Below are 144,179 nucleotides of genomic sequence, written 5' to 3' on the forward strand. Positions count from 1 at the left end.
GAAGTGATACCAAATAGATCTATCTCCTAGAAGACAAACTCCATGGAAGCTAGTGAATTGTACAAGCAACTTTGGAATGGAACATTGCATGACTAACTTCACTCGACTTCGCTCAATCTGTACAAAAGCAGAAACACTAAACAAGGCAAAGTTAAGTTCGTTAGGAAAACTATAAACACTCGCCTTCCCATGCACAATCAGCTCACTTGATGCTTCACTCATCTCCTCAGATTTTTTTACCTCTTTTTCAATCTCACATTCCTCAACTTTTACCTCAAGTGCACTCTCACCACCATACTCAACTCGCTCTTTTTCAAGTTTTTGTTGGAGGAGAGTTGTTGACATGTCTCCTGCACTCAACTAACTCCTTCATCTATGGATAAAGTATTTGCATGCTTTGTTGTCGAATGAACCTCCTCCCTTCTCCTTGAATATAATGACTTTGAAGAGGTAGGTTGGACGTCAGGATGAAATTGTGGGGAACCCCTCCTCTTGACATCCTTATTCACCATTCGGTCAAGGCGTCTATGAAGAGGCTCGAAAGCTTCATCCAAACTCTGCTTGAATTCTTCCATCATGGCCACCATGTGTAGTTTAAAGTCCATTGTTTGGTCACCAACTCCACTAGACATGCTTAGGTAAACCTGCAAAAGAAAATAAGCAAACGACCTCTTATCTCCTTCTTTTTTTTTTTGGTACAATGTATAGGTCACTCACGCTTGTGTTTCACTCAAGTGCATCACTCTCTAATAGTCTCACCAAGCAATTCCTTGGCTTGCTAGTTGCTCGGGTTGAACAAATTAGGCGTCACCGCAAGGTACGTTCTTGACTAGTCAAAGAGTGACACAAGATAGCAGCAAGGAATGGAGGTGAATGAAGGCCTAGACGCGATCTAAAACTCAGATTAGGACTAATGACTGAAAAAGAAGGCAAGACAAAATGCCTTCAAGGCTGAATTTTTGAAAATGCTAGAAGTACTCTACCCGACAACCCAAAATTCTGGAATTTGCGGAGCGTGCTGGTCCTCGGCCTTTTGGTCGGGGGTTTGGTGGTATTTTGGTGTTGCTTTGGTGTTAGTCAATCAGGTCTTCGACCTCCGCTGAGCTGTCGAGGGTCTCGCTGCCCGGTCGCGGAAGCAACTTAGGATCTTAGAGGACACGTTACGGAATCGACGGAGTTGAACCCAAACTCGGACCACTCAAGAACGAATTCAACGGCAGAGGATGCCATAATCAAGTGTGTTTGCTTGATTGATAAGTCAATAAACAACCTAGGAACCACACTAGGATGTTCAACTTAGCTTTCACAAGCTAGAGGAATTTGGCTTAATGGAAGACGAAATTCTGGAATTTTATTAACAACATCGCAAAAACTAAATGTACCATCAGCTTTAGGGCTGTTTATAGCCTTGACTAAACCTAATAAAGCTTGGAAAGCATGAAGGGAAAATCGGCCAGCCCATTGGGTCTCTCTTGGCCGAAAGCTAACCTACTAATTAACTAGCTTAATGACTAGCTAAAGTACTGTTGGACCTAAGGCCCACATGGCCGAAGCTAAGCTCAACAAGAGCTACTTAATCGAGGCCCAATCCTCCCTTTGAGGCTTGCTCATTCGTATCATTCCCCTCCTCTTGAAAAGGATTTGTCCTTAAATCTTGGGAAAAAGTGGTACTCCATGCAATGTGGGAGCGAGATGAATGAGCACCAGCCACGTCACATGTCGCTTGGACAACCTCATGATGCTCTTGAACAAGGACATTCGCCAAGACAGGAAACACCTTGTATAAAGCTTGTGAAAATTCCGTGTAGCACTCCAAAACTCTCTCATCAACCCTTGGTCGTTTGCGTGTCAAATTCAAACCCATAAAACAAATCACACAATTAGTATATGTAGGGTTAATACTACTCGACAACTTACGTTTCACATGCACTAGATAGGGATCTTCATGATGACTCTCATTCAGCTTAGAAAAATCTTGAATCTGATTGTGCAAGGTAGTATAATTCGACCCTAGTTGTTGCTGATTTGGCACTACTTGCCCATCTGGAGATAGAACAATGAGCCATTCATGTTGCACTTCCGTGGAAGAATGAACCAGTGAGGTAAAAACCACATTCGGGTCTTGATTGACAGACTTGTCTGCATCACCCAACATAAGTGGCAGCAATGAAGTGAAGGTCACACTCCAGACGAGTCGCTTGAATTTGCGCCAGTTTGAGTTGATAAAATGATCTCATGGTGACCAGCTTTTGGATGTATGAATATGCATGGAAGATTACAAGCAGCTGGCACAAGCATGAAACCAGGTTGCAACTCTTTAATCAAAGCTGGAAAATTTCGAGCAGCCTTACAACCTACAAAAACAAAATGAGTCTCAGCTTGTTTTGAACCAGAAATTGGATACATAAGCAATGGAACGTCATTAATTAAGTGGTAAGAAGGTGTAGAATAAGAGTTAAATGCAAAAACTCCCTGTGACACGTGATTCCTTCCATCAATCGATTCAACTTGAGACTGCATTGATGGCTCTTTACATTTTCCTTCAAAATCTGCATAGGAAATACATGTGTGAGGATGGAAATAATGCTCAAAAGAAGGTAAAGATGATGAATGAACCGTGGGTAACAAACAAGAATAGAAATATGGAGTTCGAATTAATTCTCCATTGGTGCGGACAGATTCGGGTTGTTCCATGAAGTGATACCAAATAGATCTATCTCCTAGAAGACAAACTCCATGGAAGCTAGTGAATTGTACAAGCAACTTTGGAATGGAACATTGCATGACTAACTTCACTCGACTTCGCTCAATCTGTACAAAAGCAGAAACACTAAACAAGGCAAAGTTAAGTTCGTTAGGAAAACTATAAACACTCGCCTTCCCATGCACAATCAGCTCACTTGATGCTTCACTCATCTCCTCAGATTTTTTTACCTCTTTTTCAATCTCACATTCCTCAACTTTTACCTCAAGTGCACTCTCACCACCAAACTCAACTCGCTCTTTTTCAAGTTTTTGTTGGAGGAGAGTTGTTGACATGTCTCCTGCACTCAACTAACTCCTTCATCTATGGATAAAGTATTTGCATGCTTTGTTGTCGAATGAACCTCCTCCCTTCTCCTTGAATATAATGACTTTGAAAAGGTAGGTTGGACGTCAGGATGAAATTGTGGGGAACCCCTCCTCTTGACATCCTTATTCACCATTCGGTCAAGGCGTCTATGAAGAGGCTCGAAAGCTTCATCCAAACTCTGCTTGAATTCTTCCATCATGGCCACCATGTATAGTTTAAAGTCCATTGTTTGGTCACCAACTCCACTAGACATGCTTAGGTAAACCTGCAAAAGAAAATAAGCAAACGACCTCTTCTCTCCTTCTTTTTTTTTTTGGTACAATGTATAGGTCACTCACGCTTGTGTTTCACTCAAGTGTATCACTCTCTAATAGTCTCACCAAGCAATTCCTTGGCTTGCTAGTTGCTCGGGTTGAACAAATTAGGCGTCACCGCAAGGTACGTTCTTGACTAGTCAACAAGTGACACAAGATAGCAGCAAGGAATGGAGGTGAATGAAGGCCTAGACGCGATCTAAAACTCAGATTAGGACTAATGACTGAAAAAGAAGGCAAGACAAAATGCCTTCAAGGCTGAATTTTTGAAAATCCTAGAAGTACTCTACCCGACAACCCAAAATTCTGGAATTTGCGGAGCGTGCTGGTCCTCGGCCTTTTGGTCGGGGGTTTGGTGGTATTTTGGTGTTGCTTTGGTGTTAGTCAATCAGGTCTTCGACCTCCGCTGAGCTGTCGAGGGTCTCGCTGCCCGGTCGCGGAAGCAACTTAGGATCTTAGAGGACACGTTACGGAATCGACGGAGTTGAACCCAAACTCGGACCACTCAAGAACGAATTCAACGGCAGAGGATGCCACAATCAAGTGTGTTTGCTTGATTGATAAGTCAATAAACAACCTAGGAACCACACTAGGATGTTCAACTTAGCTTTCACAAGCTAGAGGAATTTGGCTTAATGGAAGACGAAATTCTGGAATTTTATTAATAACATCGCAAAAACTAAATGTACCATCAGCTTTAGGGCTATTTATAGCCTTGACTAAACCTAATAAAGCTTGGAAAGCATGAAGGGAAAATCGGCCAGCCCATTGGGTCTCTCTTGGCCGAAAGCTAACCTACCAATTAACTAGCTTAATGACTAGCTAAAGTACTGTTGGACCTAAGGCCCACATGGCCGAAGCTAAGCTCAACAAGAGCTACTTAATCGAGGCCCAATCCTCCCTTTGAGGCTTGCTCATTCGTATCATTCCCCTCCTCTTGAAAAGGATTTGTCCTTAAATCTTGGGAAAAAGTGGTACTCCATGCAATGTGGGAGCGAGACGAATGAGCACCAGCCACGTCACATGTCGCTTGGACAACCTCCTGATGCTCTTGAACAAGGACATTCGCCAAGACAAGAAACACCGTCGTTTGCATGTCAAATTCAAACCCATAAAACAAATCACACAATTAGTATATGTAGGGTTAATACTACTCGACAACTTACGTTTCACATGCACTAGATAGGGATCTTCATGATGACTCTCATTCAGCTTAGAAAAATCTTGAATCTGATTGTGCAAGGTAGTATAATTCGACCCTAGTTGTTGCTGATTTGGCACTACTTGCCCATCTGGAGATTGAACAATGAGCCATTCATGTTGCACTTCCGTGGAAGAATGAACCAGTGAGGTAAAAACCACATTCGGGTCTTGATTGACACACTTGTCTGCATCACCCAACATAAGTGGCAGCAATGAAGTGAAGGTCACACTCCAGACGAGTCACTTGAATTTGCGCCAGTTTGAGTTGATAAAATGATCTCATGGTGACCAGCTTTTGGATGTATGAATATGCATGGAAGATTACAAGCAGCTGGCACAAGCATGAAACCAGGTTGCAACTCTTTAATCAAAGCTGGAAAATTTCGAGCAGCCTTACAACCTACAAAAACAAAATGAGTCTCAGCTTGTTTTGAACCAGAAATTGGATACATAAGCAATGGAACGTCATTAATTAAGTGGTAAGAAGGTGTAGAATAAGAGTTAAATGCAAAAACTCCCTGTGACACGTGATTCCTTCCATCAATCGATTCAACTTGAGACTGCATTGATGGCTCTTTACATTTTCCTTCAAAATCTGCATAGGAAATACATGTGTGAGGATGGAAATAATGCTCAAAAGAAGGTAAAGATGATGAATGAACCGTGGGTAACAAACAAGAATAGAAATATGGAGTTCGAATTAATTCTCCATTGGTGCGGACAGATTCGGGTTGTTCCATGAAGTGATACCAAATAGATCTATCTCCTAGAAGACAAACTCCATGGAAGCTAGTGAATTGTACAAGCAACTTTGGAATGGAACATTGCATGACTAACTTCACTCGACTTCGCTCAATCTGTACAAAAGCAGAAACACTAAACAAGGCAAAGTTAAGTTCGTTAGGAAAACTATAAACACTCGCCTTCCCATGCACAATCAGCTCTCTTGATGCTTCACTCATCTCCTCAGATTTTTTTACCTCTTTTTCAATCTCACATTCCTCAACTTTTACCTCAAGTGCACTCTCACCACCATACTCAACTCGCTCTTTTTCAAGTTTTTGTTGGAGGAGAGTTGTTGACATGTCTCCTGCACTCAACTAACTCCTTCATCTATGGATAAAGTATTTGCATGCTTTGTTGTCGAATGAACCTCCTCCCTTCTCCTTGAATATAATGACTTTGAAGAGGTAGGTTGGACGTCAGGATGAAATTGTGGGGAACCCCTCCTCTTGACATCCTTATTCACCATTCGGTCAAGGCGTCTATGAAGAGGCTCGAAAGCTTCATCCAAACTCTGCTTGAATTCTTCCATCATGGCCACCATGTGTAGTTTAAAGTCCATTGTTTGGTCACCAACTCCACTAGACATGCTTAGGTAAACCTGCAAAAGAAAATAAGCAAACGACCTCTTCTCTCCTTCTTTTTTTTTTTGGTACAATGTATAGGTCACTCACGCTTGTGTTTCACTCAAGTGTATCACTCTCTAATAGTCTCACCAAGCAATTCCTTGGCTTGCTAGTTGCTCGGGTTGAACAAATTAGGCGTCACCGCAAGGTACGTTCTTGACTAGTCAACAAGTGACACAAGACAGCAGCGAGGAATGGAGGTGAATGAAGGCCTAGACGCGATCTAAAACTCAGATTAGGACTAATGACTGAAAAAGAAGGCAAGACAAAATGCCTTCAAGGCTGAATTTTTGAAAATCCTAGAAGTACTCTACCCGACAACCCAAAATTCTGGAATTTGCGGAGCGTGCTGGTCCTCGGCCTTTTGGTCGGGGGTTTGGTGGTATTTTGGTGTTGCTTTGGTGTTAGTCAATCAGGTCTTCGACCTCCGCTGAGCTGTCGAGGGTCTCGCTGCCCGGTCGCGGAAGCAACTTAGGATCTTAGAGGACACGTTACGGAATCGACGGAGTTGAACCCAAACTCGGACCACTCAAGAACGAATTCAATGGCAGAGGATGCCACAATCAAGTGTGTTTGCTTGATTGATAAGTCAATAAACAACCTAGGAACCACACTAGGATGTTCAACTTAGCTTTCACAAGCTAGAGGAATTTGGCTTAATGGAAGACGAAATTCTGGAATTTTATTAATAACATCGCAAAAACTAAATGTACCATCAGCTTTAGGGCTATTTATAGCCTTGACTAAACCTAATAAAGCTTGGAAAGCATGAAGGGAAAATCGGCCAGCCCGTTGGGTCTCTCTTGGCCGAAAGCTAACCTACTAATTAACTAGCTTAATGACTAGCTAAAGTACTGTTGGACCTAAGGCCCACATGGCCGAAGCTAAGCTCAACAAGAGCTACTTAATCGAGGCCCAATCCTCCCTTTGAGGCTTGCTCATTCGTATCATTCCCCTCCTCTTGAAAAGGATTTGTCCTTAAATCTTGGGAAAAAGTGGTACTCCATGCAATGTGGGAGCGAGACGAATGAGCACCAGCCACGTCACATGTCGCTTGGACAACCTCATGATGCTCTTGAACAAGGACATTCGCCAAGACAAGAAACACCTTGTATAAAGGTTGTGAAAATTCCGTGTAGCACTCCAAAACTCTCTCATCAACCCTTGGTCGTTTGCATGTCAAATTCAAACCCATAAAACAAATCACACAATTAGTATATGTAGGGTTAATACTACTCGACAACTTACGTTTCACATGCACTAGATAGGGATCTTCATGATGACTCTCATTCAGCTTAGAAAAATCTTGAATCTGATTGTGCAAGGTAGTATAATTCGACCCTAGTTGTTGCTGATTTGGCACTACTTGCCCATCTGGAGATAGAACAATGAGCCATTCATGTTGCACTTCCGTGGAAGAATGAACCAGTGAGGTAAAAACCACATTCGGGTCTTGATTGACACACTTGTCTGCATCACCCAACATAAGTGGCAGCAATGAAGTGAAGGTCACACTCCAGACGAGTCACTTGAATTTGCGCCAGTTTGAGTTGATAAAATGATCTCATGGTGACCAGCTTTTGGATGTATGAATATGCATGGAAGATTACAAGCAGCTGGCACAAGCATGAAACCAGGTTGCAACTCTTTAATCAAAGCTGGAAAATTTCGAGCAGCCTTACAACCTACAAAAACAAAATGAGTCTCAGCTTGTTTTGAACCAGAAATTGGATACATAAGCAATGGAACGTCATTAATTAAGTGGTAAGAAGGTGTAGAATAAGAGTTAAATGCAAAAACTCCCTGTGACACGTGATTCCTTCCATCAATCGATTCAACTTGAGACTGCATTGATGGCTCTTTACATTTTCCTTCAAAATCTGCATAGGAAATACATGTGTGAGGATGGAAATAATGCTCAAAAGAAGGTAAAGATGATGAATGAACCGTGGGTAACAAACAAGAATAGAAATATGGAGTTCGAATTAATTCTCCATTGGTGCGGACAGATTCGGGTTGTTCCATGAAGTGATACCAAATAGATCTATCTCCTAGAAGACAAACTCCATGGAAGCTAGTGAATTGTACAAGCAACTTTGGAATGGAACATTGCATGACTAACTTCACTCGACTTCGCTCAATCTGTACAAAAGCAGAAACACTAAACAAGGCAAAGTTAAGTTCGTTAGGAAAACTATAAACACTCTCCTTCCCATGCACAATCAGCTCACTTGATGCTTCACTCATCTCCTCAGATTTTTTTACCTCTTTTTCAATCTCACATTCCTCAACTTTTACCTCAAGTGCACTCTCACCACCATACTCAACTCGCTCTTTTTCAAGTTTTTGTTGGAGGAGAGTTGTTGACATGTCTCCTGCACTCAACTAACTCCTTCATCTATGGATAAAGTATTTGCATGCTTTGTTGTCGAATGAACCTCGTCCCTTCTCCTTGAATATAATGACTTTGAAAAGGTAGGTTGGACGTCAGGATGAAATTGTGGGGAACCCCTCCTCTTGACATCCTTATTCACCATTCGGTCAAGGCGTCTATGAAGAGGCTCGAAAGCTTCATCCAAACTCTGCTTGAATTCTTCCATCATGGCCACCATGTGTAGTTTAAAGTCCATTGTTTGGTCACCAACTCCACTAGACATGCTTAGGTAAACCTGCAAAAGAAAATAAGCAAACGACCTCTTCTCTCCTTCTTTTTTTTTTGGTACAATGTATAGGTCACTCACGCTTGTGTTTCACTCAAGTGTATCACTCTCTAATAGTCTCACCAAGCAATTCCTTGGCTTGCTAGTTGCTCGGGTTGAACAAATTAGGCGTCACCGCAAGGTACGTTCTTGACTAGTCAACAAGTGACACAAGATAGCAGCAAGGAATGGAGGTGAATGAAGGCCTAGACGCGATCTAAAACTCAGATTAGGACTAATGACTGAAAAAGAAGGCAAGACAAAATGCCTTCAAGGCTGAATTTTTGAAAATCCTAGAAGTACTCTACCCGACAACCCAAAATTCTGGAATTTGCGGAGCGTGCTGGTCCTCGGCCTTTTGGTCGGGGGTTTGGTGGTATTTTGGTGTTGCTTTGGTGTTAGTCAATCAGGTCTTCGACCTCCGCTGAGCTGTCGAGGGTCTCGCTGCCCGGTCGCGGAAGCAACTTAGGATCTTAGAGGACACGTTACGGAATCGACGGAGTTGAACCCAAACTCGGACCACTCAAGAACGAATTCAACGGCAGAGGATGCCACAATCAAGTGTGTTTGCTTGATTGATAAGTCAATAAACAACCTAGGAACCACACTAGGATGTTCAACTTAGCTTTCACAAGCTAGAGGAATTTGGCTTAATGGAAGACGAAATTCTGGAATTTTATTAATAACATCGCAAAAACTAAATGTACCATCAGCTTTAGGGCTATTTATAGCCTTGACTAAACCTAATAAAGCTTGGAAAGCATGAAGGGAAAATCGGCCAGCCCGTTGGGTCTCTCTTGGCCGAAAGCTAACCTACTAATTAACTAGCTTAATGACTAGCTAAAGTACTGTTGGACCTAAGGCCCACATGGCCGAAGCTAAGCTCAACAAGAGCTACTTAATCGAGGCCCAATCCTCCCTTTGAGGCTTGCTCATTCGTATCATTCCCCTCCTCTTGAAAAGGATTTGTCCTTAAATCTTGGGAAAAAGTGGTACTCCATGCAATGTGGGAGCGAGACGAATGAGCACCAGCCACGTCACATGTCGCTTGGACAACCTCATGATGCTCTTGAACAAGGACATTCGCCAAGACAAGAAACACCTTGTATAAAGGTTGTGAAAATTCCGTGTAGCACTCCAAAACTCTCTCATCAACCCTTGGTCGTTTGCATGTCAAATTCAAACCCATAAAACAAATCACACAATTAGTATATGTAGGGTTAATACTACTCGACAACTTACGTTTCACATGCACTAGATAGGGATCTTCATGATGACTCTCATTCAGCTTAGAAAAATCTTGAATCTGATTGTGCAAGGTAGTATAATTCGACCCTAGTTGTTGCTGATTTGGCACTACTTGCCCATCTGGAGATAGAACAATGAGCCATTCATGTTGCACTTCCGTGGAAGAATGAACCAGTGAGGTAAAAACCACATTCGGGTCTTGATTGACACACTTGTCTGCATCACCCAACATAAGTGGCAGCAATGAAGTGAAGGTCACACTCCAGACGAGTCACTTGAATTTGCGCCAGTTTGAGTTGATAAAATGATCTCATGGTGACCAGCTTTTGGATGTATGAATATGCATGGAAGATTACAAGCAGCTGGCACAAGCATGAAACCAGGTTGCAACTCTTTAATCAAAGCTGGAAAATTTCGAGCAGCCTTACAACCTACAAAAACAAAATGAGTCTCAGCTTGTTTTGAACCAGAAATTGGATACATAAGCAATGGAACGTCATTAATTAAGTGGTAAGAAGGTGTAGAATAAGAGTTAAATGCAAAAACTCCCTGTGACACGTGATTCCTTCCATCAATCGATTCAACTTGAGACTGCATTGATGGCTCTTTACATTTTCCTTCAAAATCTGCATAGGAAATACATGTGTGAGGATGGAAATAATGCTCAAAAGAAGGTAAAGATGATGAATGAACCGTGGGTAACAAACAAGAATAGAAATATGGAGTTCGAATTAATTCTCCATTGGTGCGGACAGATTCGGGTTGTTCCATGAAGTGATACCAAATAGATCTATCTCCTAGAAGACAAACTCCATGGAAGCTAGTGAATTGTACAAGCAACTTTGGAATGGAACATTGCATGACTAACTTCACTCGACTTCGCTCAATCTGTACAAAAGCAGAAACACTAAACAAGGCAAAGTTAAGTTCGTTAGGAAAACTATAAACACTCTCCTTCCCATGCACAATCAGCTCACTTGATGCTTCACTCATCTCCTCAGATTTTTTTACCTCTTTTTCAATCTCACATTCCTCAACTTTTACCTCAAGTGCACTCTCACCACCATACTCAACTCGCTCTTTTTCAAGTTTTTGTTGGAGGAGAGTTGTTGACATGTCTCCTGCACTCAACTAACTCCTTCATCTATGGATAAAGTATTTGCATGCTTTGTTGTCGAATGAACCTCCTCCCTTCTCCTTGAATATAATGACTTTGAAGAGGTAGGTTGGACGTCAGGATGAAATTGTGGGGAACCCCTCCTCTTGACATCCTTATTCACCATTCGGTCAAGGCGTCTATGAAGAGGCTCGAAAGCTTCATCCAAACTCTGCTTGAATTCTTCCATCATGGTCACCATGTGTAGTTTAAAGTCCATTGTTTGGTCACCAACTCCACTAGACATGCTTAGGTAAACCTGCAAAAGAAAATAAGCAAACGACCTCTTCTCTCCTTCTTTTTTTTTTGGTACAATGTATAGGTCACTCACGCTTGTGTTTCACTCAAGTGTATCACTCTCTAATAGTCTCACCAAGCAATTCCTTGGCTTGCTAGTTGCTCGGGTTGAACAAATTAGGCGTCACCGCAAGGTACGTTCTTGACTAGTCAACAAGTGACACAAGATAGCAGCAAGGAATGGAGGTGAATGAAGGCCTAGACGCGATCTAAAACTCAGATTAGGACTAATGACTGAAAAAGAAGGCAAGACAAAATGCCTTCAAGGCTGAATTTTTGAAAATCCTAGAAGTACTCTACCCGACAACCCAAAATTCTGGAATTTGCGGAGCGTGCTGGTCCTCGGCCTTTTGGTCGGGGGTTTGGTGGTATTTTGGTGTTGCTTTGGTGTTAGTCAATCAGGTTTTCGACCTCCGCTGAGCTGTCGAGGGTCTCGCTGCCCGGTCGCGGAAGCAACTTAGGATCTTAGAGGACACGTTACGGAATCGACGGAGTTGAACCCAAACTCGGACCACTCAAGAACGAATTCAACGGCAGAGGATGCCACAATCAAGTGTGTTTGCTTGATTGATAAGTCAATAAACAACCTAGGAACCACACTAGGATGTTCAACTTAGCTTTCACAAGCTAGAGGAATTTGGCTTAATGGAAGACGAAATTCTGGAATTTTATTAATAACATCGCAAAAACTAAATGTACCATCAGCTTTAGGGCTATTTATAGCCTTGACTAAACCTAATAAAGCTTGGAAAGCATGAAGGGAAAATCGGCCAGCCCGTTGGGTCTCTCTTGGCCGAAAGCTAACCTACTAATTAACTAGCTTAATGACTAGCTAAAGTACTGTTGGACCTAAGGCCCACATGGCCGAAGCTAAGCTCAACAAGAGCTACTTAATCGAGGCCCAATCCTCCCTTTGAGGCTTGCTCATTCGTATCATTCCCCTCCTCTTGAAAAGGATTTGTCCTTAAATCTTGGGAAAAAGTGGTACTCCATGCAATGTGGGAGCGAGACGAATGAGCACCAGCCACGTCACATGTCGCTTGGACAACCTCATGATGCTCTTGAACAAGGACATTCGCCAAGACAAGAAACACCTTGTATAAAGCTTGTGAAAATTCCGTGTAGCACTCCAAAACTCTCTCATCAACCCTTGGTCGTTTGCATGTCAAATTCAAACCCATAAAACAAATCACACAATTAGTATATGTAGGGTTAATACTACTCGACAACTTACGTTTCACATGCACTAGATAGGGATCTTCATGATGACTCTCATTCAGCTTAGAAAAATCTTGAATCTGATTGTGCAAGGTAGTATAATTCGACCCTAGTTGTTGCTGATTTGGCACTACTTGCCCATCTGGAGATAGAACAATGAGCCATTCATGTTGCACTTTCGTGGAAGAATGAACCAGTGAGGTAAAAATCACATTCGGGTCTTGATTGACACACTTGTCTGCATCACCCAACATAAGTGGCAGCAATGAAGTGAAGGTCACACTCCAGACGAGTCACTTGAATTTGCGCCAGTTTGAGTTGATAAAATGATCTCATGGTGACCAGCTTTTGGATGTATGAATATGCATGGAAGATTACAAGCAGCTGGCACAAGCATGAAACCAGGTTGCAACTCTTTAATCAAAGCTGGAAAATTTCGAGCAGCCTTACAACCTACAAAAACAAAATGAGTCTCAGCTTGTTTTGAACCAGAAATTGGATACATAAGCAATGGAACGTCATTAATTAAGTGGTAAGAAGGTGTAGAATAAGAGTTAAATGCAAAAACTCCCTGTGACACGTGATTCCTTCCATCAATCGATTCAACTTGAGACTGCATTGATGGCTCTTTACATTTTCCTTCAAAATCTGCATAGGAAATACATGTGTGAGGATGGAAATAATGCTCAAAAGAAGGTAAAGATGATGAATGAACCGTGGGTAACAAACAAGAATAGAAATATGGAGTTCGAATTAATTCTCCATTGGTGCGGACAGATTCGGGTTGTTCCATGAAGTGATACCAAATAGATCTATCTCCTAGAAGACAAACTCCATGGAAGCTAGTGAATTGTACAAGCAACTTTGGAATGGAACATTGCATGACTAACTTCACTCGACTTCGCTCAATCTGTACAAAAGCAGAAACACTAAACAAGGCAAAGTTAAGTTCGTTAGGAAAACTATAAACACTCGCCTTCCCATGCACAATCAGCTCACTTGATGCTTCACTCATCTCCTCAGATTTTTTTACCTCTTTTTCAATCTCACATTCCTCAACTTTTACCTCAAGTGCACTCTCACCACCATACTCAACTCGCTCTTTTTCAAGTTTTTGTTGGAGGAGAGTTGTTGACATGTCTCCTGCACTCAACTAACTCCTTCATCTATGGATAAAGTATTTGCATGCTTTGTTGTCGAATGAACCTCCTCCCTTCTCCTTGAATATAATGACTTTGAAGAGGTAGGTTGGACGTCAGGATGAAATTGTGGGGAACCCCTCCTCTTGACATCCTTATTCACCATTCGGTCAAGGCGTCTATGAAGAGGCTCGAAAGCTTCATCCAAACTCTGCTTGAATTCTTCCATCATGGCCACCATGTGTAGTTTAAAGTCCATTGTTTGGTCACCAACTCCACTAGACATGCTTAGGTAAACCTGCAAAAGAAAATAAGCAAACGACCTCTTCTCTCCTTCTTTTTTTTTTTGGTACAATGTATAGGTCACTCACGCTTGTGTTTCACTCAAGTGTATCACTCTCTAATAGTCTCACCAAGCAATTCCTTGGCTTGCTAGTTGCTCGGGTTGAACAAATTAGGCGTCACCGCAAGGTACGTTCTTGACTAGTCAACAAGTGACACAAGATAGCAGCAAGGAATGGAGGTGAATGAAGGCCTAGACGCGATCTAAAACTCAGATTAGGACTAATGACTGAAAAAGAAGGCAAGACAAAATGCCTTCAAGGCTGAATTTTTGAAAATCCTAGAAGTACTCTACCCGACAACCCAAAATTCTGGAATTTGCGGAGCGTGCTGGTCCTCGGCCTTTTGGTCGGGGGTTTGGTGGTATTTTGGTGTTGCTTTGGTGTTAGTCAATCAGGTCTTCGACCTCCGCTGAGCTGTCGAGGGTCTCGCTGCCCGGTCGCGGAAGCAACTTAGGATCTTAGAGGACACGTTACGGAATCGACGGAGTTGAACCCAAACTCGGACCACTCAAGAACGAATTCAACGGCAGAGGATGCCACAATCAAGTGTGTTTGCTTGATTGATAAGTCAATAAACAACCTAGGAACCACACTAGGATGTTCAACTTAGCTTTCACAAGCTAGAGGAATTTGGCTTAATGGAAGACGAAATTCTGGAATTTTATTAATAACATCGCAAAAACTAAATGTACCATCAGCTTTAGGGCTATTTATAGCCTTGACTAAACCTAATAAAGCTTGGAAAGCATGAAGGGAAAATCGGCCAGCCCGTTGGGTCTCTCTTGGCCGAAAGCTAACCTACTAATTAACTAGCTTAATGACTAGCTAAAGTACTGTTGGACCTAAGGCCCACATGGCCGAAGCTAAGCTCAACAAGAGCTACTTAATCGAGGCCCAATCCTCCCTTTGAGGCTTGCTCATTCGTATCATTCCCCTCCTCTTGAAAAGGATTTGTCCTTAAATCTTGGGAAAAAGTGGTACTCCATGCAATGTGGGAGCGAGACGAATGAGCACCAGCCACGTCACATGTCGTTTGGACAACCTCATGATGCTCTTGAACAAGGACATTCGCCAAGACAAGAAACACCTTGTACAAAGGTTGTGAAAATTCCGTGTAGCACTCCAAAACTCTCTCATCAACCCTTGGTCGTTTGCATGTCAAATTCAAACCCATAAAACAAATCACACAATTAGTATATGTAGGGTTAATACTACTCGACAACTTACGTTTCACATGCACTAGATAGGGATCTTCATGATGACTCTCATTCAGCTTAGAAAAATCTTGAATCTGATTGTGCAAGGTAGTATAATTCGACCCTAGTTGTTGCTGATTTGGCACTACTTGCCCATCTGGAGATAGAACAATGAGCCATTCATGTTGCACTTCCGTGGAAGAATGAACCAGTGAGGTAAAAACCACATTCGGGTCTTGATTGACAGACTTGTCTGCATCACCCAACATAAGTGGCAGCAATGAAGTGAAGGTCACACTCCAGACGAGTCGCTTGAATTTGCGCCAGTTTGAGTTGATAAAATGATCTCATGGTGACCAGCTTTTGGATGTATGAATATGCATGGAAGATTACAAGCAGCTGGCACAAGCATGAAACCAGGTTGCAACTCTTTAATCAAAGCTGGAAAATTTCGAGCAGCCTTACAACCTACAAAAACAAAATGAGTCTCAGCTTGTTTTGAACCAGAAATTGGATACATAAGCAATGGAACGTCATTAATTAAGTGGTAAGAAGGTGTAGAATAAGAGTTAAATGCAAAAACTCCCTGTGACACGTGATTCCTTCCATCAATCGATTCAACTTGAGACTGCATTGATGGCTCTTTACATTTTCCTTCAAAATCTGCATAGGAAATACATGTGTGAGGATGGAAATAATGCTCAAAAGAAGGTAAAGATGATGAATGAACCGTGGGTAACAAACAAGAATAGAAATATGGAGTTCGAATTAATTCTCCATTGGTGCGGACAGATTCGGGTTGTTCCATGAAGTGATACCAAATAGATCTATCTCCTAGAAGACAAACTCCATGGAAGCTAGTGAATTGTACAAGCAACTTTGGAATGGAACATTGCATGACTAACTTCACTCGACTTCGCTCAATCTGTACAAAAGCAGAAACACTAAACAAGGCAAAGTTAAGTTCGTTAGGAAAACTATAAACACTCGCCTTCCCATGCACAATCAGCTCACTTGATGCTTCACTCATCTCCTCAGATTTTTTTACCTCTTTTTCAATCTCACATTCCTCAACTTTTACCTCAAGTGCACTCTCACCACCATACTCAACTCGCTCTTTTTCAAGTTTTTGTTGGAGGAGAGTTGTTGACATGTCTCCTGCACTCAACTAACTCCTTCATCTATGGATAAAGTATTTGCATGCTTTGTTGTCGAATGAACCTCCTCCCTTCTCCTTGAATATAATGACTTTGAAGAGGTAGGTTGGACGTCAGGATGAAATTGTGGGGAACCCCTCCTCTTGACATCCTTATTCACCATTCGGTCAAGGCGTCTATGAAGAGGCTCGAAAGCTTCATCCAAACTCTGCTTGAATTCTTCCATCATGGCCACCATGTGTAGTTTAAAGTCCATTGTTTGGTCACCAACTCCACTAGACATGCTTAGGTAAACCTGCAAAAGAAAATAAGCAAACGACCTCTTCTCTCCTTCTTTTTTTTTTTGGTACAATGTATAGGTCACTCACGCTTGTGTTTCACTCAAGTGTATCACTCTCTAATAGTCTCACCAAGCAATTCCTTGGCTTGCTAGTTGCTCGGGTTGAACAAATTAGGCGTCACCGCAAGGTACGTTCTTGACTAGTCAACAAGTGACACAAGATAGCAGCAAGGAATGGAGGTGAATGAAGGCCTAGACGCGATCTAAAACTCAGATTAGGACTAATGACTGAAAAAGAAGGCAAGACAAAATGCCTTCAAGGCTGAATTTTTGAAAATCCTAGAAGTACTCTACCCGACAACCCAAAATTCTGGAATTTGCGGAGCGTGCTGGTCCTCGGCCTTTTGGTCGGGGGTTTGGTGGTATTTTGGTGTTGCTTTGGTGTTAGTCAATCAGGTCTTCGACCTCCGCTGAGCTGTCGAGGGTCTCGCTGCCCGGTCGCGGAAGCAACTTAGGATCTTAGAGGACACGTTACGGAATCGACGGAGTTGAACCCAAACTCGGACCACTCAAGAACGAATTCAACGGCAGAGGATGCCACAATCAAGTGTGTTTGCTTGATTGATAAGTCAATAAACAACCTAGGAACCACACTAGGATGTTCAACTTAGCTTTCACAAGCTAGAGGAATTTGGCTTAATGGAAGACGAAATTCTGGAATTTTATTAATAACATCGCAAAAACTAAATGTACCATCAGCTTTAGGGCTATTTATAGCCTTGACTAAACCTAATAAAGCTTGGAAAGCATGAAGGGAAAATCGGCCAGCCCGTTGGGTCTCTCTTGGCCGAAAGCTAACCTACTAATTAACTAGCTTAATGACTAGCTAAAGTACTGTTGGACCTAAGGCCCACATGGCCGAAGCTAAGCTCAACAAGAGCTACTTAATCGAGGCCCAATCCTCCCTTTGAGGCTTGCTCATTCGTATCATTCCCCTCCTCTTGAAAAGGATTTGTCCTTAAATCTTGGGAAAAAGTGGTACTCCATGCAATGTGGGAGCGAGACGAATGAGCACCAGCCACGTCACATGTCGTTTGGACAACCTCATGATGCTCTTGAACAAGGACATTCGCCAAGACAAGAAACACCTTGTACAAAGGTTGTGAAAATTCCGTGTAGCACTCCAAAACTCTCTCATCAACCCTTGGTCGTTTGCATGTCAAATTCAAACCCATAAAACAAATCACACAATTAGTATATGTAGGGTTAATACTACTCGACAACTTACGTTTCACATGCACTAGATAGGGATCTTCATGATGACTCTCATTCAGCTTAGAAAAATCTTGAATCTGATTGTGCAAGGTAGTATAATTCGACCCTAGTTGTTGCTGATTTGGCACTACTTGCCCATCTGGAGATAGAACAATGAGCCATTCATGTTGCACTTCCGTGGAAGAATGAACCAGTGAGGTAAAAACCACATTCGGGTCTTGATTGACAGACTTGTCTGCATCACCCAACATAAGTGGCAGCAATGAAGTGAAGGTCACACTCCAGACGAGTCGCTTGAATTTGCGCCAGTTTGAGTTGATAAAATGATCTCATGGTGACCAGCTTTTGGATGTATGAATATGCATGGAAGATTACAAGCAGCTGGCACAAGCATGAAACCAGGTTGCAACTCTTTAATCAAAGCTGGAAAATTTCGAGCAGCCTTACAACCTACAAAAACAAAATGAGTCTCAGCTTGTTTTGAACCAGAAATTGGATACATAAGCAATGGAACGTCATTAATTAAGTGGTAAGAAGGTGTAGAATAAGAGTTAAATGCAAAAACTCCCTGTGACACGTGATTCCTTCCATCAATCGATTCAACTTGAGACTGCATTGATGGCTCTTTACATTTTCCTTCAAAATCTGCATAGGAAATACATGTGTGAGGATGGAAATAATGCTCAAAAGAAGGTAAAGATGATGAATGAACCGTGGGTAACAAACAAGAATAGAAATATGGAGTTCGAATTAATTCTCCATTGGTGCGGACAGATTCGGGTTGTTCCATGAAGTGATACCAAATAGATCTATCTCCTAGAAGACAAACTCCATGGAAGCTAGTGAATTGTACAAGCAACTTTGGAATGGAACATTGCATGACTAACTTCACTCGACTTCGCTCAATCTGTACAAAAGCAGAAACACTAAACAAGGCAAAGTTAAGTTCGTTAGGAAAACTATAAACACTCGCCTTCCCATGCACAATCAGCTCACTTGATGCTTCACTCATCTCCTCAGATTTTTTTACCTCTTTTTCAATCTCACATTCCTCAACTTTTACCTCAAGTGCACTCTCACCACCATACTCAACTCGCTCTTTTTCAAGTTTTTGTTGGAGGAGAGTTGTTGACATGTCTCCTGCACTCAACTAACTCCTTCATCTATGGATAAAGTATTTGCATGCTTTGTTGTCGAATGAACCTCCTCCCTTCTCCTTGAATATAATGACTTTGAAGAGGTAGGTTGGACGTCAGGATGAAATTGTGGGGAACCCCTCCTCTTGACATCCTTATTCACCATTCGGTCAAGGCGTCTATGAAGAGGCTCGAAAGCTTCATCCAAACTCTGCTTGAATTCTTCCATCATGGCCACCATGTGTAGTTTAAAGTCCATTGTTTGGTCACCAACTCCACTAGACATGCTTAGGTAAACCTGCAAAAGAAAATAAGCAAACGACCTCTTCTCTCCTTCTTTTTTTTTTTGGTACAATGTATAGGTCACTCACGCTTGTGTTTCACTCAAGTGTATCACTCTCTAATAGTCTCACCAAGCAATTCCTTGGCTTGCTAGTTGCTCGGGTTGAACAAATTAGGCGTCACCGCAAGGTACGTTCTTGACTAGTCAACAAGTGACACAAGATAGCAGCAAGGAATGGAGGTGAATGAAGGCCTAGACGCGATCTAAAACTCAGATTAGGACTAATGACTGAAAAAGAAGGCAAGACAAAATGCCTTCAAGGCTGGATTTTTGAAAATCCTAGAAGTACTCTACCCGACAACCCAAAATTCTGGAATTTGCGGAGCGTGCTGGTCCTCGGCCTTTTGGTCGGGGGTTTGGTGGTATTTTGGTGTTGCTTTGGTGTTAGTCAATCAGGTCTTCGACCTCCGCTGAGCTGTCGAGGGTCTCGCTGCCCGGTCGCGGAAGCAACTTAGGATCTTAGAGGACACGTTACGGAATCGACGGAGTTGAACCCAAACTCGGACCACTCAAGAACGAATTCAACGGCAGAGGATGCCATAATCAAGTGTGTTTGCTTGATTGATAAGTCAATAAACAACCTAGGAACCACACTAGGATGTTCAACTTAGCTTTCACAAGCTAGAGGAATTTGGCTTAATGGAAGACGAAATTCTGGAATTTTATTAACAACATCGCAAAAACTAAATGTACCATCAGCTTTAGGGCTGTTTATAGCCTTGACTAAACCTAATAAAGCTTGGAAAGCATGAAGGGAAAATCGGCCAGCCCATTGGGTCTCTCTTGGCCGAAAGCTAACCTACTAATTAACTAGCTTAATGACTAGCTAAAGTACTGTTGGACCTAAGGCCCACATGGCCGAAGCTAAGCTCAACAAGAGCTACTTAATCGAGGCCCAATCCTCCCTTTGAGGCTTGCTCATTCGTATCATTCCCCTCCTCTTGAAAAGGATTTGTCCTTAAATCTTGGGAAAAAGTGGTACTCCATGCAATGTGGGAGCGAGACGAATGAGCACCAGCCACGTCACATGTCGCTTGGACAACCTCATGATGCTCTTGAACAAGGACATTCGCCAAGACAAGAAACACCTTGTATAAAGGTTGTGAAAATTCCGTGTAGCACTCCAAAACTCTCTCATCAACCCTTGGTCGTTTGCATGTCAAATTCAAACCCATAAAACAAATCACACAATTAGTATATGTAGGGTTAATACTACTCGACAACTTACGTTTCACATGCACTAGATAGGGATCTTCATGATGACTCTCATTCAGCTTAGAAAAATCTTGAATCTGATTGTGCAAGGTAGTATAATTCGACCCTAGTTGTTGCTGATTTGGCACTACTTGCCCATCTGGAGATAGAACAATGAGCCATTCATGTTGCACTTCCGTGGAAGAATGAACCAGTGAGGTAAAAACCACATTCGGGTCTTGATTGACACACTTGTCTGCATCACCCAACATAAGTGGCAGCAATGAAGTGAAGGTCACACTCCAGACGAGTCACTTGAATTTGCGCCAGTTTGAGTTGATAAAATGATCTCATGGTGACCAGCTTTTGGATGTATGAATATGCATGGAAGATTACAAGCAGCTGGCACAAGCATGAAACCAGGTTGCAACTCTTTAATCAAAGCTGGAAAATTTCGAGCAGCCTTACAACCTACAAAAACAAAATGAGTCTCAGCTTGTTTTGAACCAGAAATTGGATACATAAGCAATGGAACGTCATTAATTAAGTGGTAAGAAGGTGTAGAATAAGAGTTAAATGCAAAAACTCCCTGTGACACGTGATTCCTTCCATCAATCGATTCAACTTGAGACTGCATTGATGGCTCTTTACATTTTCCTTCAAAATCTGCATAGGAAATACATGTGTGAGGATGGAAATAATGCTCAAAAGAAGGTAAAGATGATGAATGAACCGTGGGTAACAAACAAGAATAGAAATATGGAGTTCGAATTAATTCTCCATTGGTGCGGACAGATTCGGGTTGTTCCATGAAGTGATACCAAATAGATCTATCTCCTAGAAGACAAACTCCATGGAAGCTAGTGAATTGTACAAGCAACTTTGGAATGGAACATTGCATGACTAACTTCACTCGACTTCGCTCAATCTGTACAAAAGCAGAAACACTAAACAAGGCAAAGTTAAGTTCGTTAGGAAAACTATAAACACTCGCCTTCCCATGCACAATCAGCTCACTTGATGCTTCACTCATCTCCTCAGATTTTTTTACCTCTTTTTCAATCTCACATTCCTCAACTTTTACCTCAAGTGCACTCTCACCACCATACTCAACTCGCTCTTTTTCAAGTTTTTGTTGGAGGAGAGTTGTTGACATGTCTCCTGCACTCAACTAACTCCTTCATCTATGGATAAAGTATTTGCATGCTTTGTTGTCGAATGAACCTCCTCCCTTCTCCTTGAATATAATGACTTTGAAGAGGTAGGTTGGACGTCAGGATGAAATTGTGGGGAACCCCTCCTCTTGACATCCTTATTCACCATTCGGTCAAGGCGTCTATGAAGAGGCTCGAAAGCTTCATCCAAACTCTGCTTGAATTCTTCCATCATGGCCACCATGTGTAGTTTAAAGTCCATTGTTTGGTCACCAACTCCACTAGACATGCTTAGGTAAACCTGCAAAAGAAAATAAGCAAACGACCTCTTCTCTCCTTCTTTTTTTTTTGGTACAATGTATAGGTCACTCACGCTTGTGTTTCACTCAAGTGTATCACTCTCTAATAGTCTCACCAAGCAATTCCTTGGCTTGCTAGTTGCTCGGGTTGAACAAATTAGGCGTCACCGCAAGGTACGTTCTTGACTAGTCAACAAGTGACACAAGATAGCAGCAAGGAATGGAGGTGAATGAAGGCCTAGACGCGATCTAAAACTCAGATTAGGACTAATGACTGAAAAAGAAGGCAAGACAAAATGCCTTCAAGGCTGAATTTTTGAAAATCCTAGAAGTACTCTACCCGACAACCCAAAATTCTGGAATTTGCGGAGCGTGCTGGTCCTCGGCCTTTTGGTCGGGGGTTTGGTGGTATTTTGGTGTTGCTTTGGTGTTAGTCAATCAGGTTTTCGACCTCCGCTGAGCTGTCGAGGGTCTCGCTGCCCAGTCGCGGAAGCAACTTAGGATCTTAGAGGACACGTTACGGAATCGACGGAGTTGAACCCAAACTCGGACCACTCAAGAACGAATTCAACGGCAGAGGATGCCACAATCAAGTGTGTTTGCTTGATTGATAAGTCAATCAACAACCTAGGAACCACACTAGGATGTTCAACTTAGCTTTCACAAGCTAGAGGAATTTGGCTTAATGGAAGACGAAATTCTGGAATTTTATTAATAACATCGCAAAAACTAAATGTACCATCAGCTTTAGGGCTATTTATAGCCTTGACTAAACCTAATAAAGCTTGGAAAGCATGAAGGGAAAATCGGCCAGCCCGTTGGGTCTCTCTTGGCCGAAAGCTAACCTACTAATTAACTAGCTTAATGACTAGCTAAAGTACTGTTGGACCTAAGGCCCACATGGCCGAAGCTAAGCTCAACAAGAGCTACTTAATCGAGGCCCAATCCTCCCTTTGAGGCTTGCTCATTCGTATCATTCCCCTCCTCTTGAAAAGGATTTGTCCTTAAATCTTGGGAAAAAGTGGTACTCCATGCAATGTGGGAGCGAGACGAATGAGCACCAGCCACGTCACATGTCGCTTGGACAACCTCATGATGCTCTTGAACAAGGACATTCGCCAAGACAAGAAACACCTTGTATAAAGGTTGTGAAAATTCCGTGTAGCACTCCAAAATTCTCTCATCAACCCTTGGTCGTTTGCATGTCAAATTCAAACCCATAAAACAAATCACACAATTAGTATATGTAGGGTTAATACTACTCGACAACTTACGTTTCACATGCACTAGATAGGGATCTTCATGATGACTCTCATTCAGCTTAGAAAAATCTTGAATCTGATTGTGCAAGGTAGTATAATTCGACCCTAGTTGTTGCTGATTTGGCACTACTTGCCCATCTGGAGATAGAACAATGAGCCATTCATGTTGCACTTCCGTGGAAGAATGAACCAGTGAGGTAAAAACCACATTCGGGTCTTGATTGACAGACTTGTCTGCATCACCCAACATAAGTGGCAGCAATGAAGTGAAGGTCACACTCCAGACGAGTCGCTTGAATTTGCGCCAGTTTGAGTTGATAAAATGATCTCATGGTGACCAGCTTTTGGATGTATGAATATGCATGGAAGATTACAAGCAGCTGGCACAAGCATGAAACCAGGTTGCAACTCTTTAATCAAAGCTGGAAAATTTCGAGCAGCCTTACAACCTACAAAAACAAAATGAGTCTCAGCTTGTTTTGAACCAGAAATTGGATACATAAGCAATGGAACGTCATTAATTAAGTGGTAAGAAGGTGTAGAATAAGAGTTAAATGCAAAAACTCCCTGTGACACGTGATTCCTTCCATCAATCGATTCAACTTGAGACTGCATTGATGGCTCTTTACATTTTCCTTCAAAATCTGCATAGGAAATACATGTGTGAGGATGGAAATAATGCTCAAAAGAAGGTAAAGATGATGAATGAACCGTGGGTAACAAACAAGAATAGAAATATGGAGTTCGAATTAATTCTCCATTGGTGCGGACAGATTCGGGTTGTTCCATGAAGTGATACCAAATAGATCTATCTCCTAGAAGACAAACTCCATGGAAGCTAGTGAATTGTACAAGCAACTTTGGAATGGAACATTGCATGACTAACTTCACTCGACTTCGCTCAATCTGTACAAAAGCAGAAACACTAAACAAGGCAAAGTTAAGTTCGTTAGGAAAACTATAAACACTCGCCTTCCCATGCACAATCAGCTCACTTGATGCTTCACTCATCTCCTCAGATTTTTTTACCTCTTTTTCAATCTCACATTCCTCAACTTTTACCTCAAGTGCACTCTCACCACCATACTCAACTCGCTCTTTTTCAAGTTTTTGTTGGAGGAGAGTTGTTGACATGTCTCCTGCACTCAACTAACTCCTTCATCTATGGATAAAGTATTTGCATGCTTTGTTGTCGAATGAACCTCCTCCCTTCTCCTTGAATATAATGACTTTGAAGAGGTAGGTTGGACGTCAGGATGAAATTGTGGGGAACCCCTCCTCTTGACATCCTTATTCACCATTCGGTCAAGGCGTCTATGAAGAGGCTCGAAAGCTTCATCCAAACTCTGCTTGAATTCTTCCATCATGGCCACCATGTGTAGTTTAAAGTCCATTGTTTGGTCACCAACTCCACTAGACATGCTTAGGTAAACCTGCAAAAGAAAATAAGCAAACGACCTCTTCTCTCCTTCTTTTTTTTTTTGGTACAATGTATAGGTCACTCACGCTTGTGTTTCACTCAAGTGTATCACTCTCTAATAGTCTCACCAAGCAATTCCTTGGCTTGCTAGTTGCTCGGGTTGAACAAATTAGGCGTCACCGCAAGGTACGTTCTTGACTAGTCAACAAGTGACACAAGATAGCAGCAAGGAATGGAGGTGAATGAAGGCCTAGACGCGATCTAAAACTCAGATTAGGACTAATGACTGAAAAAGAAGGCAAGACAAAATGCCTTCAAGGCTGAATTTTTGAAAATCCTAGAAGTACTCTACCCGACAACCCAAAATTCTGGAATTTGCGGAGCGTGCTGGTCCTCGGCCTTTTGGTCGGGGGTTTGGTGGTATTTTGGTGTTGCTTTGGTGTTAGTCAATCAGGTCTTCGACCTCCGCTGAGCTGTCGAGGGTCTCGCTGCCCGGTCGCGGAAGCAACTTAGGATCTTAGAGGACACGTTACGGAATCGACGGAGTTGAACCCAAACTCGGACCACTCAAGAACGAATTCAACGGCAGAGGATGCCACAATCAAGTGTGTTTGCTTGATTGATAAGTCAATAAACAACCTAGGAACCACACTAGGATGTTCAACTTAGCTTTCACAAGCTAGAGGAATTTGGCTTAATGGAAGACGAAATTCTGGAATTTTATTAATAACATCGCAAAAACTAAATGTACCATCAGCTTTAGGGCTGTTTATAGCCTTGACTAAACCTAATAAAGCTTGCAAAGCATGAAGGGAAAATCGGCCAGCCCATTGGGTCTCTCTTGGCCGAAAGCTAACCTACTAATTAACTAGCTTAATGACTAGCTAAAGTACTGTTGGACCTAAGGCCCACATGGCCGAAGCTAAGCTCAACAAGAGCTACTTAATCGAGGCCCAATCCTCCCTTTGAGGCTTGCTCATTCGTATCATTCCCCTCCTCTTGAAAAGGATTTGTCCTTAAATCTTGGGAAAATGTGGTACTCCATGCAATGTGGGAGCGAGATGAATGAGCACCAGCCACGTCACATGTCGCTTGGACAACCTCATGATGCTCTTGAACAAGGACATTCGCCAAGACAGGAAACACCTTGTATAAAGCTTGTGAAAATTCCGTGTAGCACTCCAAAACTCTCTCATCAACCCTTGGTCGTTTGCATGTCAAATTCAAACCCATAAAACAAATCACACAATTAGTATATGTAGGGTTAATACTACTCGACAACTTACGTTTCACATGCACTAGATAGGGATCTTCATGATGACTCTCATTCAGCTTAGAAAAATCTTGAATCTGATTGTGCAAGGTAGTATAATTCGACCCTAGTTGTTGCTGATTTGGCACTACTTGCCCATCTGGAGATAGAACAATGAGCCATTCATGTTGCACTTCCGTGGAAGAATGAACCAGTGAGGTAAAAACCACATTCGGGTCTTGATTGACACACTTGTCTGCATCACCCAACATAAGTGGCAGCAATGAAGTGAAGGTCACACTCCAGACGAGTCACTTGAATTTGCGCCAGTTTGAGTTGATAAAATGATCTCATGGTGACCAGCTTTTGGATGTATGAATATGCATGGAAGATTACAAGCAGCTGGCACAAGCATGAAACCAGGTTGCAACTCTTTAATCAAAGCTGGAAAATTTCGAGCAGCCTTACAACCTACAAAAACAAAATGAGTCTCAGCTTGTTTTGAACCAGAAATTGGATACATAAGCAATGGAACGTCATTAATTAAGTGGTAAGAAGGTGTAGAATAAGAGTTAAATGCAAAAACTCCCTGTGACACGTGATTCCTTCCATCAATCGATTCAACTTGAGACTGCATTGATGGCTCTTTACATTTTCCTTCAAAATCTGCATAGGAAATACATGTGTGAGGATGGAAATAATGCTCAAAAGAAGGTAAAGATGATGAATGAACCGTGGGTAACAAACAAGAATAGAAATATGGAGTTCGAATTAATTCTCCATTGGTGCGGACAGATTCGGGTTGTTCCATGAAGTGATACCAAATAGATCTATCTCCTAGAAGACAAACTCCATGGAAGCTAGTGAATTGTACAAGCAACTTTGGAATGGAACATTGCATGACTAACTTCACTCGACTTCGCTCAATCTGTACAAAAGCAGAAACACTAAACAAGGCAAAGTTAAGTTCGTTAGGAAAACTATAAACACTCGCCTTCCCATGCACAATCAGCTCACTTGATGCTTCACTCATCTCCTCAGATTTTTTTACCTCTTTTTCAATCTCACATTCCTCAACTTTTACCTCAAGTGCACTCTCACCACCATACTCAACTCGCTCTTTTTCAAGTTTTTGTTGGAGGAGAGTTGTTGACATGTCTCCTGCACTCAACTAACTCCTTCATCTATGGATAAAGTATTTGCATGCTTTGTTGTCGAATGAACCTCCTCCCTTCTCCTTGAATATAATGACTTTGAAGAGGTAGGTTGGACGTCAGGATGAAATTGTGGGGAACCCCTCCTCTTGACATCCTTATTCACCATTCGGTCAAGGCGTCTATGAAGAGGCTCGAAAGCTTCATCCAAACTCTGCTTGAATTCTTCCATCATGGCCACCATGTGTAGTTTAAAGTCCATTGTTTGGTCACCAACTCCACTAGACATGCTTAGGTAAACCTGCAAAAGAAAATAAGCAAACGACCTCTTCTCTCCTTCTTTTTTTTTTGGTACAATGTATAGGTCACTCACGCTTGTGTTTCACTCAAGTGTATCACTCTCTAATAGTCTCACCAAGCAATTCCTTGGCTTGCTAGTTGCTCGGGTTGAACAAATTAGGCGTCACCGCAAGGTACGTTCTTGACTAGTCAACAAGTGACACAAGATAGCAGCAAGGAATGGAGGTGAATGAAGGCCTAGACGCGATCTAAAACTCAGATTAGGACTAATGACTGAAAAAGAAGGCAAGACAAAATGCCTTCAAGGCTGAATTTTTGAAAATCCTAGAAGTACTCTACCCGACAACCCAAAATTCTGGAATTTGCGGAGCGTGCTGGTCCTCGGCCTTTTGGTCGGGGGTTTGGTGGTATTTTGGTGTTGCTTTGGTGTTAGTCAATCAGGTTTTCGACCTCCGCTGAGCTGTCGAGGGTCTCGCTGCCCAGTCGCGGAAGCAACTTAGGATCTTAGAGGACACGTTACGGAATCGACGGAGTTGAACCCAAACTCGGACCACTCAAGAACGAATTCAACGGCAGAGGATGCCACAATCAAGTGTGTTTGCTTGATTGATAAGTCAATCAACAACCTAGGAACCACACTAGGATGTTCAACTTAGCTTTCACAAGCTAGAGGAATTTGGCTTAATGGAAGACGAAATTCTGGAATTTTATTAATAACATCGCAAAAACTAAATGTACCATCAGCTTTAGGGCTATTTATAGCCTTGACTAAACCTAATAAAGCTTGGAAAGCATGAAGGGAAAATCGGCCAGCCCGTTGGGTCTCTCTTGGCCGAAAGCTAACCTACTAATTAACTAGCTTAATGACTAGCTAAAGTACTGTTGGACCTAAGGCCCACATGGCCGAAGCTAAGCTCAACAAGAGCTACTTAATCGAGGCCCAATCCTCCCTTTGAGGCTTGCTCATTCGTATCATTCCCCTCCTCTTGAAAAGGATTTGTCCTTAAATCTTGGGAAAAAGTGGTACTCCATGCAATGTGGGAGCGAGACGAATGAGCACCAGCCACGTCACATGTCGCTTGGACAACCTCATGATGCTCTTGAACAAGGACATTCGCCAAGACAAGAAACACCTTGTATAAAGGTTGTGAAAATTCCGTGTAGCACTCCAAAATTCTCTCATCAACCCTTGGTCGTTTGCATGTCAAATTCAAACCCATAAAACAAATCACACAATTAGTATATGTAGGGTTAATACTACTCGACAACTTACGTTTCACATGCACTAGATAGGGATCTTCATGATGACTCTCATTCAGCTTAGAAAAATCTTGAATCTGATTGTGCAAGGTAGTATAATTCGACCCTAGTTGTTGCTGATTTGGCACTACTTGCCCATCTGGAGATAGAACAATGAGCCATTCATGTTGCACTTCCGTGGAAGAATGAACCAGTGAGGTAAAAACCACATTCGGGTCTTGATTGACAGACTTGTCTGCATCACCCAACATAAGTGGCAGCAATGAAGTGAAGGTCACACTCCAGACGAGTCGCTTGAATTTGCGCCAGTTTGAGTTGATAAAATGATCTCATGGTGACCAGCTTTTGGATGTATGAATATGCATGGAAGATTACAAGCAGCTGGCACAAGCATGAAACCAGGTTGCAACTCTTTAATCAAAGCTGGAAAATTTCGAGCAGCCTTACAACCTACAAAAACAAAATGAGTCTCAGCTTGTTTTGAACCAGAAATTGGATACATAAGCAATGGAACGTCATTAATTAAGTGGTAAGAAGGTGTAGAATAAGAGTTAAATGCAAAAACTCCCTGTGACACGTGATTCCTTCCATCAATCGATTCAACTTGAGACTGCATTGATGGCTCTTTACATTTTCCTTCAAAATCTGCATAGGAAATACATGTGTGAGGATGGAAATAATGCTCAAAAGAAGGTAAAGATGATGAATGAACCGTGGGTAACAAACAAGAATAGAAATATGGAGTTCGAATTAATTCTCCATTGGTGCGGACAGATTCGGGTTGTTCCATGAAGTGATACCAAATAGATCTATCTCCTAGAAGACAAACTCCATGGAAGCTAGTGAATTGTACAAGCAACTTTGGAATGGAACATTGCATGACTAACTTCACTCGACTTCGCTCAATCTGTACAAAAGCAGAAACACTAAACAAGGCAAAGTTAAGTTCGTTAGGAAAACTATAAACACTCGCCTTCCCATGCACAATCAGCTCACTTGATGCTTCACTCATCTCCTCAGATTTTTTTACCTCTTTTTCAATCTCACATTCCTCAACTTTTACCTCAAGTGCACTCTCACCACCATACTCAACTCGCTCTTTTTCAAGTTTTTGTTGGAGGAGAGTTGTTGACATGTCTCCTGCACTCAACTAACTCCTTCATCTATGGATAAAGTATTTGCATGCTTTGTTGTCGAATGAACCTCCTCCCTTCTCCTTGAATATAATGACTTTGAAGAGGTAGGTTGGACGTCAGGATGAAATTGTGGGGAACCCCTCCTCTTGACATCCTTATTCACCATTCGGTCAAGGCGTCTATGAAGAGGCTCGAAAGCTTCATCCAAACTCTGCTTGAATTCTTCCATCATGGCCACCATGTGTAGTTTAAAGTCCATTGTTTGGTCACCAACTCCACTAGACATGCTTAGGTAAACCTGCAAAAGAAAATAAGCAAACGACCTCTTCTCTCCTTCTTTTTTTTTTTGGTACAATGTATAGGTCACTCACGCTTGTGTTTCACTCAAGTGTATCACTCTCTAATAGTCTCACCAAGCAATTCCTTGGCTTGCTAGTTGCTCGGGTTGAACAAATTAGGCGTCACCGCAAGGTACGTTCTTGACTAGTCAACAAGTGACACAAGATAGCAGCAAGGAATGGAGGTGAATGAAGGCCTAGACGCGATCTAAAACTCAGATTAGGACTAATGACTGAAAAAGAAGGCAAGACAAAATGCCTTCAAGGCTGAATTTTTGAAAATCCTAGAAGTACTCTACCCGACAACCCAAAATTCTGGAATTTGCGGAGCGTGCTGGTCCTCGGCCTTTTGGTCGGGGGTTTGGTGGTATTTTGGTGTTGCTTTGGTGTTAGTCAATCAGGTCTTCGACCTCCGCTGAGCTGTCGAGGGTCTCGCTGCCCGGTCGCGGAAGCAACTTAGGATCTTAGAGGACACGTTACGGAATCGACGGAGTTGAACCCAAACTCGGACCACTCAAGAACGAATTCAACGGCAGAGGATGCCACAATCAAGTGTGTTTGCTTGATTGATAAGTCAATAAACAACCTAGGAACCACACTAGGATGTTCAACTTAGCTTTCACAAGCTAGAGGAATTTGGCTTAATGGAAGACGAAATTCTGGAATTTTATTAATAACATCGCAAAAACTAAATGTACCATCAGCTTTAGGGCTGTTTATAGCCTTGACTAAACCTAATAAAGCTTGCAAAGCATGAAGGGAAAATCGGCCAGCCCATTGGGTCTCTCTTGGCCGAAAGCTAACCTACTAATTAACTAGCTTAATGACTAGCTAAAGTACTGTTGGACCTAAGGCCCACATGGCCGAAGCTAAGCTCAACAAGAGCTACTTAATCGAGGCCCAATCCTCCCTTTGAGGCTTGCTCATTCGTATCATTCCCCTCCTCTTGAAAAGGATTTGTCCTTAAATCTTGGGAAAATGTGGTACTCCATGCAATGTGGGAGCGAGATGAATGAGCACCAGCCACGTCACATGTCGCTTGGACAACCTCATGATGCTCTTGAACAAGGACATTCGCCAAGACAGGAAACACCTTGTATAAAGCTTGTGAAAATTCCGTGTAGCACTCCAAAACTCTCTCATCAACCCTTGGTCGTTTGCATGTCAAATTCAAACCCATAAAACAAATCACACAATTAGTATATGTAGGGTTAATAACGTCATTAATTAAGTGGTAAGAAGGTGTAGAATAAGAGTTAAATGCAAAAACTCCCTGTGACACGTGATTCCTTCCATCAATCGATTCAACTTGAGACTGCATTGATGGCTCTTTACATTTTCCTTCAAAATCTGCATAGGAAATACATGTGTGAGGATGGAAATAATGCTCAAAAGAAGGTAAAGATGATGAATGAACCGTGGGTAACAAACAAGAATAGAAATATGGAGTTCGAATTAATTCTCCATTGGTGCGGACAGATTCGGGTTGTTCCATGAAGTGATACCAAATAGATCTATCTCCTAGAAGACAAACTCCATGGAAGCTAGTGAATTGTACAAGCAACTTTGGAATGGAACATTGCATGACTAACTTCACTCGACTTCGCTCAATCTGTACAAAAGCAGAAACACTAAACAAGGCAAAGTTAAGTTCGTTAGGAAAACTATAAACACTCGCCTTCCCATGCACAATCAGCTCACTTGATGCTTCACTCATCTCCTCAGATTTTTTTACCTCTTTTTCAATCTCACATTCCTCAACTTTTACCTCAAGTGCACTCTCACCACCATACTCAACTCGCTCTTTTTCAAGTTTTTGTTGGAGGAGAGTTGTTGACATGTCTCCTGCACTCAACTAACTCCTTCATCTATGGATAAAGTATTTGCATGCTTTGTTGTCGAATGAACCTCCTCCCTTCTCCTTGAATATAATGACTTTGAAGAGGTAGGTTGGACGTCAGGATGAAATTGTGGGGAACCCCTCCTCTTGACATCCTTATTCACCATTCGGTCAAGGCGTCTATGAAGAGGCTCGAAAGCTTCATCCAAACTCTGCTTGAATTCTTCCATCATGGCCACCATGTGTAGTTTAAAGTCCATTGTTTGGTCACCAACTCCACTAGACATGCTTAGGTAAACCTGCAAAAGAAAATAAGCAAACGACCTCTTCTCTCCTTCTTTTTTTTTTGGTACAATGTATAGGTCACTCACGCTTGTGTTTCACTCAAGTGTATCACTCTCTAATAGTCTCACCAAGCAATTCCTTGGCTTGCTAGTTGCTCGGGTTGAACAAATTAGGCGTCACCGCAAGGTACGTTCTTGACTAGTCAACAAGTGACACAAGATAGCAGCAAGGAATGGAGGTGAATGAAGGCCTAGACGCGATCTAAAACTCAGATTAGGACTAATGACTGAAAAAGAAGGCAAGACAAAATGCCTTCAAGGCTGGATTTTTGAAAATCCTAGAAGTACTCTACCCGACAACCCAAAATTCTGGAATTTGCGGAGCGTGCTGGTCCTCGGCCTTTTGGTCGGGGGTTTGGTGGTATTTTGGTGTTGCTTTGGTGTTAGTCAATCAGGTCTTCGACCTCCGCTGAGCTGTCGAGGGTCTCGCTGCCCGGTCGCGGAAGCAACTTAGGATCTTAGAGGACACGTTACGGAATCGACGGAGTTGAACCCAAACTCGGACCACTCAAGAACGAATTCAACGGCAGAGGATGCCACAATCAAGTGTGTTTGCTTGATTGATAAGTCAATAAACAACCTAGGAACCACACTAGGATGTTCAACTTAGCTTTCACAAGCTAGAGGAATTTGGCTTAATGGAAGACGAAATTCTGGAATTTTATTAATAACATCGCAAAAACTAAATGTACCATCAGCTTTAGGGCTATTTATAGCCTTGACTAAACCTAATAAAGCTTGGAAAGCATGAAGGGAAAATCGGCCAGCCCATTGGGTCTCTCTTGGCCGAAAGCTAACCTACTAATTAACTAGCTTAATGACTAGCTAAAGTACTGTTGGACCTAAGGCCCACATGGCCGAAGCTAAGCTCAACAAGAGCTACTTAATCGAGGCCCAATCCTCCCTTTGAGGCTTGCTCATTCGTATCATTCCCCTCCTCTTGAAAAGGATTTGTCCTTAAATCTTGGGAAAAAGTGGTACTCCATGCAATGTGGGAGCGAGACGAATGAGCACCAGCCACGTCACATGTCGCTTGGACAACCTCATGATGCTCTTGAACAAGGACATTCGCCAAGACAAGAAACACCTTGTATAAAGCTTGTGAAAATTCCGTGTAGCACTCCAAAACTCTCTCATCAACCCTTGGTCGTTTGCATGTCAAATTCAAACCCATAAAACAAATCACACAATTAGTATATGTAGGGTTAATACTACTCGACAACTTACGTTTCACATGCACTAGATAGGGATCTTCATGATGACTCTCATTCAGCTTAGAAAAATCTTGAATCTGATTGTGCAAGGTAGTATAATTCGACCCTAGTTGTTGCTGATTTGGCACTACTTGCCCATCTGGAGATAGAACAATGAGCCATTCATGTTGCACTTCCGTGGAAGAATGAACCAGTGAGGTAAAAACCACATTCGGGTCTTGATTGACACACTTGTCTGCATCACCCAACATAAAGTGGCAGCAATGAAGTGAAGGTCACACTCCAGACGAGTCACTTGAATTTGCGCCAGTTTGAGTTGATAAAATGATCTCATGGTGACCAGCTTTTGGATGTATGAATATGCATGGAAGATTACAAGCAGCTGGCACAAGCATGAAACCAGGTTGCAACTCTTTAATCAAAGCTGGAAAATTTCGAGCAGCCTTACAACCTACAAAAACAAAATGAGTCTCAGCTTGTTTTGAACCAGAAATTGGATACATAAGCAATGGAACGTCATTAATTAAGTGGTAAGAAGGTGTAGAATAAGAGTTAAATGCAAAAACTCCCTGTGACACGTGATTCCTTCCATCAATCGATTCAACTTGAGACTGCATTGATGGCTCTTTACATTTTCCTTCAAAATCTGCATAGGAAATACATGTGTGAGGATGGAAATAATGCTCAAAAGAAGGTAAAGATGATGAATGAACCGTGGGTAACAAACAAGAATAGAAATATGGAGTTCGAATTAATTCTCCATTGGTGCGGACAGATTCGGGTTGTTCCATGAAGTGATACCAAATAGATCTATCTCCTAGAAGACAAACTCCATGGAAGCTAGTGAATTGTACAAGCAACTTTGGAATGGAACATTGCATGACTAACTTCACTCGACTTCGCTCAATCTGTACAAAAGCAGAAACACTAAACAAGGCAAAGTTAAGTTCGTTAGGAAAACTATAAACACTCGCCTTCCCATGCACAATCAGCTCACTTGATGCTTCACTCATCTCCTCAGATTTTTTTACCTCTTTTTCAATCTCACATTCCTCAACTTTTACCTCAAGTGCACTCTCACCACCATACTCAACTCGCTCTTTTTCAAGTTTTTGTTGGAGGAGAGTTGTTGACATGTCTCCTGCACTCAACTAACTCCTTCATCTATGGATAAAGTATTTGCATGCTTTGTTGTCGAATGAACCTCCTCCCTTCTCCTTGAATATAATGACTTTGAAGAGGTAGGTTGGACGTCAGGATGAAATTGTGGGGAACCCCTCCTCTTGACATCCTTATTCACCATTCGGTCAAGGCGTCTATGAAGAGGCTCGAAAGCTTCATCCAAACTCTGCTTGAATTCTTCCATCATGGCCACCATGTGTAGTTTAAAGTCCATTGTTTGGTCACCAACTCCACTAGACATGCTTAGGTAAACCTGCAAAAGAAAATAAGCAAACGACCTCTTCTCTCCTTCTTTTTTTTTTGGTACAATGTATAGGTCACTCACGCTTGTGTTTCACTCAAGTGTATCACTCTCTAATAGTCTCACCAAGCAATTCCTTGGCTTGCTAGTTGCTCGGGTTGAACAAATTAGGCGTCACCGCAAGGTACGTTCTTGACTAGTCAACAAGTGACACAAGATAGCAGCAAGGAATGGAGGTGAATGAAGGCCTAGACGCGATCTAAAACTCAGATTAGGACTAATGACTGAAAAAGAAGGCAAGACAAAATGCCTTCAAGGCTGGATTTTTGAAAATCCTAGAAGTACTCTACCCGACAACCCAAAATTCTGGAATTTGCGGAGCGTGCTGGTCCTCGGCCTTTTGGTCGGGGGTTTGGTGGTATTTTGGTGTTGCTTTGGTGTTAGTCAATCAGGTCTTCGACCTCCGCTGAGCTGTCGAGGGTCTCGCTGCCCGGTCGCGGAAGCAACTTAGGATCTTAGAGGACACGTTACGGAATCGACGGAGTTGAACCCAAACTCGGACCACTCAAGAACGAATTCAACGGCGGAGGATGCCACAATCAAGTGTGTTTGCTTGATTGATAAGTCAATAAACAACCTAGGAACCACACTAGGATGTTCAACTTAGCTTTCACAAGCTAGAGGAATTTGGCTTAATGGAAGACGAAATTCTGGAATTTTATTAATAACATCGCAAAAACTAAATGTACCATCAGCTTTAGGGCTATTTATAGCCTTGACTAAACCTAATAAAGCTTGGAAAGCATGAAGGGAAAATCGGCCAGCCCATTGGGTCTCTCTTGGCCGAAAGCTAACCTACTAATTAACTAGCTTAATGACTAGCTAAAGTACTGTTGGACCTAAGGCCCACATGGCCGAAGCTAAGCTCAACAAGAGCTACTTAATCGAGGCCCAATCCTCCCTTTGAGGCTTGCTCATTCGTATCATTCCCCTCCTCTTGAAAAGGATTTGTCCTTAAATCTTGGGAAAAAGTGGTACTCCATGCAATGTGGGAGCGAGACGAATGAGCACCAGCCACGTCACATGTCGCTTGGACAACCTCATGATGCTCTTGAACAAGGACATTCGCCAAGACAAGAAACACCTTGTATAAAGCTTGTGAAAATTCCGTGTAGCACTCCAAAACTCTCTCATCAACCCTTGGTCGTTTGCATGTCAAATTCAAACCCATAAAACAAATCACACAATTAGTATATGTAGGGTTAATACTACTCGACAACTTACGTTTCACATGCACTAGATAGGGATCTTCATGATGACTCTCATTCAGCTTAGAAAAATCTTGAATCTGATTGTGCAAGGTAGTATAATTCGACCCTAGTTGTTGCTGATTTGGCACTACTTGCCCATCTGGAGATAGAACAATGAGCCATTCATGTTGCACTTCCGTGGAAGAATGAACCAGTGAGGTAAAAACCACATTCGGGTCTTGATTGACACACTTGTCTGCATCACCCAACATAAAGTGGCAGCAATGAAGTGAAGGTCACACTCCAGACGAGTCACTTGAATTTGCGCCAGTTTGAGTTGATAAAATGATCTCATGGTGACCAGCTTTTGGATGTATGAATATGCATGGAAGATTACAAGCAGCTGGCACAAGCATGAAACCAGGTTGCAACTCTTTAATCAAAGCTGGAAAATTTCGAGCAGCCTTACAACCTACAAAAACAAAATGAGTCTCAGCTTGTTTTGAACCAGAAATTGGATACATAAGCAATGGAACGTCATTAATTAAGTGGTAAGAAGGTGTAGAATAAGAGTTAAATGCAAAAACTCCCCGTGACACGTGATTCCTTCCATCAATCGATTCAACTTGAGACTGCATTGATGGCTCTTTACATTTTCCTTCAAAATCTGCATAGGAAATACATGTGTGAGGATGGAAATAATGCTCAAAAGAAGGTAAAGATGATGAATGAACCGTGGGTAACAAACAAGAATAGAAATATGGAGTTCGAATTAATTCTCCATTGGTGCGGACAGATTCGGGTTGTTCCATGAAGTGATACCAAATAGATCTATCTCCTAGAAGACAAACTCCATGGAAGCTAGTGAATTGTACAAGCAACTTTGGAATGGAACATTGCATGACTAACTTCACTCGACTTCGCTCAATCTGTACAAAAGCAGAAACACTAAACAAGGCAAAGTTAAGTTCGTTAGGAAAACTATAAACACTCGCCTTCCCATGCACAATCAGCTCACTTGATGCTTCACTCATCTCCTCAGATTTTTTTACCTCTTTTTCAATCTCACATTCCTCAACTTTTACCTCAAGTGCACTCTCACCACCATACTCAACTCGCTCTTTTTCAAGTTTTTGTTGGAGGAGAGTTGTTGACATGTCTCCTGCACTCAACTAACTCCTTCATCTATGGATAAAGTATTTGCATGCTTTGTTGTCGAATGAACCTCCTCCCTTCTCCTTGAATATAATGACTTTGAAGAGGTAGGTTGGACGTCAGGATGAAATTGTGGGGAACCCCTCCTCTTGACATCCTTATTCACCATTCGGTCAAGGCGTCTATGAAGAGGCTCGAAAGCTTCATCCAAACTCTGCTTGAATTCTTCCATCATGGCCACCATGTGTAGTTTAAAGTCCATTGTTTGGTCACCAACTCCACTAGACATGCTTAGGTAAACCTGCAAAAGAAAATAAGCAAACGACCTCTTCTCTCCTTCTTTTTTTTTTGGTACAATGTATAGGTCACTCACGCTTGTGTTTCACTCAAGTGTATCACTCTCTAATAGTCTCACCAAGCAATTCCTTGGCTTGCTAGTTGCTCGGGTTGAACAAATTAGGCGTCACCGCAAGGTACGTTCTTGACTAGTCAACAAGTGACACAAGATAGCAGCAAGGAATGGAGGTGAATGAAGGCCTAGACGCGATCTAAAACTCAGATTAGGACTAATGACTGAAAAAGAAGGCAAGACAAAATGCCTTCAAGGCTGGATTTTTGAAAATCCTAGAAGTACTCTACCCGACAACCCAAAATTCTGGAATTTGCGGAGCGTGCTGGTCCTCGGCCTTTTGGTCGGGGGTTTGGTGGTATTTTGGTGTTGCTTTGGTGTTAGTCAATCAGGTCTTCGACCTCCGCTGAGCTGTCGAGGGTCTCGCTGCCCGGTCGCGGAAGCAACTTAGGATCTTAGAGGACACGTTACGGAATCGACGGAGTTGAACCCAAACTCGGACCACTCAAGAACGAATTCAACGGCGGAGGATGCCACAATCAAGTGTGTTTGCTTGATTGATAAGTCAATAAACAACCTAGGAACCACACTAGGATGTTCAACTTAGCTTTCACAAGCTAGAGGAATTTGGCTTAATGGAAGACGAAATTCTGGAATTTTATTAATAACATCGCAAAAACTAAATGTACCATCAGCTTTAGGGCTATTTATAGCCTTGACTAAACCTAATAAAGCTTGGAAAGCATGAAGGGAAAATCGGCCAGCCCATTGGGTCTCTCTTGGCCGAAAGCTAACCTACTAATTAACTAGCTTAATGACTAGCTAAAGTACTGTTGGACCTAAGGCCCACATGGCCGAAGCTAAGCTCAACAAGAGCTACTTAATCGAGGCCCAATCCTCCCTTTGAGGCTTGCTCATTCGTATCATTCCCCTCCTCTTGAAAAGGATTTGTCCTTAAATCTTGGGAAAAAGTGGTACTCCATGCAATGTGGGAGCGAGACGAATGAGCACCAGCCACGTCACATGTCGCTTGGACAACCTCATGATGCTCTTGAACAAGGACATTCGCCAAGACAAGAAACACCTTGTATAAAGCTTGTGAAAATTCCGTGTAGCACTCCAAAACTCTCTCATCAACCCTTGGTCGTTTGCATGTCAAATTCAAACCCATAAAACAAATCACACAATTAGTATATGTAGGGTTAATACTACTCGACAACTTACGTTTCACATGCACTAGATAGGGATCTTCATGATGACTCTCATTCAGCTTAGAAAAATCTTGAATCTGATTGTGCAAGGTAGTATAATTCGACCCTAGTTGTTGCTGATTTGGCACTACTTGCCCATCTGGAGATAGAACAATGAGCCATTCATGTTGCACTTCCGTGGAAGAATGAACCAGTGAGGTAAAAACCACATTCGGGTCTTGATTGACACACTTGTCTGCATCACCCAACATAAAGTGGCAGCAATGAAGTGAAGGTCACACTCCAGACGAGTCACTTGAATTTGCGCCAGTTTGAGTTGATAAAATGATCTCATGGTGACCAGCTTTTGGATGTATGAATATGCATGGAAGATTACAAGCAGCTGGCACAAGCATGAAACCAGGTTGCAACTCTTTAATCAAAGCTGGAAAATTTCGAGCAGCCTTACAACCTACAAAAACAAAATGAGTCTCAGCTTGTTTTGAACCAGAAATTGGATACATAAGCAATGGAACGTCATTAATTAAGTGGTAAGAAGGTGTAGAATAAGAGTTAAATGCAAAAACTCCCCGTGACACGTGATTCCTTCCATCAATCGATTCAACTTGAGACTGCATTGATGGCTCTTTACATTTTCCTTCAAAATCTGCATAGGAAATACATGTGTGAGGATGGAAATAATGCTCAAAAGAAGGTAAAGATGATGAATGAACCGTGGGTAACAAACAAGAATAGAAATATGGAGTTCGAATTAATTCTCCATTGGTGCGGACAGATTCGGGTTGTTCCATGAAGTGATACCAAATAGATCTATCTCCTAGAAGACAAACTCCATGGAAGCTAGTGAATTGTACAAGCAACTTTGGAATGGAACATTGCATGACTAACTTCACTCGACTTCGCTCAATCTGTACAAAAGCAGAAACACTAAACAAGGCAAAGTTAAGTTCGTTAGGAAAACTATAAACACTCGCCTTCCCATGCACAATCAGCTCACTTGATGCTTCACTCATCTCCTCAGATTTTTTTACCTCTTTTTCAATCTCACATTCCTCAACTTTTACCTCAAGTGCACTCTCACCACCATACTCAACTCGCTCTTTTTCAAGTTTTTGTTGGAGGAGAGTTGTTGACATGTCTCCTGCACTCAACTAACTCCTTCATCTATGGATAAAGTATTTGCATGCTTTGTTGTCGAATGAACCTCCTCCCTTCTCCTTGAATATAATGACTTTGAAGAGGTAGGTTGGACGTCAGGATGAAATTGTGGGGAACCCCTCCTCTTGACATCCTTATTCACCATTCGGTCAAGGCGTCTATGAAGAGGCTCGAAAGCTTCATCCAAACTCTGCTTGAATTCTTCCATCATGGCCACCATGTGTAGTTTAAAGTCCATTGTTTGGTCACCAACTCCACTAGACATGCTTAGGTAAACCTGCAAAAGAAAATAAGCAAACGACCTCTTCTCTCCTTCTTTTTTTTTTGGTACAATGTATAGGTCACTCACGCTTGTGTTTCACTCAAGTGTATCACTCTCTAATAGTCTCACCAAGCAATTCCTTGGCTTGCTAGTTGCTCGGGTTGAACAAATTAGGCGTCACCGCAAGGTACGTTCTTGACTAGTCAACAAGTGACACAAGATAGCAGCAAGGAATGGAGGTGAATGAAGGCCTAGACGCGATCTAAAACTCAGATTAGGACTAATGACTGAAAAAGAAGGCAAGACAAAATGCCTTCAAGGCTGGATTTTTGAAAATCCTAGAAGTACTCTACCCGACAACCCAAAATTCTGGAATTTGCGGAGCGTGCTGGTCCTCGGCCTTTTGGTCGGGGGTTTGGTGGTATTTTGGTGTTGCTTTGGTGTTAGTCAATCAGGTCTTCGACCTCCGCTGAGCTGTCGAGGGTCTCGCTGCCCGGTCGCGGAAGCAACTTAGGATCTTAGAGGACACGTTACGGAATCGACGGAGTTGAACCCAAACTCGGACCACTCAAGAACGAATTCAACGGCGGAGGATGCCACAATCAAGTGTGTTTGCTTGATTGATAAGTCAATAAACAACCTAGGAACCACACTAGGATGTTCAACTTAGCTTTCACAAGCTAGAGGAATTTGGCTTAATGGAAGACGAAATTCTGGAATTTTATTAATAACATCGCAAAAACTAAATGTACCATCAGCTTTAGGGCTATTTATAGCCTTGACTAAACCTAATAAAGCTTGGAAAGCATGAAGGGAAAATCGGCCAGCCCATTGGGTCTCTCTTGGCCGAAAGCTAACCTACTAATTAACTAGCTTAATGACTAGCTAAAGTACTGTTGGACCTAAGGCCCACATGGCCGAAGCTAAGCTCAACAAGAGCTACTTAATCGAGGCCCAATCCTCCCTTTGAGGCTTGCTCATTCGTATCATTCCCCTCCTCTTGAAAAGGATTTGTCCTTAAATCTTGGGAAAAAGTGGTACTCCATGCAATGTGGGAGCGAGACGAATGAGCACCAGCCACGTCACATGTCGCTTGGACAACCTCATGATGCTCTTGAACAAGGACATTCGCCAAGACAAGAAACACCTTGTATAAAGCTTGTGAAAATTCCGTGTAGCACTCCAAAACTCTCTCATCAACCCTTGGTCGTTTGCATGTCAAATTCAAACCCATAAAACAAATCACACAATTAGTATATGTAGGGTTAATACTACTCGACAACTTACGTTTCACATGCACTAGATAGGGATCTTCATGATGACTCTCATTCAGCTTAGAAAAATCTTGAATCTGATTGTGCAAGGTAGTATAATTCGACCCTAGTTGTTGCTGATTTGGCACTACTTGCCCATCTGGAGATAGAACAATGAGCCATTCATGTTGCACTTCCGTGGAAGAATGAACCAGTGAGGTAAAAACCACATTCGGGTCTTGATTGACACACTTGTCTGCATCACCCAACATAAAGTGGCAGCAATGAAGTGAAGGTCACACTCCAGACGAGTCACTTGAATTTGCGCCAGTTTGAGTTGATAAAATGATCTCATGGTGACCAGCTTTTGGATGTATGAATATGCATGGAAGATTACAAGCAGCTGGCACAAGCATGAAACCAGGTTGCAACTCTTTAATCAAAGCTGGAAAATTTCGAGCAGCCTTACAACCTACAAAAACAAAATGAGTCTCAGCTTGTTTTGAACCAGAAATTGGATACATAAGCAATGGAACGTCATTAATTAAGTGGTAAGAAGGTGTAGAATAAGAGTTAAATGCAAAAACTCCCCGTGACACGTGATTCCTTCCATCAATCGATTCAACTTGAGACTGCATTGATGGCTCTTTACATTTTCCTTCAAAATCTGCATAGGAAATACATGTGTGAGGATGGAAATAATGCTCAAAAGAAGGTAAAGATGATGAATGAACCGTGGGTAACAAACAAGAATAGAAATATGGAGTTCGAATTAATTCTCCATTGGTGCGGACAGATTCGGGTTGTTCCATGAAGTGATACCAAATAGATCTATCTCCTAGAAGACAAACTCCATGGAAGCTAGTGAATTGTACAAGCAACTTTGGAATGGAACATTGCATGACTAACTTCACTCGACTTCGCTCAATCTGTACAAAAGCAGAAACACTAAACAAGGCAAAGTTAAGTTCGTTAGGAAAACTATAAACACTCGCCTTCCCATGCACAATCAGCTCACTTGATGCTTCACTCATCTCCTCAGATTTTTTTACCTCTTTTTCAATCTCACATTCCTCAACTTTTACCTCAAGTGCACTCTCACCACCATACTCAACTCGCTCTTTTTCAAGTTTTTGTTGGAGGAGAGTTGTTGACATGTCTCCTGCACTCAACTAACTCCTTCATCTATGGATAAAGTATTTGCATGCTTTGTTGTCGAATGAACCTCCTCCCTTCTCCTTGAATATAATGACTTTGAAGAGGTAGGTTGGACGTCAGGATGAAATTGTGGGGAACCCCTCCTCTTGACATCCTTATTCACCATTCGGTCAAGGCGTCTATGAAGAGGCTCGAAAGCTTCATCCAAACTCTGCTTGAATTCTTCCATCATGGCCACCATGTGTAGTTTAAAGTCCATTGTTTGGTCACCAACTCCACTAGACATGCTTAGGTAAACCTGCAAAAGAAAATAAGCAAACGACCTCTTCTCTCCTTCTTTTTTTTTTGGTACAATGTATAGGTCACTCACGCTTGTGTTTCACTCAAGTGTATCACTCTCTAATAGTCTCACCAAGCAATTCCTTGGCTTGCTAGTTGCTCGGGTTGAACAAATTAGGCGTCACCGCAAGGTACGTTCTTGACTAGTCAACAAGTGACACAAGATAGCAGCAAGGAATGGAGGTGAATGAAGGCCTAGACGCGATCTAAAACTCAGATTAGGACTAATGACTGAAAAAGAAGGCAAGACAAAATGCCTTCAAGGCTGGATTTTTGAAAATCCTAGAAGTACTCTACCCGACAACCCAAAATTCTGGAATTTGCGGAGCGTGCTGGTCCTCGGCCTTTTGGTCGGGGGTTTGGTGGTATTTTGGTGTTGCTTTGGTGTTAGTCAATCAGGTCTTCGACCTCCGCTGAGCTGTCGAGGGTCTCGCTGCCCGGTCGCGGAAGCAACTTAGGATCTTAGAGGACACGTTACGGAATCGACGGAGTTGAACCCAAACTCGGACCACTCAAGAACGAATTCAACGGCGGAGGATGCCACAATCAAGTGTGTTTGCTTGATTGATAAGTCAATAAACAACCTAGGAACCACACTAGGATGTTCAACTTAGCTTTCACAAGCTAGAGGAATTTGGCTTAATGGAAGACGAAATTCTGGAATTTTATTAATAACATCGCAAAAACTAAATGTACCATCAGCTTTAGGGCTATTTATAGCCTTGACTAAACCTAATAAAGCTTGGAAAGCATGAAGGGAAAATCGGCCAGCCCATTGGGTCTCTCTTGGCCGAAAGCTAACCTACTAATTAACTAGCTTAATGACTAGCTAAAGTACTGTTGGACCTAAGGCCCACATGGCCGAAGCTAAGCTCAACAAGAGCTACTTAATCGAGGCCCAATCCTCCCTTTGAGGCTTGCTCATTCGTATCATTCCCCTCCTCTTGAAAAGGATTTGTCCTTAAATCTTGGGAAAAAGTGGTACTCCATGCAATGTGGGAGCGAGACGAATGAGCACCAGCCACGTCACATGTCGCTTGGACAACCTCATGATGCTCTTGAACAAGGACATTCGCCAAGACAAGAAACACCTTGTATAAAGCTTGTGAAAATTCCGTGTAGCACTCCAAAACTCTCTCATCAACCCTTGGTCGTTTGCATGTCAAATTCAAACCCATAAAACAAATCACACAATTAGTATATGTAGGGTTAATACTACTCGACAACTTACGTTTCACATGCACTAGATAGGGATCTTCATGATGACTCTCATTCAGCTTAGAAAAATCTTGAATCTGATTGTGCAAGGTAGTATAATTCGACCCTAGTTGTTGCTGATTTGGCACTACTTGCCCATCTGGAGATAGAACAATGAGCCATTCATGTTGCACTTCCGTGGAAGAATGAACCAGTGAGGTAAAAACCACATTCGGGTCTTGATTGACACACTTGTCTGCATCACCCAACATAAAGTGGCAGCAATGAAGTGAAGGTCACACTCCAGACGAGTCACTTGAATTTGCGCCAGTTTGAGTTGATAAAATGATCTCATGGTGACCAGCTTTTGGATGTATGAATATGCATGGAAGATTACAAGCAGCTGGCACAAGCATGAAACCAGGTTGCAACTCTTTAATCAAAGCTGGAAAATTTCGAGCAGCCTTACAACCTACAAAAACAAAATGAGTCTCAGCTTGTTTTGAACCAGAAATTGGATACATAAGCAATGGAACGTCATTAATTAAGTGGTAAGAAGGTGTAGAATAAGAGTTAAATGCAAAAACTCCCCGTGACACGTGATTCCTTCCATCAATCGATTCAACTTGAGACTGCATTGATGGCTCTTTACATTTTCCTTCAAAATCTGCATAGGAAATACATGTGTGAGGATGGAAATAATGCTCAAAAGAAGGTAAAGATGATGAATGAACCGTGGGTAACAAACAAGAATAGAAATATGGAGTTCGAATTAATTCTCCATTGGTGCGGACAGATTCGGGTTGTTCCATGAAGTGATACCAAATAGATCTATCTCGTAGAAGACAAACTCCATGGAAGCTAGTGAATTGTACAAGCAACTTTGGAATGGAACATTGCATGACTAACTTCACTCGACTTCGCTCAATCTGTACAAAAGCAGAAACACTAAACAAGGCAAAGTTAAGTTCGTTAGGAAAACTATAAACACTCGCCTTCCCATGCACAATCAGCTCACTTGATGCTTCACTCATCTCCTCAGATTTTTTTACCTCTTTTTCAATCTCACATTCCTCAACTTTTACCTCAAGTGCACTCTCACCACCATACTCAACTCGCTCTTTTTCAAGTTTTTGTTGGAGGAGAGTTGTTGACATGTCTCCTGCACTCAACTAACTCCTTCATCTATGGATAAAGTATTTGCATGCTTTGTTGTCGAATGAACCTCCTCCCTTCTCCTTGAATATAATGACTTTGAAGAGGTAGGTTGGACGTCAGGATGAAATTGTGGGGAACCCCTCCTCTTGACATCCTTATTCACCATTCGGTCAAGGCGTCTATGAAGAGGCTCGAAAGCTTCATCCAAACTCTGCTTGAATTCTTCCATCATGGCCACCATGTGTAGTTTAAAGTCCATTGTTTGGTCACCAACTCCACTAGACATGCTTAGGTAAACCTGCAAAAGAAAATAAGCAAACGACCTCTTCTCTCCTTCTTTTTTTTTTGGTACAATGTATAGGTCACTCACGCTTGTGTTTCACTCAAGTGTATCACTCTCTAATAGTCTCACCAAGCAATTCCTTGGCTTGCTAGTTGCTCGGGTTGAACAAATTAGGCGTCACCGCAAGGTACGTTCTTGACTAGTCAACAAGTGACACAAGATAGCAGCAAGGAATGGAGGTGAATGAAGGCCTAGACGCGATCTAAAACTCAGATTAGGACTAATGACTGAAAAAGAAGGCAAGACAAAATGCCTTCAAGGCTGGATTTTTGAAAATCCTAGAAGTACTCTACCCGACAACCCAAAATTCTGGAATTTGCGGAGCGTGCTGGTCCTCGGCCTTTTGGTCGGGGGTTTGGTGGTATTTTGGTGTTGCTTTGGTGTTAGTCAATCAGGTCTTCGACCTCCGCTGAGCTGTCGAGGGTCTCGCTGCCCGGTCGCGGAAGCAACTTAGGATCTTAGAGGACACGTTACGGAATCGACGGAGTTGAACCCAAACTCGGACCACTCAAGAACGAATTCAACGGCGGAGGATGCCACAATCAAGTGTGTTTGCTTGATTGATAAGTCAATAAACAACCTAGGAACCACACTAGGATGTTCAACTTAGCTTTCACAAGCTAGAGGAATTTGGCTTAATGGAAGACGAAATTCTGGAATTTTATTAATAACATCGCAAAAACTAAATGTACCATCAGCTTTAGGGCTATTTATAGCCTTGACTAAACCTAATAAAGCTTGGAAAGCATGAAGGGAAAATCGGCCAGCCCATTGGGTCTCTCTTGGCCGAAAGCTAACCTACTAATTAACTAGCTTAATGACTAGCTAAAGTACTGTTGGACCTAAGGCCCACATGGCCGAAGCTAAGCTCAACAAGAGCTACTTAATCGAGGCCCAATCCTCCCTTTGAGGCTTGCTCATTCGTATCATTCCCCTCCTCTTGAAAAGGATTTGTCCTTAAATCTTGGGAAAAAGTGGTACTCCATGCAATGTGGGAGCGAGACGAATGAGCACCAGCCACGTCACATGTCGCTTGGACAACCTCATGATGCTCTTGAACAAGGACATTCGCCAAGACAAGAAACACCTTGTATAAAGCTTGTGAAAATTCCGTGTAGCACTCCAAAACTCTCTCATCAACCCTTGGTCGTTTGCATGTCAAATTCAAACCCATAAAACAAATCACACAATTAGTATATGTAGGGTTAATACTACTCGACAACTTACGTTTCACATGCACTAGATAGGGATCTTCATGATGACTCTCATTCAGCTTAGAAAAATCTTGAATCTGATTGTGCAAGGTAGTATAATTCGACCCTAGTTGTTGCTGATTTGGCACTACTTGCCCATCTGGAGATAGAACAATGAGCCATTCATGTTGCACTTCCGTGGAAGAATGAACCAGTGAGGTAAAAACCACATTCGGGTCTTGATTGACACACTTGTCTGCATCACCCAACATAAAGTGGCAGCAATGAAGTGAAGGTCACACTCCAGACGAGTCACTTGAATTTGCGCCAGTTTGAGTTGATAAAATGATCTCATGGTGACCAGCTTTTGGATGTATGAATATGCATGGAAGATTACAAGCAGCTGGCACAAGCATGAAACCAGGTTGCAACTCTTTAATCAAAGCTGGAAAATTTCGAGCAGCCTTACAACCTACAAAAACAAAATGAGTCTCAGCTTGTTTTGAACCAGAAATTGGATACATAAGCAATGGAACGTCATTAATTAAGTGGTAAGAAGGTGTAGAATAAGAGTTAAATGCAAAAACTCCCCGTGACACGTGATTCCTTCCATCAATCGATTCAACTTGAGACTGCATTGATGGCTCTTTACATTTTCCTTCAAAATCTGCATAGGAAATACATGTGTGAGGATGGAAATAATGCTCAAAAGAAGGTAAAGATGATGAATGAACCGTGGGTAACAAACAAGAATAGAAATATGGAGTTCGAATTAATTCTCCATTGGTGCGGACAGATTCGGGTTGTTCCATGAAGTGATACCAAATAGATCTATCTCCTAGAAGACAAACTCCATGGAAGCTAGTGAATTGTACAAGCAACTTTGGAATGGAACATTGCATGACTAACTTCACTCGACTTCGCTCAATCTGTACAAAAGCAGAAACACTAAACAAGGCAAAGTTAAGTTCGTTAGGAAAACTATAAACACTCGCCTTCCCATGCACAATCAGCTCACTTGATGCTTCACTCATCTCCTCAGATTTTTTTACCTCTTTTTCAATCTCACATTCCTCAACTTTTACCTCAAGTGCACTCTCACCACCATACTCAACTCGCTCTTTTTCAAGTTTTTGTTGGAGGAGAGTTGTTGACATGTCTCCTGCACTCAACTAACTCCTTCATCTATGGATAAAGTATTTGCATGCTTTGTTGTCGAATGAACCTCCTCCCTTCTCCTTGAATATAATGACTTTGAAGAGGTAGGTTGGACGTCAGGATGAAATTGTGGGGAACCCCTCCTCTTGACATCCTTATTCACCATTCGGTCAAGGCGTCTATGAAGAGGCTCGAAAGCTTCATCCAAACTCTGCTTGAATTCTTCCATCATGGCCACCATGTGTAGTTTAAAGTCCATTGTTTGGTCACCAACTCCACTAGACATGCTTAGGTAAACCTGCAAAAGAAAATAAGCAAACGACCTCTTCTCTCCTTCTTTTTTTTTTGGTACAATGTATAGGTCACTCACGCTTGTGTTTCACTCAAGTGTATCACTCTCTAATAGTCTCACCAAGCAATTCCTTGGCTTGCTAGTTGCTCGGGTTGAACAAATTAGGCGTCACCGCAAGGTACGTTCTTGACTAGTCAACAAGTGACACAAGATAGCAGCAAGGAATGGAGGTGAATGAAGGCCTAGACGCGATCTAAAACTCAGATTAGGACTAATGACTGAAAAAGAAGGCAAGACAAAATGCCTTCAAGGCTGGATTTTTGAAAATCCTAGAAGTACTCTACCCGACAACCCAAAATTCTGGAATTTGCGGAGCGTGCTGGTCCTCGGCCTTTTGGTCGGGGGTTTGGTGGTATTTTGGTGTTGCTTTGGTGTTAGTCAATCAGGTCTTCGACCTCCGCTGAGCTGTCGAGGGTCTCGCTGCCCGGTCGCGGAAGCAACTTAGGATCTTAGAGGACACGTTACGGAATCGACGGAGTTGAACCCAAACTCGGACCACTCAAGAACGAATTCAACGGCGGAGGATGCCACAATCAAGTGTGTTTGCTTGATTGATAAGTCAATAAACAACCTAGGAACCACACTAGGATGTTCAACTTAGCTTTCACAAGCTAGAGGAATTTGGCTTAATGGAAGACGAAATTCTGGAATTTTATTAATAACATCGCAAAAACTAAATGTACCATCAGCTTTAGGGCTATTTATAGCCTTGACTAAACCTAATAAAGCTTGGAAAGCATGAAGGGAAAATCGGCCAGCCCATTGGGTCTCTCTTGGCCGAAAGCTAACCTACTAATTAACTAGCTTAATGACTAGCTAAAGTACTGTTGGACCTAAGGCCCACATGGCCGAAGCTAAGCTCAACAAGAGCTACTTAATCGAGGCCCAATCCTCCCTTTGAGGCTTGCTCATTCGTATCATTCCCCTCCTCTTGAAAAGGATTTGTCCTTAAATCTTGGGAAAAAGTGGTACTCCATGCAATGTGGGAGCGAGACGAATGAGCACCAGCCACGTCACATGTCGCTTGGACAACCTCATGATGCTCTTGAACAAGGACATTCGCCAAGACAAGAAACACCTTGTATAAAGCTTGTGAAAATTCCGTGTAGCACTCCAAAACTCTCTCATCAACCCTTGGTCGTTTGCATGTCAAATTCAAACCCATAAAACAAATCACACAATTAGTATATGTAGGGTTAATACTACTCGACAACTTACGTTTCACATGCACTAGATAGGGATCTTCATGATGACTCTCATTCAGCTTAGAAAAATCTTGAATCTGATTGTGCAAGGTAGTATAATTCGACCCTAGTTGTTGCTGATTTGGCACTACTTGCCCATCTGGAGATAGAACAATGAGCCATTCATGTTGCACTTCCGTGGAAGAATGAACCAGTGAGGTAAAAACCACATTCGGGTCTTGATTGACACACTTGTCTGCATCACCCAACATAAAGTGGCAGCAATGAAGTGAAGGTCACACTCCAGACGAGTCACTTGAATTTGCGCCAGTTTGAGTTGATAAAATGATCTCATGGTGACCAGCTTTTGGATGTATGAATATGCATGGAAGATTACAAGCAGCTGGCACAAGCATGAAACCAGGTTGCAACTCTTTAATCAAAGCTGGAAAATTTCGAGCAGCCTTACAACCTACAAAAACAAAATGAGTCTCAGCTTGTTTTGAACCAGAAATTGGATACATAAGCAATGGAACGTCATTAATTAAGTGGTAAGAAGGTGTAGAATAAGAGTTAAATGCAAAAACTCCCCGTGACACGTGATTCCTTCCATCAATCGATTCAACTTGAGACTGCATTGATGGCTCTTTACATTTTCCTTCAAAATCTGCATAGGAAATACATGTGTGAGGATGGAAATAATGCTCAAAAGAAGGTAAAGATGATGAATGAACCGTGGGTAACAAACAAGAATAGAAATATGGAGTTCGAATTAATTCTCCATTGGTGCGGACAGATTCGGGTTGTTCCATGAAGTGATACCAAATAGATCTATCTCCTAGAAGACAAACTCCATGGAAGCTAGTGAATTGTACAAGCAACTTTGGAATGGAACATTGCATGACTAACTTCACTCGACTTCGCTCAATCTGTACAAAAGCAGAAACACTAAACAAGGCAAAGTTAAGTTCGTTAGGAAAACTATAAACACTCGCCTTCCCATGCACAATCAGCTCACTTGATGCTTCACTCATCTCCTCAGATTTTTTTACCTCTTTTTCAATCTCACATTCCTCAACTTTTACCTCAAGTGCACTCTCACCACCATACTCAACTCGCTCTTTTTCAAGTTTTTGTTGGAGGAGAGTTGTTGACATGTCTCCTGCACTCAACTAACTCCTTCATCTATGGATAAAGTATTTGCATGCTTTGTTGTCGAATGAACCTCCTCCCTTCTCCTTGAATATAATGACTTTGAAGAGGTAGGTTGGACGTCAGGATGAAATTGTGGGGAACCCCTCCTCTTGACATCCTTATTCACCATTCGGTCAAGGCGTCTATGAAGAGGCTCGAAAGCTTCATCCAAACTCTGCTTGAATTCTTCCATCATGGCCACCATGTGTAGTTTAAAGTCCATTGTTTGGTCACCAACTCCACTAGACATGCTTAGGTAAACCTGCAAAAGAAAATAAGCAAACGACCTCTTCTCTCCTTCTTTTTTTTTTGGTACAATGTATAGGTCACTCACGCTTGTGTTTCACTCAAGTGTATCACTCTCTAATAGTCTCACCAAGCAATTCCTTGGCTTGCTAGTTGCTCGGGTTGAACAAATTAGGCGTCACCGCAAGGTACGTTCTTGACTAGTCAACAAGTGACACAAGATAGCAGCAAGGAATGGAGGTGAATGAAGGCCTAGACGCGATCTAAAACTCAGATTAGGACTAATGACTGAAAAAGAAGGCAAGACAAAATGCCTTCAAGGCTGGATTTTTGAAAATCCTAGAAGTACTCTACCCGACAACCCAAAATTCTGGAATTTGCGGAGCGTGCTGGTCCTCGGCCTTTTGGTCGGGGGTTTGGTGGTATTTTGGTGTTGCTTTGGTGTTAGTCAATCAGGTCTTCGACCTCCGCTGAGCTGTCGAGGGTCTCGCTGCCCGGTCGCGGAAGCAACTTAGGATCTTAGAGGACACGTTACGGAATCGACGGAGTTGAACCCAAACTCGGACCACTCAAGAACGAATTCAACGGCGGAGGATGCCACAATCAAGTGTGTTTGCTTGATTGATAAGTCAATAAACAACCTAGGAACCACACTAGGATGTTCAACTTAGCTTTCACAAGCTAGAGGAATTTGGCTTAATGGAAGACGAAATTCTGGAATTTTATTAATAACATCGCAAAAACTAAATGTACCATCAGCTTTAGGGCTATTTATAGCCTTGACTAAACCTAATAAAGCTTGGAAAGCATGAAGGGAAAATCGGCCAGCCCATTGGGTCTCTCTTGGCCGAAAGCTAACCTACTAATTAACTAGCTTAATGACTAGCTAAAGTACTGTTGGACCTAAGGCCCACATGGCCGAAGCTAAGCTCAACAAGAGCTACTTAATCGAGGCCCAATCCTCCCTTTGAGGCTTGCTCATTCGTATCATTCCCCTCCTCTTGAAAAGGATTTGTCCTTAAATCTTGGGAAAAAGTGGTACTCCATGCAATGTGGGAGCGAGACGAATGAGCACCAGCCACGTCACATGTCGCTTGGACAACCTCATGATGCTCTTGAACAAGGACATTCGCCAAGACAAGAAACACCTTGTATAAAGCTTGTGAAAATTCCGTGTAGCACTCCAAAACTCTCTCATCAACCCTTGGTCGTTTGCATGTCAAATTCAAACCCATAAAACAAATCACACAATTAGTATATGTAGGGTTAATACTACTCGACAACTTACGTTTCACATGCACTAGATAGGGATCTTCATGATGACTCTCATTCAGCTTAGAAAAATCTTGAATCTGATTGTGCAAGGTAGTATAATTCGACCCTAGTTGTTGCTGATTTGGCACTACTTGCCCATCTGGAGATAGAACAATGAGCCATTCATGTTGCACTTCCGTGGAAGAATGAACCAGTGAGGTAAAAACCACATTCGGGTCTTGATTGACACACTTGTCTGCATCACCCAACATAAAGTGGCAGCAATGAAGTGAAGGTCACACTCCAGACGAGTCACTTGAATTTGCGCCAGTTTGAGTTGATAAAATGATCTCATGGTGACCAGCTTTTGGATGTATGAATATGCATGGAAGATTACAAGCAGCTGGCACAAGCATGAAACCAGGTTGCAACTCTTTAATCAAAGCTGGAAAATTTCGAGCAGCCTTACAACCTACAAAAACAAAATGAGTCTCAGCTTGTTTTGAACCAGAAATTGGATACATAAGCAATGGAACGTCATTAATTAAGTGGTAAGAAGGTGTAGAATAAGAGTTAAATGCAAAAACTCCCCGTGACACGTGATTCCTTCCATCAATCGATTCAACTTGAGACTGCATTGATGGCTCTTTACATTTTCCTTCAAAATCTGCATAGGAAATACATGTGTGAGGATGGAAATAATGCTCAAAAGAAGGTAAAGATGATGAATGAACCGTGGGTAACAAACAAGAATAGAAATATGGAGTTCGAATTAATTCTCCATTGGTGCGGACAGATTCGGGTTGTTCCATGAAGTGATACCAAATAGATCTATCTCCTAGAAGACAAACTCCATGGAAGCTAGTGAATTGTACAAGCAACTTTGGAATGGAACATTGCATGACTAACTTCACTCGACTTCGCTCAATCTGTACAAAAGCAGAAACACTAAACAAGGCAAAGTTAAGTTCGTTAGGAAAACTATAAACACTCGCCTTCCCATGCACAATCAGCTCACTTGATGCTTCACTCATCTCCTCAGATTTTTTTACCTCTTTTTCAATCTCACATTCCTCAACTTTTACCTCAAGTGCACTCTCACCACCATACTCAACTCGCTCTTTTTCAAGTTTTTGTTGGAGGAGAGTTGTTGACATGTCTCCTGCACTCAACTAACTCCTTCATCTATGGATAAAGTATTTGCATGCTTTGTTGTCGAATGAACCTCCTCCCTTCTCCTTGAATATAATGACTTTGAAGAGGTAGGTTGGACGTCAGGATGAAATTGTGGGGAACCCCTCCTCTTGACATCCTTATTCACCATTCGGTCAAGGCGTCTATGAAGAGGCTCGAAAGCTTCATCCAAACTCTGCTTGAATTCTTCCATCATGGCCACCATGTGTAGTTTAAAGTCCATTGTTTGGTCACCAACTCCACTAGACATGCTTAGGTAAACCTGCAAAAGAAAATAAGCAAACGACCTCTTCTCTCCTTCTTTTTTTTTTGGTACAATGTATAGGTCACTCACGCTTGTGTTTCACTCAAGTGTATCACTCTCTAATAGTCTCACCAAGCAATTCCTTGGCTTGCTAGTTGCTCGGGTTGAACAAATTAGGCGTCACCGCAAGGTACGTTCTTGACTAGTCAACAAGTGACACAAGATAGCAGCAAGGAATGGAGGTGAATGAAGGCCTAGACGCGATCTAAAACTCAGATTAGGACTAATGACTGAAAAAGAAGGCAAGACAAAATGCCTTCAAGGCTGGATTTTTGAAAATCCTAGAAGTACTCTACCCGACAACCCAAAATTCTGGAATTTGCGGAGCGTGCTGGTCCTCGGCCTTTTGGTCGGGGGTTTGGTGGTATTTTGGTGTTGCTTTGGTGTTAGTCAATCAGGTCTTCGACCTCCGCTGAGCTGTCGAGGGTCTCGCTGCCCGGTCGCGGAAGCAACTTAGGATCTTAGAGGACACGTTACGGAATCGACGGAGTTGAACCCAAACTCGGACCACTCAAGAACGAATTCAACGGCGGAGGATGCCACAATCAAGTGTGTTTGCTTGATTGATAAGTCAATAAACAACCTAGGAACCACACTAGGATGTTCAACTTAGCTTTCACAAGCTAGAGGAATTTGGCTTAATGGAAGACGAAATTCTGGAATTTTATTAATAACATCGCAAAAACTAAATGTACCATCAGCTTTAGGGCTATTTATAGCCTTGACTAAACCTAATAAAGCTTGGAAAGCATGAAGGGAAAATCGGCCAGCCCATTGGGTCTCTCTTGGCCGAAAGCTAACCTACTAATTAACTAGCTTAATGACTAGCTAAAGTACTGTTGGACCTAAGGCCCACATGGCCGAAGCTAAGCTCAACAAGAGCTACTTAATCGAGGCCCAATCCTCCCTTTGAGGCTTGCTCATTCGTATCATTCCCCTCCTCTTGAAAAGGATTTGTCCTTAAATCTTGGGAAAAAGTGGTACTCCATGCAATGTGGGAGCGAGACGAATGAGCACCAGCCACGTCACATGTCGCTTGGACAACCTCATGATGCTCTTGAACAAGGACATTCGCCAAGACAAGAAACACCTTGTATAAAGCTTGTGAAAATTCCGTGTAGCACTCCAAAACTCTCTCATCAACCCTTGGTCGTTTGCATGTCAAATTCAAACCCATAAAACAAATCACACAATTAGTATATGTAGGGTTAATACTACTCGACAACTTACGTTTCACATGCACTAGATAGGGATCTTCATGATGACTCTCATTCAGCTTAGAAAAATCTTGAATCTGATTGTGCAAGGTAGTATAATTCGACCCTAGTTGTTGCTGATTTGGCACTACTTGCCCATCTGGAGATAGAACAATGAGCCATTCATGTTGCACTTCCGTGGAAGAATGAACCAGTGAGGTAAAAACCACATTCGGGTCTTGATTGACACACTTGTCTGCATCACCCAACATAAGTGGCAGCAATGAAGTGAAGGTCACACTCCAGACGAGTCACTTGAATTTGCGCCAGTTTGAGTTGATAAAATGATCTCATGGTGACCAGCTTTTGGATGTATGAATATGCATGGAAGATTACAAGCAGCTGGCACAAGCATGAAACCAGGTTGCAACTCTTTAATCAAAGCTGGAAAATTTCGAGCAGCCTTACAACCTACAAAAACAAAATGAGTCTCAGCTTGTTTTGAACCAGAAATTGGATACATAAGCAATGGAACGTCATTAATTAAGTGGTAAGAAGGTGTAGAATAAGAGTTAAATGCAAAAACTCCCCGTGACACGTGATTCCTTCCATCAATCGATTCAACTTGAGACTGCATTGATGGCTCTTTACATTTTCCTTCAAAATCTGCATAGGAAATACATGTGTGAGGATGGAAATAATGCTCAAAAGAAGGTAAAGATGATGAATGAACCGTGGGTAACAAACAAGAATAGAAATATGGAGTTCGAATTAATTCTCCATTGGTGCGGACAGATTCGGGTTGTTCCATGAAGTGATACCAAATAGATCTATCTCCTAGAAGACAAACTCCATGGAAGCTAGTGAATTGTACAAGCAACTTTGGAATGGAACATTGCATGACTAACTTCACTCGACTTCGCTCAATCTGTACAAAAGCAGAAACACTAAACAAGGCAAAGTTAAGTTCGTTAGGAAAACTATAAACACTCGCCTTCCCATGCACAATCAGCTCACTTGATGCTTCACTCATCTCCTCAGATTTTTTTACCTCTTTTTCAATCTCACATTCCTCAACTTTTACCTCAAGTGCACTCTCACCACCATACTCAACTCGCTCTTTTTCAAGTTTTTGTTGGAGGAGAGTTGTTGACATGTCTCCTGCACTCAACTAACTCCTTCATCTATGGATAAAGTATTTGCATGCTTTGTTGTCGAATGAACCTCCTCCCTTCTCCTTGAATATAATGACTTTGAAGAGGTAGGTTGGACGTCAGGATGAAATTGTGGGGAACCCCTCCTCTTGACATCCTTATTCACCATTCGGTCAAGGCGTCTATGAAGAGGCTCGAAAGCTTCATCCAAACTCTGCTTGAATTCTTCCATCATGGCCACCATGTGTAGTTTAAAGTCCATTGTTTGGTCACCAACTCCACTAGACATGCTTAGGTAAACCTGCAAAAGAAAATAAGCAAACGACCTCTTCTCTCCTTCTTTTTTTTTTGGTACAATGTATAGGTCACTCACGCTTGTGTTTCACTCAAGTGTATCACTCTCTAATAGTCTCACCAAGCAATTCCTTGGCTTGCTAGTTGCTCGGGTTGAACAAATTAGGCGTCACCGCAAGGTACGTTCTTGACTAGTCAACAAGTGACACAAGATAGCAGCAAGGAATGGAGGTGAATGAAGGCCTAGACGCGATCTAAAACTCAGATTAGGACTAATGACTGAAAAAGAAGGCAAGACAAAATGCCTTCAAGGCTGGATTTTTGAAAATCCTAGAAGTACTCTACCCGACAACCCAAAATTCTGGAATTTGCGGAGCGTGCTGGTCCTCGGCCTTTTGGTCGGGGGTTTGGTGGTATTTTGGTGTTGCTTTGGTGTTAGTCAATCAGGTCTTCGACCTCCGCTGAGCTGTCGAGGGTCTCGCTGCCCGGTCGCGGAAGCAACTTAGGATCTTAGAGGACACGTTACGGAATCGACGGAGTTGAACCCAAACTCGGACCACTCAAGAACGAATTCAACGGCGGAGGATGCCACAATCAAGTGTGTTTGCTTGATTGATAAGTCAATAAACAACCTAGGAACCACACTAGGATGTTCAACTTAGCTTTCACAAGCTAGAGGAATTTGGCTTAATGGAAGACGAAATTCTGGAATTTTATTAATAACATCGCAAAAACTAAATGTACCATCAGCTTTAGGGCTATTTATAGCCTTGACTAAACCTAATAAAGCTTGGAAAGCATGAAGGGAAAATCGGCCAGCCCATTGGGTCTCTCTTGGCCGAAAGCTAACCTACTAATTAACTAGCTTAATGACTAGCTAAAGTACTGTTGGACCTAAGGCCCACATGGCCGAAGCTAAGCTCAACAAGAGCTACTTAATCGAGGCCCAATCCTCCCTTTGAGGCTTGCTCATTCGTATCATTCCCCTCCTCTTGAAAAGGATTTGTCCTTAAATCTTGGGAAAAAGTGGTACTCCATGCAATGTGGGAGCGAGACGAATGAGCACCAGCCACGTCACATGTCGCTTGGACAACCTCATGATGCTCTTGAACAAGGACATTCGCCAAGACAAGAAACACCTTGTATAAAGCTTGTGAAAATTCCGTGTAGCACTCCAAAACTCTCTCATCAACCCTTGGTCGTTTGCATGTCAAATTCAAACCCATAAAACAAATCACACAATTAGTATATGTAGGGTTAATACTACTCGACAACTTACGTTTCACATGCACTAGATAGGGATCTTCATGATGACTCTCATTCAGCTTAGAAAAATCTTGAATCTGATTGTGCAAGGTAGTATAATTCGACCCTAGTTGTTGCTGATTTGGCACTACTTGCCCATCTGGAGATAGAACAATGAGCCATTCATGTTGCACTTCCGTGGAAGAATGAACCAGTGAGGTAAAAACCACATTCGGGTCTTGATTGACACACTTGTCTGCATCACCCAACATAAGTGGCAGCAATGAAGTGAAGGTCACACTCCAGACGAGTCACTTGAATTTGCGCCAGTTTGAGTTGATAAAATGATCTCATGGTGACCAGCTTTTGGATGTATGAATATGCATGGAAGATTACAAGCAGCTGGCACAAGCATGAAACCAGGTTGCAACTCTTTAATCAAAGCTGGAAAATTTCGAGCAGCCTTACAACCTACAAAAACAAAATGAGTCTCAGCTTGTTTTGAACCAGAAATTGGATACATAAGCAATGGAACGTCATTAATTAAGTGGTAAGAAGGTGTAGAATAAGAGTTAAATGCAAAAACTCCCCGTGACACGTGATTCCTTCCATCAATCGATTCAACTTGAGACTGCATTGATGGCTCTTTACATTTTCCTTCAAAATCTGCATAGGAAATACATGTGTGAGGATGGAAATAATGCTCAAAAGAAGGTAAAGATGATGAATGAACCGTGGGTAACAAACAAGAATAGAAATATGGAGTTCGAATTAATTCTCCATTGGTGCGGACAGATTCGGGTTGTTCCATGAAGTGATACCAAATAGATCTATCTCGTAGAAGACAAACTCCATGGAAGCTAGTGAATTGTACAAGCAACTTTGGAATGGAACATTGCATGACTAACTTCACTCGACTTCGCTCAATCTGTACAAAAGCAGAAACACTAAACAAGGCAAAGTTAAGTTCGTTAGGAAAACTATAAACACTCGCCTTCCCATGCACAATCAGCTCACTTGATGCTTCACTCATCTCCTCAGATTTTTTTACCTCTTTTTCAATCTCACATTCCTCAACTTTTACCTCAAGTGCACTCTCACCACCATACTCAACTCGCTCTTTTTCAAGTTTTTGTTGGAGGAGAGTTGTTGACATGTCTCCTGCACTCAACTAACTCCTTCATCTATGGATAAAGTATTTGCATGCTTTGTTGTCGAATGAACCTCCTCCCTTCTCCTTGAATATAATGACTTTGAAGAGGTAGGTTGGACGTCAGGATGAAATTGTGGGGAACCCCTCCTCTTGACATCCTTATTCACCATTCGGTCAAGGCGTCTATGAAGAGGCTCGAAAGCTTCATCCAAACTCTGCTTGAATTCTTCCATCATGGCCACCATGTGTAGTTTAAAGTCCATTGTTTGGTCACCAACTCCACTAGACATGCTTAGGTAAACCTGCAAAAGAAAATAAGCAAACGACCTCTTCTCTCCTTCTTTTTTTTTTGGTACAATGTATAGGTCACTCACGCTTGTGTTTCACTCAAGTGTATCACTCTCTAATAGTCTCACCAAGCAATTCCTTGGCTTGCTAGTTGCTCGGGTTGAACAAATTAGGCGTCACCGCAAGGTACGTTCTTGACTAGTCAACAAGTGACACAAGATAGCAGCAAGGAATGGAGGTGAATGAAGGCCTAGACGCGATCTAAAACTCAGATTAGGACTAATGACTGAAAAAGAAGGCAAGACAAAATGCCTTCAAGGCTGGATTTTTGAAAATCCTAGAAGTACTCTACCCGACAACCCAAAATTCTGGAATTTGCGGAGCGTGCTGGTCCTCGGCCTTTTGGTCGGGGGTTTGGTGGTATTTTGGTGTTGCTTTGGTGTTAGTCAATCAGGTCTTCGACCTCCGCTGAGCTGTCGAGGGTCTCGCTGCCCGGTCGCGGAAGCAACTTAGGATCTTAGAGGACACGTTACGGAATCGACGGAGTTGAACCCAAACTCGGACCACTCAAGAACGAATTCAACGGCAGAGGATGCCACAATCAAGTGTGTTTGCTTGATTGATAAGTCAATAAACAACCTAGGAACCACACTAGGATGTTCAACTTAGCTTTCACAAGCTAGAGGAATTTGGCTTAATGGAAGACGAAATTCTGGAATTTTATTAATAACATCGCAAAAACTAAATGTACCATCAGCTTTAGGGCTATTTATAGCCTTGACTAAACCTAATAAAGCTTGGAAAGCATGAAGGGAAAATCGGCCAGCCCATTGGGTCTCTCTTGGCCGAAAGCTAACCTACTAATTAACTAGCTTAATGACTAGCTAAAGTACTGTTGGACCTAAGGCCCACATGGCCGAAGCTAAGCTCAACAAGAGCTACTTAATCGAGGCCCAATCCTCCCTTTGAGGCTTGCTCATTCGTATCATTCCCCTCCTCTTGAAAAGGATTTGTCCTTAAATCTTGGGAAAAAGTGGTACTCCATGCAATGTGGGAGCGAGACGAATGAGCACCAGCCACGTCACATGTCGCTTGGACAACCTCATGATGCTCTTGAACAAGGACATTCGCCAAGACAAGAAACACCTTGTATAAAGCTTGTGAAAATTCCGTGTAGCACTCCAAAACTCTCTCATCAACCCTTGGTCGTTTGCATGTCAAATTCAAACCCATAAAACAAATCACACAATTAGTATATGTAGGGTTAATACTACTCGACAACTTACGTTTCACATGCACTAGATAGGGATCTTCATGATGACTCTCATTCAGCTTAGAAAAATCTTGAATCTGATTGTGCAAGGTAGTATAATTCGACCCTAGTTGTTGCTGATTTGGCACTACTTGCCCATCTGGAGATAGAACAATGAGCCATTCATGTTGCACTTCCGTGGAAGAATGAACCAGTGAGGTAAAAACCACATTCGGGTCTTGATTGACACACTTGTCTGCATCACCCAACATAAGTGGCAGCAATGAAGTGAAGGTCACACTCCAGACGAGTCACTTGAATTTGCGCCAGTTTGAGTTGATAAAATGATCTCATGGTGACCAGCTTTTGGATGTATGAATATGCATGGAAGATTACAAGCAGCTGGCACAAGCATGAAACCAGGTTGCAACTCTTTAATCAAAGCTGGAAAATTTCGAGCAGCCTTACAACCTACAAAAACAAAATGAGTCTCAGCTTGTTTTGAACCAGAAATTGGATACATAAGCAATGGAACGTCATTAATTAAGTGGTAAGAAGGTGTAGAATAAGAGTTAAATGCAAAAACTCCCCGTGACACGTGATTCCTTCCATCAATCGATTCAACTTGAGACTGCATTGATGGCTCTTTACATTTTCCTTCAAAATCTGCATAGGAAATACATGTGTGAGGATGGAAATAATGCTCAAAAGAAGGTAAAGATGATGAATGAACCGTGGGTAACAAACAAGAATAGAAATATGGAGTTCGAATTAATTCTCCATTGGTGCGGACAGATTCGGGTTGTTCCATGAAGTGATACCAAATAGATCTATCTCGTAGAAGACAAACTCCATGGAAGCTAGTGAATTGTACAAGCAACTTTGGAATGGAACATTGCATGACTAACTTCACTCGACTTCGCTCAATCTGTACAAAAGCAGAAACACTAAACAAGGCAAAGTTAAGTTCGTTAGGAAAACTATAAACACTCGCCTTCCCATGCACAATCAGCTCACTTGATGCTTCACTCATCTCCTCAGATTTTTTTACCTCTTTTTCAATCTCACATTCCTCAACTTTTACCTCAAGTGCACTCTCACCACCATACTCAACTCGCTCTTTTTCAAGTTTTTGTTGGAGGAGAGTTGTTGACATGTCTCCTGCACTCAACTAACTCCTTCATCTATGGATAAAGTATTTGCATGCTTTGTTGTCGAATGAACCTCCTCCCTTCTCCTTGAATATAATGACTTTGAAGAGGTAGGTTGGACGTCAGGATGAAATTGTGGGGAACCCCTCCTCTTGACATCCTTATTCACCATTCGGTCAAGGCGTCTATGAAGAGGCTCGAAAGCTTCATCCAAACTCTGCTTGAATTCTTCCATCATGGCCACCATGTGTAGTTTAAAGTCCATTGTTTGGTCACCAACTCCACTAGACATGCTTAGGTAAACCTGCAAAAGAAAATAAGCAAACGACCTCTTCTCTCCTTCTTTTTTTTTTGGTACAATGTATAGGTCACTCACGCTTGTGTTTCACTCAAGTGTATCACTCTCTAATAGTCTCACCAAGCAATTCCTTGGCTTGCTAGTTGCTCGGGTTGAACAAATTAGGCGTCACCGCAAGGTACGTTCTTGACTAGTCAACAAGTGACACAAGATAGCAGCAAGGAATGGAGGTGAATGAAGGCCTAGACGCGATCTAAAACTCAGATTAGGACTAATGACTGAAAAAGAAGGCAAGACAAAATGCCTTCAAGGCTGGATTTTTGAAAATCCTAGAAGTACTCTACCCGACAACCCAAAATTCTGGAATTTGCGGAGCGTGCTGGTCCTCGGCCTTTTGGTCGGGGGTTTGGTGGTATTTTGGTGTTGCTTTGGTGTTAGTCAATCAGGTCTTCGACCTCCGCTGAGCTGTCGAGGGTCTCGCTGCCCGGTCGCGGAAGCAACTTAGGATCTTAGAGGACACGTTACGGAATCGACGGAGTTGAACCCAAACTCGGACCACTCAAGAACGAATTCAACGGCAGAGGATGCCACAATCAAGTGTGTTTGCTTGATTGATAAGTCAATAAACAACCTAGGAACCACACTAGGATGTTCAACTTAGCTTTCACAAGCTAGAGGAATTTGGCTTAATGGAAGACGAAATTCTGGAATTTTATTAATAACATCGCAAAAACTAAATGTACCATCAGCTTTAGGGCTATTTATAGCCTTGACTAAACCTAATAAAGCTTGGAAAGCATGAAGGGAAAATCGGCCAGCCCATTGGGTCTCTCTTGGCCGAAAGCTAACCTACTAATTAACTAGCTTAATGACTAGCTAAAGTACTGTTGGACCTAAGGCCCACATGGCCGAAGCTAAGCTCAACAAGAGCTACTTAATCGAGGCCCAATCCTCCCTTTGAGGCTTGCTCATTCGTATCATTCCCCTCCTCTTGAAAAGGATTTGTCCTTAAATCTTGGGAAAAAGTGGTACTCCATGCAATGTGGGAGCGAGACGAATGAGCACCAGCCACGTCACATGTCGCTTGGACAACCTCATGATGCTCTTGAACAAGGACATTCGCCAAGACAAGAAACACCTTGTATAAAGCTTGTGAAAATTCCGTGTAGCACTCCAAAACTCTCTCATCAACCCTTGGTCGTTTGCATGTCAAATTCAAACCCATAAAACAAATCACACAATTAGTATATGTAGGGTTAATACTACTCGACAACTTACGTTTCACATGCACTAGATAGGGATCTTCATGATGACTCTCATTCAGCTTAGAAAAATCTTGAATCTGATTGTGCAAGGTAGTATAATTCGACCCTAGTTGTTGCTGATTTGGCACTACTTGCCCATCTGGAGATAGAACAATGAGCCATTCATGTTGCACTTCCGTGGAAGAATGAACCAGTGAGGTAAAAACCACATTCGGGTCTTGATTGACACACTTGTCTGCATCACCCAACATAAGTGGCAGCAATGAAGTGAAGGTCACACTCCAGACGAGTCACTTGAATTTGCGCCAGTTTGAGTTGATAAAATGATCTCATGGTGACCAGCTTTTGGATGTATGAATATGCATGGAAGATTACAAGCAGCTGGCACAAGCATGAAACCAGGTTGCAACTCTTTAATCAAAGCTGGAAAATTTCGAGCAGCCTTACAACCTACAAAAACAAAATGAGTCTCAGCTTGTTTTGAACCAGAAATTGGATACATAAGCAATGGAACGTCATTAATTAAGTGGTAAGAAGGTGTAGAATAAGAGTTAAATGCAAAAACTCCCCGTGACACGTGATTCCTTCCATCAATCGATTCAACTTGAGACTGCATTGATGGCTCTTTACATTTTCCTTCAAAATCTGCATAGGAAATACATGTGTGAGGATGGAAATAATGCTCAAAAGAAGGTAAAGATGATGAATGAACCGTGGGTAACAAACAAGAATAGAAATATGGAGTTCGAATTAATTCTCCATTGGTGCGGACAGATTCGGGTTGTTCCATGAAGTGATACCAAATAGATCTATCTCGTAGAAGACAAACTCCATGGAAGCTAGTGAATTGTACAAGCAACTTTGGAATGGAACATTGCATGACTAACTTCACTCGACTTCGCTCAATCTGTACAAAAGCAGAAACACTAAACAAGGCAAAGTTAAGTTCGTTAGGAAAACTATAAACACTCGCCTTCCCATGCACAATCAGCTCACTTGATGCTTCACTCATCTCCTCAGATTTTTTTACCTCTTTTTCAATCTCACATTCCTCAACTTTTACCTCAAGTGCACTCTCACCACCATACTCAACTCGCTCTTTTTCAAGTTTTTGTTGGAGGAGAGTTGTTGACATGTCTCCTGCACTCAACTAACTCCTTCATCTATGGATAAAGTATTTGCATGCTTTGTTGTCGAATGAACCTCCTCCCTTCTCCTTGAATATAATGACTTTGAAGAGGTAGGTTGGACGTCAGGATGAAATTGTGGGGAACCCCTCCTCTTGACATCCTTATTCACCATTCGGTCAAGGCGTCTATGAAGAGGCTCGAAAGCTTCATCCAAACTCTGCTTGAATTCTTCCATCATGGCCACCATGTGTAGTTTAAAGTCCATTGTTTGGTCACCAACTCCACTAGACATGCTTAGGTAAACCTGCAAAAGAAAATAAGCAAACGACCTCTTCTCTCCTTCTTTTTTTTTTGGTACAATGTATAGGTCACTCACGCTTGTGTTTCACTCAAGTGTATCACTCTCTAATAGTCTCACCAAGCAATTCCTTGGCTTGCTAGTTGCTCGGGTTGAACAAATTAGGCGTCACCGCAAGGTACGTTCTTGACTAGTCAACAAGTGACACAAGATAGCAGCAAGGAATGGAGGTGAATGAAGGCCTAGACGCGATCTAAAACTCAGATTAGGACTAATGACTGAAAAAGAAGGCAAGACAAAATGCCTTCAAGGCTGGATTTTTGAAAATCCTAGAAGTACTCTACCCGACAACCCAAAATTCTGGAATTTGCGGAGCGTGCTGGTCCTCGGCCTTTTGGTCGGGGGTTTGGTGGTATTTTGGTGTTGCTTTGGTGTTAGTCAATCAGGTCTTCGACCTCCGCTGAGCTGTCGAGGGTCTCGCTGCCCGGTCGCGGAAGCAACTTAGGATCTTAGAGGACACGTTACGGAATCGACGGAGTTGAACCCAAACTCGGACCACTCAAGAACGAATTCAACGGCAGAGGATGCCACAATCAAGTGTGTTTGCTTGATTGATAAGTCAATAAACAACCTAGGAACCACACTAGGATGTTCAACTTAGCTTTCACAAGCTAGAGGAATTTGGCTTAATGGAAGACGAAATTCTGGAATTTTATTAATAACATCGCAAAAACTAAATGTACCATCAGCTTTAGGGCTATTTATAGCCTTGACTAAACCTAATAAAGCTTGGAAAGCATGAAGGGAAAATCGGCCAGCCCATTGGGTCTCTCTTGGCCGAAAGCTAACCTACTAATTAACTAGCTTAATGACTAGCTAAAGTACTGTTGGACCTAAGGCCCACATGGCCGAAGCTAAGCTCAACAAGAGCTACTTAATCGAGGCCCAATCCTCCCTTTGAGGCTTGCTCATTCGTATCATTCCCCTCCTCTTGAAAAGGATTTGTCCTTAAATCTTGGGAAAAAGTGGTACTCCATGCAATGTGGGAGCGAGACGAATGAGCACCAGCCACGTCACATGTCGCTTGGACAACCTCATGATGCTCTTGAACAAGGACATTCGCCAAGACAAGAAACACCTTGTATAAAGCTTGTGAAAATTCCGTGTAGCACTCCAAAACTCTCTCATCAACCCTTGGTCGTTTGCATGTCAAATTCAAACCCATAAAACAAATCACACAATTAGTATATGTAGGGTTAATACTACTCGACAACTTACGTTTCACATGCACTAGATAGGGATCTTCATGATGACTCTCATTCAGCTTAGAAAAATCTTGAATCTGATTGTGCAAGGTAGTATAATTCGACCCTAGTTGTTGCTGATTTGGCACTACTTGCCCATCTGGAGATAGAACAATGAGCCATTCATGTTGCACTTCCGTGGAAGAATGAACCAGTGAGGTAAAAACCACATTCGGGTCTTGATTGACACACTTGTCTGCATCACCCAACATAAGTGGCAGCAATGAAGTGAAGGTCACACTCCAGACGAGTCACTTGAATTTGCGCCAGTTTGAGTTGATAAAATGATCTCATGGTGACCAGCTTTTGGATGTATGAATATGCATGGAAGATTACAAGCAGCTGGCACAAGCATGAAACCAGGTTGCAACTCTTTAATCAAAGCTGGAAAATTTCGAGCAGCCTTACAACCTACAAAAACAAAATGAGTCTCAGCTTGTTTTGAACCAGAAATTGGATACATAAGCAATGGAACGTCATTAATTAAGTGGTAAGAAGGTGTAGAATAAGAGTTAAATGCAAAAACTCCCTGTGACACGTGATTCCTTCCATCAATCGATTCAACTTGAGACTGCATTGATGGCTCTTTACATTTTCCTTCAAAATCTGCATAGGAAATACATGTGTGAGGATGGAAATAATGCTCAAAAGAAGGTAAAGATGATGAATGAACCGTGGGTAACAAACAAGAATAGAAATATGGAGTTCGAATTAATTCTCCATTGGTGCGGACAGATTCGGGTTGTTCCATGAAGTGATACCAAATAGATCTATCTCGTAGAAGACAAACTCCATGGAAGCTAGTGAATTGTACAAGCAACTTTGGAATGGAACATTGCATGACTAACTTCACTCGACTTCGCTCAATCTGTACAAAAGCAGAAACACTAAACAAGGCAAAGTTAAGTTCGTTAGGAAAACTATAAACACTCGCCTTCCCATGCACAATCAGCTCACTTGATGCTTCACTCATCTCCTCAGATTTTTTTACCTCTTTTTCAATCTCACATTCCTCAACTTTTACCTCAAGTGCACTCTCACCACCATACTCAACTCGCTCTTTTTCAAGTTTTTGTTGGAGGAGAGTTGTTGACATGTCTCCTGCACTCAACTAACTCCTTCATCTATGGATAAAGTATTTGCATGCTTTGTTGTCGAATGAACCTCCTCCCTTCTCCTTGAATATAATGACTTTGAAGAGGTAGGTTGGACGTCAGGATGAAATTGTGGGGAACCCCTCCTCTTGACATCCTTATTCACCATTCGGTCAAGGCGTCTATGAAGAGGCTCGAAAGCTTCATCCAAACTCTGCTTGAATTCTTCCATCATGGCCACCATGTGTAGTTTAAAGTCCATTGTTTGGTCACCAACTCCACTAGACATGCTTAGGTAAACCTGCAAAAGAAAATAAGCAAACGACCTCTTCTCTCCTTCTTTTTTTTTTGGTACAATGTATAGGTCACTCACGCTTGTGTTTCACTCAAGTGTATCACTCTCTAATAGTCTCACCAAGCAATTCCTTGGCTTGCTAGTTGCTCGGGTTGAACAAATTAGGCGTCACCGCAAGGTACGTTCTTGACTAGTCAACAAGTGACACAAGATAGCAGCAAGGAATGGAGGTGAATGAAGGCCTAGACGCGATCTAAAACTCAGATTAGGACTAATGACTGAAAAAGAAGGCAAGACAAAATGCCTTCAAGGCTGGATTTTTGAAAATCCTAGAAGTACTCTACCCGACAACCCAAAATTCTGGAATTTGCGGAGCGTGCTGGTCCTCGGCCTTTTGGTCGGGGGTTTGGTGGTATTTTGGTGTTGCTTTGGTGTTAGTCAATCAGGTCTTCGACCTCCGCTGAGCTGTCGAGGGTCTCGCTGCCCGGTCGCGGAAGCAACTTAGGATCTTAGAGGACACGTTACGGAATCGACGGAGTTGAACCCAAACTCGGACCACTCAAGAACGAATTCAACGGCAGAGGATGCCACAATCAAGTGTGTTTGCTTGATTGATAAGTCAATAAACAACCTAGGAACCACACTAGGATGTTCAACTTAGCTTTCACAAGCTAGAGGAATTTGGCTTAATGGAAGACGAAATTCTGGAATTTTATTAATAACATCGCAAAAACTAAATGTACCATCAGCTTTAGGGCTATTTATAGCCTTGACTAAACCTAATAAAGCTTGGAAAGCATGAAGGGAAAATCGGCCAGCCCATTGGGTCTCTCTTGGCCGAAAGCTAACCTACTAATTAACTAGCTTAATGACTAGCTAAAGTACTGTTGGACCTAAGGCCCACATGGCCGAAGCTAAGCTCAACAAGAGCTACTTAATCGAGGCCCAATCCTCCCTTTGAGGCTTGCTCATTCGTATCATTCCCCTCCTCTTGAAAAGGATTTGTCCTTAAATCTTGGGAAAAAGTGGTACTCCATGCAATGTGGGAGCGAGACGAATGAGCACCAGCCACGTCACATGTCGCTTGGACAACCTCATGATGCTCTTGAACAAGGACATTCGCCAAGACAAGAAACACCTTGTATAAAGCTTGTGAAAATTCCGTGTAGCACTCCAAAACTCTCTCATCAACCCTTGGTCGTTTGCATGTCAAATTCAAACCCATAAAACAAATCACACAATTAGTATATGTAGGGTTAATACTACTCGACAACTTACGTTTCACATGCACTAGATAGGGATCTTCTTGATGACTCTCATTCAGCTTAGAAAAATCTTGAATCTGATTGTGCAAGGTAGTATAATTCGACCCTAGTTGTTGCTGATTTGGCACTACTTGCCCATCTGGAGATAGAACAATGAGCCATTCATGTTGCACTTCCGTGGAAGAATGAACCAGTGAGGTAAAAACCACATTCGGGTCTTGATTGACACACTTGTCTGCATCACCCAACATAAGTGGCAGCAATGAAGTGAAGGTCACACTCCAGACGAGTCGCTTGAATTTGCGCCAGTTTGAGTTGATAAAATGATCTCATGGTGACCAGCTTTTGGATGTATGAATATGCATGGAAGATTACAAGCAGCTGGCACAAACATGAAACCAGGTTGCAACTCTTTAATCAAAGCTGGAAAATTTCGAGCAGCCTTACAACCTACAAAAACAAAATGAGTCTCAGCTTGTTTTGAACCAGAAATTGGATACATAAGCAATGGAACGTCATTAATTAAGTGGTAAGAAGGTGTAGAATAAGAGTTAAATGCAAAAACTCCCTGTGACACGTGATTCCTTCCATCAATCGATTCAACTTGAGACTGCATTGATGGCTCTTTACATTTTCCTTCAAAATCTGCATAGGAAATACATGTGTGAGGATGGAAATAATGCTCAAAAGAAGGTAAAGATGATGAATGAACCGTGGGTAACAAACAAGAATAGAAATATGGAGTTCGAATTAATTCTCCATTGGTGCGGACAGATTCGGGTTGTTCCATGAAGTGATACCAAATAGATCTATCTCGTAGAAGACAAACTCCATGGAAGCTAGTGAATTGTACAAGCAACTTTGGAATGGAACATTGCATGACTAACTTCACTCGACTTCGCTCAATCTGTACAAAAGCAGAAACACTAAACAAGGCAAAGTTAAGTTCGTTAGGAAAACTATAAACACTCGCCTTCCCATGCACAATCAGCTCACTTGATGCTTCACTCATCTCCTCAGATTTTTTTACCTCTTTTTCAATCTCACATTCCTCAACTTTTACCTCAAGTGCACTCTCACCACCATACTCAACTCGCACTTTTTCAAGTTTTTGTTGGAGGAGAGTTGTTGACATGTCTCCTGCACTCAACTAACTCCTTCATCTATGGATAAAGTATTTGCATGCTTTGTTGTCGAATGAACCTCCTCCCTTCCCCTTGAATATAATGACTTTGAAGAGGTAGGTTGGACGTCAGGATGAAATTGTGGGGAACCCCTCCTCTTGACATCCTTATTCACCATTCGGTCAAGGCGTCTATGAAGAGGCTCGAAAGCTTCATCCAAACTCTGCTTGAATTCTTCCATCATGGCCACCATGTGTAGTTTAAAGTCCATTGTTTGGTCACCAACTCCACTGGACAAGCTTAGGTAAACCTGCAAAAGAAAATAAGCAAACGACCTCTTCTCTCCTTCTTTTTTTTTTGGTACAATGTATAGGTCACTCACGCTTGTGTTTCACTCAAGTGTATCACTCTCTAATAGTCTCACCAAGCAATTCCTTGGCTTGCTAGTTGCTCGGGTTGAACAAATTAGGCGTCACCGCAAGGTACGTTCTTGACTAGTCAACAAGTGACACTAGATAGCAGCAAGGAATGGAGGTGAATGAAGGCCTAGACGCGATCTAAAACTCAGATTAGGACTAATGACTGAAAAAGAAGGCAAGACAAAATGCCTTCAAGGCTGAATTTTTGAAAATCCTAGAAGTACTCTACCCGACAACCCAAAATTCTGGAATTTGCGGAGCGTGCTGGTCCTCGGCCTTTTGGTCGGGGGTTTGGTGGTATTTTGGTGCTGCTTTGGTGTTAGTCAATCAGGTCTTCGACCTCCGCTGAGCTGTCGAGGGTCTCGCTGCCCGGTCGCGGAAGCAACTTAGGATCTTAGAGGACACGTTACGGAATCGACGGAGTTGAACCCAAACTCGGACCACTCAAGAACGAATTCAACGGCAGAGGATGCCACAATCAAGTGTGTTTGCTTGATTGATAAGTCAATAAACAACCTAGGAACCACACTAGGATGTTCAACTTAGCTTTCACAAGCTAGAGGAATTTGGCTTAATGGAAGACGAAATTCTGGAATTTTATTAATAACATCGCAAAAACTAAATGTACCATCAGCTTTAGGGCTATTTATAGCCTTGACTAAACCTAATAAAGCTTGGAAAGCATGAAGGGAAAATCGGCCAGCCCATTGGGTCTCTCTTGGCCGAAAGCTAACCTACTAATTAACTAGCTTAATGACTAGCTAAAGTACTGTTGGACCTAAGGCCCACATGGCCGAAGCTAAGCTCAACAAGAGCTACTTAATCGAGGCCCAATCCTCCCTTTGAGGCTTGCTCATTCGTATCATTCCCCTCCTCTTGAAAAGGATTTGTCCTTAAATCTTGGGAAAAAGTGGTACTCCATGCAATGTGGGAGCGAGACGAATGAGCACCAGCCACGTCACATGTCGCTTGGACAACCTCATGATGCTCTTGAACAAGGACATTCGCCAAGACAAGAAACACCTTGTATAAAGCTTGTGAAAATTCCGTGTAGCACTCCAAAACTCTCTCATCAACCCTTGGTCGTTTGCATGTCAAATTCAAACCCATAAAACAAATCACACAATTAGTATATGTAGGGTTAATACTACTCGACAACTTACGTTTCACATGCACTAGATAGGGATCTTCATGATGACTCTCATTCAGCTTAGAAAAATCTTGAATCTGATTGTGCAAGGTAGTATAATTCGACCCTAGTTGTTGCTGATTTGGCACTACTTGCCCATCTGGAGATAGAACAATGAGCCATTCATGTTGCACTTCCGTGGAAGAATGAACCAGTGAGGTAAAAACCACATTCGGGTCTTGATTGACACACTTGTCTGCATCACCCAACATAAGTGGCAGCAATGAAGTGAAGGTCACACTCCAGACGAGTCGCTTGAATTTGCGCCAGTTTGAGTTGATAAAATGATCTCATGGTGACCAGCTTTTGGATGTATGAATATGCATGGAAGATTACAAGCAGCTGGCACAAGCATGAAACCAGGTTGCAACTCTTTAATCAAAGCTGGAAAATTTCGAGCAGCCTTACAACCTACAAAAACAAAATGAGTCTCAGCTTGTTTTGAACCAGAAATTGGATACATAAGCAATGGAACGTCATTAATTAAGTGGTAAGAAGGTGTAGAATAAGAGTTAAATGCAAAAACTCCCTGTGACACGTGATTCCTTCCATCAATCGATTCAACTTGAGACTGCATTGATGGCTCTTTACATTTTCCTTCAAAATCTGCATAGGAAATACATGTGTGAGGATGGAAATAATGCTCAAAAGAAGGTAAAGATGATGAATGAACCGTGGGTAACAAACAAGAATAGAAATATGGAGTTCGAATTAATTCTCCATTGGTGCGGACAGATTCGGGTTGTTCCATGAAGTGATACCAAATAGATCTATCTCCTAGAAGACAAACTCCATGGAAGCTAGTGAATTGTACAAGCAACTTTGGAATGGAACATTGCATGACTAACTTCACTCGACTTCGCTCAATCCGTACAAAAGCAGAAACACTAAACAAGGCAAAGTTAAGTTCGTTAGGAAAACTATAAACACTCGCCTTCCCATGCACAATCAGCTCACTTGATGCTTCACTCAACTCCTCAGATTTTTTTACCTCTTTTTCAATCTCACATTCCTCAACTTTTACCTCAAGTGCACTCTCACCACCATACTCAACTCGCTCTTTTTCAAGTTTTTGTTGGAGGAGAGTTGTTGACATGTCTCCTGCACTCAACTAACTCCTTCATCTATGGATAAAGTATTTGCATGCTTTGTTGTCGAATGAACCTCCTCCCTTCTCCTTGAATATAATGACTTTGAAGAGGTAGGTTGGACGTCAGGATGAAATTGTGGGGAACCCCTCCTCTTGACATCCTTATTCACCATTCGGTCAAGGCGTCTATGAAGAGGCTCGAAAGCTTCATCCAAACTCTGCTTGAATTCTTCCATCATGGCCACCATGTGTAGTTTAAAGTCCATTGTTTGGTCACCAACTCCACTAGACATGCTTAGGTAAACCTGCAAAAGAAAATAAGCAAACGACCTCTTCTCTCCTTCTTTTTTTTTTTTTTGGTACAATGTATAGGTCACTCACGCTTGTGTTTCACTCAAGTGTATCACTCTCTAATAGTCTCACCAAGCAATTCCTTGGCTTGCTAGTTGCTCGGGTTGAACAAATTAGGCGTCACCGCAAGGTACGTTCTTGACTAGTCAACAAGTGACACAAGATAGCAGCAAGGAATGGAGGTGAATGAAGGCCTAGACGCGATCTAAAACTCAGATTAGGACTAATGACTGAAAAAGAAGGCAAGACAAAATGCCTTCAAGGCTGAATTTTTGAAAATCCTAGAAGTACTCTACCCGACAACCCAAAATTCTGGAATTTGCGGAGCGTGCTGGTCCTCGGCCTTTTGGTCGGGGGTTTGGTGGTATTTTGGTGTTGCTTTGGTGTTAGTCAATCAGGTCTTCGACCTCCGCTGAGCTGTCGAGGGTCTCACTGCCCGGTCGCGGAAGCAACTTAGGATCTTAGAGGACACGTTACGGAATCGACGGAGTTGAACCCAAACTCGGACCACTCAAGAACGAATTCAACGGCAGAGGATGCCACAATCAAGTGTGTTTGCTTGATTGATAAGTCAATAAACAACCTAGGAACCACACTAGGATGTTCAACTTAGCTTTCACAAGCTAGAGGAATTTGGCTTAATGGAAGACGAAATTCTGGAATTTTATTAATAACATCGCAAAAACTAAATGTACCATCAGCTTTAGGGCTATTTATAGCCTTGACTAAACCTAATAAAGCTTGGAAAGCATGAAGGGAAAATCGGCCAGCCCATTGGGTCTCTCTTGGCCGAAAGCTAACCTACTAATTAACTAGCTTAATGACTAGCTAAAGTACTGTTGGACCTAAGGCCCACATGGCCGAAGCTAAGCTCAACAAGAGCTACTTAATCGAGGCCCAATCCTCCCTTTGAGGCTTGCTCATTCGTATCATTCCCCTCCTCTTGAAAAGGATTTGTCCTTAAATCTTGGGAAAAAGTGGTACTCCATGCAATGTGGGAGCGAGACGAATGAGCACCAGCCACGTCACATGTCGCTTGGACAACCTCATGATGCTCTTGAACAAGGACATTCGCCAAGACAAGAAACACCTTGTATAAAGCTTGTGAAAATTCCGTGTAGCACTCCAAAACTCTCTCATCAACCCTTGGTCGTTTGCATGTCAAATTCAAACCCATAAAACAAATCACACAATTAGTATATGTAGGGTTAATACTACTCGACAACTTACGTTTCACATGCACTAGATAGGGATCTTCATGATGACTCTCATTCAGCTTAGAAAAATCTTGAATCTGATTGTGCAAGGTAGTATAATTCGACCCTAGTTGTTGCTGATTTGGCACTACTTGCCCATCTGGAGATAGAACAATGAGCCATTCATGTTGCACTTCCGTGGAAGAATGAACCAGTGAGGTAAAAACCACATTCGGGTCTTGATTGACACACTTGTCTGCATCACCCAACATAAGTGGCAGCAATGAAGTGAAGGTCACACTCCAGACGAGTCACTTGAATTTGCGCCAGTTTGAGTTGATAAAATGATCTCATGGTGACCAGCTTTTGGATGTATGAATATGCATGGAAGATTACAAGCAGCTGGCACAAGCATGAAACCAGGTTGCAACTCTTTAATCAAAGCTGGAAAATTTCGAGCAGCCTTACAACCTACAAAAACAAAATGAGTCTCAGCTTGTTTTGAACCAGAAATTGGATACATAAGCAATGGAACGTCATTAATTAAGTGGTAAGAAGGTGTAGAATAAGAGTTAAATGCAAAAACTCCCCGTGACACGTGATTCCTTCCATCAATCGATTCAACTTGAGACTGCATTGATGGCTCTTTACATTTTCCTTCAAAATCTGCATAGGAAATACATGTGTGAGGATGGAAATAATGCTCAAAAGAAGGTAAAGATGATGAATGAACCGTGGGTAACAAACAAGAATAGAAATATGGAGTTCGAATTAATTCTCCATTGGTGCGGACAGATTCGGGTTGTTCCATGAAGTGATACCAAATAGATCTATCTCCTAGAAGACAAACTCCATGGAAGCTAGTGAATTGTACAAGCAACTTTGGAATGGAACATTGCATGACTAACTTCACTCGACTTCGCTCAATCCGTACAAAAGCAGAAACACTAAACAAGGCAAAGTTAAGTTCGTTAGGAAAACTATAAACACTCGCCTTCCCATGCACAATCAGCTCACTTGATGCTTCACTCATCTCCTCAGATTTTTTTACCTCTTTTTCAATCTCACATTCCTCAACTTTTACCTCAAGTGCACTCTCACCACCATACTCAACTCGCTCTTTTTCAAGTTTTTGTTGGAGGAGAGTTGTTGACATGTCTCCTGCACTCAACTAACTCCTTCATCTATGGATAAAGTATTTGCATGCTTTGTTGTCGAATGAACCTCCTCCCTTCTCCTTGAATATAATGACTTTGAAGAGGTAGGTTGGACGTCAAGATGAAATTGTGGGGAACCCCTCCTCTTGACATCCTTATTCACCATTCGGTCAAGGCGTCTATGAAGAGGCTCGAAAGCTTCATCCAAACTCTGCTTGAATTCTTCCATCATGGCCACCATGTGTAGTTTAAAGTCCATTGTTTGGTCACCAACTCCACTAGACATGCTTAGGTAAACCTGCAAAAGAAAATAAGCAAACGACCTCTTCTCTCCTTCTTTTTTTTTTTTGGTACAATGTATAGGTCACTCACGCTTGTGTTTCACTCAAGTGTATCACTCTCTAATAGTCTCACCAAGCAATTCCTTGGCTTGCTAGTTGCTCGGGTTGAACAAATTAGGCGTCACCGCAAGGTACGTTCTTGACTAGTCAACAAGTGACACAAGATAGCAGCAAGGAATGGAGGTGAATGAAGGCCTAGACGCGATCTAAAACTCAGATTAGGACTAATGACTGAAAAAGAAGGCAAGACAAAATGCCTTCAAGGCTGGATTTTTGAAAATCCTAGAAGTACTCTACCCGACAACCCAAAATTCTGGAATTTGCGGAGCGTGCTGGTCCTCGGCCTTTTGGTCGGGGGTTTGGTGGTATTTTGGTGTTGCTTTGGTGTTAGTCAATCAGGTCTTCGACCTCCGCTGAGCTGTCGAGGGTCTCGCTGCCCGGTCGCGGAAGCAACTTAGGATCTTAGAGGACACGTTACGGAATCGACGGAGTTGAACCCAAACTCGGACCACTCAAGAACGAATTCAACGGCAGAGGATGCCACAATCAAGTGTGTTTGCTTGATTGATAAGTCAATAAACAACCTAGGAACCACACTAGGATGTTCAACTTAGCTTTCACAAGCTAGAGGAATTTGGCTTAATGGAAGACGAAATTCTGGAATTTTATTAATAACATCGCAAAAACTAAATGTACCATCAGCTTTAGGGCTATTTATAGCCTTGACTAAACCTAATAAAGCTTGGAAAGCATGAAGGGAAAATCGGCCAGCCCATTGGGTCTCTCTTGGCCGAAAGCTAACCTACTAATTAACTAGCTTAATGACTAGCTAAAGTACTGTTGGACCTAAGGCCCACATGGCCGAAGCTAAGCTCAACAAGAGCTACTTAATCGAGGCCCAATCCTCCCTTTGAGGCTTGCTCATTCGTATCATTCCCCTCCTCTTGAAAAGGATTTGTCCTTAAATCTTGGGAAAAAGTGGTACTCCATGCAATGTGGGAGCGAGACGAATGAGCACCAGCCACGTCACATGTCGCTTGGACAACCTCATGATGCTCTTGAACAAGGACATTCTCCAAGACAAGAAACACCTTGTATAAAGCTTGTGAAAATTCCGTGTAGCACTCCAAAACTCTCTCATCAACCCTTGGTCGTTTGCATGTCAAATTCAAACCCATAAAACAAATCACACAATTAGTATATGTAGGGTTAATACTACTCGACAACTTACGTTTCACATGCACTAGATAGGGATCTTCATGATGACTCTCATTCAGCTTAGAAAAATCTTGAATCTGATTGTGCAAGGTAGTATAATTCGACCCTAGTTGTTGCTGATTTGGCACTACTTGCCCATCTGGAGATAGAACAATGAGCCATTCATGTTGCACTTCCGTGGAAGAATGAACCAGTGAGGTAAAAACAACATTCGGGTCTTGATTGACACACTTGTCTGCATCACCCAACATAAGTGGCAGCAATGAAGTGAAGGTCACACTCCAGACGAGTCACTTGAATTTGCGCCAGTTTGAGTTGATAAAATGATCTCATGGTGACCAGCTTTTGGATGTATGAATATGCATGGAAGATTACAAGCAGCTGGCACAAGCATGAAACCAGGTTGCAACTCTTTAATCAAAGCTGGAAAATTTCGAGCAGCCTTACAACCTACAAAAACAAAATGAGTCTCAGCTTGTTTTGAACCAGAAATTGGATACATAAGCAATGGAACGTCATTAATTAAGTGGTAAGAAGGTGTAGAATAAGAGTTCAATGCAAAAACTCCCTGTGACACGTGATTCCTTCCATCAATCGATTCAACTTGAGACTGCATTGATGGCTCTTTACATTTTCCTTCAAAATCTGCATAGGAAATACATGTGTGAGGATGGAAATAATGCTCAAAAGAAGGTAAAGATGATGAATGAACCGTGGGTAACAAACAAGAATAGAAATATGGAGTTCGGATTAATTCTCCATTGGTGCGGACAGATTCGGGTTGTTCCATGAAGTGATACCAAATAGATCTATCTCCTAGAAGACAAACTCCATGGAAGCTAGTGAATTGTACAAGCAACTTTGGAATGGAACATTGCATGACTAACTTCACTCGACTTCGCTCAATCTGTACAAAAGCAGAAACACTAAACAAGGCAAAGTTAAGTTCGTTAGGAAAACTATAAACACTCGCCTTCCCATGCACAATCAGCTCACTTGATGCTTCACTCATCTCCTCAGATTTTTTTACCTCTTTTTCAATCTCACATTCCTCAACTTTTACCTCAAGTGCACTCTCACCACCATACTCAACTCGCTCTTTTTCAAGTTTTTGTTGGAGGAGAGTTGTTGACATGTCTCCTGCACTCAACTAACTCCTTCATCTATGGATAAAGTATTTGCATGCTTTGTTGTCGAATGAACCTCCTCCCTTCTCCTTGAATATAATGACTTTGAAGAGGTAGGTTGGACGTCAGGATGAAATTGTGGGGAACCCCTCCTCTTGACATCCTTATTCACCATTCGGTCAAGGCGTCTATGAAGAGGCTCGAAAGCTTCATCCAAACTCTGCTTGAATTCTTCCATCATGGCCACCATGTGTAGTTTAAAGTCCATTGTTTGGTCACCAACTCCACTAGACATGCTTAGGTAAACCTGCAAAAGAAAATAAGCAAACGACCTCTTCTCTCCTTCTTTTTTTTTTTGGTACAATGTATAGGTCACTCACGCTTGTGTTTCACTCAAGTGTATCACTCTCTAATAGTCTCACCAAGCAATTCCTTGGCTTGCTAGTTGCTCGGGTTGAACAAATTAGGCGTCACCGCAAGGTACGTTCTTGACTAGTCAACAAGTGACACAAGATAGCAGCAAGGAATGGAGGTGAATGAAGGCCTAGACGCGATCTAAAACTCAGATTAGGACTAATGACTGAAAAAGAAGGCAAGACAAAATGCCTTCAAGGCTGAATTTTAGAAAATGCTAGAAGTACTCTACCCGACAACCCAAAATTCTGGAATTTGCGGAGCGTGCTGGTCCTCGGCCTTTTGGTCGGGGGTTTGGTGGTATTTTGGTGTTGCTTTGGTGTTAGTCAATCAGGTCTTCGACCTCCGCTGAGCTGTCGAGGGTCTCGCTGCCCGGTCGCGGAAGCAACTTAGGATCTTAGAGGACACGTTACGGAATCGACGGAGTTGAACCCAAACTCGGACCACTCAAGAACGAATTCAACGGCAGAGGATGCCACAATCAAGTGTGTTTGCTTGATTGATAAGTCAATAAACAACCTAGGAACCACACTAGGATGTTCAACTTAGCTTTCACAAGCTAGAGGAATTTGGCTTAATGGAAGACGAAATTCTGGAATTTTATTAATAACATCGCAAAAACTAAATGTACCATCAGCTTTAGGGCTATTTATAGCCTTGATTAAACCTAATAAAGCTTGGAAAGCATGAAGGGAAAATCGGCCAGCCCATTGGGTCTCTCTTGGCCGAAAGCTAACCTACTAATTAACTAGCTTAATGACTAGCTAAAGTACTGTTGGACCTAAGGCCCACATGGCCGAAGCTAAGCTCAACAAGAGCTACTTAATCGAGGCCCAATCCTCCCTTTGAGGCTTGCTCATTCGTATCATTCCCCTCCTCTTGAAAAGGATTTGTCCTTAAATCTTGGGAAAAAGTGGTACTCCATGCAATGTGGGAGCGAGACGAATGAGCACCAGCCACGTCACATGTCGCTTGGACAACCTCATGATGCTCTTGAACAAGGACATTCGCCAAGACAAGAAACACCTTGTATAAAGCTTGTGAAAATTCCGTGTAGCACTCCAAAACTCTCTCATCAACCCTTGGTCGTTTGCATGTCAAATTCAAACCCATAAAACAAATCACACAATTAGTATATGTAGGGTTAATACTACTCGACAACTTACGTTTCACATGCACTAGATAGGGATCTTCATGATGACTCTCATTCAGCTTAGAAAAATCTTGAATCTGATTGTGCAAGGTAGTATAATTCGACCCTAGTTGTTGCTGATTTGGCACTACTTGCCCATCTGGAGATAGAACAATGAGCCATTCATGTTGCACTTCCGTGGAAGAATGAACCAGTGAGGTAAAAACAACATTCGGGTCTTGATTGACACACTTGTCTGCATCACCCAACATAAGTGGCAGCAATGAAGTGAAGGTCACACTCCAGACGAGTCACTTGAATTTGCGCCAGTTTGAGTTGATAAAATGATCTCATGGTGACCAGCTTTTGGATGTATGAATATGCATGGAAGATTACAAGCAGCTGGCACAAGCATGAAACCAGGTTGCAACTCTTTAATCAAAACTGGAAAATTTCGAGCAGCCTTACAACCTACAAAAACAAAATGAGTCTCAGCTTGTTTTGAACCAGAAATTGGATACATAAGCAATGGAACGTCATTAATTAAGTGGTAAGAAGGTGTAGAATAAGAGTTAAATGCAAAAACTCCCTGTGACACGTGATTCCTTCCATCAATCGATTCAACTTGAGACTGCATTGATGGCTCTTTACATTTTCCTTCAAAATCTGCATAGGAAATACATGTGTGAGGATGGAAATAATGCTCAAAAGAAGGTAAAGATGATGAATGAACCGTGGGTAACAAACAAGAATAGAAATATGGAGTTCGGATTAATTCTCCATTGGTGCGGACAGATTCGGGTTGTTCCATGAAGTGATACCAAATAGATCTATCTCCTAGAAGACAAACTCCATGGAAGCTAGTGAATTGTACAAGCAACTTTGGAATGGAACATTGCATGACTAACTTCACTCGACTTCGCTCAATCTGTACAAAAGCAGAAACACTAAACAAGGCAAAGTTAAGTTCGTTAGGAAAACTATAAACACTCGCCTTCCCATGCACAATCAGCTCACTTGATGCTTCACTCATCTCCTCAGATTTTTTTACCTCTTTTTCAATCTCACATTCCTCAACTTTTACCTCAAGTGCACTCTCACCACCATACTCAACTCGCTCTTTTTCAAGTTTTTGTTGGAGGAGAGTTGTTGACATGTCTCCTGCACTCAACTAACTCCTTCATCTATGGATAAAGTATTTGCATGCTTTGTTGTCGAATGAACCTCCTCCCTTCTCCTTGAATATAATGACTTTGAAGAGGTAGGTTGGACGTCAGGATGAAATTGTGGGGAACCCCTCCTCTTGACATCCTTATTCACCATTCGGTCAAGGCGTCTATGAAGAGGCTCGAAAGCTTCATCCAAACTCTGCTTGAATTCTTCCATCATGGCCACCATGTGTAGTTTAAAGTCCATTGTTTGGTCACCAACTCCACTAGACATGCTTAGGTAAACCTGCAAAAGAAAATAAGCAAACGACCTCTTCTCTCCTTCTTTTTTTTTGGTACAATGTATAGGTCACTCACGCTTGTGTTTCACTCAAGTGTATCACTCTCTAATAGTCTCACCAAGCAATTCCTTGGCTTGCTAGTTGCTCGGGTTGAACAAATTAGGCGTCACCGCAAGGTACGTTCTTGACTAGTCAACAAGTGACACAAGATAGCAGCAAGGAATGGAGGTGAATGAAGGCCTAGACGCGATCTAAAACTCAGATTAGGACTAATGACTGAAAAAGAAGGCAAGACAAAATGCCTTCAAGGCTGAATTTTTGAAAATCCTAGAAGTACTCTACCCGACAACCCAAAATTCTGGAATTTGCGGAGCGTGCTGGTCCTCGGCCTTTTGGTCGGGGGTTTGGTGGTATTTTGGTGTTGCTTTGGTGTTAGTCAATCAGGTCTTCGACCTCCGCTGAGCTGTCGAGGGTCTCGCTGCCCGGTCGCGGAAGCAACTTAGGATCTTAGAGGACACGTTACGGAATCGACGGAGTTGAACCCAAACTCGGACCACTCAAGAACGAATTCAACGGCAGAGGATGCCACAATCAAGTGTGTTTGCTTGATTGATAAGTCAATAAACAACCTAGGAACCACACTAGGATGTTCAACTTAGCTTTCACAAGCTAGAGGAATTTGGCTTAATGGAAGACGAAATTCTGGAATTTTATTAATAACATCGCAAAAACTAAATGTACCATCAGCTTTAGGGCTATTTATAGCCTTGACTAAACCTAATAAAGCTTGGAAAGCATGAAGGGAAAATCGGCCAGCCCATTGGGTCTCTCTTGGCCGAAAGCTAACTTACTAATTAACTAGCTTAATGACTAGCTAAAGTACTGTTGGACCTAAGGCCCAAATGGCCGAAGCTAAGCTCAACAAGAGCTACTTAATCGAGGCCCAATCCTCCCTTTGAGGCTTGCTCATTCGTATCATTCCCCTCCTCTTGAAAAGGATTTGTCCTTAAATCTTGGGAAAAAGTGGTACTCCATGCAATGTGGGAGCGAGACGAATGAGCACCAGCCACGTCACATGTCGCTTGGACAACCTCATGATGCTCTTGAACAAGGACATTCTCCAAGACAAGAAACACCTTGTATAAAGCTTGTGAAAATTCCGTGTAGCACTCCAAAACTCTCTCATCAACCCTTGGTCGTTTGCATGTCAAATTCAAACCCATAAAACAAATCACACAATTAGTATATGTAGGGTTAATACTACTCGACAACTTACGTTTCACATGCACTAGATAGGGATCTTCATGATGACTCTCATTCAGCTTAGAAAAATCTTGAATCTGATTGTGCAAGGTAGTATAATTCGACCCTAGTTGTTGCTGATTTGGCACTACTTGCCCATCTGGAGATAGAACAATGAGCCATTCATGTTGCACTTCCGTGGAAGAATGAACCAGTGAGGTAAAAACAACATTCGGGTCTTGATTGACACACTTGTCTGCATCACCCAACATAAGTGGCAGCAATGAAGTGAAGGTCACACTCCAGACGAGTCACTTGAATTTGCGCCAGTTTGAGTTGATAAAATGATCTCATGGTGACCAGCTTTTGGATGTATGAATATGCATGGAAGATTACAAGCAGCTGGCACAAGCATGAAACCAGGTTGCAACTCTTTAATCAAAGCTGGAAAATTTCGAGCAGCCTTACAACCTACAAAAACAAAATGAGTCTCAGCTTGTTTTGAACCAGAAATTGGATACATAAGCAATGGAACGTCATTAATTAAGTGGTAAGAAGGTGTAGAATAAGAGTTAAATGCAAAAACTCCCTGTGACACGTGATTCCTTCCATCAATCGATTCAACTTGAGACTGCATTGATGGCTCTTTACATTTTCCTTCAAAATCTGCATAGGAAATACATGTGTGAGGATGGAAATAATGCTCAAAAGAAGGTAAAGATGATGAATGAACCGTGGGTAACAAACAAGAATAGAAATATGGAGTTCGGATTAATTCTCCATTGGTGCGGACAGATTCGGGTTGTTCCATGAAGTGATACCAAATAGATCTATCTCCTAGAAGACAAACTCCATGGAAGCTAGTGAATTGTACAAGCAACTTTGGAATGGAACATTGCATGACTAACTTCACTCGACTTCGCTCAATCTGTACAAAAGCAGAAACACTAAACAAGGCAAAGTTAAGTTCGTTAGGAAAACTATAAACACTCGCCTTCCCATGCACAATCAGCTCACTTGATGCTTCACTCATCTCCTCAGATTTTTTTACCTCTTTTTCAATCTCACATTCCTCAACTTTTACCTCAAGTGCACTCTCACCACCATACTCAACTCGCTCTTTTTCAAGTTTTTGTTGGAGGAGAGTTGTTGACATGTCTCCTGCACTCAACTAACTCCTTCATCTATGGATAAAGTATTTGCATGCTTTGTTGTCGAATGAACCTCCTCCCTTCTCCTTGAATATAATGACTTTGAAGAGGTAGGTTGGACGTCAGGATGAAATTGTGGGGAACCCCTCCTCTTGACATCCTTATTCACCATTCGGTCAAGGCGTCTATGAAGAGGCTCGAAAGCTTCATCCAAACTCTGCTTGAATTCTTCCATCATGGCCACCATGTGTAGTTTAAAGTCCATTGTTTGGTCACCAACTCCACTAGACATGCTTAGGTAAACCTGCAAAAGAAAATAAGCAAACGACCTCTTCTCTCCTTCTTTTTTTTTTTGGTACAATGTATAGGTCACTCACGCTTGTGTTTCACTCAAGTGTATCACTCTCTAATAGTCTCACCAAGCAATTCCTTGGCTTGCTAGTTGCTCGGGTTGAACAAATTAGGCGTCACCGCAAGGTACGTTCTTGACTAGTCAACAAGTGACACAAGATAGCAGCAAGGAATGGAGGTGAATGAAGGCCTAGACGCGATCTAAAACTCAGATTAGGACTAATGACTGAAAAAGAAGGCAAGACAAAATGCCTTCAAGGCTGAATTTTAGAAAATGCTAGAAGTACTCTACCCGACAACCCAAAATTCTGGAATTTGCGGAGCGTGCTGGTCCTCGGCCTTTTGGTCGGGGGTTTGGTGGTATTTTGGTGTTGCTTTGGTGTTAGTCAATCAGGTCTTCGACCTCCGCTGAGCTGTCGAGGGTCTCGCTGCCCGGTCGCGGAAGCAACTTAGGATCTTAGAGGACACGTTACGGAATCGACGGAGTTGAACCCAAACTCGGACCACTCAAGAACGAATTCAACGGCAGAGGATGCCACAATCAAGTGTGTTTGCTTGATTGATAAGTCAATAAACAACCTAGGAACCACACTAGGATGTTCAACTTAGCTTTCACAAGCTAGAGGAATTTGGCTTAATGGAAGACGAAATTCTGGAATTTTATTAATAACATCGCAAAAACTAAATGTACCATCAGCTTTAGGGCTATTTATAGCCTTGATTAAACCTAATAAAGCTTGGAAAGCATGAAGGGAAAATCGGCCAGCCCATTGGGTCTCTCTTGGCCGAAAGCTAACCTACTAATTAACTAGCTTAATGACTAGCTAAAGTACTGTTGGACCTAAGGCCCACATGGCCGAAGCTAAGCTCAACAAGAGCTACTTAATCGAGGCCCAATCCTCCCTTTGAGGCTTGCTCATTCGTATCATTCCCCTCCTCTTGAAAAGGATTTGTCCTTAAATCTTGGGAAAAAGTGGTACTCCATGCAATGTGGGAGCGAGACGAATGAGCACCAGCCACGTCACATGTCGCTTGGACAACCTCATGATGCTCTTGAACAAGGACATTCGCCAAGACAAGAAACACCTTGTATAAAGCTTGTGAAAATTCCGTGTAGCACTCCAAAACTCTCTCATCAACCCTTGGTCGTTTGCATGTCAAATTCAAACCCATAAAACAAATCACACAATTAGTATATGTAGGGTTAATACTACTCGACAACTTACGTTTCACATGCACTAGATAGGGATCTTCATGATGACTCTCATTCAGCTTAGAAAAATCTTGAATCTGATTGTGCAAGGTAGTATAATTCGACCCTAGTTGTTGCTGATTTGGCACTACTTGCCCATCTGGAGATAGAACAATGAGCCATTCATGTTGCACTTCCGTGGAAGAATGAACCAGTGAGGTAAAAACAACATTCGGGTCTTGATTGACACACTTGTCTGCATCACCCAACATAAGTGGCAGCAATGAAGTGAAGGTCACACTCCAGACGAGTCACTTGAATTTGCGCCAGTTTGAGTTGATAAAATGATCTCATGGTGACCAGCTTTTGGATGTATGAATATGCATGGAAGATTACAAGCAGCTGGCACAAGCATGAAACCAGGTTGCAACTCTTTAATCAAAACTGGAAAATTTCGAGCAGCCTTACAACCTACAAAAACAAAATGAGTCTCAGCTTGTTTTGAACCAGAAATTGGATACATAAGCAATGGAACGTCATTAATTAAGTGGTAAGAAGGTGTAGAATAAGAGTTAAATGCAAAAACTCCCTGTGACACGTGATTCCTTCCATCAATCGATTCAACTTGAGACTGCATTGATGGCTCTTTACATTTTCCTTCAAAATCTGCATAGGAAATACATGTGTGAGGATGGAAATAATGCTCAAAAGAAGGTAAAGATGATGAATGAACCGTGGGTAACAAACAAGAATAGAAATATGGAGTTCGGATTAATTCTCCATTGGTGCGGACAGATTCGGGTTGTTCCATGAAGTGATACCAAATAGATCTATCTCCTAGAAGACAAACTCCATGGAAGCTAGTGAATTGTACAAGCAACTTTGGAATGGAACATTGCATGACTAACTTCACTCGACTTCGCTCAATCTGTACAAAAGCAGAAACACTAAACAAGGCAAAGTTAAGTTCGTTAGGAAAACTATAAACACTCGCCTTCCCATGCACAATCAGCTCACTTGATGCTTCACTCATCTCCTCAGATTTTTTTACCTCTTTTTCAATCTCACATTCCTCAACTTTTACCTCAAGTGCACTCTCACCACCATACTCAACTCGCTCTTTTTCAAGTTTTTGTTGGAGGAGAGTTGTTGACATGTCTCCTGCACTCAACTAACTCCTTCATCTATGGATAAAGTATTTGCATGCTTTGTTGTCGAATGAACCTCCTCCCTTCTCCTTGAATATAATGACTTTGAAGAGGTAGGTTGGACGTCAGGATGAAATTGTGGGGAACCCCTCCTCTTGACATCCTTATTCACCATTCGGTCAAGGCGTCTATGAAGAGGCTCGAAAGCTTCATCCAAACTCTGCTTGAATTCTTCCATCATGGCCACCATGTGTAGTTTAAAGTCCATTGTTTGGTCACCAACTCCACTAGACATGCTTAGGTAAACCTGCAAAAGAAAATAAGCAAACGACCTCTTCTCTCCTTCTTTTTTTTTTTGGTACAATGTATAGGTCACTCACGCTTGTGTTTCACTCAAGTGTATCACTCTCTAATAGTCTCACCAAGCAATTCCTTGGCTTGCTAGTTGCTCGGGTTGAACAAATTAGGCGTCACCGCAAGGTACGTTCTTGACTAGTCAACAAGTGACACAAGATAGCAGCAAGGAATGGAGGTGAATGAAGGCCTAGACGCGATCTAAAACTCAGATTAGGACTAATGACTGAAAAAGAAGGCAAGACAAAATGCCTTCAAGGCTGAATTTTTGAAAATCCTAGAAGTACTCTACCCGACAACCCAAAATTCTGGAATTTGCGGAGCGTGCTGGTCCTCGGCCTTTTGGTCGGGGGTTTGGTGGTATTTTGGTGTTGCTTTGGTGTTAGTCAATCAGGTCTTCGACCTCCGCTGAGCTGTCGAGGGTCTCGCTGCCCGGTCGCGGAAGCAACTTAGGATCTTAGAGGACACGTTACGGAATCGACGGAGTTGAACCCAAACTCGGACCACTCAAGAACGAATTCAACGGCAGAGGATGCCACAATCAAGTGTGTTTGCTTGATTGATAAGTCAATAAACAACCTAGGAACCACACTAGGATGTTCAACTTAGCTTTCACAAGCTAGAGGAATTTGGCTTAATGGAAGACGAAATTCTGGAATTTTATTAATAACATCGCAAAAACTAAATGTACCATCAGCTTTAGGGCTATTTATAGCCTTGACTAAACCTAATAAAGCTTGGAAAGCATGAAGGGAAAATCGGCCAGCCCATTGGGTCTCTCTTGGCCGAAAGCTAACCTACTAATTAACTAGCTTAATGACTAGCTAAATTACTATTGGACTAAGGCCCACATGGCCGAAGCTAAGCTCAACAAGAGCTACTTAATCGAGGCCCAATCCTCCCTTTGAGGCTTGCTCATTCGTATCATTCCCCTCCTCTTGAAAAGGATTTGTCCTTAAATCTTGGGAGAAAGTGGTACTCCATGCAATGTGGGAGCGAGATGAATGAGCACCAGCCACGTCACATGTCGCTTGGACAACCTCATGATGCTCTTGAACAAGGACATTCGCCAAGACAAGAAACACCTTGTATAAAGCTTGTGAAAATTCCGTGTAGCACTCCAAAACTCTCTCATCAACCCTTGGTCGTTTGCATGTCAAATTCAAACCCATAAAACAAATCACACAATTAGTATATGTAGGGTTAATACTACTCGACAACTTACGTTTCACATGCACTAGATAGGGATCTTCATGATGACTCTCATTCAGCTTAGAAAAATCTTGAATCTGATTGTGCAAGGTAGTATAATTCGACCCTAGTTGTTGTTGATTTGGCACTACTTGCCCATCTGGAGATAGAACAATGAGCCATTCATGTTGCACTTCCGTGGAAGAATGAACCAGTGAGGTAAAAACCACATTCGGGTCTTGATTGACACACTTGTCTGCATCACCCAACATAAGTGGCAGCAATGAAGTGAAGGTCACACTCCAGACGAGTCACTTGAATTTGCGCCAGTTTGAGTTGATAAAATGATCTCATGGTGACCAGCTTTTGGATGTATGAATATGCATGGAAGATTACAAGCAGCTGGCACAAGCATGAAACCAGGTTGCAACTCTTTAATCAAAGCTGGAAAATTTCGAGCAGCCTTACAACCTACAAAAACAAAATGAGTCTCAGCTTGTTTTGAACCAGAAATTGGATACATAAGCAATGGAACGTCATTAATTAAGTGGTAAGAAGGTGTAGAATAAGAGTTAAATGCAAAAACTCCCTGCGACACGTGATTCCTTCCATCAATCGATTCAACTTGAGACTGCATTGATGGCTCTTTACATTTTCCTTCAAAATCTGCATAGGAAATACATGTGTGAGGATGGAAATAATGCTCAAAAGAAGGTAAAGATGATGAATGAACCGTGGGTAACAAACAAGAATAGAAATATGGAGTTCGGATTAATTCTCCATTGGTGCGGACAGATTCGGGTTGTTCCATGAAGTGATACCAAATAGATCTATCTCCTAGAAGACAAACTCCATGGAAGCTAGTGAATTGTACAAGCAACTTTGGAATGGAACATTGCATGACTAACTTCACTCGACTTCGCTCAATCTGTACAAAAGCAGAAACACTAAACAAGGCAAAGTTAAGTTCGTTAGGAAAACTATAAACACTCGCCTTCCCATGCACAATCAGCTCACTTGATGCTTCACTCATCTCCTCAGATTTTTTTACCTCTTTTTCAATCTCACATTCCTCAACTTTTACCTCAAGTGCACTCTCACCACCATACTCAACTCGCTCTTTTTCAAGTTTTTGTTGGAGGAGAGTTGTTGACATGTCTCCTGCACTCAACTAACTCCTTCATCTATGGATAAAGTATTTGCATGCTTTGTTGTCGAATGAACCTCCTCCCTTCTCCTTGAATATAATGACTTTGAAGAGGTAGGTTGGACGTCAGGATGAAATTGTGGGGAACCCCTCCTCTTGACATCCTTATTCACCATTCGGTCAAGGCGTCTATGAAGAGGCTCGAAAGCTTCATCCAAACTCTGCTTGAATTCTTCCATCATGGCCACCATGTGTAGTTTAAAGTCCATTGTTTGGTCACCAACTCCACTAGACATGCTTAGGTAAACCTGCAAAAGAAAATAAGCAAACGACCTCTTCTCTCCTTCTTTTTTTTTTGGTACAATGTATAGGTCACTCACGCTTGTGTTTCACTCAAGTGTATCACTCTCTAATAGTCTCACCAAGCAATTCCTTGGCTTGCTAGTTGCTCGGGTTGAACAAATTAGGCGTCACCGCAAGGTACGTTCTTGACTAGTCAACAAGTGACACAAGATAGCAGCAAGGAATGGAGGTGAATGAAGGCCTAGACGCGATCTAAAACTCAGATTAGGACTAATGACTGAAAAAGAAGGCAAGACAAAATGCCTTCAAGGCTGAATTTTTGAAAATCCTAGAAGTACTCTACCCGACAACCCAAAATTCTGGAATTTGCGGAGCGTGATGGTCCTCGGCCTTTTGGTCGGGGGTTTGGTGGTATTTTGGTGTTGCTTTGGTGTTAGTCAATCAGGTCTTCGACCTCCGCTGAGCTGTCGAGGGTCTCGCTGCCCGGTCGCGGAAGCAACTTAGGATCTTAGAGGACACGTTACGGAATCGACGGAGTTGAACCCAAACTCGGACCACTCAAGAACGAATTCAACGGCAGAGGATGCCACAATCAAGTGTGTTTGCTTGATTGATAAGTCAATAAACAACCTAGGAACCACACTAGGATGTTCAACTTAGCTTTCACAAGCTAGAGGAATTTGGCTTAATGGAAGACGAAATTCTGGAATTTTATTAATAACATCGCAAAAACTAAATGTACCATCAGCTTTAGGGCTATTTATAGCCTTGACTAAACCTAATAAAGCTTGGAAAGCATGAAGGGAAAATCGGCCAGCCCATTGGGTCTCTCTTGGCCGAAAGCTAACCTACTAATTAACTAGCTTAATGACTAGCTAAAGTACTGTTGGACCTAAGGCCCACATGGCCGAAGCTAAGCTCAACAAGAGCTACTTAATCGAGGCCCAATCCTCCCTTTGAGGCTTGCGCATTCGTATCATTCCCCTCCTCTTGAAAAGGATTTGTCCTTAAATCTTTGGAAAAAGTGGTACTCCATGCAATGTGGGAGCGAGACGAATGAGCACCAGCCACGTCACATGTCGCTTGGACAACCTCATGATGCTCTTGAACAAGGACATTCGCCAAGACAAGAAACACCTTGTATAAAGCTTGTGAAAATTCCGTGTAGCACTCCAAAACTCTCTCATCAACCCTTGGTCGTTTGCATGTCAAATTCAAACCCATAAAACAAATCACACAATTAGTATATGTAGGGTTAATACTACTCGACAACTTACGTTTCACATGCACTAGATAGGGATCTTCATGATGACTCTCATTCAGCTTAGAAAAATCTTGAATCTGATTGTGCAAGGTAGTATAATTCGACCCTAGTTGTTGCTGATTTGGCACTACTTGCCCATCTGGAGATAGAACAATGAGCCATTCATGTTGCACTTCCGTGGAAGAATGAACCAGTGAGGTAAAAACAACATTCGGGTCTTGATTGACACACTTGTCTGCATCACCCAACATAAGTGGCAGCAATGAAGTGAAGGTCACACTCCAGACGAGTCACTTGAATTTGCGCCAGTTTGAGTTGATAAAATGATCTCATGGTGACCAGCTTTTGGATGTATGAATATGCATGGAAGATTACAAGCAGCTGGCACAAGCATGAAACCAGGTTGCAACTCTTTAATCAAAGCTGGAAAATTTCGAGCAGCCTTACAACCTACAAAAACAAAATGAGTCTCAGCTTGTTTTGAACCAGAAATTGGATACATAAGCAATGGAACGTCATTAATTAAGTGGTAAGAAGGTGTAGAATAAGAGTTAAATGCAAAAACTCCCTGCGACACGTGATTCCTTCCATCAATCGATTCAACTTGAGACTGCATTGATGGCTCTTTACATTTTCCTTCAAAATCTGCATAGGAAATACATGTGTGAGGATGGAAATAATGCTCAAAAGAAGGTAAAGATGATGAATGAACCGTGGGTAACAAACAAGAATAGAAATATGGAGTTCGGATTAATTCTCCATTGGTGCGGACAGATTCGGGTTGTTCCATGAAGTGATACCAAATAGATCTATCTCCTAGAAGACAAACTCCATGGAAGCTAGTGAATTGTACAAGCAACTTTGGAATGGAACATTGCATGACTAACTTCACTCGACTTCGCTCAATCTGTACAAAAGCAGAAACACTAAACAAGGCAAAGTTAAGTTCGTTAGGAAAACTATAAACACTCGCCTTCCCATGCACAATCAGCTCACTTGATGCTTCACTCATCTCCTCAGATTTTTTTACCTCTTTTTCAATCTCACATTCCTCAACTTTTACCTCAAGTGCACTCTCACCACCATACTCAACTCGCTCTTTTTCAAGTTTTTGTTGGAGGAGAGTTGTTGACATGTCTCCTGCACTCAACTAACTCCTTCATCTATGGATAAAGTATTTGCATGCTTTGTTGTCGAATGAACCTCCTCCCTTCTCCTTGAATATAATGACTTTGAAGAGGTAGGTTGGACGTCAGGATGAAATTGTGGGGAACCCCTCCTCTTGACATCCTTATTCACCATTCGGTCAAGGCGTCTATGAAGAGGCTCGAAAGCTTCATCCAAACTCTGCTTGAATTCTTCCATCATGGCCACCATGTGTAGTTTAAAGTCCATTGTTTGGTCACCAACTCCACTAGACATGCTTAGGTAAACCTGCAAAAGAAAATAAGCAAACGACCTCTTCTCTCCTTCTTTTTTTTTTGGTACAATGTATAGGTCACTCGCGCTTGTGTTTCACTCAAGTGTATCACTCTCTAATAGTCTCACCAAGCAATTCCTTGGCTTGCTAGTTGCTCGGGTTGAACAAATTAGGCGTCACCGCAAGGTACGTTCTTGACTAGTCAACAAGTGACACAAGATAGCAGCAAGGAATGGAGGTGAATGAAGGCCTAGACGCGATCTAAAACTCAGATTAGGACTAATGACTGAAAAAGAAGGCAAGACAAAATGCCTTCAAGGCTGAATTTTAGAAAATGCTAGAAGTACTCTACCCGACAACCCAAAATTCTGGAATTTGCGGAGCGTGCTGGTCCTCGGCCTTTTGGTCGGGGGTTTGGTGGTATTTTGGTGTTGCTTTGGTGTTAGTCAATCAGGTCTTCGACCTCCGCTGAGCTGTCGAGGGTCTCGCTGCCCGGTCGCGGAAGCAACTTAGGATCTTAGAGGACACGTTACGGAATCGACGGAGTTGAACCCAAACTCGGACCACTCAAGAACGAATTCAACGGCAGAGGATGCCACAATCAAGTGTGTTTGCTTGATTGATAAGTCAATAAACAACCTAGGAACCACACTAGGATGTTCAACTTAGCTTTCACAAGCTAGAGGAATTTGGCTTAATGGAAGACGAAATTCTGGAATTTTATTAATAACATCGCAAAAACTAAATGTACCATCAGCTTTAGGGCTATTTATAGCCTTGACTAAACCTAATAAAGCTTGGAAAGCATGAAGGGAAAATCGGCCAGCCCATTGGGTCTCTCTTGGCCGAAAGCTAACCTACTAATTAACTAGCTTAATGACTAGCTAAAGTACTGTTGGACCTAAGGCCCACATGGCCGAAGCTAAGCTCAACAAGAGCTACTTAATCGAGGCCCAATCCTCCCTTTGAGGCTTGCGCATTCGTATCATTCCCCTCCTCTTGAAAAGGATTTGTCCTTAAATCTTTGGAAAAAGTGGTACTCCATGCAATGTGGGAGCGAGACGAATGAGCACCAGCCACGTCACATGTCGCTTGGACAACCTCATGATGCTCTTGAACAAGGACATTCGCCAAGACAAGAAACACCTTGTATAAAGCTTGTGAAAATTCCGTGTAGCACTCCAAAACTCTCTCATCAACCCTTGGTCGTTTGCATGTCAAATTCAAACCCATAAAACAAATCACACAATTAGTATATGTAGGGTTAATACTACTCGACAACTTACGTTTCACATGCACTAGATAGGGATCTTCATGATGACTCTCATTCAGCTTAGAAAAATCTTGAATCTGATTGTGCAAGGTAGTATAATTCGACCCTAGTTGTTGCTGATTTGGCACTACTTGCCCATCTGGAGATAGAACAATGAGCCATTCATGTTGCACTTCCGTGGAAGAATGAACCAGTGAGGTAAAAACAACATTCGGGTCTTGATTGACACACTTGTCTGCATCACCCAACATAAGTGGCAGCAATGAAGTGAAGGTCACACTCCAGACGAGTCACTTGAATTTGCGCCAGTTTGAGTTGATAAAATGATCTCATGGTGACCAGCTTTTGGATGTATGAATATGCATGGAAGATTACAAGCAGCTGGCACAAGCATGAAACCAGGTTGCAACTCTTTAATCAAAGCTGGAAAATTTCGAGCAGCCTTACAACCTACAAAAACAAAATGAGTCTCAGCTTGTTTTGAACCAGAAATTGGATACATAAGCAATGGAACGTCATTAATTAAGTGGTAAGAAGGTGTAGAATAAGAGTTAAATGCAAAAACTCCCTGTGACACGTGATTCCTTCCATCAATCGATTCAACTTGAGACTGCATTGATGGCTCTTTACATTTTCCTTCAAAATCTGCATAGGAAATACATGTGTGAGGATGGAAATAATGCTCAAAAGAAGGTAAAGATGATGAATGAACCGTGGGTAACAAACAAGAATAGAAATATGGAGTTCGGATTAATTCTCCATTGGTGCGGACAGATTCGGGTTGTTCCATGAAGTGATACCAAATAGATCTATCTCCTAGAAGACAAACTCCATGGAAGCTAGTGAATTGTACAAGCAACTTTGGAATGGAACATTGCATGACTAACTTCACTCGACTTCGCTCAATCTGTACAAAAGCAGAAACACTAAACAAGGCAAAGTTAAGTTCGTTAGGAAAACTATAAACACTCGCCTTCCCATGCACAATCAGCTCACTTGATGCTTCACTCATCTCCTCAGATTTTTTTACCTCTTTTTCAATCTCACATTCCTCAACTTTTACCTCAAGTGCACTCTCACCACCATACTCAACTCGCTCTTTTTCAAGTTTTTGTTGGAGGAGAGTTGTTGACATGTCTCCTGCACTCAACTAACTCCTTCATCTATGGATAAAGTATTTGCATGCTTTGTTGTCGAATGAACCTCCTCCCTTCTCCTTGAATATAATGACTTTGAAGAGGTAGGTTGGACGTCAGGATGAAATTGTGGGGAACCCCTCCTCTTGACATCCTTATTCACCATTCGGTCAAGGCGTCTATGAAGAGGCTCGAAAGCTTCATCCAAACTCTGCTTGAATTCTTCCATCATGGCCACCATGTGTAGTTTAAAGTCCATTGTTTGGTCACCAACTCCACTAGACATGCTTAGGTAAACCTGCAAAAGAAAATAAGCAAACGACCTCTTCTCTCCTTCTTTTTTTTTTGGTACAATGTATAGGTCACTCGCGCTTGTGTTTCACTCAAGTGTATCACTCTCTAATAGTCTCACCAAGCAATTCCTTGGCTTGCTAGTTGCTCGGGTTGAACAAATTAGGCGTCACCGCAAGGTACGTTCTTGACTAGTCAACAAGTGACACAAGATAGCAGCAAGGAATGGAGGTGAATGAAGGCCTAGACGCGATCTAAAACTCAGATTAGGACTAATGACTGAAAAAGAAGGCAAGACAAAATGCCTTCAAGGCTGAATTTTAGAAAATGCTAGAAGTACTCTACCCGACAACCCAAAATTCTGGAATTTGCGGAGCGTGCTGGTCCTCGGCCTTTTGGTCGGGGGTTTGGTGGTATTTTGGTGTTGCTTTGGTGTTAGTCAATCAGGTCTTCGACCTCCGCTGAGCTGTCGAGGGTCTCGCTGCCCGGTCGCGGAAGCAACTTAGGATCTTAGAGGACACGTTACGGAATCGACGGAGTTGAACCCAAACTCGGACCACTCAAGAACGAATTCAACGGCAGAGGATGCCACAATCAAGTGTGTTTGCTTGATTGATAAGTCAATAAACAACCTAGGAACCACACTAGGATGTTCAACTTAGCTTTCACAAGCTAGAGGAATTTGGCTTAATGGAAGACGAAATTCTGGAATTTTATTAATAACATCGCAAAAACTAAATGTACCATCAGCTTTAGGGCTATTTATAGCCTTGACTAAACCTAATAAAGCTTGGAAAGCATGAAGGGAAAATCGGCCAGCCCATTGGGTCTCTCTTGGCCGAAAGCTAACCTACTAATTAACTAGCTTAATGACTAGCTAAAGTACTATTGGACCTAAGGCCCACATGGCCGAAGCTAAGCTCAACAAGAGCTACTTAATCGAGGCCCAATCCTCCCTTTGAGGCTTGCTCATTCGTATCATTCCCCTCCTCTTGAAAAGGATTTGTCCTTAAATCTTGGGAGAAAGTGGTACTCCATGCAATGTGGGAGCGAGATGAATGAGCACCAGCCACGTCACATGTCGCTTGGACAACCTCATGATGCTCTTGAACAAGGACATTCGCCAAGACAAGAAACACCTTGTATAAAGCTTGTGAAAATTCCGTGTAGCACTCCAAAACTCTCTCATCAACCCTTGGTCGTTTGCATGTCAAATTCAAACCCATAAAACAAATCACACAATTAGTATATGTAGGGTTAATACTACTCGACAACTTACGTTTCACATGCACTAGATAGGGATCTTCATGATGACTCTCATTCAGCTTAGAAAAATCTTGAATCTGATTGTGCAAGGTAGTATAATTCGACCCTAGTTGTTGCTGATTTGGCACTACTTGCCCATCTGGAGATAGAACAATGAGCCATTCATGTTGCACTTCCGTGGAAGAATGAACCAGTGAGGTAAAAACCACATTCGGGTCTTGATTGACACACTTGTCTGCATCACCCAACATAAGTGGCAGCAATGAAGTGAAGGTCACACTCCAGACGAGTCACTTGAATTTGCGCCAGTTTGAGTTGATAAAATGATCTCATGGTGACCAGCTTTTGGATGTATGAATATGCATGGAAGATTACAAGCAGCTGGCACAAGCATGAAACCAGGTTGCAACTCTTTAATCAAAGCTGGAAAATTTCGAGCAGCCTTACAACCTACAAAAACAAAATGAGTCTCAGCTTGTTTTGAACCAGAAATTGGATACATAAGCAATGGAACGTCATTAATTAAGTGGTAAGAAGGTGTAGAATAAGAGTTAAATGCAAAAACTCCCTGTGACACGTGATTCCTTCCATCAATCGATTCAACTTGAGACTGCATTGATGGCTCTTTACATTTTCCTTCAAAATCTGCATAGGAAATACATGTGTGAGGATGGAAATAATGCTCAAAAGAAGGTAAAGATGATGAATGAACCGTGGGTAACAAACAAGAATAGAAATATGGAGTTCGAATTAATTCTCCATTGGTGCGGACAGATTCGGGTTGTTCCATGAAGTGATACCAAATAGATCTATCTCCTAGAAGACAAACTCCATGGAAGCTAGTGAATTGTACAAGCAACTTTGGAATGGAACATTGCATGACTAACTTCACTCGACTTCGCTCAATCTGTACAAAAGCAGAAACACTAAACAAGGCAAAGTTAAGTTCGTTAGGAAAACTATAAACACTCGCCTTCCCATGCACAATCAGCTCACTTGATGCTTCACTCATCTCCTCAGATTTTTTTACCTCTTTTTCAATCTCACATTCCTCAACTTTTACCTCAAGTGCACTCTCACCACCATACTCAACTCGCTCTTTTTCAAGTTTTTGTTGGAGGAGAGTTGTTGACATGTCTCCTGCACTCAACTAACTCCTTCATCTATGGATAAAGTATTTGCATGCTTTGTTGTCGAATGAACCTCCTCCCTTCTCCTTGAATATAATGACTTTGAAGAGGTAGGTTGGACGTCAGGATGAAATTGTGGGGAACCCCTCCTCTTGACATCCTTATTCACCATTCGGTCAAGGCGTCTATGAAGAGGCTCGAAAGCTTCATCCAAACTCTGCTTGAATTCTTCCATCATGGCCACCATGTGTAGTTTAAAGTCCATTGTTTGGTCACCAACTCCACTAGACATGCTTAGGTAAACCTGCAAAAGAAAATAAGCAAACGACCTCTTCTCTCCTTCTTTTTTTTTTGGTACAATGTATAGGTCACTCGCGCTTGTGTTTCACTCAAGTGTATCACTCTCTAATAGTCTCACCAAGCAATTCCTTGGCTTGCTAGTTGCTCGGGTTGAACAAATTAGGCGTCACCGCAAGGTACGTTCTTGACTAGTCAACAAGTGACACAAGATAGCAGCAAGGAATGGAGGTGAATGAAGGCCTAGACGCGATCTAAAACTCAGATTAGGACTAATGACTGAAAAAGAAGGCAAGACAAAATGCCTTCAAGGCTGAATTTTAGAAAATGCTAGAAGTACTCTACCCGACAACCCAAAATTCTGGAATTTGCGGAGCGTGCTGGTCCTCGGCCTTTTGGTCGGGGGTTTGGTGGTATTTTGGTGTTGCTTTGGTGTTAGTCAATCAGGTCTTCGACCTCCGCTGAGCTGTCGAGGGTCTCGCTGCCCGGTCGCGGAAGCAACTTAGGATCTTAGAGGACACGTTACGGAATCGACGGAGTTGAACCCAAACTCGGACCACTCAAGAACGAATTCAACGGCAGAGGATGCCACAATCAAGTGTGTTTGCTTGATTGATAAGTCAATAAACAACCTAGGAACCACACTAGGATGTTCAACTTAGCTTTCACAAGCTAGAGGAATTTGGCTTAATGGAAGACGAAATTCTGGAATTTTATTAATAACATCGCAAAAACTAAATGTACCATCAGCTTTAGGGCTATTTATAGCCTTGACTAAACCTAATAAAGCTTGGAAAGCATGAAGGGAAAATCGGCCAGCCCATTGGGTCTCTCTTGGCCGAAAGCTAACCTACTAATTAACTAGCTTAATGACTAGCTAAAGTACTATTGGACCTAAGGCCCACATGGCCGAAGCTAAGCTCAACAAGAGCTACTTAATCGAGGCCCAATCCTCCCTTTGAGGCTTGCTCATTCGTATCATTCCCCTCCTCTTGAAAAGGATTTGTCCTTAAATCTTGGGAGAAAGTGGTACTCCATGCAATGTGGGAGCGAGATGAATGAGCACCAGCCACGTCACATGTCGCTTGGACAACCTCATGATGCTCTTGAACAAGGACATTCGCCAAGACAAGAAACACCTTGTATAAAGCTTGTGAAAATTCCGTGTAGCACTCCAAAACTCTCTCATCAACCCTTGGTCGTTTGCATGTCAAATTCAAACCCATAAAACAAATCACACAATTAGTATATGTAGGGTTAATACTACTCGACAACTTACGTTTCACATGCACTAGATAGGGATCTTCATGATGACTCTCATTCAGCTTAGAAAAATCTTGAATCTGATTGTGCAAGGTAGTATAATTCGACCCTAGTTGTTGCTGATTTGGCACTACTTGCCCATCTGGAGATAGAACAATGAGCCATTCATGTTGCACTTCCGTGGAAGAATGAACCAGTGAGGTAAAAACCACATTCGGGTCTTGATTGACACACTTGTCTGCATCACCCAACATAAGTGGCAGCAATGAAGTGAAGGTCACACTCCAGACGAGTCACTTGAATTTGCGCCAGTTTGAGTTGATAAAATGATCTCATGGTGACCAGCTTTTGGATGTATGAATATGCATGGAAGATTACAAGCAGCTGGCACAAGCATGAAACCAGGTTGCAACTCTTTAATCAAAGCTGGAAAATTTCGAGCAGCCTTACAACCTACAAAAACAAAATGAGTCTCAGCTTGTTTTGAACCAGAAATTGGATACATAAGCAATGGAACGTCATTAATTAAGTGGTAAGAAGGTGTAGAATAAGAGTTAAATGCAAAAACTCCCTGTGACACGTGATTCCTTCCATCAATCGATTCAACTTGAGACTGCATTGATGGCTCTTTACATTTTCCTTCAAAATCTGCATAGGAAATACATGTGTGAGGATGGAAATAATGCTCAAAAGAAGGTAAAGATGATGAATGAACCGTGGGTAACAAACAAGAATAGAAATATGGAGTTCGAATTAATTCTCCATTGGTGCGGACAGATTCGGGTTGTTCCATGAAGTGATACCAAATAGATCTATCTCCTAGAAGACAAACTCCATGGAAGCTAGTGAATTGTACAAGCAACTTTGGAATGGAACATTGCATGACTAACTTCACTCGACTTCGCTCAATCTGTACAAAAGCAGAAACACTAAACAAGGCAAAGTTAAGTTCGTTAGGAAAACTATAAACACTCGCCTTCCCATGCACAATCAGCTCACTTGATGCTTCACTCATCTCCTCAGATTTTTTTACCTCTTTTTCAATCTCACATTCCTCAACTTTTACCTCAAGTGCACTCTCACCACCATACTCAACTCGCTCTTTTTCAAGTTTTTGTTGGAGGAGAGTTGTTGACATGTCTCCTGCACTCAACTAACTCCTTCATCTATGGATAAAGTATTTGCATGCTTTGTTGTCGAATGAACCTCCTCCCTTCTCCTTGAATATAATGACTTTGAAGAGGTAGGTTGGACGTCAGGATGAAATTGTGGGGAACCCCTCCTCTTGACATCCTTATTCACCATTCGGTCAAGGCGTCTATGAAGAGGCTCGAAAGCTTCATCCAAACTCTGCTTGAATTCTTCCATCATGGCCACCATGTGTAGTTTAAAGTCCATTGTTTGGTCACCAACTCCACTAGACATGCTTAGGTAAACCTGCAAAAGAAAATAAGCAAACGACCTCTTCTCTCCTTCTTTTTTTTTTGGTACAATGTATAGGTCACTCGCGCTTGTGTTTCACTCAAGTGTATCACTCTCTAATAGTCTCACCAAGCAATTCCTTGGCTTGCTAGTTGCTCGGGTTGAACAAATTAGGCGTCACCGCAAGGTACGTTCTTGACTAGTCAACAAGTGACACAAGATAGCAGCAAGGAATGGAGGTGAATGAAGGCCTAGACGCGATCTAAAACTCAGATTAGGACTAATGACTGAAAAAGAAGGCAAGACAAAATGCCTTCAAGGCTGAATTTTAGAAAATGCTAGAAGTACTCTACCCGACAACCCAAAATTCTGGAATTTGCGGAGCGTGCTGGTCCTCGGCCTTTTGGTCGGGGGTTTGGTGGTATTTTGGTGTTGCTTTGGTGTTAGTCAATCAGGTCTTCGACCTCCGCTGAGCTGTCGAGGGTCTCGCTGCCCGGTCGCGGAAGCAACTTAGGATCTTAGAGGACACGTTACGGAATCGACGGAGTTGAACCCAAACTCGGACCACTCAAGAACGAATTCAACGGCAGAGGATGCCACAATCAAGTGTGTTTGCTTGATTGATAAGTCAATAAACAACCTAGGAACCACACTAGGATGTTCAACTTAGCTTTCACAAGCTAGAGGAATTTGGCTTAATGGAAGACGAAATTCTGGAATTTTATTAATAACATCGCAAAAACTAAATGTACCATCAGCTTTAGGGCTATTTATAGCCTTGACTAAACCTAATAAAGCTTGGAAAGCATGAAGGGAAAATCGGCCAGCCCATTGGGTCTCTCTTGGCCGAAAGCTAACCTACTAATTAACTAGCTTAATGACTAGCTAAAGTACTATTGGACCTAAGGCCCACATGGCCGAAGCTAAGCTCAACAAGAGCTACTTAATCGAGGCCCAATCCTCCCTTTGAGGCTTGCTCATTCGTATCATTCCCCTCCTCTTGAAAAGGATTTGTCCTTAAATCTTGGGAGAAAGTGGTACTCCATGCAATGTGGGAGCGAGATGAATGAGCACCAGCCACGTCACATGTCGCTTGGACAACCTCATGATGCTCTTGAACAAGGACATTCGCCAAGACAAGAAACACCTTGTATAAAGCTTGTGAAAATTCCGTGTAGCACTCCAAAACTCTCTCATCAACCCTTGGTCGTTTGCATGTCAAATTCAAACCCATAAAACAAATCACACAATTAGTATATGTAGGGTTAATACTACTCGACAACTTACGTTTCACATGCACTAGATAGGGATCTTCATGATGACTCTCATTCAGCTTAGAAAAATCTTGAATCTGATTGTGCAAGGTAGTATAATTCGACCCTAGTTGTTGCTGATTTGGCACTACTTGCCCATCTGGAGATAGAACAATGAGCCATTCATGTTGCACTTCCGTGGAAGAATGAACCAGTGAGGTAAAAACCACATTCGGGTCTTGATTGACACACTTGTCTGCATCACCCAACATAAGTGGCAGCAATGAAGTGAAGGTCACACTCCAGACGAGTCACTTGAATTTGCGCCAGTTTGAGTTGATAAAATGATCTCATGGTGACCAGCTTTTGGATGTATGAATATGCATGGAAGATTACAAGCAGCTGGCACAAGCATGAAACCAGGTTGCAACTCTTTAATCAAAGCTGGAAAATTTCGAGCAGCCTTACAACCTACAAAAACAAAATGAGTCTCAGCTTGTTTTGAACCAGAAATTGGATACATAAGCAATGGAACGTCATTAATTAAGTGGTAAGAAGGTGTAGAATAAGAGTTAAATGCAAAAACTCCCTGCGACACGTGATTCCTTCCATCAATCGATTCAACTTGAGACTGCATTGATGGCTCTTTACATTTTCCTTCAAAATCTGCATAGGAAATACATGTGTGAGGATGGAAATAATGCTCAAAAGAAGGTAAAGATGATGAATGAACCGTGGGTAACAAACAAGAATAGAAATATGGAGTTCGGATTAATTCTCCATTGGTGCGGACAGATTCGGGTTGTTCCATGAAGTGATACCAAATAGATCTATCTCCTAGAAGACAAACTCCATGGAAGCTAGTGAATTGTACAAGCAACTTTGGAATGGAACATTGCATGACTAACTTCACTCGACTTCGCTCAATCTGTACAAAAGCAGAAACACTAAACAAGGCAAAGTTAAGTTCGTTAGGAAAACTATAAACACTCGCCTTCCCATGCACAATCAGCTCACTTGATGCTTCACTCATCTCCTCAGATTTTTTTTACCTCTTTTTCAATCTCACATTCCTCAACTTTTACCTCAAGTGCACTCTCACCACCATACTCAACTCGCTCTTTTTCAAGTTTTTGTTGGAGGAGAGTTGTTGACATGTCTCCTGCACTCAACTAACTCCTTCATCTATGGATAAAGTATTTGCATGCTTTGTTGTCGAATGAACCTCCTCCCTTCTCCTTGAATATAATGACTTTGAAGAGGTAGGTTGGACGTCAGGATGAAATTGTGGGGAACCCCTCCTCTTGACATCCTTATTCACCATTCGGTCAAGGCGTCTATGAAGAGGCTCGAAAGCTTCATCCAAACTCTGCTTGAATTCTTCCATCATGGCCACCATGTGTAGTTTAAAGTCCATTGTTTGGTCACCAACTCCACTAGACATGCTTAGGTAAACCTGCAAAAGAAAATAAGCAAACGACCTCTTCTCTCCTTCTTTTTTTTTTGGTACAATGTATAGGTCACTCGCGCTTGTGTTTCACTCAAGTGTATCACTCTCTAATAGTCTCACCAAGCAATTCCTTGGCTTGCTAGTTGCTCGGGTTGAACAAATTAGGCGTCACCGCAAGGTACGTTCTTGACTAGTCAACAAGTGACACAAGATAGCAGCAAGGAATGGAGGTGAATGAAGGCCTAGACGCGATCTAAAACTCAGATTAGGACTAATGACTGAAAAAGAAGGCAAGACAAAATGCCTTCAAGGCTGAATTTTAGAAAATGCTAGAAGTACTCTACCCGACAACCCAAAATTCTGGAATTTGCGGAGCGTGCTGGTCCTCGGCCTTTTGGTCGGGGGTTTGGTGGTATTTTGGTGTTGCTTTGGTGTTAGTCAATCAGGTCTTCGACCTCCGCTGAGCTGTCGAGGGTCTCGCTGCCCGGTCGCGGAAGCAACTTAGGATCTTAGAGGACACGTTACGGAATCGACGGAGTTGAACCCAAACTCGGACCACTCAAGAACGAATTCAACGGCAGAGGATGCCACAATCAAGTGTGTTTGCTTGATTGATAAGTCAATAAACAACCTAGGAACCACACTAGGATGTTCAACTTAGCTTTCACAAGCTAGAGGAATTTGGCTTAATGGAAGACGAAATTCTGGAATTTTATTAATAACATCGCAAAAACTAAATGTACCATCAGCTTTAGGGCTATTTATAGCCTTGACTAAACCTAATAAAGCTTGGAAAGCATGAAGGGAAAATCGGCCAGCCCATTGGGTCTCTCTTGGCCGAAAGCTAACCTACTAATTAACTAGCTTAATGACTAGCTAAAGTACTATTGGACCTAAGGCCCACATGGCCGAAGCTAAGCTCAACAAGAGCTACTTAATCGAGGCCCAATCCTCCCTTTGAGGCTTGCTCATTCGTATCATTCCCCTCCTCTTGAAAAGGATTTGTCCTTAAATCTTGGGAGAAAGTGGTACTCCATGCAATGTGGGAGCGAGATGAATGAGCACCAGCCACGTCACATGTCGCTTGGACAACCTCATGATGCTCTTGAACAAGGACATTCGCCAAGACAAGAAACACCTTGTATAAAGCTTGTGAAAATTCCGTGTAGCACTCCAAAACTCTCTCATCAACCCTTGGTCGTTTGCATGTCAAATTCAAACCCATAAAACAAATCACACAATTAGTATATGTAGGGTTAATACTACTCGACAACTTACGTTTCACATGCACTAGATAGGGATCTTCATGATGACTCTCATTCAGCTTAGAAAAATCTTGAATCTGATTGTGCAAGGTAGTATAATTCGACCCTAGTTGTTGCTGATTTGGCACTACTTGCCCATCTGGAGATAGAACAATGAGCCATTCATGTTGCACTTCCGTGGAAGAATGAACCAGTGAGGTAAAAACAACATTCGGGTCTTGATTGACACACTTGTCTGCATCACCCAACATAAGTGGCAGCAATGAAGTGAAGGTCACACTCCAGACGAGTCACTTGAATTTGCGCCAGTTTGAGTTGATAAAATGATCTCATGGTGACCAGCTTTTGGATGTATGAATATGCATGGAAGATTACAAGCAGCTGGCACAAGCATGAAACCAGGTTGCAACTCTTTAATCAAAGCTGGAAAATTTCGAGCAGCCTTACAACCTACAAAAACAAAATGAGTCTCAGCTTGTTTTGAACCAGAAATTGGATACATAAGCAATGGAACGTCATTAATTAAGTGGTAAGAAGGTGTAGAATAAGAGTTAAATGCAAAAACTCCCTGCGACACGTGATTCCTTCCATCAATCGATTCAACTTGAGACTGCATTGATGGCTCTTTACATTTTCCTTCAAAATCTGCATAGGAAATACATGTGTGAGGATGGAAATAATGCTCAAAAGAAGGTAAAGATGATGAATGAACCGTGGGTAACAAACAAGAATAGAAATATGGAGTTCGGATTAATTCTCCATTGGTGCGGACAGATTCGGGTTGTTCCATGAAGTGATACCAAATAGATCTATCTCCTAGAAGACAAACTCCATGGAAGCTAGTGAATTGTACAAGCAACTTTGGAATGGAACATTGCATGACTAACTTCACTCGACTTCGCTCAATCTGTACAAAAGCAGAAACACTAAACAAGGCAAAGTTAAGTTCGTTAGGAAAACTATAAACACTCGCCTTCCCATGCACAATCAGCTCACTTGATGCTTCACTCATCTCCTCAGATTTTTTTTACCTCTTTTTCAATCTCACATTCCTCAACTTTTACCTCAAGTGCACTCTCACCACCATACTCAACTCGCTCTTTTTCAAGTTTTTGTTGGAGGAGAGTTGTTGACATGTCTCCTGCACTCAACTAACTCCTTCATCTATGGATAAAGTATTTGCATGCTTTGTTGTCGAATGAACCTCCTCCCTTCTCCTTGAATATAATGACTTTGAAGAGGTAGGTTGGACGTCAGGATGAAATTGTGGGGAACCCCTCCTCTTGACATCCTTATTCACCATTCGGTCAACGCGTCTATGAAGAGGCTCGAAAGCTTCATCCAAACTCTGCTTGAATTCTTCCATCATGGCCACCATGTGTAGTTTAAAGTCCATTGTTTGGTCACCAACTCCACTAGACATGCTTAGGTAAACCTGCAAAAGAAAATAAGCAAACGACCTCTTCTCTCCTTCTTTTTTTTTTGGTACAATGTATAGGTCACTCGCGCTTGTGTTTCACTCAAGTGTATCACTCTCTAATAGTCTCACCAAGCAATTCCTTGGCTTGCTAGTTGCTCGGGTTGAACAAATTAGGCGTCACCGCAAGGTACGTTCTTGACTAGTCAACAAGTGACACAAGATAGCAGCAAGGAATGGAGGTGAATGAAGGCCTAGACGCGATCTAAAACTCAGATTAGGACTAATGACTGAAAAAGAAGGCAAGACAAAATGCCTTCAAGGCTGAATTTTTGAAAATCCTAGAAGTACTCTACCCGACAACCCAAAATTCTGGAATTTGCGGAGCGTGCTGGTCCTCGGCCTTTTGGTCGGGGGTTTGGTGGTATTTTGGTGTTGCTTTGGTGTTAGTCAATCAGGTCTTCGACCTCCGCTGAGCTGTCGAGGGTCTCGCTGCCCGGTCGCGGAAGCAACTTAGGATCTTAGAGGACACGTTACGGAATCGACGGAGTTGAACCCAAACTCGGACCACTCAAGAACGAATTCAACGGCAGAGGATGCCACAATCAAGTGTGTTTGCTTGATTGATAAGTCAATAAACAACCTAGGAACCACACTAGGATGTTCAACTTAGCTTTCACAAGCTAGAGGAATTTGGCTTAATGGAAGACGAAATTCTGGAATTTTATTAATAACATCGCAAAAACTAAATGTACCATCAGCTTTAGGGCTATTTATAGCCTTGACTAAACCTAATAAAGCTTGGAAAGCATGAAGGGAAAATCGGCCAGCCCATTGGGTCTCTCTTGGCCGAAAGCTAACCTACTAATTAACTAGCTTAATGACTAGCTAAAGTACTATTGGACCTAAGGCCCACATGGCCGAAGCTAAGCTCAACAAGAGCTAGTTAATCGAGGCCCAATCCTCCCTTTGAGGCTTGCTCATTCGTATCATTCCCCTCCTCTTGAAAAGGATTTGTCCTTAAATCTTGGGAGAAAGTGGTACTCCATGCAATGTGGGAGCGAGATGAATGAGCACCAGCCACGTCACATGTCGCTTGGACAACCTCATGATGCTCTTGAACAAGGACATTCGCCAAGACAAGAAACACCTTGTATAAAGCTTGTGAAAATTCCGTGTAGCACTCCAAAACTCTCTCATCAACCCTTGGTCGTTTGCATGTCAAATTCAAACCCATAAAACAAATCACACAATTAGTATATGTAGGGTTAATACTACTCGACAACTTACGTTTCACATGCACTAGATAGGGATCTTCATGATGACTCTCATTCAGCTTAGAAAAATCTTGAATCTGATTGTGCAAGGTAGTATAATTCGACCCTAGTTGTTGCTGATTTGGCACTACTTGCCCATCTGGAGATAGAACAATGAGCCATTCATGTTGCACTTCCGTGGAAGAATGAACCATTGAGGTAAAAACCACATTCGGGTCTTGATTGACACACTTGTCTGCATCACCCAACATAAGTGGCAGCAATGAAGTGAAGGTCACACTCCAGACGAGTCACTTGAATTTGCGCCAGTTTGAGTTGATAAAATGATCTCATGGTGACCAGCTTTTGGATGTATGAATATGCATGGAAGATTACAAGCAGCTGGCACAAGCATGAAACCAGGTTGCAACTCTTTAATCAAAGCTGGAAAATTTCGAGCAGCCTTACAACCTACAAAAACAAAATGAGTCTCAGCTTGTTTTGAACCAGAAATTGGATACATAAGCAATGGAACGTCATTAATTAAGTGGTAAGAAGGTGTAGAATAAGAGTTAAATGCAAAAACTCCCTGTGACACGTGATTCCTTCCATCAATCGATTCAACTTGAGACTGCATTGATGGCTCTTTACATTTTCCTTCAAAATCTGCATAGGAAATACATGTGTGAGGATGGAAATAATGCTCAAAAGAAGGTAAAGATGATGAATGAACCGTGGGTAACAAACAAGAATAGAAATATGGAGTTCGAATTAATTCTCCATTGGTGCGGACAGATTCGGGTTGTTCCATGAAGTGATACCAAATAGATCTATCTCCTAGAAGACAAACTCCATGGAAGCTAGTGAATTGTACAAGCAACTTTGGAATGGAACATTGCATGACTAACTTCACTCGACTTCGCTCAATCTGTACAAAAGCAGAAACACTAAACAAGGCAAAGTTAAGTTCGTTAGGAAAACTATAAACACTCGCCTTCCCATGCACAATCAGCTCACTTGATGCTTCACTCATCTCCTCAGATTTTTTTACCTCTTTTTCAATCTCACATTCCTCAACTTTTACCTCAAGTGCACTCTCACCACCATACTCAACTCGCTCTTTTTCAAGTTTTTGTTGGAGGAGAGTTGTTGACATGTCTCCTGCACTCAACTAACTCCTTCATCTATGGATAAAGTATTTGCATGCTTTGTTGTCGAATGAACCTCCTCCCTTCTCCTTGAATATAATGACTTTGAAGAGGTAGGTTGGACGTCAGGATGAAATTGTGGGGAACCCCTCCTCTTGACATCCTTATTCACCATTCGGTCAAGGCGTCTATGAAGAGGCTCGAAAGCTTCATCCAAACTCTGCTTGAATTCTTCCATCATGGCCACCATGTGTAGTTTAAAGTCCATTGTTTGGTCACCAACTCCACTAGACATGCTTAGGTAAACCTGCAAAAGAAAATAAGCAAACGACCTCTTCTCTCCTTCTTTTTTTTTTGGTACAATGTATAGGTCACTCGCGCTTGTGTTTCACTCAAGTGTATCACTCTCTAATAGTCTCACCAAGCAATTCCTTGGCTTGCTAGTTGCTCGGGTTGAACAAATTAGGCGTCACCGCAAGGTACGTTCTTGACTAGTCAACAAGTGACACAAGATAGCAGCAAGGAATGGAGGTGAATGAAGGCCTAGACGCGATCTAAAACTCAGATTAGGACTAATGACTGAAAAAGAAGGCAAGACAAAATGCCTTCAAGGCTGAATTTTTGAAAATGCTAGAAGTACTCTACCCGACAACCCAAAATTCTGGAATTTGCGGAGCGTGCTGGTCCTCGGCCTTTTGGTCGGGGGTTTGGTGGTATTTTGGTGTTGCTTTGGTGTTAGTCAATCAGGTCTTCGACCTCCGCTGAGCTGTCGAGGGTCTCGCTGCCCGGTCGCGGAAGCAACTTAGGATCTTAGAGGACACGTTACGGAATCGACGGAGTTGAACCCAAACTCGGACCACTCAAGAACGAATTCAACGGCAGAGGATGCCACAATCAAGTGTGTTTGCTTGATTGATAAGTCAATAAACAACCTAGGAACCACACTAGGATGTTCAACTTAGCTTTCACAAGCTAGAGGAATTTGGCTTAATGGAAGACGAAATTCTGGAATTTTATTAATAACATCGCAAAAACTAAATGTACCATCAGCTTTAGGGCTATTTATAGCCTTGACTAAACCTAATAAAGCTTGGAAAGCATGAAGGGAAAATCGGCCAGCCCATTGGGTCTCTCTTGGCCGAAAGCTAACCTACTAATTAACTAGCTTAATGACTAGCTAAAGTACTATTGGACCTAAGGCCCACATGGCCGAAGCTAAGCTCAACAAGAGCTACTTAATCGAGGCCCAATCCTCCCTTTGAGGCTTGCTCATTCGTATCATTCCCCTCCTCTTGAAAAGGATTTGTCCTTAAATCTTGGGAGAAAGTGGTACTCCATGCAATGTGGGAGCGAGATGAATGAGCACCAGCCACGTCACATGTCGCTTGGACAACCTCATGATGCTCTTGAACAAGGACATTCGCCAAGACAAGAAACACCTTGTATAAAGCTTGTGAAAATTCCGTGTAGCACTCCAAAACTCTCTCATCAACCCTTGGTCGTTTGCATGTCAAATTCAAACCCATAAAACAAATCACACAATTAGTATATGTAGGGTTAATACTACTCGACAACTTACGTTTCACATGCACTAGATAGGGATCTTCATGATGACTCTCATTCAGCTTAGAAAAATCTTGAATCTGATTGTGCAAGGTAGTATAATTCGACCCTAGTTGTTGCTGATTTGGCACTACTTGCCCATCTGGAGATAGAACAATGAGCCATTCATGTTGCACTTCCGTGGAAGAATGAACCAGTGAGGTAAAAACCACATTCGGGTCTTGATTGACACACTTGTCTGCATCACCCAACATAAGTGGCAGCAATGAAGTGAAGGTCACACTCCAGACGAGTCACTTGAATTTGCGCCAGTTTGAGTTGATAAAATGATCTCATGGTGACCAGCTTTTGGATGTATGAATATGCATGGAAGATTACAAGCAGCTGGCACAAGCATGAAACCAGGTTGCAACTCTTTAATCAAAGCTGGAAAATTTCGAGCAGCCTTACAACCTACAAAAACAAAATGAGTCTCAGCTTGTTTTGAACCAGAAATTGGATACATAAGCAATGGAACGTCATTAATTAAGTGGTAAGAAGGTGTAGAATAAGAGTTAAATGCAAAAACTCCCTGTGACACGTGATTCCTTCCATCAATCGATTCAACTTGAGACTGCATTGATGGCTCTTTACATTTTCCTTCAAAATCTGCATAGGAAATACATGTGTGAGGATGGAAATAATGCTCAAAAGAAGGTAAAGATGATGAATGAACCGTGGGTAACAAACAAGAATAGAAATATGGAGTTCGAATTAATTCTCCATTGGTGCGGACAGATTCGGGTTGTTCCATGAAGTGATACCAAATAGATCTATCTCCTAGAAGACAAACTCCATGGAAGCTAGTGAATTGTACAAGCAACTTTGGAATGGAACATTGCATGACTAACTTCACTCGACTTCGCTCAATCTGTACAAAAGCAGAAACACTAAACAAGGCAAAGTTAAGTTCGTTAGGAAAACTATAAACACTCGCCTTCCCATGCACAATCAGCTCACTTGATGCTTCACTCATCTCCTCAGATTTTTTTACCTCTTTTTCAATCTCACATTCCTCAACTTTTACCTCAAGTGCACTCTCACCACCATACTCAACTCGCTCTTTTTCAAGTTTTTGTTGGAGGAGAGTTGTTGACATGTCTCCTGCACTCAACTAACTCCTTCATCTATGGATAAAGTATTTGCATGCTTTGTTGTCGAATGAACCTCCTCCCTTCTCCTTGAATATAATGACTTTGAAGAGGTAGGTTGGACGTCAGGATGAAATTGTGGGGAACCCCTCCTCTTGACATCCTTATTCACCATTCGGTCAAGGCGTCTATGAAGAGGCTCGAAAGCTTCATCCAAACTCTGCTTGAATTCTTCCATCATGGCCACCATGTGTAGTTTAAAGTCCATTGTTTGGTCACCAACTCCACTAGACATGCTTAGGTAAACCTGCAAAAGAAAATAAGCAAACGACCTCTTCTCTCCTTCTTTTTTTTTTGGTACAATGTATAGGTCACTCGCGCTTGTGTTTCACTCAAGTGTATCACTCTCTAATAGTCTCACCAAGCAATTCCTTGGCTTGCTAGTTGCTCGGGTTGAACAAATTAGGCGTCACCGCAAGGTACGTTCTTGACTAGTCAACAAGTGACACAAGATAGCAGCAAGGAATGGAGGTGAATGAAGGCCTAGACGCGATCTAAAACTCAGATTAGGACTAATGACTGAAAAAGAAGGCAAGACAAAATGCCTTCAAGGCTGAATTTTTGAAAATGCTAGAAGTACTCTACCCGACAACCCAAAATTCTGGAATTTGCGGAGCGTGCTGGTCCTCGGCCTTTTGGTCGGGGGTTTGGTGGTATTTTGGTGTTGCTTTGGTGTTAGTCAATCAGGTCTTCGACCTCCGCTGAGCTGTCGAGGGTCTCGCTGCCCGGTCGCGGAAGCAACTTAGGATCTTAGAGGACACGTTACGGAATCGACGGAGTTGAACCCAAACTCGGACCACTCAAGAACGAATTCAACGGCAGAGGATGCCACAATCAAGTGTGTTTGCTTGATTGATAAGTCAATAAACAACCTAGGAACCACACTAGGATGTTCAACTTAGCTTTCACAAGCTAGAGGAATTTGGCTTAATGGAAGACGAAATTCTGGAATTTTATTAATAACATCGCAAAAACTAAATGTACCATCAGCTTTAGGGCTATTTATAGCCTTGACTAAACCTAATAAAGCTTGGAAAGCATGAAGGGAAAATCGGCCAGCCCATTGGGTCTCTCTTGGCCGAAAGCTAACCTACTAATTAACTAGCTTAATGACTAGCTAAAGTACTATTGGACCTAAGGCCCACATGGCCGAAGCTAAGCTCAACAAGAGCTACTTAATCGAGGCCCAATCCTCCCTTTGAGGCTTGCTCATTCGTATCATTCCCCTCCTCTTGAAAAGGATTTGTCCTTAAATCTTGGGAGAAAGTGGTACTCCATGCAATGTGGGAGCGAGATGAATGAGCACCAGCCACGTCACATGTCGCTTGGACAACCTCATGATGCTCTTGAACAAGGACATTCGCCAAGACAAGAAACACCTTGTATAAAGCTTGTGAAAATTCCGTGTAGCACTCCAAAACTCTCTCATCAACCCTTGGTCGTTTGCATGTCAAATTCAAACCCATAAAACAAATCACACAATTAGTATATGTAGGGTTAATACTACTCGACAACTTACGTTTCACATGCACTAGATAGGGATCTTCATGATGACTCTCATTCAGCTTAGAAAAATCTTGAATCTGATTGTGCAAGGTAGTATAATTCGACCCTAGTTGTTGCTGATTTGGCACTACTTGCCCATCTGGAGATAGAACAATGAGCCATTCATGTTGCACTTCCGTGGAAGAATGAACCAGTGAGGTAAAAACCACATTCGGGTCTTGATTGACACACTTGTCTGCATCACCCAACATAAGTGGCAGCAATGAAGTGAAGGTCACACTCCAGACGAGTCACTTGAATTTGCGCCAGTTTGAGTTGATAAAATGATCTCATGGTGACCAGCTTTTGGATGTATGAATATGCATGGAAGATTACAAGCAGCTGGCACAAGCATGAAACCAGGTTGCAACTCTTTAATCAAAGCTGGAAAATTTCGAGCAGCCTTACAACCTACAAAAACAAAATGAGTCTCAGCTTGTTTTGAACCAGAAATTGGATACATAAGCAATGGAACGTCATTAATTAAGTGGTAAGAAGGTGTAGAATAAGAGTTAAATGCAAAAACTCCCTGTGACACGTGATTCCTTCCATCAATCGATTCAACTTGAGACTGCATTGATGGCTCTTTACATTTTCCTTCAAAATCTGCATAGGAAATACATGTGTGAGGATGGAAATAATGCTCAAAAGAAGGTAAAGATGATGAATGAACCGTGGGTAACAAACAAGAATAGAAATATGGAGTTCGAATTAATTCTCCATTGGTGCGGACAGATTCGGGTTGTTCCATGAAGTGATACCAAATAGATCTATCTCCTAGAAGACAAACTCCATGGAAGCTAGTGAATTGTACAAGCAACTTTGGAATGGAACATTGCATGACTAACTTCACTCGACTTCGCTCAATCTGTACAAAAGCAGAAACACTAAACAAGGCAAAGTTAAGTTCGTTAGGAAAACTATAAACACTCGCCTTCCCATGCACAATCAGCTCACTTGATGCTTCACTCATCTCCTCAGATTTTTTTACCTCTTTTTCAATCTCACATTCCTCAACTTTTACCTCAAGTGCACTCTCACCACCATACTCAACTCGCTCTTTTTCAAGTTTTTGTTGGAGGAGAGTTGTTGACATGTCTCCTGCACTCAACTAACTCCTTCATCTATGGATAAAGTATTTGCATGCTTTGTTGTCGAATGAACCTCCTCCCTTCTCCTTGAATATAATGACTTTGAAGAGGTAGGTTGGACGTCAGGATGAAATTGTGGGGAACCCCTCCTCTTGACATCCTTATTCACCATTCGGTCAAGGCGTCTATGAAGAGGCTCGAAAGCTTCATCCAAACTCTGCTTGAATTCTTCCATCATGGCCACCATGTGTAGTTTAAAGTCCATTGTTTGGTCACCAACTCCACTAGACATGCTTAGGTAAACCTGCAAAAGAAAATAAGCAAACGACCTCTTCTCTCCTTCTTTTTTTTTTGGTACAATGTATAGGTCACTCGCGCTTGTGTTTCACTCAAGTGTATCACTCTCTAATAGTCTCACCAAGCAATTCCTTGGCTTGCTAGTTGCTCGGGTTGAACAAATTAGGCGTCACCGCAAGGTACGTTCTTGACTAGTCAACAAGTGACACAAGATAGCAGCAAGGAATGGAGGTGAATGAAGGCCTAGACGCGATCTAAAACTCAGATTAGGACTAATGACTGAAAAAGAAGGCAAGACAAAATGCCTTCAAGGCTGAATTTTTGAAAATGCTAGAAGTACTCTACCCGACAACCCAAAATTCTGGAATTTGCGGAGCGTGCTGGTCCTCGGCCTTTTGGTCGGGGGTTTGGTGGTATTTTGGTGTTGCTTTGGTGTTAGTCAATCAGGTCTTCGACCTCCGCTGAGCTGTCGAGGGTCTCGCTGCCCGGTCGCGGAAGCAACTTAGGATCTTAGAGGACACGTTACGGAATCGACGGAGTTGAACCCAAACTCGGACCACTCAAGAACGAATTCAACGGCAGAGGATGCCACAATCAAGTGTGTTTGCTTGATTGATAAGTCAATAAACAACCTAGGAACCACACTAGGATGTTCAACTTAGCTTTCACAAGCTAGAGGAATTTGGCTTAATGGAAGACGAAATTCTGGAATTTTATTAATAACATCGCAAAAACTAAATGTACCATCAGCTTTAGGGCTATTTATAGCCTTGACTAAACCTAATAAAGCTTGGAAAGCATGAAGGGAAAATCGGCCAGCCCATTGGGTCTCTCTTGGCCGAAAGCTAACCTACTAATTAACTAGCTTAATGACTAGCTAAAGTACTATTGGACCTAAGGCCCACATGGCCGAAGCTAAGCTCAACAAGAGCTACTTAATCGAGGCCCAATCCTCCCTTTGAGGCTTGCTCATTCGTATCATTCCCCTCCTCTTGAAAAGGATTTGTCCTTAAATCTTGGGAGAAAGTGGTACTCCATGCAATGTGGGAGCGAGATGAATGAGCACCAGCCACGTCACATGTCGCTTGGACAACCTCATGATGCTCTTGAACAAGGACATTCGCCAAGACAAGAAACACCTTGTATAAAGCTTGTGAAAATTCCGTGTAGCACTCCAAAACTCTCTCATCAACCCTTGGTCGTTTGCATGTCAAATTCAAACCCATAAAACAAATCACACAATTAGTATATGTAGGGTTAATACTACTCGACAACTTACGTTTCACATGCACTAGATAGGGATCTTCATGATGACTCTCATTCAGCTTAGAAAAATCTTGAATCTGATTGTGCAAGGTAGTATAATTCGACCCTAGTTGTTGCTGATTTGGCACTACTTGCCCATCTGGAGATAGAACAATGAGCCATTCATGTTGCACTTCCGTGGAAGAATGAACCAGTGAGGTAAAAACCACATTCGGGTCTTGATTGACACACTTGTCTGCATCACCCAACATAAGTGGCAGCAATGAAGTGAAGGTCACACTCCAGACGAGTCACTTGAATTTGCGCCAGTTTGAGTTGATAAAATGATCTCATGGTGACCAGCTTTTGGATGTATGAATATGCATGGAAGATTACAAGCAGCTGGCACAAGCATGAAACCAGGTTGCAACTCTTTAATCAAAGCTGGAAAATTTCGAGCAGCCTTACAACCTACAAAAACAAAATGAGTCTCAGCTTGTTTTGAACCAGAAATTGGATACATAAGCAATGGAACGTCATTAATTAAGTGGTAAGAAGGTGTAGAATAAGAGTTAAATGCAAAAACTCCCTGTGACACGTGATTCCTTCCATCAATCGATTCAACTTGAGACTGCATTGATGGCTCTTTACATTTTCCTTCAAAATCTGCATAGGAAATACATGTGTGAGGATGGAAATAATGCTCAAAAGAAGGTAAAGATGATGAATGAACCGTGGGTAACAAACAAGAATAGAAATATGGAGTTCGAATTAATTCTCCATTGGTGCGGACAGATTCGGGTTGTTCCATGAAGTGATACCAAATAGATCTATCTCCTAGAAGACAAACTCCATGGAAGCTAGTGAATTGTACAAGCAACTTTGGAATGGAACATTGCATGACTAACTTCACTCGACTTCGCTCAATCTGTACAAAAGCAGAAACACTAAACAAGGCAAAGTTAAGTTCGTTAGGAAAACTATAAACACTCGCCTTCCCATGCACAATCAGCTCACTTGATGCTTCACTCATCTCCTCAGATTTTTTTACCTCTTTTTCAATCTCACATTCCTCAACTTTTACCTCAAGTGCACTCTCACCACCATACTCAACTCGCTCTTTTTCAAGTTTTTGTTGGAGGAGAGTTGTTGACATGTCTCCTGCACTCAACTAACTCCTTCATCTATGGATAAAGTATTTGCATGCTTTGTTGTCGAATGAACCTCCTCCCTTCTCCTTGAATATAATGACTTTGAAGAGGTAGGTTGGACGTCAGGATGAAATTGTGGGGAACCCCTCCTCTTGACATCCTTATTCACCATTCGGTCAAGGCGTCTATGAAGAGGCTCGAAAGCTTCATCCAAACTCTGCTTGAATTCTTCCATCATGGCCACCATGTGTAGTTTAAAGTCCATTGTTTGGTCACCAACTCCACTAGACATGCTTAGGTAAACCTGCAAAAGAAAATAAGCAAACGACCTCTTCTCTCCTTCTTTTTTTTTTGGTACAATGTATAGGTCACTCGCGCTTGTGTTTCACTCAAGTGTATCACTCTCTAATAGTCTCACCAAGCAATTCCTTGGCTTGCTAGTTGCTCGGGTTGAACAAATTAGGCGTCACCGCAAGGTACGTTCTTGACTAGTCAACAAGTGACACAAGATAGCAGCAAGGAATGGAGGTGAATGAAGGCCTAGACGCGATCTAAAACTCAGATTAGGACTAATGACTGAAAAAGAAGGCAAGACAAAATGCCTTCAAGGCTGAATTTTAGAAAATGCTAGAAGTACTCTACCCGACAACCCAAAATTCTGGAATTTGCGGAGCGTGCTGGTCCTCGGCCTTTTGGTCGGGGGTTTGGTGGTATTTTGGTGTTGCTTTGGTGTTAGTCAATCAGGTCTTCGACCTCCGCTGAGCTGTCGAGGGTCTCGCTGCCCGGTCGCGGAAGCAACTTAGGATCTTAGAGGACACGTTACGGAATCGACGGAGTTGAACCCAAACTCGGACCACTCAAGAACGAATTCAACGGCAGAGGATGCCACAATCAAGTGTGTTTGCTTGATTGATAAGTCAATAAACAACCTAGGAACCACACTAGGATGTTCAACTTAGCTTTCACAAGCTAGAGGAATTTGGCTTAATGGAAGACGAAATTCTGGAATTTTATTAATAACATCGCAAAAACTAAATGTACCATCAGCTTTAGGGCTATTTATAGCCTTGACTAAACCTAATAAAGCTTGGAAAGCATGAAGGGAAAATCGGCCAGCCCATTGGGTCTCTCTTGGCCGAAAGCTAACCTACTAATTAACTAGCTTAATGACTAGCTAAAGTACTATTGGACCTAAGGCCCACATGGCCGAAGCTAAGCTCAACAAGAGCTACTTAATCGAGGCCCAATCCTCCCTTTGAGGCTTGCTCATTCGTATCATTCCCCTCCTCTTGAAAAGGATTTGTCCTTAAATCTTGGGAGAAAGTGGTACTCCATGCAATGTGGGAGCGAGATGAATGAGCACCAGCCACGTCACATGTCGCTTGGACAACCTCATGATGCTCTTGAACAAGGACATTCGCCAAGACAAGAAACACCTTGTATAAAGCTTGTGAAAATTCCGTGTAGCACTCCAAAACTCTCTCATCAACCCTTGGTCGTTTGCATGTCAAATTCAAACCCATAAAACAAATCACACAATTAGTATATGTAGGGTTAATACTACTCGACAACTTACGTTTCACATGCACTAGATAGGGATCTTCATGATGACTCTCATTCAGCTTAGAAAAATCTTGAATCTGATTGTGCAAGGTAGTATAATTCGACCCTAGTTGTTGCTGATTTGGCACTACTTGCCCATCTGGAGATAGAACAATGAGCCATTCATGTTGCACTTCCGTGGAAGAATGAACCAGTGAGGTAAAAACCACATTCGGGTCTTGATTGACACACTTGTCTGCATCACCCAACATAAGTGGCAGCAATGAAGTGAAGGTCACACTCCAGACGAGTCACTTGAATTTGCGCCAGTTTGAGTTGATAAAATGATCTCATGGTGACCAGCTTTTGGATGTATGAATATGCATGGAAGATTACAAGCAGCTGGCACAAGCATGAAACCAGGTTGCAACTCTTTAATCAAAGCTGGAAAATTTCGAGCAGCCTTACAACCTACAAAAACAAAATGAGTCTCAGCTTGTTTTGAACCAGAAATTGGATACATAAGCAATGGAACGTCATTAATTAAGTGGTAAGAAGGTGTAGAATAAGAGTTAAATGCAAAAACTCCCTGTGACACGTGATTCCTTCCATCAATCGATTCAACTTGAGACTGCATTGATGGCTCTTTACATTTTCCTTCAAAATCTGCATAGGAAATACATGTGTGAGGATGGAAATAATGCTCAAAAGAAGGTAAAGATGATGAATGAACCGTGGGTAACAAACAAGAATAGAAATATGGAGTTCGAATTAATTCTCCATTGGTGCGGACAGATTCGGGTTGTTCCATGAAGTGATACCAAATAGATCTATCTCCTAGAAGACAAACTCCATGGAAGCTAGTGAATTGTACAAGCAACTTTGGAATGGAACATTGCATGACTAACTTCACTCGACTTCGCTCAATCTGTACAAAAGCAGAAACACTAAACAAGGCAAAGTTAAGTTCGTTAGGAAAACTATAAACACTCGCCTTCCCATGCACAATCAGCTCACTTGATGCTTCACTCATCTCCTCAGATTTTTTTACCTCTTTTTCAATCTCACATTCCTCAACTTTTACCTCAAGTGCACTCTCACCACCATACTCAACTCGCTCTTTTTCAAGTTTTTGTTGGAGGAGAGTTGTTGACATGTCTCCTGCACTCAACTAACTCCTTCATCTATGGATAAAGTATTTGCATGCTTTGTTGTCGAATGAACCTCCTCCCTTCTCCTTGAATATAATGACTTTGAAGAGGTAGGTTGGACGTCAGGATGAAATTGTGGGGAACCCCTCCTCTTGACATCCTTATTCACCATTCGGTCAAGGCGTCTATGAAGAGGCTCGAAAGCTTCATCCAAACTCTGCTTGAATTCTTCCATCATGGCCACCATGTGTAGTTTAAAGTCCATTGTTTGGTCACCAACTCCACTAGACATGCTTAGGTAAACCTGCAAAAGAAAATAAGCAAACGACCTCTTCTCTCCTTCTTTTTTTTTTGGTACAATGTATAGGTCACTCGCGCTTGTGTTTCACTCAAGTGTATCACTCTCTAATAGTCTCACCAAGCAATTCCTTGGCTTGCTAGTTGCTCGGGTTGAACAAATTAGGCGTCACCGCAAGGTACGTTCTTGACTAGTCAACAAGTGACACAAGATAGCAGCAAGGAATGGAGGTGAATGAAGGCCTAGACGCGATCTAAAACTCAGATTAGGACTAATGACTGAAAAAGAAGGCAAGACAAAATGCCTTCAAGGCTGAATTTTTGAAAATGCTAGAAGTACTCTACCCGACAACCCAAAATTCTGGAATTTGCGGAGCGTGCTGGTCCTCGGCCTTTTGGTCGGGGGTTTGGTGGTATTTTGGTGTTGCTTTGGTGTTAGTCAATCAGGTCTTCGACCTCCGCTGAGCTGTCGAGGGTCTCGCTGCCCGGTCGCGGAAGCAACTTAGGATCTTAGAGGACACGTTACGGAATCGACGGAGTTGAACCCAAACTCGGACCACTCAAGAACGAATTCAACGGCAGAGGATGCCACAATCAAGTGTGTTTGCTTGATTGATAAGTCAATAAACAACCTAGGAACCACACTAGGATGTTCAACTTAGCTTTCACAAGCTAGAGGAATTTGGCTTAATGGAAGACGAAATTCTGGAATTTTATTAATAACATCGCAAAAACTAAATGTACCATCAGCTTTAGGGCTATTTATAGCCTTGACTAAACCTAATAAAGCTTGGAAAGCATGAAGGGAAAATCGGCCAGCCCATTGGGTCTCTCTTGGCCGAAAGCTAACCTACTAATTAACTAGCTTAATGACTAGCTAAAGTACTATTGGACCTAAGGCCCACATGGCCGAAGCTAAGCTCAACAAGAGCTACTTAATCGAGGCCCAATCCTCCCTTTGAGGCTTGCTCATTCGTATCATTCCCCTCCTCTTGAAAAGGATTTGTCCTTAAATCTTGGGAGAAAGTGGTACTCCATGCAATGTGGGAGCGAGATGAATGAGCACCAGCCACGTCACATGTCGCTTGGACAACCTCATGATGCTCTTGAACAAGGACATTCGCCAAGACAAGAAACACCTTGTATAAAGCTTGTGAAAATTCCGTGTAGCACTCCAAAACTCTCTCATCAACCCTTGGTCGTTTGCATGTCAAATTCAAACCCATAAAACAAATCACACAATTAGTATATGTAGGGTTAATACTACTCGACAACTTACGTTTCACATGCACTAGATAGGGATCTTCATGATGACTCTCATTCAGCTTAGAAAAATCTTGAATCTGATTGTGCAAGGTAGTATAATTCGACCCTAGTTGTTGCTGATTTGGCACTACTTGCCCATCTGGAGATAGAACAATGAGCCATTCATGTTGCACTTCCGTGGAAGAATGAACCAGTGAGGTAAAAACCACATTCGGGTCTTGATTGACACACTTGTCTGCATCACCCAACATAAGTGGCAGCAATGAAGTGAAGGTCACACTCCAGACGAGTCACTTGAATTTGCGCCAGTTTGAGTTGATAAAATGATCTCATGGTGACCAGCTTTTGGATGTATGAATATGCATGGAAGATTACAAGCAGCTGGCACAAGCATGAAACCAGGTTGCAACTCTTTAATCAAAGCTGGAAAATTTCGAGCAGCCTTACAACCTACAAAAACAAAATGAGTCTCAGCTTGTTTTGAACCAGAAATTGGATACATAAGCAATGGAACGTCATTAATTAAGTGGTAAGAAGGTGTAGAATAAGAGTTAAATGCAAAAACTCCCTGTGACACGTGATTCCTTCCATCAATCGATTCAACTTGAGACTGCATTGATGGCTCTTTACATTTTCCTTCAAAATCTGCATAGGAAATACATGTGTGAGGATGGAAATAATGCTCAAAAGAAGGTAAAGATGATGAATGAACCGTGGGTAACAAACAAGAATAGAAATATGGAGTTCGAATTAATTCTCCATTGGTGCGGACAGATTCGGGTTGTTCCATGAAGTGATACCAAATAGATCTATCTCCTAGAAGACAAACTCCATGGAAGCTAGTGAATTGTACAAGCAACTTTGGAATGGAACATTGCATGACTAACTTCACTCGACTTCGCTCAATCTGTACAAAAGCAGAAACACTAAACAAGGCAAAGTTAAGTTCGTTAGGAAAACTATAAACACTCGCCTTCCCATGCACAATCAGCTCACTTGATGCTTCACTCATCTCCTCAGATTTTTTTACCTCTTTTTCAATCTCACATTCCTCAACTTTTACCTCAAGTGCACTCTCACCACCATACTCAACTCGCTCTTTTTCAAGTTTTTGTTGGAGGAGAGTTGTTGACATGTCTCCTGCACTCAACTAACTCCTTCATCTATGGATAAAGTATTTGCATGCTTTGTTGTCGAATGAACCTCCTCCCTTCTCCTTGAATATAATGACTTTGAAGAGGTAGGTTGGACGTCAGGATGAAATTGTGGGGAACCCCTCCTCTTGACATCCTTATTCACCATTCGGTCAAGGCGTCTATGAAGAGGCTCGAAAGCTTCATCCAAACTCTGCTTGAATTCTTCCATCATGGCCACCATGTGTAGTTTAAAGTCCATTGTTTGGTCACCAACTCCACTAGACATGCTTAGGTAAACCTGCAAAAGAAAATAAGCAAACGACCTCTTCTCTCCTTCTTTTTTTTTTGGTACAATGTATAGGTCACTCGCGCTTGTGTTTCACTCAAGTGTATCACTCTCTAATAGTCTCACCAAGCAATTCCTTGGCTTGCTAGTTGCTCGGGTTGAACAAATTAGGCGTCACCGCAAGGTACGTTCTTGACTAGTCAACAAGTGACACAAGATAGCAGCAAGGAATGGAGGTGAATGAAGGCCTAGACGCGATCTAAAACTCAGATTAGGACTAATGACTGAAAAAGAAGGCAAGACAAAATGCCTTCAAGGCTGAATTTTAGAAAATGCTAGAAGTACTCTACCCGACAACCCAAAATTCTGGAATTTGCGGAGCGTGCTGGTCCTCGGCCTTTTGGTCGGGGGTTTGGTGGTATTTTGGTGTTGCTTTGGTGTTAGTCAATCAGGTCTTCGACCTCCGCTGAGCTGTCGAGGGTCTCGCTGCCCGGTCGCGGAAGCAACTTAGGATCTTAGAGGACACGTTACGGAATCGACGGAGTTGAACCCAAACTCGGACCACTCAAGAACGAATTCAACGGCAGAGGATGCCACAATCAAGTGTGTTTGCTTGATTGATAAGTCAATAAACAACCTAGGAACCACACTAGGATGTTCAACTTAGCTTTCACAAGCTAGAGGAATTTGGCTTAATGGAAGACGAAATTCTGGAATTTTATTAATAACATCGCAAAAACTAAATGTACCATCAGCTTTAGGGCTATTTATAGCCTTGACTAAACCTAATAAAGCTTGGAAAGCATGAAGGGAAAATCGGCCAGCCCATTGGGTCTCTCTTGGCCGAAAGCTAACCTACTAATTAACTAGCTTAATGACTAGCTAAAGTACTATTGGACCTAAGGCCCACATGGCCGAAGCTAAGCTCAACAAGAGCTACTTAATCGAGGCCCAATCCTCCCTTTGAGGCTTGCTCATTCGTATCATTCCCCTCCTCTTGAAAAGGATTTGTCCTTAAATCTTGGGAGAAAGTGGTACTCCATGCAATGTGGGAGCGAGATGAATGAGCACCAGCCACGTCACATGTCGCTTGGACAACCTCATGATGCTCTTGAACAAGGACATTCGCCAAGACAAGAAACACCTTGTATAAAGCTTGTGAAAATTCCGTGTAGCACTCCAAAACTCTCTCATCAACCCTTGGTCGTTTGCATGTCAAATTCAAACCCATAAAACAAATCACACAATTAGTATATGTAGGGTTAATACTACTCGACAACTTACGTTTCACATGCACTAGATAGGGATCTTCATGATGACTCTCATTCAGCTTAGAAAAATCTTGAATCTGATTGTGCAAGGTAGTATAATTCGACCCTAGTTGTTGCTGATTTGGCACTACTTGCCCATCTGGAGATAGAACAATGAGCCATTCATGTTGCACTTCCGTGGAAGAATGAACCAGTGAGGTAAAAACCACATTCGGGTCTTGATTGACACACTTGTCTGCATCACCCAACATAAGTGGCAGCAATGAAGTGAAGGTCACACTCCAGACGAGTCACTTGAATTTGCGCCAGTTTGAGTTGATAAAATGATCTCATGGTGACCAGCTTTTGGATGTATGAATATGCATGGAAGATTACAAGCAGCTGGCACAAGCATGAAACCAGGTTGCAACTCTTTAATCAAAGCTGGAAAATTTCGAGCAGCCTTACAACCTACAAAAACAAAATGAGTCTCAGCTTGTTTTGAACCAGAAATTGGATACATAAGCAATGGAACGTCATTAATTAAGTGGTAAGAAGGTGTAGAATAAGAGTTAAATGCAAAAACTCCCTGTGACACGTGATTCCTTCCATCAATCGATTCAACTTGAGACTGCATTGATGGCTCTTTACATTTTCCTTCAAAATCTGCATAGGAAATACATGTGTGAGGATGGAAATAATGCTCAAAAGAAGGTAAAGATGATGAATGAACCGTGGGTAACAAACAAGAATAGAAATATGGAGTTCGAATTAATTCTCCATTGGTGCGGACAGATTCGGGTTGTTCCATGAAGTGATACCAAATAGATCTATCTCCTAGAAGACAAACTCCATGGAAGCTAGTGAATTGTACAAGCAACTTTGGAATGGAACATTGCATGACTAACTTCACTCGACTTCGCTCAATCTGTACAAAAGCAGAAACACTAAACAAGGCAAAGTTAAGTTCGTTAGGAAAACTATAAACACTCGCCTTCCCATGCACAATCAGCTCACTTGATGCTTCACTCATCTCCTCAGATTTTTTTACCTCTTTTTCAATCTCACATTCCTCAACTTTTACCTCAAGTGCACTCTCACCACCATACTCAACTCGCTCTTTTTCAAGTTTTTGTTGGAGGAGAGTTGTTGACATGTCTCCTGCACTCAACTAACTCCTTCATCTATGGATAAAGTATTTGCATGCTTTGTTGTCGAATGAACCTCCTCCCTTCTCCTTGAATATAATGACTTTGAAGAGGAAGGTTGGACGTCAGGATGAAATTGTGGGGAACCCCTCCTCTTGACATCCTTATTCACCATTCGGTCAAGGCGTCTATGAAGAGGCTCGAAAGCTTCATCCAAACTCTGCTTGAATTCTTCCATCATGGCCACCATGTGTAGTTTAAAGTCCATTGTTTGGTCACCAACTCCACTAGACATGCTTAGGTAAACCTGCAAAAGAAAATAAGCAAACGACCTCTTCTCTCCTTCTTTTTTTTTTGGTACAATGTATAGGTCACTCGCGCTTGTGTTTCACTCAAGTGTATCACTCTCTAATAGTCTCACCAAGCAATTCCTTGGCTTGCTAGTTGCTCGGGTTGAACAAATTAGGCGTCACCGCAAGGTACGTTCTTGACTAGTCAACAAGTGACACAAGATAGCAGCAAGGAATGGAGGTGAATGAAGGCCTAGACGCGATCTAAAACTCAGATTAGGACTAATGACTGAAAAAGAAGGCAAGACAAAATGCCTTCAAGGCTGAATTTTTGAAAATGCTAGAAGTACTCTACCCGACAACCCAAAATTCTGGAATTTGCGGAGCGTGCTGGTCCTCGGCCTTTTGGTCGGGGGTTTGGTGGTATTTTGGTGTTGCTTTGGTGTTAGTCAATCAGGTCTTCGACCTCCGCTGAGCTGTCGAGGGTCTCGCTGCCCGGTCGCGGAAGCAACTTAGGATCTTAGAGGACACGTTACGGAATCGACGGAGTTGAACCCAAACTCGGACCACTCAAGAACGAATTCAACGGCAGAGGATGCCACAATCAAGTGTGTTTGCTTGATTGATAAGTCAATAAACAACCTAGGAACCACACTAGGATGTTCAACTTAGCTTTCACAAGCTAGAGGAATTTGGCTTAATGGAAGACGAAATTCTGGAATTTTATTAATAACATCGCAAAAACTAAATGTACCATCAGCTTTAGGGCTATTTATAGCCTTGACTAAACCTAATAAAGCTTGGAAAGCATGAAGGGAAAATCGGCCAGCCCATTGGGTCTCTCTTGGCCGAAAGCTAACCTACTAATTAACTAGCTTAATGACTAGCTAAAGTACTATTGGACCTAAGGCCCACATGGCCGAAGCTAAGCTCAACAAGAGCTACTTAATCGAGGCCCAATCCTCCCTTTGAGGCTTGCTCATTCGTATCATTCCCCTCCTCTTGAAAAGGATTTGTCCTTAAATCTTGGGAGAAAGTGGTACTCCATGCAATGTGGGAGCGAGATGAATGAGCACCAGCCACGTCACATGTCGCTTGGACAACCTCATGATGCTCTTGAACAAGGACATTCGCCAAGACAAGAAACACCTTGTATAAAGCTTGTGAAAATTCCGTGTAGCACTCCAAAACTCTCTCATCAACCCTTGGTCGTTTGCATGTCAAATTCAAACCCATAAAACAAATCACACAATTAGTATATGTAGGGTTAATACTACTCGACAACTTACGTTTCACATGCACTAGATAGGGATCTTCATGATGACTCTCATTCAGCTTAGAAAAATCTTGAATCTGATTGTGCAAGGTAGTATAATTCGACCCTAGTTGTTGCTGATTTGGCACTACTTGCCCATCTGGAGATAGAACAATGAGCCATTCATGTTGCACTTCCGTGGAAGAATGAACCAGTGAGGTAAAAACCACATTCGGGTCTTGATTGACACACTTGTCTGCATCACCCAACATAAGTGGCAGCAATGAAGTGAAGGTCACACTCCAGACGAGTCACTTGAATTTGCGCCAGTTTGAGTTGATAAAATGATCTCATGGTGACCAGCTTTTGGATGTATGAATATGCATGGAAGATTACAAGCAGCTGGCACAAGCATGAAACCAGGTTGCAACTCTTTAATCAAAGCTGGAAAATTTCGAGCAGCCTTACAACCTACAAAAACAAAATGAGTCTCAGCTTGTTTTGAACCAGAAATTGGATACATAAGCAATGGAACGTCATTAATTAAGTGGTAAGAAGGTGTAGAATAAGAGTTAAATGCAAAAACTCCCTGTGACACGTGATTCCTTCCATCAATCGATTCAACTTGAGACTGCATTGATGGCTCTTTACATTTTCCTTCAAAATCTGCATAGGAAATACATGTGTGAGGATGGAAATAATGCTCAAAAGAAGGTAAAGATGATGAATGAACCGTGGGTAACAAACAAGAATAGAAATATGGAGTTCGAATTAATTCTCCATTGGTGCGGACAGATTCGGGTTGTTCCATGAAGTGATACCAAATAGATCTATCTCCTAGAAGACAAACTCCATGGAAGCTAGTGAATTGTACAAGCAACTTTGGAATGGAACATTGCATGACTAACTTCACTCGACTTCGCTCAATCTGTACAAAAGCAGAAACACTAAACAAGGCAAAGTTAAGTTCGTTAGGAAAACTATAAACACTCGCCTTCCCATGCACAATCAGCTCACTTGATGCTTCACTCATTTCCTCAGATTTTTTTACCTCTTTTTCAATCTCACATTCCTCAACTTTTACCTCAAGTGCACTCTCACCACCATACTCAACTCGCTCTTTTTCAAGTTTTTGTTGGAGGAGAGTTGTTGACATGTCTCCTGCACTCAACTAACTCCTTCATCTATGGATAAAGTATTTACATGCTTTGTTGTCGAATGAACCTCCTCCCTTCTCCTTGAATATAATGACTTTGAAGAGGTAGGTTGGACGTCAGGATGAAATTGTGGGGAACCCCTCCTCTTGACATCCTTATTCACCATTCGGTCAAGGCGTCTATGAAGAGGCTCGAAAGCTTCATCCAAACTCTGCTTGAATTCTTCCATCATGGCCACCATGTGTAGTTTAAAGTCCATTGTTTGGTCACCAACTCCACTAGACATGCTTAGGTAAACCTGCAAAAGAAAATAAGCAAACGACCTCTTCTCTCCTTCTTTTTTTTTTGGTACAATGTATAGGTCACTCGCGCTTGTGTTTCACTCAAGTGTATCACTCTCTAATAGTCTCACCAAGCAATTCCTTGGCTTGCTAGTTGCTCGGGTTGAACAAATTAGGCGTCACCGCAAGGTACGTTCTTGACTAGTCAACAAGTGACACAAGATAGCAGCAAGGAATGGAGGTGAATGAAGGCCTAGACGCGATCTAAAACTCAGATTAGGACTAATGACTGAAAAAGAAGGCAAGACAAAATGCCTTCAAGACTGAATTTTTGAAAATGCTAGAAGTACTCTACCCGACAACCCAAAATTCTGGAATTTGCGGAGCGTGCTGGTCCTCGGCCTTTTGGTCGGGGGTTTGGTGGTATTTTGGTGTTGCTTTGGTGTTAGTCAATCAGGTCTTCGACCTCCGCTGAGCTGTCGAGGGTCTCGCTGCCCGGTCGCGGAAGCAACTTAGGATCTTAGAGGACACGTTACGGAATCGACGGAGTTGAACCCAAACTCGGACCACTCAAGAACGAATTCAACGGCAGAGGATGCCACAATCAAGTGTGTTTGCTTGATTGATAAGTCAATAAACAACCTAGGAACCACACTAGGATGTTCAACTTAGCTTTCACAAGCTAGAGGAATTTGGCTTAATGGAAGACGAAATTCTGGAATTTTATTAATAACATCGCAAAAACTAAATGTACCATCAGCTTTAGGGCTATTTATAGCCTTGACTAAACCTAATAAAGCTTGGAAAGCATGAAGGGAAAATCGGCCAGCCCATTGGGTCTCTCTTGGCCGAAAGCTAACCTACTAATTAACTAGCTTAATGACTAGCTAAAGTACTATTGGACCTAAGGCCCACATGGCCGAAGCTAAGCTCAACAAGAGCTACTTAATCGAGGCCCAATCCTCCCTTTGAGGCTTGCTCATTCGTATCATTCCCCTCCTCTTGAAAAGGATTTGTCCTTAAATCTTGGGAAAAAGTGGTACTCCATGCAATGTGGGAGCGAGATGAATGAGCACCAGCCACGTCACATGTCGCTTGGACAACCTCATGATGCTCTTGAACAAGGACATTCGCCAAGACAAGAAACACCTTGTATAAAGCTTGTGAAAATTCCGTGTAGCACTCCAAAACTCTCTCATCAACCCTTGGTCGTTTGCATGTCAAATTCAAACCCATAAAACAAATCACACAATTAGTATATGTAGGGTTAATACTACTCGACAACTTACGTTTCACATGCACTAGATAGGGATCTTCATGATGACTCTCATTCAGCTTAGAAAAATCTTGAATCTGATTGTGCAAGGTAGTATAATTCGACCCTAGTTGTTGCTGATTTGGCACTACTTGCCCATCTGGAGATAGAACAATGAGCCATTCATGTTGCACTTCCGTGGAAGAATGAACCAGTGAGGTAAAAACAACATTCGGGTCTTGATTGACACACTTGTCTGCATCACCCAACATAAGTGGCAGCAATGAAGTGAAGGTCACACTCCAGACGAGTCACTTGAATTTGCGCCAGTTTGAGTTGATAAAATGATCTCATGGTGACCAGCTTTTGGATGTATGAATATGCATGGAAGATTACAAGCAGCTGGCACAAGCATGAAACCAGGTTGCAACTCTTTAATCAAAGCTGGAAAATTTCGAGCAGCCTTACAACCTACAAAAACAAAATGAGTCTCAGCTTGTTTTGAACCAGAAATTGGATACATAAGCAATGGAACGTCATTAATTAAGTGGTAAGAAGGTGTAGAATAAGAGTTAAATGCAAAAACTCCCTGTGACACGTGATTCCTTCCATCAATCGATTCAACTTGAGACTGCATTGATGGCTCTTTACATTTTCCTTCAAAATCTGCATAGGAAATACATGTGTGAGGATGGAAATAATGCTCAAAACAAGGTAAAGATGATGAATGAACCGTGGGTAACAAACAAGAATAGAAATATGGAGTTCGAATTAATTCTCCATTGGTGCGGACAGATTCGGGTTGTTCCATGAAGTGATACCAAATAGATCTATCTCCTAGAAGACAAACTCCATGGAAGCTAGTGAATTGTACAAGCAACTTTGGAATGGAACATTGCATGACTAACTTCACTCGACTTCGCTCAATCTGTACAAAAGCAGAAACACTAAACAAGGCAAAGTTAAGTTCGTTAGGAAAACTATAAACACTCGCCTTCCCATGCACAATCAGCTCACTTGATGCTTCACTCATCTCCTCAGATTTTTTTACCTCTTTTTCAATCTCACATTCCTCAACTTTTACCTCAAGTGCACTCTCACCACCATACTCAACTCGCTCTTTTTCAAGTTTTTGTTGGAAGAGAGTTGTTGACATGTCTCCTGCACTCAACTAACTCCTTCATCTATGGATAAAGTATTTGCATGCTTTGTTGTCGAATGAACCTCCTCCCTTCTCCTTGAATATAATGACTTTGAAGAGGTAGGTTGGACGTCAGGATGAAATTGTGGGGAACCCCTCCTCTTGACATCCTTATTCACCATTCGGTCAAGGCGTCTATGAAGAGGCTCGAAAGCTTCATCCAAACTCTGCTTGAATTCTTCCATCATGGCCACCATGTGTAGTTTAAAGTCCATTGTTTGGTCACCAACTCCACTAGACATGCTTAGGTAAACCTGCAAAAGAAAATAAGCAAACGACCTCTTCTCTCCTTTTTTTTTTTTTTGTACAATGTATAGGTCACTCACGCTTGTGTTTCACTCAAGTGTATCACTCTCTAATAGTCTCACCAAGCAATTCCTTGGCTTGCTAGTTGCTCGGGTTGAACAAATTAGGCGTCACCGCAAGGTACGTTCTTGACTAGTCAACAAGTGACACAAGATAGCAGCAAGGAATGGAGGTGAATGAAGGCCTAGACGCGATCTAAAACTCAGATTAGGACTAATGACTGAAAAAGAAGGCAAGACAAAATGCCTTCAAGGCTGAATTTTAGAAAATGCTAGAAGTACTCTACCCGACAACCCAAAATTCTGGAATTTGCGGAGCGTGCTGGTCCTCGGCCTTTTGGTCGGGGGTTTGGTGGTATTTTGGTGTTGCTTTGGTGTTAGTCAATCAGGTCTTCGACCTCCGCTGAGCTGTCGAGGGTCTCGCTGCCCGGTCGCGGAAGCAACTTAGGATCTTAGAGGACACGTTACGGAATCGACGGAGTTGAACCCAAACTCGGACCACTCAAGAACGAATTCAACGGCAGAGGATGCCACAATCAAGTGTGTTTGCTTGATTGATAAGTCAATAAACAACCTAGGAACCACACTAGGATGTTCAACTTAGCTTTCACAAGCTAGAGGAATTTGGCTTAATGGAAGACGAAATTCTGGAATTTTATTAATAACATCGCAAAAACTAAATGTACCATCAGCTTTAGGGCTATTTATAGCCTTGACTAAACCTAATAAAGCTTGGAAAGCATGAAGGGAAAATCGGCCAGCCCATTGGGTCTCTCTTGGCCGAAAGCTAACCTACTAATTAACTAGCTTAATGACTAGCTAAAGTACTATTGGACCTAAGGCCCACATGGCCGAAGCTAAGCTCAACAAGAGCTACTTAATCGAGGCCCAATCCTCCCTTTGAGGCTTGCTCATTCGTATCATTCCCCTCCTCTTGAAAAGGATTTGTCCTTAAATCTTGGGAGAAAGTGGTACTCCATGCAATGTGGGAGCGAGATGAATGAGCACCAGCCACGTCACATGTCGCTTGGACAACCTCATGATGCTCTTGAACAAGGACATTCGCCAAGACAAGAAACACCTTGTATAAAGCTTGTGAAAATTCCGTGTAGCACTCCAAAACTCTCTCATCAACCCTTGGTCGTTTGCATGTCAAATTCAAACCCATAAAACAAATCACACAATTAGTATATGTAGGGTTAATACTACTCGACAACTTACGTTTCACATGCACTAGATAGGGATCTTCATGATGACTCTCATTCAGCTTAGAAAAATCTTGAATCTGATTGTGCAAGGTAGTATAATTCGACCCTAGTTGTTGCTGATTTGGCACTACTTGCCCATCTGGAGATAGAACAATGAGCCATTCATGTTGCACTTCCGTGGAAGAATGAACCAGTGAGGTAAAAACCACATTCGGGTCTTGATTGACACACTTGTCTGCATCACCCAACATAAGTGGCAGCAATGAAGTGAAGGTCACACTCCAGACGAGTCACTTGAATTTGCGCCAGTTTGAGTTGATAAAATGATCTCATGGTGACCAGCTTTTGGATGTATGAATATGCATGGAAGATTACAAGCAGCTGGCACAAGCATGAAACCAGGTTGCAACTCTTTAATCAAAGCTGGAAAATTTCGAGCAGCCTTACAACCTACAAAAACAAAATGAGTCTCAGCTTGTTTTGAACCAGAAATTGGATACATAAGCAATGGAACGTCATTAATTAAGTGGTAAGAAGGTGTAGAATAAGAGTTAAATGCAAAAACTCCCTGTGACACGTGATTCCTTCCATCAATCGATTCAACTTGAGACTGCATTGATGGCTCTTTACATTTTCCTTCAAAATCTGCATAGGAAATACATGTGTGAGGATGGAAATAATGCTCAAAAGAAGGTAAAGATGATGAATGAACCGTGGGTAACAAACAAGAATAGAAATATGGAGTTCGAATTAATTCTCCATTGGTGCGGACAGATTCGGGTTGTTCCATGAAGTGATACCAAATAGATCTATCTCCTAGAAGACAAACTCCATGGAAGCTAGTGAATTGTACAAGCAACTTTGGAATGGAACATTGCATGACTAACTTCACTCGACTTCGCTCAATCTGTACAAAAGCAGAAACACTAAACAAGGCAAAGTTAAGTTCGTTAGGAAAACTATAAACACTCGCCTTCCCATGCACAATCAGCTCACTTGATGCTTCACTCATCTCCTCAGATTTTTTTACCTCTTTTTCAATCTCACATTCCTCAACTTTTACCTCAAGTGCACTCTCACCACCATACTCAACTCGCTCTTTTTCAAGTTTTTGTTGGAAGAGAGTTGTTGACATGTCTCCTGCACTCAACTAACTCCTTCATCTATGGATAAAGTATTTGCATGCTTTGTTGTCGAATGAACCTCCTCCCTTCTCCTTGAATATAATGACTTTGAAGAGGTAGGTTGGACGTCAGGATGAAATTGTGGGGAACCCCTCCTCTTGACATCCTTATTCACCATTCGGTCAAGGCGTCTATGAAGAGGCTCGAAAGCTTCATCCAAACTCTGCTTGAATTCTTCCATCATGGCCACCATGTGTAGTTTAAAGTCCATTGTTTGGTCACCAACTCCACTAGACATGCTTAGGTAAACCTGCAAAAGAAAATAAGCAAACGACCTCTTCTCTCCTTCTTTTTTTTTTGGTACAATGTATAGGTCACTCGCGCTTGTGTTTCACTCAAGTGTATCACTCTCTAATAGTCTCACCAAGCAATTCCTTGGCTTGCTAGTTGCTCGGGTTGAACAAATTAGGCGTCACCGCAAGGTACGTTCTTGACTAGTCAACAAGTGACACAAGATAGCAGCAAGGAATGGAGGTGAATGAAGGCCTAGACGCGATCTAAAACTCAGATTAGGACTAATGACTGAAAAAGAAGGCAAGACAAAATGCCTTCAAGGCTGAATTTTTGAAAATGCTAGAAGTACTCTACCCGACAACCCAAAATTCTGGAATTTGCGGAGCGTGCTGGTCCTCGGCCTTTTGGTCGGGGGTTTGGTGGTATTTTGGTGTTGCTTTGGTGTTAGTCAATCAGGTCTTCGACCTCCGCTGAGCTGTCGAGGGTCTCGCTGCCCGGTCGCGGAAGCAACTTAGGATCTTAGAGGACACGTTACGGAATCGACGGAGTTGAACCCAAACTCGGACCACTCAAGAACGAATTCAACGGCAGAGGATGCCACAATCAAGTGTGTTTGCTTGATTGATAAGTCAATAAACAACCTAGGAACCACACTAGGATGTTCAACTTAGCTTTCACAAGCTAGAGGAATTTGGCTTAATGGAAGACGAAATTCTGGAATTTTATTAATAACATCGCAAAAACTAAATGTACCATCAGCTTTAGGGCTATTTATAGCCTTGACTAAACCTAATAAAGCTTGGAAAGCATGAAGGGAAAATCGGCCAGCCCATTGGGTCTCTCTTGGCCGAAAGCTAACCTACTAATTAACTAGCTTAATGACTAGCTAAAGTACTATTGGACCTAAGGCCCACATGGCCGAAGCTAAGCTCAACAAGAGCTACTTAATCGAGGCCCAATCCTCCCTTTGAGGCTTGCTCATTCGTATCATTCCCCTCCTCTTGAAAAGGATTTGTCCTTAAATCTTGGGAGAAAGTGGTACTCCATGCAATGTGGGAGCGAGATGAATGAGCACCAGCCACGTCACATGTCGCTTGGACAACCTCATGATGCTCTTGAACAAGGACATTCGCCAAGACAAGAAACACCTTGTATAAAGCTTGTGAAAATTCCGTGTAGCACTCCAAAACTCTCTCATCAACCCTTGGTCGTTTGCATGTCAAATTCAAACCCATAAAACAAATCACACAATTAGTATATGTAGGGTTAATACTACTCGACAACTTACGTTTCACATGCACTAGATAGGGATCTTCATGATGACTCTCATTCAGCTTAGAAAAATCTTGAATCTGATTGTGCAAGGTAGTATAATTCGACCCTAGTTGTTGCTGATTTGGCACTACTTGCCCATCTGGAGATAGAACAATGAGCCATTCATGTTGCACTTCCGTGGAAGAATGAACCAGTGAGGTAAAAACAACATTCGGGTCTTGATTGACACACTTGTCTGCATCACCCAACATAAGTGGCAGCAATGAAGTGAAGGTCACACTCCAGACGAGTCACTTGAATTTGCGCCAGTTTGAGTTGATAAAATGATCTCATGGTGACCAGCTTTTGGATGTATGAATATGCATGGAAGATTACAAGCAGCTGGCACAAGCATGAAACCAGGTTGCAACTCTTTAATCAAAGCTGGAAAATTTCGAGCAGCCTTACAACCTACAAAAACAAAATGAGTCTCAGCTTGTTTTGAACCAGAAATTGGATACATAAGCAATGGAACGTCATTAATTAAGTGGTAAGAAGGTGTAGAATAAGAGTTAAATGCAAAAACTCCCTGCGACACGTGATTCCTTCCATCAATCGATTCAACTTGAGACTGCATTGATGGCTCTTTACATTTTCCTTCAAAATCTGCATAGGAAATACATGTGTGAGGATGGAAATAATGCTCAAAACAAGGTAAAGATGATGAATGAACCGTGGGTAACAAACAAGAATAGAAATATGGAGTTCGGATTAATTCTCCATTGGTGCGGACAGATTCGGGTTGTTCCATGAAGTGATACCAAATAGATCTATCTCCTAGAAGACAAACTCCATGGAAGCTAGTGAATTGTACAAGCAACTTTGGAATGGAACATTGCATGACTAACTTCACTCGACTTCGCTCAATCTGTACAAAAGCAGAAACACTAAACAAGGCAAAGTTAAGTTCGTTAGGAAAACTATAAACACTCGCCTTCCCATGCACAATCAGCTCACTTGATGCTTCACTCATCTCCTCAGATTTTTTTACCTCTTTTTCAATCTCACATTCCTCAACTTTTACCTCAAGTGCACTCTCACCACCATACTCAACTCGCTCTTTTTCAAGTTTTTGTTGGAGGAGAGTTGTTGACATGTCTCCTGCACTCAACTAACTCCTTCATCTATGGATAAAGTATTTGCATGCTTTGTTGTCGAATGAACCTCCTCCCTTCTCCTTGAATATAATGACTTTGAAGAGGTAGGTTGGACGTCAGGATGAAATTGTGGGGAACCCCTCCTCTTGACATCCTTATTCACCATTCGGTCAAGGCGTCTATGAAGAGGCTCGAAAGCTTCATCCAAACTCTGCTTGAATTCTTCCATCATGGCCACCATGTGTAGTTTAAAGTCCATTGTTTGGTCACCAACTCCACTAGACATGCTTAGGTAAACCTGCAAAAGAAAATAAGCAAACGACCTCTTCTCTCCTTCTTTTTTTTTTGGTACAATGTATAGGTCACTCGCGCTTGTGTTTCACTCAAGTGTATCACTCTCTAATAGTCTCACCAAGCAATTCCTTGGCTTGCTAGTTGCTCGGGTTGAACAAATTAGGCGTCACCGCAAGGTACGTTCTTGACTAGTCAACAAGTGACACAAGATAGCAGCAAGGAATGGAGGTGAATGAAGGCCTAGACGCGATCTAAAACTCAGATTAGGACTAATGACTGAAAAAGAAGGCAAGACAAAATGCCTTCAAGGCTGAATTTTTGAAAATGCTAGAAGTACTCTACCCGACAACCCAAAATTCTGGAATTTGCGGAGCGTGCTGGTCCTCGGCCTTTTGGTCGGGGGTTTGGTGGTATTTTGGTGTTGCTTTGGTGTTAGTCAATCAGGTCTTCGACCTCCGCTGAGCTGTCGAGGGTCTCGCTGCCCGGTCGCGGAAGCAACTTAGGATCTTAGAGGACACGTTACGGAATCGACGGAGTTGAACCCAAACTCGGACCACTCAAGAACGAATTCAACGGCAGAGGATGCCACAATCAAGTGTGTTTGCTTGATTGATAAGTCAATAAACAACCTAGGAACCACACTAGGATGTTCAACTTAGCTTTCACAAGCTAGAGGAATTTGGCTTAATGGAAGACGAAATTCTGGAATTTTATTAATAACATCGCAAAAACTAAATGTACCATCAGCTTTAGGGCTATTTATAGCCTTGACTAAACCTAATAAAGCTTGGAAAGCATGAAGGGAAAATCGGCCAGCCCATTGGGTCTCTCTTGGCCGAAAGCTAACCTACTAATTAACTAGCTTAATGACTAGCTAAAGTACTATTGGACCTAAGGCCCACATGGCCGAAGCTAAGCTCAACAAGAGCTACTTAATCGAGGCCCAATCCTCCCTTTGAGGCTTGCTCATTCGTATCATTCCCCTCCTCTTGAAAAGGATTTGTCCTTAAATCTTGGGAGAAAGTGGTACTCCATGCAATGTGGGAGCGAGATGAATGAGCACCAGCCACGTCACATGTCGCTTGGACAACCTCATGATGCTCTTGAACAAGGACATTCGCCAAGACAAGAAACACCTTGTATAAAGCTTGTGAAAATTCCGTGTAGCACTCCAAAACTCTCTCATCAACCCTTGGTCGTTTGCATGTCAAATTCAAACCCATAAAACAAATCACACAATTAGTATATGTAGGGTTAATACTACTCGACAACTTACGTTTCACATGCACTAGATAGGGATCTTCATGATGACTCTCATTCAGCTTAGAAAAATCTTGAATCTGATTGTGCAAGGTAGTATAATTCGACCCTAGTTGTTGCTGATTTGGCACTACTTGCCCATCTGGAGATAGAACAATGAGCCATTCATGTTGCACTTCCGTGGAATAATGAACCAGTGAGGTAAAAACAACATTCGGGTCTTGATTGACACACTTGTCTGCATCACCCAACATAAGTGGCAGCAATGAAGTGAAGGTCACACTCCAGACGAGTCACTTGAATTTGCGCCAGTTTGAGTTGATAAAATGATCTCATGGTGACCAGCTTTTGGATGTATGAATATGCATGGAAGATTACAAGCAGCTGGCACAAGCATGAAACCAGGTTGCAACTCTTTAATCAAAGCTGGAAAATTTCGAGCAGCCTTACAACCTACAAAAACAAAATGAGTCTCAGCTTGTTTTGAACCAGAAATTGGATACATAAGCAATGGAACGTCATTAATTAAGTGGTAAGAAGGTGTAGAATAAGAGTTAAATGCAAAAACTCCCTGCGACACGTGATTCCTTCCATCAATCGATTCAACTTGAGACTGCATTGATGGCTCTTTACATTTTCCTTCAAAATCTGCATAGGAAATACATGTGTGAGGATGGAAATAATGCTCAAAACAAGGTAAAGATGATGAATGAACCGTGGGTAACAAACAAGAATAGAAATATGGAGTTCGGATTAATTCTCCATTGGTGCGGACAGATTCGGGTTGTTCCATGAAGTGATACCAAATAGATCTATCTCCTAGAAGACAAACTCCATGGAAGCTAGTGAATTGTACAAGCAACTTTGGAATGGAACATTGCATGACTAACTTCACTCGACTTCGCTCAATCTGTACAAAAGCAGAAACACTAAACAAGGCAAAGTTAAGTTCGTTAGGAAAACTATAAACACTCGCCTTCCCATGCACAATCAGCTCACTTGATGCTTCACTCATCTCCTCAGATTTTTTTACCTCTTTTTCAATCTCACATTCCTCAACTTTTACCTCAAGTGCACTCTCACCACCATACTCAACTCGCTCTTTTTCAAGTTTTTGTTGGAGGAGAGTTGTTGACATGTCTCCTGCACTCAACTAACTCCTTCATCTATGGATAAAGTATTTGCATGCTTTGTTGTCGAATGAACCTCCTCCCTTCTCCTTGAATATAATGACTTTGAAGAGGTAGGTTGGACGTCAGGATGAAATTGTGGGGAACCCCTCCTCTTGACATCCTTATTCACCATTCGGTCAAGGCGTCTATGAAGAGGCTCGAAAGCTTCATCCAAACTCTGCTTGAATTCTTCCATCATGGCCACCATGTGTAGTTTAAAGTCCATTGTTTGGTCACCAACTCCACTAGACATGCTTAGGTAAACCTGCAAAAGAAAATAAGCAAACGACCTCTTCTCTCCTTCTTTTTTTTTTGGTACAATGTATAGGTCACTCGCGCTTGTGTTTCACTCAAGTGTATCACTCTCTAATAGTCTCACCAAGCAATTCCTTGGCTTGCTAGTTGCTCGGGTTGAACAAATTAGGCGTCACCGCAAGGTACGTTCTTGACTAGTCAACAAGTGACACAAGATAGCAGCAAGGAATGGAGGTGAATGAAGGCCTAGACGCGATCTAAAACTCAGATTAGGACTAATGACTGAAAAAGAAGGCAAGACAAAATGCCTTCAAGGCTGAATTTTTGAAAATGCTAGAAGTACTCTACCCGACAACCCAAAATTCTGGAATTTGCGGAGCGTGCTGGTCCTCGGCCTTTTGGTCGGGGGTTTGGTGGTATTTTGGTGTTGCTTTGGTGTTAGTCAATCAGGTCTTCGACCTCCGCTGAGCTGTCGAGGGTCTCGCTGCCCGGTCGCGGAAGCAACTTAGGATCTTAGAGGACACGTTACGGAATCGACGGAGTTGAACCCAAACTCGGACCACTCAAGAACGAATTCAACGGCAGAGGATGCCACAATCAAGTGTGTTTGCTTGATTGATAAGTCAATAAACAACCTAGGAACCACACTAGGATGTTCAACTTAGCTTTCACAAGCTAGAGGAATTTGGCTTAATGGAAGACGAAATTCTGGAATTTTATTAATAACATCGCAAAAACTAAATGTACCATCAGCTTTAGGGCTATTTATAGCCTTGACTAAACCTAATAAAGCTTGGAAAGCATGAAGGGAAAATCGGCCAGCCCATTGGGTCTCTCTTGGCCGAAAGCTAACCTACTAATTAACTAGCTTAATGACTAGCTAAAGTACTATTGGACCTAAGGCCCACATGGCCGAAGCTAAGCTCAACAAGAGCTAGTTAATCGAGGCCCAATCCTCCCTTTGAGGCTTGCTCATTCGTATCATTCCCCTCCTCTTGAAAAGGATTTGTCCTTAAATCTTGGGAGAAAGTGGTACTCCATGCAATGTGGGAGCGAGATGAATGAGCACCAGCCACGTCACATGTCGCTTGGACAACCTCATGATGCTCTTGAACAAGGACATTCGCCAAGACAAGAAACACCTTGTATAAAGCTTGTGAAAATTCCGTGTAGCACTCCAAAACTCTCTCATCAACCCTTGGTCGTTTGCATGTCAAATTCAAACCCATAAAACAAATCACACAATTAGTATATGTAGGGTTAATACTACTCGACAACTTACGTTTCACATGCACTAGATAGGGATCTTCATGATGACTCTCATTCAGCTTAGAAAAATCTTGAATCTGATTGTGCAAGGTAGTATAATTCGACCCTAGTTGTTGCTGATTTGGCACTACTTGCCCATCTGGAGATAGAACAATGAGCCATTCATGTTGCACTTCCGTGGAAGAATGAACCAGTGAGGTAAAAACCACATTCGGGTCTTGATTGACACACTTGTCTGCATCACCCAACATAAGTGGCAGCAATGAAGTGAAGGTCACACTCCAGACGAGTCACTTGAATTTGCGCCAGTTTGAGTTGATAAAATGATCTCATGGTGACCAGCTTTTGGATGTATGAATATGCATGGAAGATTACAAGCAGCTGGCACAAGCATGAAACCAGGTTGCAACTCTTTAATCAAAGCTGGAAAATTTCGAGCAGCCTTACAACCTACAAAAACAAAATGAGTCTCAGCTTGTTTTGAACCAGAAATTGGATACATAAGCAATGGAACGTCATTAATTAAGTGGTAAGAAGGTGTAGAATAAGAGTTAAATGCAAAAACTCCCTGTGACACGTGATTCCTTCCATCAATCGATTCAACTTGAGACTGCATTGATGGCTCTTTACATTTTCCTTCAAAATCTGCATAGGAAATACATGTGTGAGGATGGAAATAATGCTCAAAAGAAGGTAAAGATGATGAATGAACCGTGGGTAACAAACAAGAATAGAAATATGGAGTTCGAATTAATTCTCCATTGGTGCGGACAGATTCGGGTTGTTCCATGAAGTGATACCAAATAGATCTATCTCCTAGAAGACAAACTCCATGGAAGCTAGTGAATTGTACAAGCAACTTTGGAATGGAACATTGCATGACTAACTTCACTCGACTTCGCTCAATCTGTACAAAAGCAGAAACACTAAACAAGGCAAAGTTAAGTTCGTTAGGAAAACTATAAACACTCGCCTTCCCATGCACAATCAGCTCACTTGATGCTTCACTCATCTCCTCAGATTTTTTTACCTCTTTTTCAATCTCACATTCCTCAACTTTTACCTCAAGTGCACTCTCACCACCATACTCAACTCGCTCTTTTTCAAGTTTTTGTTGGAGGAGAGTTGTTGACATGTCTCCTGCACTCAACTAACTCCTTCATCTATGGATAAAGTATTTGCATGCTTTGTTGTCGAATGAACCTCCTCCCTTCTCCTTGAATATAATGACTTTGAAGAGGTAGGTTGGACGTCAGGATGAAATTGTGGGGAACCCCTCCTCTTGACATCCTTATTCACCATTCGGTCAAGGCGTCTATGAAGAGGCTCGAAAGCTTCATCCAAACTCTGCTTGAATTCTTCCATCATGGCCACCATGTGTAGTTTAAAGTCCATTGTTTGGTCACCAACTCCACTAGACATGCTTAGGTAAACCTGCAAAAGAAAATAAGCAAACGACCTCTTCTCTCCTTTTTTTTTTTTTGGTACAATGTATAGGTCACTCGCGCTTGTGTTTCACTCAAGTGTATCACTCTCTAATAGTCTCACCAAGCAATTCCTTGGCTTGCTAGTTGCTCGGGTTGAACAAATTAGGCGTCACCGCAAGGTACGTTCTTGACTAGTCAACAAGTGACACAAGATAGCAGCAAGGAATGGAGGTGAATGAAGGCCTAGACGCGATCTAAAACTCAGATTAGGACTAATGACTGAAAAAGAAGGCAAGACAAAATGCCTTCAAGGCTGAATTTTAGAAAATGCTAGAAGTACTCTACCCGACAACCCAAAATTCTGGAATTTGCGGAGCGTGCTGGTCCTCGGCCTTTTGGTCGGGGGTTTGGTGGTATTTTGGTGTTGCTTTGGTGTTAGTCAATCAGGTCTTCGACCTCCGCTGAGCTGTCGAGGGTCTCGCTGCCCGGTCGCGGAAGCAACTTAGGATCTTAGAGGACACGTTACGGAATCGACGGAGTTGAACCCAAACTCGGACCACTCAAGAACGAATTCAACGGCAGAGGATGCCACAATCAAGTGTGTTTGCTTGATTGATAAGTCAATAAACAACCTAGGAACCACACTAGGATGTTCAACTTAGCTTTCACAAGCTAGAGGAATTTGGCTTAATGGAAGACGAAATTCTGGAATTTTATTAATAACATCGCAAAAACTAAATGTACCATCAGCTTTAGGGCTATTTATAGCCTTGACTAAACCTAATAAAGCTTGGAAAGCATGAAGGGAAAATCGGCCAGCCCATTGGGTCTCTCTTGGCCGAAAGCTAACCTACTAATTAACTAGCTTAATGACTAGCTAAAGTACTATTGGACCTAAGGCCCACATGGCCGAAGCTAAGCTCAACAAGAGCTACTTAATCGAGGCCCAATCCTCCCTTTGAGGCTTGCTCATTCGTATCATTCCCCTCCTCTTGAAAAGGATTTGTCCTTAAATCTTGGGAAAAAGTGGTACTCCATGCAATGTGGGAGCGAGATGAATGAGCACCAGCCACGTCACATGTCGCTTGGACAACCTCATGATGCTCTTGAACAAGGACATTCGCCAAGACAAGAAACACCTTGTATAAAGCTTGTGAAAATTCCGTGTAGCACTCCAAAACTCTCTCATCAACCCTTGGTCGTTTGCATGTCAAATTCAAACCCATAAAACAAATCACACAATTAGTATATGTAGGGTTAATACTACTCGACAACTTACGTTTCACATGCACTAGATAGGGATCTTCATGATGACTCTCATTCAGCTTAGAAAAATCTTGAATCTGATTGTGCAAGGTAGTATAATTCGACCCTAGTTGTTGCTGATTTGGCACTACTTGCCCATCTGGAGATAGAACAATGAGCCATTCATGTTGCACTTCCGTGGAAGAATGAACCAGTGAGGTAAAAACAACATTCGGGTCTTGATTGACACACTTGTCTGCATCACCCAACATAAGTGGCAGCAATGAAGTGAAGGTCACACTCCAGACGAGTCACTTGAATTTGCGCCAGTTTGAGTTGATAAAATGATCTCATGGTGACCAGCTTTTGGATGTATGAATATGCATGGAAGATTACAAGCAGCTGGCACAAGCATGAAACCAGGTTGCAACTCTTTAATCAAAGCTGGAAAATTTCGAGCAGCCTTACAACCTACAAAAACAAAATGAGTCTCAGCTTGTTTTGAACCAGAAATTGGATACATAAGCAATGGAACGTCATTAATTAAGTGGTAAGAAGGTGTAGAATAAGAGTTAAATGCAAAAACTCCCTGTGACACGTGATTCTTTCCATCAATCGATTCAACTTGAGACTGCATTGATGGCTCTTTACATTTTCCTTCAAAATCTGCATAGGAAATACATGTGTGAGGATGGAAATAATGCTCAAAAGAAGGTAAAGATAATGAATGAACCGTGGGTAACAAACAAGAATAGAAATATGGAGTTCGAATTAATTCTCCATTGGTGCGGACAGATTCGGGTTGTTCCATGAAGTGATACCAAATAGATCTATCTCCTAGAAGACAAACTCCATGGAAGCTAGTGAATTGTACAAGCAACTTTGGAATGGAACATTGCATGACTAACTTCACTCGACTTCGCTCAATCTGTACAAAAGCAGAAACACTAAACAAGGCAAAGTTAAGTTCGTTAGGAAAACTATAAACACTCGCCTTCCCATGCACAATCAGCTCACTTGATGCTTCACTCATCTCCTCAGATTTTTTTACCTCTTTTTCAATCTCACATTCCTCAACTTTTACCTCAAGTGCACTCTCACCACCAAACTCAACTCGCTCTTTTTCAAGTTTTTGTTGGAGGAGAGTTGTTGACATGTGTCCTGCACTCAACTAACTCCTTCATCTATGGATAAAGTATTTGCATGCTTTGTTGTCGAATGAACCTCCTCCCTTCTCCTTGAATATAATGACTTTGAAGAGGTAGGTTGGACGTCAGGATGAAATTGTGGGGAACCCCTCCTCTTGACATCCTTATTCACCATTCGGTCAAGGCGTCTATGAAGAGGCTCGAAAGCTTCATCCAAACTCTGCTTGAATTCTTCCATCATGGCCACCATGTGTAGTTTAAAGTCCATTGTTTGGTCACCAACTCCACTAGACATGCTTAGGTAAACCTGCAAAAGAAAATAAGCAAACGACCTCTTCTCTCCTTCTTTTTTTTTTTGGTACAATGTATAGGTCACTCACGCTTGTGTTTCACTCAAGTGTATCACTCTCTAATAGTCTCACCAAGCAATTCCTTGGCTTGCTAGTTGCTCGGGTTGAACAAATTAGGCGTCACCGCAAGGTACGTTCTTGACTAGTCAACAAGTGACACAAGATAGCAGCAAGGAATGGAGGTGAATGAAGGCCTAGACGCGATCTAAAACTCAGATTAGGACTAATGACTGAAAAAGAAGGCAAGACAAAATGCCTTCAAGGCTGAATTTTTGAAAATCCTAGAAGTACTCTACCCGACAACCCAAAATTCTGGAATTTGCGGAGCGTGCTGGTCCTCGGCCTTTTGGTCGGGGGTTTGGTGGTATTTTGGTGTTGCTTTGGTGTTAGTCAATCAGGTCTTCGACCTCCGCTGAGCTGTCGAGGGTCTCGCTGCCCGGTCGCGGAAGCAACTTAGGATCTTAGAGGACACGTTACGGAATCGACGGAGTTGAACCCAAACTCGGACCACTCAAGAACGAATTCAACGGCAGAGGATGCCACAATCAAGTGTGTTTGCTTGATTGATAAGTCAATAAACAACCTAGGAACCACACTAGGATGTTCAACTTAGCTTTCACAAGCTAGAGGAATTTGGCTTAATGGAAGACGAAATTCTGGAATTTTATTAATAACATCGCAAAAACTAAATGTACCATCAGCTTTAGGGCTATTTATAGCCTTGACTAAACCTAATAAAGCTTGGAAAGCATGAAGGGAAAATCGGCCAGCCCATTGGGTCTCTCTTGGCCGAAAGCTAACCTACTAATTAACTAGCTTAATGACTAGCTAAAGTACTATTGGACCTAAGGCCCACATGGCCGAAGCTAAGCTCAACAAGAGCTACTTAATCGAGGCCCAATCCTCCCTTTGAGGCTTGCTCATTCGTATCATTCCCCTCCTCTTGAAAAGGATTTGTCCTTAAATCTTGGGAAAAAGTGGTACTCCATGCAATGTGGGAGCGAGATGAATGAGCACCAGCCACGTCACATGTCGCTTGGACAACCTCATGATGCTCTTGAACAAGGACATTCGCCAAGACAAGAAACACCTTGTATAAAGCTTGTGAAAATTCCGTGTAGCACTCCAAAACTCTCTCATCAACCCTTGGTCGTTTGCATGTCAAATTCAAACCCATAAAACAAATCACACAATTAGTATATGTAGGGTTAATACTACTCGACAACTTACGTTTCACATGCACTAGATAGGGATCTTCATGATGACTCTCATTCAGCTTAGAAAAATCTTGAATCTGATTGTGCAAGGTAG

Source organism: Coffea arabica, chromosome 7e, assembly GCF_036785885.1.
Source record: "Coffea arabica cultivar ET-39 chromosome 7e, Coffea Arabica ET-39 HiFi, whole genome shotgun sequence".
NCBI lineage: Eukaryota > Viridiplantae > Streptophyta > Magnoliopsida > Gentianales > Rubiaceae > Coffea > Coffea arabica.